The sequence below is a fragment of the Lathamus discolor genome, chromosome 2, assembly GCF_037157495.1.
Source record: "Lathamus discolor isolate bLatDis1 chromosome 2, bLatDis1.hap1, whole genome shotgun sequence".
Taxonomy (NCBI): Eukaryota; Metazoa; Chordata; class Aves; order Psittaciformes; family Psittacidae; genus Lathamus; species Lathamus discolor.
This window is the reverse complement of record NC_088885.1, coordinates 75,587,366-75,725,400: the sequence shown is the minus strand read 5'-3', so window position 1 is coordinate 75,725,400 and position 138,035 is coordinate 75,587,366. Positions and strand designations below refer to the sequence as shown.

At 40.5% G+C, this 138,035-nt stretch overlaps 1 protein-coding gene across 1 annotated transcript; it reads right to left on the bottom strand.

Annotated features, from left to right (window-relative positions):
- Positions 1-42,033: 42,033 nt before the first annotated feature.
- On the bottom strand, positions 42,034-126,805 carry PIGN (phosphatidylinositol glycan anchor biosynthesis class N). Its single transcript, XM_065667527.1, has 28 exons — positions 126,546-126,805; positions 123,144-123,265; positions 121,439-121,537; positions 116,762-116,868; positions 110,183-110,307; positions 108,780-108,910; positions 105,590-105,706; positions 102,024-102,064; positions 100,116-100,175; positions 98,912-99,004; positions 96,984-97,039; positions 83,490-83,568; positions 81,085-81,267; positions 77,694-77,830; positions 76,580-76,679; positions 76,357-76,449; positions 74,829-74,920; positions 71,643-71,754; positions 67,960-68,068; positions 64,022-64,124; positions 60,928-61,030; positions 59,355-59,441; positions 57,095-57,150; positions 56,537-56,612; positions 55,161-55,234; positions 52,141-52,183; positions 50,361-50,413; positions 42,034-42,424 (listed from the first exon to the last, which is right to left on the bottom strand). The coding sequence occupies exons 1-28, from the start codon at positions 126,770-126,772 to the stop codon at positions 42,301-42,303; spliced, it is 2,802 nt and encodes a 933-aa protein (XP_065523599.1). The 5' UTR covers positions 126,773-126,805; the 3' UTR covers positions 42,034-42,300.
- Between the last annotated feature and the right edge of the window lie 11,230 nt (positions 126,806-138,035).

Sequence of the window (138,035 nt, the reverse complement as noted above, 5' to 3'; positions counted from 1 at the left end):
TGTGGAGGAGAGAGCAGATTATCTCTCTAAGGAAGGTTAGCTTGATTCTCACTTATTTCATCCCAATATCCATATTTCAGCATTAATAATGGTCCAACCTGTGAAAGGAGCTCATGGGAGCCTACATGTGGGCTTTAACAAAGCTGCAAGGTTTCCACCAGGGAGGCTAAGAGAGAAGCTGCCCAAGGCAGAAGGGGCCTTTGGAGAGCTCTTTGTTTAAAGTTGAAGCGTTCAAGACTGCTTTGTGCATTCATCATCCTCAAAGAGAAGTGCTTGGCTGCCCTCCATGGAGGGAGGGGAGTGCACAGCAATTGGACCCTCAGCAGCTGCCAGGGAAAAAATAATCCAGAAGGAACATGAATAAATAAAACACATTTTGCTAGTCCTAATATTACACAGCTTTCTTTATGCTCTCTCTCTAACACTTTAATTCCTTTCCAACCATTTTCTGTTTCTCTTCCAGTCTCCACCTCCCATTTTCCTTGTTGCTTTTATTATTTTTTTCTTTGCATTTCTGTCCTCATTCTTCTTTGGAAAGCAGCATCCTCTGCCCTCTAATTCTCCCTTTGCTATGATGTCTTGACATCTTTTCCCCATATAATGCATTCCTTTGCCTAGCTTTTAGTTTTTCTCATAGGTTGTTCTCTCCTTGTCCCTCTCTCTTTAAATCCTATTCTGCTATTTTTATTTTACCTGCATGTCTTTCCCCTCTATTTCTTAATTTTCTACTCATTTCTGTTTCAGTCTACTTTTAAAACCATTCTGATATAGCTCCACAATGCTTCACAGACCTCCAAACCTCTTTTATCTTATTCTTTTCTCTGCAAATGTTTTCATTCATTGGCGTCTTCCTAACCTTTGTCTTCAAACCATTGCTTATGTTCAAATAACGTGGGTGCAGCTACCTTCTTCTGGAAGTCCCTACCCAGCTGCTTGCCATTGACCCCAGGCCAGAAGCCCAGCTAAGGAGACATGGATCTACACAGGGAAAAGTCCTCTGTGGGAGAAGTGCCAGCAACATATACCCATACTTAGGTAACATGTGCCTAAACCTGATAATCAATAAGGATATTCCTGGGTAAGTAAGTTACAGCTGTTGCAGTGAACACACTAGGAAATTCATTGCTAAATGACTGTGAGTTTGGCTGAAAGCTGCAGAGTATAGCTCTTTCAAATTACATGATGCTTGTGACTAAAGAAAAAGTGTGGCAAATGAACATGAAGAAAATATTTATAGGCAGAGCTTTCCAAAGCAGGATTCACTTATGCGTGGCAGAGTTCAATTGCATCTTAAAGTCAAAAGGGTTTTGCTTTCTCTGAATATGTTTTTACACTTATTCTTGTGCTGCTACTGACAGATGACAGAAGGCAGGTTTTCTACTCCAGGTAACAAGACTATAGCAGGAGTGGAAAAATCCAGTAGCCTGCAGGCTCTAAATTCAAGATTAGTGACTTTTAGGCTAATGCCCAAACTTAATCGTAAGAGAGAAACCAACTTGCCCTCGTTTGGATTTTACCTTTCCCACCTCATCATAGCTGTCTTAAATTGGTCTGTTCTCTATGGAGAACTTACTGACCCAGGTTGCTCCGATCTTGTTCACTGTGGCTCTATCAAAGTTAGAAAAAGCAGCATCATTCTCAGAGATAGGATTTCATTTTTTTTCTTTTCACCTCATGCCCCATAATTCCTTCCCTGCTGCTATGAATTATATTATTTGGCTTGAACTCTTGTAACCACCTTCCTCATGTTTGACGTGTTATAAATACAGCACCCTGCTCCAGCCAGATCCAGCCCCAGCTGGCTTGCTGTACCTTTTATTTTATGAGGAAAACTTCTCTGACATGAGACAGTGGCTCCAGGAGAATGCCGGGTGGCTTTGGGGAAAAGCTCAAATGAGCGAGGAGGACCAAGCTGTAAATCTGAGGTGAAGAAGGTGTTGGCCTCCGATCCCTTGCTCCTGCTGCTTTCAGTGCAGCCAGTCCTTGCCTCACATTGGATTATTTCTGAACTGTGAAAACAGCTGCAGTTGCGAGTTGCTGCTTGCCAGAGCCTAGTATTTCTCCTACCTGTCCAGACATCCCATATAACAAGAAAGTGCTGATGGCAGCATGACAAACCTCTCTCTGGAGCTGATGCTATGTAGTCATGTCTGCAGCTGAAGTACCATTACAGCCTCACCAGCGGGTTGGTTCTTGTTGACACTACGTTTTAAGGCACGGAGGAGTACAATGGAGTTGCCACAGAATAAGAAACAGAATTAAAAATAGTGAATATTTAAAAAGCAAGGTTATTCCCGCTGTCCATGAGGTATGGTCTTTTTCTGCTGAGTACATGTAGTGCACCACTTCGTTTCATTCAGCCACTTGTAGCTTATTAAGTAAGAAAAGCGTGCAATGGCATACGGCTTTCCATATGGATCCGCCAGTATTGTTTCAGGTATCTCACACTACTAACCACTTCTGGGATGGAGGGTGAGGTTGTTGAGTGGTATCTCAGTTTATGGCACTGGTGATAAGAGCCATGGCTGCTATTTACCCACAAAGGTTTTTGTATAGTTATCAAGATCGATAAACAGAGTCAGTCACTCCCCAGTGATGCATCTTGCCTGCAGAGATTGCTCAGGATGTGGAAGCTAACAAATCTCTGTTTATCTGCTGATGGCTTAACTACCCTTATCCCACGTGTACCTCTTTCAGGAAACATCCAGCAGTGTAGTCACACTGGCCAGAGATTTGACTGCTTCTAAACCTTCATCTTTAATGTTGCAACACTGTAGCAGCCGCAGATTATTTTACTTAAAAAATAAAAAATACCTTGCTGTCGTCATCACCATTGTCTTCTCCAGGAGGTGTGCCAGGTTTCCCTGTGACCAACATGTGAACATGTTTCACTCACTACCTAGTCCTCAGTATCCTAGGAAAGGATGCTAGGAAAGCCCCTTCCCTCAGGGCAGCCATGTGATAGCCTGAGATGTGGCTGGGACGCTCCTTCTAGGAGCTGATAGCAATCACGGTCGTTGTCTCCCCATCCTCTCCCTCCTCTGTGAGTCATTAGGGTTCACTCACGGTCTTTTTTCTCCTTATTTGGGTGTCATTTGACTGTAATCCTATTCCTTGTCTTTCCACTATCAACTTTTAATGGCCTAGGTCTTTCTCCGGGCCCCTGTTCCAGCTTGTCCTTTGCCTGCCCAGGCTGAGTCCCTGAGGAGCTGCATGCAGATGCCCAGTGACGGAGATGACCCGCTAAACTGAGGACTTTCTCTGGCTTTAGAAGTGGGGAGCAATGCAGCAGAGACAGACACCCCCCACTGCCATGCTCTGCTGTGCCGCATTGCACACTTGTGAGCTCCTAACCACAGCAGCTGGCTATGGGCCAGGATGGGTGATTTTCCCCAAAACTGAAGCCAAGCCCACCTACCTTGGAGGGCCACCGTCATAACAGAAATGTCAGTAGTTAACAGTCCCACCTCCACCAAAATCCTAGAATTCGGATAGGAAGAAAAAAACAAACAAACCAACCAACCAAAGTGTTGTATTCTGTCCGTAAACAAAGGGCACACTGAACAATTGCCTCCCTATAAAGTAGGTTTCAACACCCATGTTTTTGAGGGATCGGTTTGGTATCAGCATTGGCTTGCATTAGTACAACTGCAGTCTAGTACACATTCATCACTCTGATTTTATACAGCTGCATTATTTTCACAGTTTATGGTGGCACCATCTCATTTATGAAGTACACACAGCAGTTACGCATATGGCTGTATTATTTTCAGCACTTCAAGTGCAATGAGTAATTTCACTGAGCTAAGACTGTCAAAGATATAGCAGCAGTACACATTGTATTGCAACTGTCCAAAGTCTGGAGAGCCCTACATATGTTTATGCACCAAGTACATAGCAGTTTGTGTGCTTGAATCTGGGTCAGTGGTTCAAATGTATTGCAGGATGCATCAGGTGAAATTTGCTGCCACCATCACCTTTTCAGTGACTGTGGCTCCAGCTCTTCACTTACACCTGAGATGATTATAGCACGATCATAGGTCAAAGAAATCACTGCTTCTTCCCTGCCCAAAGCCATCAAGCCAACCTAAGCAACAAGGTCTTCTATTCACAGACCAGGGGGTGAAACTGGTCTTTTGAGACATTTCTGTCCATAACACTTCTTTTGAGACATTTGCCAGTACTGTAAATGACTCTCCCAATTAAGGACCTGCTTCCAAGGGGAAGAGGAATGCTGCTAAGTGGGCAGGCTAGGCAGAAAGAGGGAAATAATGCAAATTTCATGGGTGATTGTGCTTGCCAAAAAGGGTGCCAGTTAGCATGTCACTGATTTATTCCCAGTGCAGTTAGTCACTGGGGAGGGGAAAACCACAATGATAATGAGAGGCATTATCTAGCGCTGAGAAAACAGATTCAAAACTCTACTGTAGTCAGTTTCAGTGCTGACTTTTGCCAGTATTTGCACGCTAGCAAATTTAGCAAAGAAGTGGCTGCTATTCAAAGTTATGAGAAAGAGCAATTGCCCTTGCTTCCTCCTGAGCACTTGAAGTGCTTCTGAAACCCCAACCTTTCATGCAGGTGTCAAGCAGTAGGAAACTGTGAAAACCAACTTTTCAGTGTCTCAGTTTCACAGTGTGCAAACCAGAGACGATAAAAGCTATTTGAAATTTGCATTTGCATTTGAAAACTTGTTTATAGCTTTCTAAGTTTTCTTTAACCCGTGTGTGGAGGGTACTGCTGCAGCATGAAGCACAGTGAGGTTTTCCTCAGCTCCCATGGCTGGTTCTGGGACCATGAGAAGTTTGAAGAGACCTCCAGCCCCAAAATCTGAAATAACAGATGTTTCTAGCAGTCCTGTCTTCCTCCTTGCTCCACAAAAGAATGGATCTATCCTTATCACCATCCCCCTATGCCTGGCCAAATATAAACATGGTAAAGTACTAATGGCAGGAAATGAAGGCCTGCTGGGGGACTCTGCTGCCTTTGGGCACGTTTCCCTTGGCATCCTGGCACAGAGTCAGCTTCTGACACATAGGGGGAAGTATACCTTTTTTGCTCTACTTTTTTGGCAGTTGTCATTAGTTTGGCTTGCTTTCCCCTGCAATAATGTTGACAAACATGTTGCTTACAGTACTCAGGCAGCAGCATTCCAGCCAGCCGTTTCAGGCAATTGATGTTTCAATATTTACAGGCAGCACTGCACCACTTGGGCAACGGGCTGAGCAGGAGTTTGTATTTAAAACCTGCCAGGGTACACTATCCCCATTTTTATAACTTCTGGTGGAAACTTCCAGTGCAGGGCTAAACTCCCTTTCACCTTTCCTGTGTTCCTCCAGCCAAATGATCTCTGCGTGGGGTTGGCATGTCACACTCTTGATTTCATCTTCCCTTCACCTGTCTTCTCTGGCCTTTCAGGACAGCTTTCACCAGTCTTCCTTTCAGTGGTGTTTTACCATTTGTCTTACCTCATTAAGAGCAATTGCCTTGTGCCAATTTGATTTTTTTGTAATTAATATGCTGAGACACCTGAAAGTTCATGTCACCAGTTTCACAGTAAAAAGAAAGGTATTAAACCCCTCAACTACACTGTGGTATGTGGTTTTCTAGGCTTCAATTGGTGTGTTTCCTTCCTATTCTGCTTATTGATTCATTTCCTTAAACCTGATTTGAGCTTGTTCTTGACTTTCAGCCTCAGCCAAAACATCAATAGTGTCCGCAATACTCATCAATCCAGCAGGAAAAGAGATGGCAGCAAAAGAGGAAATACTTGCATTAGTTTCACAAGACAGTACAAATTATTATTTTCCAAAGGCAAACAAGGAGGAACAACAGTGGCTAGGGCAGCCATGGAGCAGATCGCGTATTACCTCTGGGAGAACCTTACCTGTCACTCCAGTGTCCAAGCATGTCTTACAAACCTCATAGAAATAATGGTTAATAGTATTTTCATCAATTCTCTTTTGCAGTTGAATGTGTTTAATGATCCCTTATAGAAGAGGAACAGAAGCTGAGAGTGTTTTTTTCAGGAGTTGGGGAAATTAGAGAACAGCTACTCTTCTCGTCTACCTTAACAAACATTTGAGAAGGTTTCTGGTATTCATCCTGTCTGGATCCCACTGGACATGTCACTTAAATGGAGTTCCTCTTTTTTATTTTTTATTTTTTTTAAGAGTGAATTAAACATTTCTGTTTCTAATCCACCAGAGCACAAATTTTAAAGGCAAATGTGATCTTGCTTTTCCATGCTCAGGCAGATACTAATTCCGAGAGAAGCCTTTGAGTGTAATACAAAGGATACTGCAAATGTTCTCAATTCAAAACCACTTTAATCCAGCAGCTGTCTAGCTTTCTTATACCTAGTCCATGATTAAAGACCTTTTTTTTTGTTGAATACTTGCCCCTTGCTCCCTCTTAGCTACTTAAAAGACTTATGTCCAAAGAACAACATTGTTATAGGAGTGGCTGGCTATTCAGTGTTAGCTTGCCTTTACCCAAGTCTGGAAAGACTTGAGCACAATTTTAAGTCTGCAAATGCACCCATTTAGATATCTAACTACATGATCTGCAAGAAGGTGCTGTGGCTCTACTTTTATTCTCCCACTTGATCATATATTTAATATTAAACTGCAGGCACTTACATTTTATTGCACCTGAACTGTCAAAATGCAGCCTTTGATCATGAGCGAGTTTCAAGCCCTTGCTTGCAATTAAGGAAGATGTTACAGGAAGCATCAGGCTGGATTTAGAGTGGGAGTAAAAGAAGTTAAAGAACACATGTGCTCTAGCATCAGAAAACATCTGGGTTCCACCCTTCCAACTTCAATAAACCATGGATACATATTGCCATGAAATAATGCTGCTTCAGAGTAGCCTATGCTCAGATGTGGTGTATTATAAGGTACCACCTCATTCAGTATCAGACTCATCTGAACACTGGTCAGATAAAGCCCCTCCCTGAGATGCAAGCTATTAGAAGCATTTCACAATTCAAACATCAATTTAGCATACAGCAGGCTTTTCCTTTCCCTAGTTCTTGCAGCCTTTCACTACAATCAAAGTACCCCAGAAGTGGAGAGGGACCTGGCTGTGTGTTGCTGATGGGTCTCTGCAGAGCCATGCGGCTGGCTGGTGCGGGGGCCACCTTCCCCTCATCCTGCCTGACTCAGTGCCACCATTCCCAAAACCAGAGAGAGGATAGCCTCTAAGGTTAAGCCTCCTCATCCTGCTGACAGCGCTTCCCATTTTTTTATCTTCCTTGTGGGGATGGCCCTGGCCATCATGCCCTGCCTGCCTGCACCTTAGCTCACACAGTGGACCATTACCAGATGATAACTACAGCAGGCAACCCAGGTTGCTCCAGCCTCACAGGGCTTCTCCAGGGCTTGTTTCCACATGCTGGTGCTGGCTCATCTGAGGAGTCTGGATTAGATCCAGATGGCTCCCAGCCACTTTTCCATCTCCTGCCCCAAGGGAATGCCTGCTGCACTGCAGAACCTGGGGAGCTGCCTCTGATGGCAAATCACCCAGCCAAACCAAGCCAAAGCCCACTGGCTTCAGCAAGAGCAGTACCAGGTCCTTGGTAGCCAATGTGAAAAAGAAGCAGCAACAAAACAAAATAAGCAGGGGGGTTCTGTGCAAGCAGAGGCCAGAGAGCTTGCTGGAGGAGCTGCCTCAAGGGAGCTCTGCACATACAGATCAGTCATAGTACTTTAAACGTGCAGCCAAACCTTCCTCCAGGTTTCCCTGGCCCAGCCTCTATTCACTTTAATAGGAGCTGGGCTGTTATAAATGAGAAGAGAATCTGGCTTCTGCTGTCAATTGCAGTTTTCATCTACCAGGTATTTCACACTAAGTAATGAGCTCACACTAAGGCCTGTGAGGGCAGTGAGGCATTATAATGCTATCACTAGAGGAGCCAAAAAAGCTAAATCACTTGCCCAAGGCCTCATATTTATGAACCCATGGCTCCTAACACTCTGTCCCAGTGACAGGGTCTCATGTCTTTACCCACAAATTCTGCATGAAGATATAGCATTTCCACTGCTACTTGGCCCTGTTTTCTGTGCATAGTTCTTTCTGGAATACTCTGAACTCATGGTCCGAATAACTTGTAAAAGAAAGCTTTATAAAAAGCTAAACCCCTATTATTGTGTCTTTAAAAGTCAGAGCTTGTTGAAGAGATGACAAAATGCCTAGCAATAAACTATTATTATTCTTGCCAGAACAGACAGCATTATCTCAGGGCTTTGGTAAGATCATTAGGAAAATATACATAGCAATTTTGTCTAGCTTAGACAGTACTACAAAGAGGTCCAGGTCACTGTCCTGTCTGCCTGTTTGTTGAGAAAGGAATGTCCTCCTGCTTTGTTCTTCAGAGGGAAAAAAATAATCATTCTTGATGCTTTTTGTTATTACCGTTGGCCTGGCTTGCTCATACCTCATGAGATCAAGTGAGACACCACTAAAGCTTGCTGCATACCCAACTATGAATTTACTTGTAGGGTAAAGGACTGTTTCCCATTTCTCCAAACCCTGCACAGTAGTCATCTGTGTAATCCCTGCCTTAGGCTAGCAGTAAACATGCTCCCAGACGTGATGGACACCACAGGGTTTATCAGCTTCCCCAAAACTAGTGTGATGGCCCAGCTGATTGCCCTTTCTTTCAGGAGTCCCAGAGCACAAAATGCACATACAAGGAAAGGCATGGTATGTATCATACTGAAGCACATCCAGACTCGGGTGTCTTCCTGAGTCATGTGAATGCACATGACTTTTGGAGTCCATTGGCCCCATCCTTGGCATGTACCTCCCAGGCCATGCAAGTGACTTGCTGTTATGCAAGTCACACAGTAGAAAAGGAGCAAAGCACCATTAGCAGCCAACAACAGCACCATTAGCTTCTAAACCTTGATAAACGTAGATGAACAGCTTTTTTTATGGCAGGTAAAGTATGTAATAATAGCCATATCTTGCTCTGTGGTGATAAATGGTATCTCTGATACCAATAATATGGCTTTCCAGGGGTAAGCTACGTCAATTGAGAATAGATGTACCTTTCTGCTGCGGCAGAGTCAGTCCTCTGGGAAGTGAGTCTGCTGAGCTATGCCAGCAGGGCTGCCCCCAGTGCACCCTTTCCTCCTGCCAGCCCTTCGCATGCTGGCTATCAGGATGATAGCAGTAATTCACCTCTAGCCCGAGATCCAAGAGCATGAAAGTCACGAGTAATGTTGTCATCACCTAACATACCTCACTAACAGCAGTAATGCCTCAGAGGAGGGGAGGAGCAGTGAGGTACCACAGAGAAGAGCAAGGAGGAATGTCTGGGGAGAGCAGTGGTCACAGGCTGGTATCCATGTGGGGCAGCATTCAGCCACACTCAGCACTATGAGCCAACAGGCTCCAGGAGAAACAGCATTCCAAATGTATTCTTTCTGGGAAGCTGGTGCATGGGAAAAAATCCCCTGGGTGGGGCAGTGGGACAAGGTTTGCTTTTATTAGTGATCCTTCGGCAAGGCTGGGGTAAGGGGCTCTCAGGGGCCACTGTGTGCTAGCTAAACACCTTGGTGATGCAGGGTTTCCTATAGAGTATTTGTCTAAAGGCCCTTGCGCTTTTCTGTTGCTCTAAGGGAGAAACATTACCTAAAAGTCTGGTGCTTTACACATCAAAGGATGTCAGAGGATATTTTATCTTAAATTGCTCTGAGCAAAATTAAGCTAGAAAGTTTTATAAGAGTATCAATTTAAAATCCACTTTGGAGTTGTTGAGTGAAGAAGCTATGATCCAAAGCAAGGCTTAAATAGAAGCTTCACTGAAAAAAAGGAGAAGTAAAAGAAAGAAAAGAAGGTACATACAGAATATTTATTCCTCAGAGCATTCATTTTCCCTTTTGAGATCCTCCATGAGCTACTCTAATGTTCAGCTTCCGACACGTGTGGTTGTTCTCAGGAAATTAAACACCATACCCCCAAATCTTGCTTTACATGAATATAAGGCATGCCTGTAAATCTGTCTTCACATTTCTTAGTGCGCATATTGCATCTCCTACAATTATTTAAATAAAGTGCGCATATCTGCAAGTATATTGTCTCTTACACCGTTAGCTTGGGGTTCATCTGCCTGTTGTTAGTAGCAACCACATGTCATGTATGGAAAGCCAGGGATTTTGAGACGTGCAGTGCAAAGGATTAATTAGCTCCCGAGCATCTGCTCTGACCCATCTTTAAATAAAGGGCTGGCTTTTCAAAGAGAGAATCCTCAGTACTTCCTGAAATTGCTCAAGCCTCTTTTACTGTGTCAGTGACGGACAGCGTCTTTGGCGCTAGTCCATCAATGCAGAACTACCCATGGCCCTGTAAAATCCTAGTACACATGTCCAGCTAAAGGACTCCCTTTTTTCAAATATCAGACCACACACATCTGTACAACCACAAGAGGAATCCAGAAAATCCCAGTATTGACTGAATAGGATGAAAGAGGCGCTAGAAAGACAAACTTGGTTGAAAATACAAATACTATACAAACAACAATGCGAACACAAATATACGTAAAAGCAAAAAGAGCCTTAATGCTTCTGGTTCTTTCTTCAAACCCAAGAAATGCTATAAAAGAAAATATTTTGAATTTTGCCTTTTGTTCTTGGCCCTGAAAGTAAAACGAGTGGGAAGAAAGGGAAGCCAAATTTCACTGAATAACCCTCAAATGAATTGAAAGCAAACATGCAAAAAAGACCGTCAAATACATGCATGTTAAATTCAACTCTTCCATCTCCTCCATTCTCAATGTCGTGTTGTTACTATAAACACTGGGAAAATATTTCTAAAGAGTCTTTTCAGCCAGTGGTGCCTGCTCAAAAATAATGTGCATTGTGTTGTTTACATCATGGCTGCACACGGCTGTTTCCTGAGGGAACAGCTTTGAACTGTCTCCCATCCCCAGCAGGACAGGATACAGTGTGCTACAGTCAGGATGCACCAGACTATGGACAACTGGTTGAAATTCTTCCCAGTTCTCTGGGTCATCTCAGGCAGAAAACAAAAGCTAACTTAAAGTGGCTTTAAACTAGTTGCTCCCAGGTGCCACTCCAGTAGTCATCAGTCTGCTGGGTCCTCCTCAATCCCAGAAGCGAAGCAGGTCACCCACCCCTGACTAGTAACCACAGAGGGTCACCTTGTTCCAATAACCTGGGAAGGAAATCTGGAGGGCAGAACTTTGAAAGGTATATGGGTTTGCATCCAGCAGAAGTGCCCATCAGACCTTATGAAGGGACATTAGGTACACGCACATCATACACGCTAGATTACTGCAGGTTTAAGTCCTAAATTTGTATCTATGCAAGGGAACTAATGTGGGCTGAAAAGATGGATGTACAAGCATGTGATAAAGTGCATCTGCATTCATGCAATTTTTCACACTTCTTTCTGTACAGCCTTTACCTTCATCTCTGCCCTGAGAAACCCCTCCTTCTAACACATGCAAAACTCGAGCATTTTTGACAAAGCAGGTTCAGCACAATGGACAAATGTGAGGGTGAGAATCAAGATCTAAACCTGAAACTCCCTAATCACAAGCTCTAGCAGGGCTTTGGTCCAGAACCACCTCTGGTAAATACCTGAGTAGCAATTCTTTCAGTTCCCATATCGTTTGGGGGACAAGCAGGCACACTGTTTTCTGTCAGGAAACCAATCCATGAAGCCCTCTTCTGGGACAGGATTTCTTCTATCCTGCAATGGGGAGAAATAGCCAGTCCTTCTCTTGTACAGCTGCCTTACCTCTTTCTCTGCCTAGGTTTTCTGAAGTAGAAATTCTTAGATTAGGATGACATTGGGGCTGGTTCTATAAAAAACATCAAACCAAGGAACCAGCTCCTTCCCCATGCAGGGTACTTGGTACTTGGATGTTATTTAATTCAGCTCACAGTGATGGGCATGTTCTTGAACACAATTCACTTCTTCAAAGCATGGTAGAATAATGCAGCATGTACTCCCTGGGGGTTCTAGATACTTCTGGAAGTCCTTTGTAGCCTGGAATTGGCTTGAGAGAGACATTAAGCTTAATTTGGAAAGCCAGACTTAGTCCAGCATCCTAAATACAACTGCTTCATCCTAAGCTGTAGCTTTAGTTGACTTGAAACACATTATTACGGAAGACAGCAGTGACAAACTAAACAGCCATTTCCTTCCTGCCAAAGCAGAAATCAACCTCAAGCTGAACCTTGCCAATCAATGCACACTATTAACACAGGCAATTACAGATAATCACAGCAATTACTAATAAACCATTATCAAGGGCAATGGAAGGGGTAATTGCTACCTTTCATTTACAAGGTCCAAGATCATGACAAGATATGATCAAGAAGGACAGCACTGCAATGATTCCCAGCTCCCCTCCTTATGTGTTGGTGCCCCTTATGAGACCCCACCACTACAGCTCAGGAAGAGAAGCAGCAGAGGTGTACCAACTGTCTTCTCTGCAAGCATTTTTTAGGGCAAGACTGGGAACACACCTGTAGTAGAAGGTACCAAAACACTGTGAACCTGAGTGGGACTGAGCTGCCAAGGACACCCTAAAAACATTCCACCCTGGTGCTTGCAAGAGAAGCCAGTGCACCAAGAGGGTGCTGCACCCCAGTGCCATGGCAGACAGCAAAGCTTTCTGCAGACCTGACCTAGGGCTCATGGGCAGAGGAACAGCTGAGGATCATGTCTGCAGTCTCTTATCAAGCCCCTGGCTCAGGATGGGGACACGGCAGCTTTGTGGCCAGCCTTTAGCGCTGGCTTTTTGTCTCTATTAAGAAGACCACACAGCCCCGTTAGTCCCCGAAAACTGCTAAGCTGTTTGGCCACAGGGACTGGATACAGAAAGCTGTGAGAATCAAGTGGATCCTCACCTTCAACCTAATGCACACTTGCAAAAGGAAAAGGTTAGTGCACTGAAGTTGTTAGGCCATCTGCCTTTCTGGCTGTGGGTTACCTTTTTACATGCCACTAGTGAATGTAGGATAAAGGTGTTTTTCCAGCTGCTCTGCTGCCTTCAGAGGTTTGCATTTTGCCTCAATCTCACACTGATTTCCCACATTCCATATTAAAATATATATGAACAAGAGGTGGCTTGTGTGCAGGGTAATATAGATCAACAATCAGGAGTTTTCACGCTGAGGAACAGTTCGTATGTACGCTTGCTTCTTCTGTCAGAGGAGCTCACAGATGTTTCTCTCCTGTGCAAAGAAAACAACACTTCTGCAACCTGGCGTACAGGCACTTAGTTAACTGACATGCATCAAGAGTACTGGTTCCCATTGCTGTGGGGTTATTTGGTGAGGAGCCTCTCTGAACCTATACATCAAACGTAGGCAAAGAGCCCGATTTTGTGGGCACGTTTGCATAGGGTGCGGCAGCAGAGGCTAAAGTGAAAAACAGAGAAATGCAGCTTGTTTGGTTCATTTTAATAAATAGAAGTAAAGGAAAGAAGTCTTTATACTGCACGAGAAAGAAATAAAGTCTTGGTCCAAAAGTGAAGCGAAGGGCAAAATTATTGCTCTTCTGCATGTCTTCCAATGATTCTTACTGATTCTGGCATGTAGACCCCAGCTCCATTCCCATCATAAGTAGCTTTTTTCCCTGCCACACAGTCCCACCAAAATATTAGCAGTCACAAGTTAAAGTACCTTTTATTGGTTTTACAGTCCCTATATATTGCTGTAGAAGAAACAGTATTTGAGTCAGTAGCAACTATGTGTTGCTGAGCACAGAGCCAATTCCCAGGGCCTTTTATTGGATTTCTCTACCTGGTACTAGGCAAGTCACCCAGGGGGATGAAAACTGCTGCAAAGTCCAAGAGGAGCAGAAGTTTTGCAATAAATATCTGGCCCGAATCCAGCAGGCAGACTGGAGGGCTGCCAGCCTGCTGTTCCTCAAGCAAAGATGGCTGCAGCAGCGCGAGCAAGTTCAGAGAGATTAGCTGGCAGGTCACTATAGTGTGCACCCAAGTGGGAAGGGAGTTCACACAGCTCTGCTGAGTAGGTGACAGAAGGGAGGAGAGGAAGAGCACACCATAAAGGAGTGAGGAGAGAATCTCCATCTGATCAATGTAGAGAAAACACTTTACTGTTACAGAAAGCAGCATGAAGGCATATGCAAGTACTCAACTACATGGTCCTGTCTGCCACACGTGTGTGTGAATGGTCACAACAGCATCTGGCTTAAAATGAGGTCTGGAAAAACATTAAAACAACAAAAGCAGAAAAACCTCAAACTACTTTAAAATAGTTAGAGAGGAAGCACAGGAGAAGGATTTTGCTGGAAATCTCGGTGGAAATTTTCTGCAACATTTCTTGTGACTTACACCTTGCCCAATCGTCTTTTAAAGGATGCTCTGTGGGAAAAGTGAGGGCAGCTATCATACAACGCCTCAGCAAGGATGAGAAAGCCCATGAAACCTGAGCAGCATGCACTTTCTCAGACACACAGTCATACAGAGATTTGAGAGCAGCCAAAATTCATTACCCTGAACAACTAAGGCATCCTGCCCACACTGTAAAATATCACTGTCCAGAACCTTGCCACTATGAAAGCAAGCCCATAGTGCCAGGCAAGGACAGCCTACAGTGGCTGTGGTGGAAGCTGCTTCTCCATTGTGCTCCCTTTTCATAATGCTGCTTTAGTGTTGGCTCTGAAATTCTCACCTTCACCTGCAGGACACTCTGGGAACTACTACAAAATACAGATTTATCAGTTCTAGAATATGGACAATCAAGCATGAGCATCTGGAATAAAGCAATTTTAGACTCGACCCCTGTAGTCTGTACTGTGAGATATAAACCACTTGGATGAAGAATTCTTTCTGACAGGGCATTTCCTGAACAGGACAAAGAGTCAGTTAAATTCTTAGAGAATGATAAGCAGTTCTGGGGAACATGAAAGAAACATCCCAGGCCTGGGCAAGGAGAGAAGCACTGTTTTCCTTCTGCGCTTTTTCTACAGACGTTGCTGAGCACTAACAGCATAATAGGCGGAACTGAAAACATGCTTGATGAGTAGACCAAACATATGGAAGAGCTATTTACATTAGGCTAATGGCAAGTTTATTCTTTCAATCTGTATAACATTGCTGTGGATTTAAATCTCAGCAAACAGCCCTCTCCCTTGGGACAGCCTGCCGAGTTTGTCTTATCCACCTGTGGGGAAGCATCCCCTCCCTTCATCACAGCATCTCTCTCTGTGAAAATGAGGCTAGAAGACTTGTGAAATATTCTGTGATCTCCAGAGGAAGCCTACAGTGCAATTCTGCACCAGAGAATTGCCCGCAAACAAACACAGCTTTTCTATCCCACTCTCTCAAAGCCTCAGGCCTGTGCATCGAGTTTTCATGTGCAGTACAAAGGGAAGCAAAGTCAGGCACACCAAGCTCAATTGCTTTTTTATCCTTCAGCCCAAGGACCCCCAGGGTGTGCATGACCCAGGGTTTTGTATAGCTCAGGGGGTGGTGGCTGGGAAGAAGAGTAGACAGTCTGCTTTCACGCTCCACTTAGATCTGCTGCAAATCACCACTGCCCAAACCAGGCAGAGCTTTAGCCTCAGCTGTGGCTCATGTTGCCCTCCCCAGAAGCCACCCAGAGAGATCTCCAGATGACTGCCATCATGCTGGAGAACAGCTGCCAGAAGGGATGACCAGGGCTGCAGCACAGCAGCCTTTGCTAGATCTCCTGCCCTCCATCCTCACACCTCTGCCTCGCTGCAGCCAGGGAAACCAGCAGCAGGCAAGCAAAGGAGGCATGACCTTCCACAGACACCGTGTGGAGGAAGCCCCATACCAGCTCTTTGGAGAGGAAAAGTTTTAGCCACCATGCATAGAAGATGCCCAGCACAAGGGGACAGGAGTTTCTACCTACTGCAACTGTAATCACGAGCAGTAAGTGTAAGCTGTAGTTTCCTACCACCTCAGGAAACTTCTAGTAGTAGAGAAGTGTGCGTTTCTGCATATGTACACATGCATATGTAGTCTAATTATGTTATTTAGGTATCCTTAGGATGTGTACAGTCACAGGCTCCATTGGCCCTGCCTGATTTGTAACAAAGGAACAAATTAATTCCTACTTAGACAGCACACAAGAGAGCAGGACCTAGTAACAAGGCAGTTCTGCCTAACTGAGCTCCTGGAGCAAGTTCAGAAAACCCCAGCAAGTCAAAGCCTTGCTAATCAAACCAGAAGGTAGGAATTCCTTTGAAACGTCTGAGCTCAGTGCCTGCAGCACCATGCCGCCCACAGAGACAAGGAATTGCTTTCCGCTGATGAATTTTGCAGAACCCATTTCTTGATAAAAAAGGATACCAGCAGAGCAGAAAAGGAAGAGCACTTTTGCTAATTTGTTAGCATCTTTGGAGAGGTTCGGGGAAAAGCATGTTAATGGTCTCACATAAGCATGGTTCTAGCCAAGAAGACTGAGAGACTCACAGCCTGCTGGCATGAGGAAAGCATGAGGAAAACCTGACCTAGATGTTCATTATTTCAAGTCGCATTCCCACCAGCGATGCTGAAGTTGAAGCACACCTCTTCCAAGTACACCTCTTACAACTGCTTTTGGATCAAGGAAGTACACCACTTTATTATGCTGTCATGTTTCCACAACATCTGCTGAGAAGCATTTGCAACGGGGTGATGGTAAGCTTTGGTCATGTGGGAGCAAAGTAAATTCTAACTCAGAGCTTCTAAATGGCAAGAAGAGATAAAAGAGAAGCAAAACTTCCTTGAGGAAGGGATGATGTATGGATATTGCCATGTCAGGCTATGTAAACACAGCTGCAAATCTCCATGTAGAGTCAAGCTGCTTTATGAGGTGTTTATTATACATCTAGAGGGATATCTCTTTATATACTTATAGAAAACAAATGCCCACATAAACCACCCTTTTGCGAGTGCTAGATGGGCCTTTTCATTGGAAAGAAATCGTTGCAAGTGGGATAGCAGAAATGCCTAATGTAATACTATGAAGCATTCAGATATGAGTGATGGCTACAGGGTAGCCATCTCAATTAAATTAATGGTACTTATGTTTGTATGTGTTACAGTCTAATGTTAATGCAGCACTCCAGGTTAGCAACATCAAAGCACCTGCTACAGCCCTGGAAGCACTGCTACTGTTGGGTCTTCTACACAGCAGCTTGAGGCCATCAATCACCTGCCAACACACCAGTCAATGGAAAGACAATTACCAAAGCAGACAGCAGCACTATGGTTTCATTAGGTGTACAATAGAAATTGGCTGTAAAAAAAATGTGAAGATAAAACTAAATAACATCAGATGACTTGGCAAGCGATCAGTCTGGTTTATCAAAACAGTTATGGACTCCTAGCTTGGCTTGCTTTCCTGTGTGTAGTTACCAGGGAAAGCAGTGTGGCTGGGGGGATAGGTAGTGACTGCTTTTCACAGGAAGATCCGACATTAGGTTTTGCACCGATTTAGGAAACTCTGTACAGATCGCTCACAACTTGCAGCCAGTAACTCAGCAGACTGCTGGTTCAAGTTTATTTTCAGCTAGATCAGTACTCCAATCCCCAGCTACATCACCTTTTGTGCCAAAACAAAGAAGGAGGCAGGAACAAGCAGCCAAGAAAAAGAGGTATATTTCCTTTATGCCGGGTCTTCACAAAACTATGGCAAGAGCTTTCCAGTCAAGCTTGCTGTTCACTTTCCCCTGTATGTTTCATCACACCTATGAATTATGGTATCACTTGTATGTACTCTCTTTTCTCTCCAACTTCCATTTGATTTGGTTTCTTTCAGAAGGGCTATACACCAACAAGCAGAGGCTAAGCCAGAACAAATAAAGAGCAACTTGGATGTTAAGAGCTGCCAGTGGGGGCTATCGAAGCTGATGAGATAATGATGACCACATCCAAAACAGCCACCAAGGATTTCTCTACTCTAGAATGGACACATGTTAAGTGGAGGGGACGCTTTTAACAGTTCTCTTGCTACCCCCTCAGCCATGGCATAGGAACAGTAAGACATGGAGGGCTGAAGGTGCAATGGTGTCTGGCTCACTGATGGAAACCCTCATGTAGCTGGCCAAGTATTGGTGCTAACCCAGCAACTCATAGGTGCTTCACTCCTGACCAGCTTCTTGTTGTACAACACACTGCAGACCCCAGTCTATAAGAGCACATTTCTCCAGTGTAGGCATAGCTGGAGAACTTGCAAAATAAAAGGGAAATTAGGGTAGGTTGCTGAAATAGGAAGCTGAGAGTATCAGTAACCACCTATTGGAGGAGACCTAAACATCAAAGCAGTTATGTAGGTGTGGAGCATCTTTTGCATAACTATCAGAGATTATAGTTATGTGGTAACCCTGTGTGTAACCCTTACTCTTTGTGAATTTGCTTTCTGTATTAAAACAAACTCACTAATCATGCAGCTCTTCCTCACAGTTGACTTCTCACTGTGGTGACTAACCAGATGCACCAACCACCTTGACAGAGATTCTTTTGAATTGAGTCATGCCCACACTTAATGTTTTTAGCATAGCTGCAGCAAGCAGCTCCATTTTATGATTTAAGAACAGAAGTTGTGAGATGCAATAACATGATTTTGCAGTCACTATATATTTAGTTTAGGGGACTCTTGTAAACTGCTTCTGTGTCAGGAGCACTTTACCAGCAGAGAGCTTCCAATGGAGATGTCTTGCTCTAGCAAAAGTATGCCACGCTTCCCCTTTCCAACAGACATTATCAGATGAGATGTGAGTTATTTTGCTTATTTACTTTTCCTCTTGGCAGCCTTAGTATCCAACAACCCTGAAAGTCCTTCAAGGACAACACAAGGCAGTTTACATCAAGGATGCCTCAGACACTCTCATGCCACCCTGCATCCCCACACACTAAGGGAAAAGTGGGGAAGGAAAACCAAATCCTTCCCCAGGGAAAATGAGTGGTGACAGGCAATGTAAGCTGCTTCTGTCTGCTTTCGTCTCCCTCCACATCCTCCTTGAGTGGCTCTGGGGAGCTTGGTAGAAGGTGCAAGTTGTCATGGGAGGAGGAGCAGCAGCGTTTCTCACAGCTGAATTTTTGCAGCATGAGCTGAGGTTCACAAGCTCTCTCTGCTTCTGGCCCAAGGCTAAGTTCAACTGTTTCCGAGGTCTGATGAAATGCTTTGCATTGCTCTACTATCATTTTTTGTTTCAGCTGACGGTTTTTTCAACCAAGGCAGGAGGTAATTCCTCCACCTGACTGAAGAACAGGATTTGAATCGTGTTTGCTAATGTATAGATGATATTTTATTAATTTCCACAAATACCAAGTCCGTTCTGCAGGCATAATAGATGTACAGAAAAAGAAGTGAGATCTAAGGAACAAAAACATTCTCTTCATTGTGTCCAGTTGAACAATCAGGATCTTGAGCTCCAGGATTTTGTAAGTCATAGCTAAAGCTTTCATGTTTAAAAAATATTTTTGATAGTAGATGGCTTTTCATTGTAGGAGGCAAAAGCATAACGAGATCTCAGGTCTGGAAACTTAGCTTAGAAACAAGATACAGTTCATTTTATTCATCACATACCATCAAGAGTAATTAGCTGCTAAACCAAACTACCACTGAACAAAAAAGCCCTAAACTTACTTTCTGGATGCATTTAGTTAAAACTGCATGTTCTTTTCTAAGGTACACTGTGGCTCAAACAGAAGTTGCAGGACTGGAACAGAAATTATTCAGCAAAATCCTATGACCTGCATTACACAGGTCAGGCTGGACGATCTAATAGTCCCTTCTGGCCTTATACCACATGACTTATGAATCTAGGGTGCTCTTCTTGGAGAGTTTCTAAATGCTTTGCCAACACCAGGGTATAATCCACACTCACACTGTGAGCAAGCCACAGCATCACCTCAGCATCCCAAAAGCCATGTTATCTGGGGTTTACGGCCCTCTCTAAAGCTTTACTCACTAGGAATTAAATATTTCAGGGGGAGAGTTACCAGATATTTTATGTGGAAAATTTCCCTTTACAAAGTGAGAGCAGGGCAGAGAGGTGTTATGAACCTCTCTGGTCTAATGGCCTGAAATCCTGCAGGTCATCTGTCTTCCCTGCAGAAGCACCATGCTACCTTAAGACAGATATCTTGATGTGACCCTAACAAAGGCAAGGTGACTTCAGCTAACAATACAGTGAAGGTACATCATATTTTTTTCTTCACTGACCATCTGTGCTACCTTTCTTGTATTACAAGCAAAAGACAAGGAGAGAAGGTCATGGGTTAGGTACTGGTAAACCAGCAGTGCAGCAAGTGCATGCTTATGTGGACACACTGACACCAGTATTAGAACATGTATTGTTAAAGCAGGGAATAAATTACAGAGAGACAACTTTCAGCTATGTGGCTTATCTTGGCTGCAGACTAGCACGTGCAGCAGCCCACTGTGTGAGTTGAAACTAGCTCTATGAAAAGTGAGCACAAGCTTTAGGAGACTGATCTGCCCCAACACAGTGACCTGCCAAAGAATGGCTCCAAAGCAGCTCAGTTGCAGGAGGAGGTGCCCCATTTTTGTGTAGTAGGGAGCTTGAACTAGCCAGACAACTTAGCAGAGGCAGATGGGTTTTTCCCTCAGCACCTTCCAGACACTGACACAACAAGGTTCCCCAGGTACTCTGGGCCAGCCAATGCCCAACAGCCTGACAGGTCTGACTGGACCCATGGTCACTTCAGCAGAGATGATGGGGTGCCTGCATACACCCTGGCACAGCAGATCTGCAGGGTTGCAGTATGGGATTCTGAGCTGTGATCCAGAGTCTTGCCTAAAGCATCCAGCTCCAAGCTGAACCACACAATGGATGCTACTGCAGGGCTCTGGGGGTAAGGATTCACCTCTGATAACCAACCAGGCCTGGGAAGTCCAAAGACCTCCCATGAGATAGCACTAACATGCCTGAACCCAAATGGTTTGCACCGCAGAGGCAAGAATATCTTCAGAGGCCTTTTCTGGCTGGCATGCCTTTCAGATAAAGGAGGACTGACTGCTCGTGTGTAAACTTTAATAGTGGAGCTAGTGTGTCAACATCACAGCTTGGAACAACTGTAACCATGCAAATTTCTAAGGGACTCTAATCACCGTAGTGTCAGAATCACTGAAGCAAGGTTTGAGAGCAGGGAGCAGGGAATGACCCCCAAGAGCATCATCCCAGGCCCCTGCTCCAACAGAGTGTGACCAGGCTGCTGCTCATATGCAAGTGACTTTTGTAAAACCCCTTGAGGCGTCCTCTGTTGCAATCATCAAACCACAGATCTTTCATATATAAACCAACCATAGAATGAGCCCAAATGCTTTTCTGTAAAAGCCTGATCCAAACCCACTGAAGATATCATTATTAACTTCAATACTTGTCCAACCAAGCCTATAACAAGTGTTTTCAAATATGCTGCTGCATTATTCTTCCTGCCTTTTCTGTTCCTTAGCAGTCAAATGGCTCTACTATTCAGTTTCATTTTGACCTAAGGTAGCATTTTCAGAGGGTACACATTGTGTAAGCAAACCAGCAACCAGCAATTTAACAGCCTGGTGTTTTGCTGCTGCTTTTGTTAAGTAGAACAGAGAACACCCTTGTTTTTCATGAAACACCACTACAAAAACCACAGCCAATGAGAAAAAGGAAGTTTTTTCTCTAAGATCAAAGAATTTAGCCTTAGGTCTGCTATGAATCCTTCTGTAACCAAGTGGAAAAGGGGGCATGAAGGTCTTTGCTTCCTTGCTGAGCTTTTTCAATCTGCTTTTGCCAAGGACTCTTTGCTTCTGGAAAGGACAGGGTCCCATTTCTTACCTGCAGCAGACTGCACTAAGTCTATGTTATGGGATGCATGTGATATGAGGCAGGTGGGAGCTATAAGCACTACAGCATCGGCTTCATCATCTGGGATAGGGTTTAATGCTTCCGAATCATTGTGCTGAAGTTCTTCAAGACCTGACAAGTAGGTTAAACATGATAATAAAACATATACTGAAGCAAATACGCTTCTTTAAATGAGAAAGAACCCTCCCACAAGTTCCCCAAATGTGCATGCTTTGCCTCAGTTCCCTTTGTGCAAAGAGTGGGACCACCACCAATATTAGTTCAGAGCAATGTGGTGAACTATAGATTGTGAAAGGCACAGCTACCATAGTAGTAAAGCTCTATAAATACCTTAAAATAAAAACATATGGACAGACACATGTAGCTGAAGGGCTTCATACTTCAGTGGGCATAACCACAAAATACCAAAATAATGGAATTCATGCCTCAGAAGTCTTGAAAACAATTGAGTCAAGTTTCCCTATTTCATCCCCTCCCATTTTATAAGATAATTATGACCAAAGAACACAGTCAGGTTTTAGAAACAGAATTCTGCAGCTCCTTCTCTTTTCTTTCTGCATCCAAAAAAGTGGGCGATTGAAACAATAGCTATGTCTGAACAGAGTTAGGTCTGCAGTGTGCTGCTGGTTTTCCTCCATACAGCTCTTATAGTCAAACCAGCGGATCAGCTCCAAGCTGCCTGTCTCTGCAGACAATCTTTCCCCACAGCCAACAAAAAAGGGGAATTGCTTTTGTGGCTGCCTGAACCAGAACAGTGATTCTGGGAGTTTTTCATGCACTCTCCCTGTGTAGAAGAGTCAACATAATAGTGCAACATGACAAGACGTTGAGCCACAGTGCCAAGACAACTTGCACACTTTGCGTTTTTCCTATTAGAGATGCATCAGTGATTCTGGAAGGGAAGAGGGGGAGAGGAGGAGAGAGAAAAATAGTGCAGAACAGTCAATTCCAGCCCCCAAAAACCTTTGTGTTCTCATGTTTTTATCAAGATGGAGCATTACAAGGCAGTGGCAATTTGTGGCATTCAAGTGTTGTAGTAAATTTGGCCCTTCATTAAAATTGTTTTCCCAAAATAAAAAACCCCAAACAATCAAGAAACGAAAAACCCAGCCCCACCTAAACCAACAGACCAGAAGATTACAAACTGCATGGCTTCCTCAACTGCAGACCTCATGCTAAGATGAGCAATGGGTGAACTGCTAAAAGCAAAATCTTCTTAAGGATCTCTGCTCCTAGCTTTTCTTGGAGATATTGCCCCCCAGATTGCAGGACCAAAAACTGGGAGATCCATTTCCTTTCTTAATACCAGGAATCAAGAAATGTTCAATTATGAAAGCTTTGACTGCATTTTCCAATTTTCATTTTTTATTCTGAGCTTGGAGCTGGTTTTAGACTAGTTTGTCCAGGCTTTTTTGGTTTTCTAAAAACTCACACAGGTGGATATCCATTAGGCTGATGCTTCTGAACACACTTTTAAGAGCTACTATACTAAAACATGCTTCCCTACCAGGTAGCCATTTCAGTTAGATTTTAAAAGACAGACCCATGAGGATGAAAGGGGTGACAGTTTCATCCTGATGCTGTCATCCAGCAAAAGGACCCAGGAAATAAACTCTTTGATCAAGAGAAAGAATAAGAAAATTCCCTTTCTGAACATTTTGTAGGATGAGCATGCCTACTCTGGACCCAAGCAACCAAACACAAAACCTGACTGCGGTTATCACCCACCTGCCCAGGCTCACTCTTTTGCAGCAGGGCATCAGGACCGCCAGTACCCTTGGTCCCATTTGCACCCCACCGTGGAGCAGGGACTCTAGAGAGGCTTTACAGTCCATCGCATACCTTGATCCCATTCTCACAGGGAGCCCTGTGCCTTCTCACAGCTCTTGAACCCTTGCAAACTTCAGTGACCGAGAAAGGGGTTACCCACTGCTGAGGACCCCCCTGCGCAGGACAGGCCCATCTCCATGCTCCACTGTGCATGGACCCCTCAGTAATAAGCAGAACGAAGCTCATTTGCAGCCTTTATCACTGTAAATGTGTTGTGAGATTATGGGGAAGGAGAGTGGTATGATTTTTAACAGAAATTAATTATAAAATAGGATTACCCTCACTAAAGGAAAGCATTAGCATGTAACTGTTACAAAAACTACTGCTCTTCTGTTTTAACAGAAAAAACAGTCAAAACCTTAAGGCCTGTAAGACTACACTCAGTGCTCTTGTTTTCAAGTGGATAATAACTGCAAGATATATGCATTGACTTTCCCCCCAGTGCTTCTAAAATGTCACTAAGTTGCATCATAGTATTACTAATCCATGAGCTGTATTGTAGATGTTTGCTCTTAAAAGTCCACAAAACCCAACCGTTTGTTAGGTGGCAACCTATGCCTGAGGCCCTGGCAGAGGTTATTAGCTTTACCATTTAGTTGGCTTTCTGACAGGGATTTTTAATCCTAGGAATTATTTTTAGGAGGGTTACATCAAGCAAGCTTACACATTTCATTGCTGCTTTATCATCTATGAATCTTGGCTGCAAATTATGAACATTATCCCTGCTTGAGAAGAGCAAACATATGTATGCATAGGGTTATGACACATGAGCCCTTCAGACCCATTTTGACAATCTCATGGATTTACATCCATCATAAAGAGTCAATAGAAAAAGGACAGAAGGTCACAGTTGCTTTCCAATGTAAAGCCCTATTTCAGTGCCAGCCCAGCTTTGCCATACAGAACTGTTAGCCTGAAATTTGCCAGACATGGCTCAGCAAGTGACAGAGAGTATTTTTCAGTAAAAAGAAAATTAATCAGAGGCTTGTTTTTTGGAATACTCCGTGAAAGCGGCTCAGTGAAGAGTTACCCTCTGTTGCAACTCTGACTTCTGCACTGAACCAATCAACATTTCTTCACAGAAACCTTGCTGCAAAATAGCTTTTTCTCTCTGGTAACATTTTAAATACAGCAACTAGGCACAGGAGAGCTAGATTTTGAGATAGAGGTCACTTTTCAGCAAAACATTTCCTCTTTAGCCTTGCCTTTCAGTTAAGAGTGGTTTTCCAAACCACCTTGTCAAAGATCATCATGTGAACTCTGAAAGAGTTGAGCTTTTGGGGAAGGGCAAGGCTTTTTGATGGATTTTCTTGGGGGGTGTATATGTATAGGCAGTGGGATGGTTTGCCCATCATCGGCTATGGGAACCCAGCATCTCTTCTGCAGCTACTTGGGGTGGAGTCCCAGAAAACCTAATAAAATGGGAAGCAAATGTCGCACTGAATTGGGAACCATGTCCTCAGATCACTCTTCGGTTGTATTTATGCATTTAGGCTGTATGCAAATTTTCTGGGGAGCTATCAATTCTAAATCATGAAGGGAGTTTGTACATTTCTCATAATATATCATTTATAGAGTGGCACCACAGTATTTTCCTATGTAAAGCTGCAGCCTGAAGCCGGGAATGAGGTAATTGCTTGTTCAATAGAAATGTAAATTCTGTAACCTGAAAAAGGGGTGAGGGAAGACAGAAATGATGCAAGTCCTTACAGAGCCTGGTCCCAGGGGTAAGTCTCAGGCAGCAAGAAGCAATGAGACAGGAAGAAAAGAAGCTTTTCCATAAAGGAACATGGCAACCAAAACAGTTTCTCTAGCAGCCACCTTTAGAGTCGGAGGAAGAGGCAGCAGAATATGCCAGCCCCAGTGGCAGGAGCTAATGAACCACCCCAAAAAGAGAGCTGGGTTGCAGAAATAGTAAAAAAAAAAAAACAAAACAAAAAAACAAAAAAAAAACCAAACCAAAAACAAATACTTAAAGCAAAGTGAAATATATTTTTTTTATGAACTTTATTATAGTATCCCCCACCTATGGTCCTAAGTGAACATCCTTTAACCTTCAATCTCATCTAGTGAAAATGCTGACAGGCAAGTAACATAAACCAGCCAGGGTTTCCATTCCCACCAGGGTGTAAGCAGAGGATCAGCATGCTTTTACAATAAACAGCAGCTGAAAAACATATTCCTGTGGTATCACAAAAGCATCAGCATAGAACTTCACTTAGCTGCTAGGGCAGAGAGGGGGAAACCCCCTTCAACAGCAGCTGGCCATGGGAGCCATGATGTGCAGCAAGAGACCAGCAGGGACACTGAGCGAAACACAGCATAGGTATCCAGCACAGCTATACTAGCAGCTTTGAAGGCCTTAGAAACAAAAGCCGCACACCAAACACCCCATACAGCAAGCCCAAGACACATACCTGGAAGACGCCAGGGCAGGAGGAAGCCATCGGAAAGAGCATAACCAAAGAGCCCCCAGCCATCCCACCTCCTGGGCTCAGCAGGCAGATCCTCATCCCCCAGCTATTTCCCATAATCCTCCAACCCCGCTGCCTAAACAGGCCACCTGAAACCTGCAGCCCAGGAGCACCCCTCGGAGTGGCTCACCACCCAGGAGGGGGGCTACAGGCACACTGTGGCCAGACCTGATGGAAGACCCCATTCCCACCGGCAGCAGAGCCCTGGCAGGAGGCACTGAGTGTTGCGTGCATGTCGGTGGGCTGCCTTGGGAGAGCACTGGCAGCAGAGCTGGGGTCCCCATGCCCACGTGCGAGTGGACCAAAAGCAGTGACCTCCCATCCCAGTTAAAGCTCATCAGCTGGTGCAAACCAGCTCAGTGTGTCCACCCGTAGGTATTTACATCCAGCGAGGCTTTGGTCTGTAGAATGAATTAGGGTTTCCTTTATAGATCCAAAGACAAATAAATCTTGACGTTTGCTGAGGCTTGGGATGGGGACGTGACATCAGCATCCTGAAATGTTTACATAATGGAGGCAGCAGTGTTTTGAAGCACTGCTTGTTCCTTTAGAGGCTTTGGGTGAAAGAAAAAAAAGTGAAACAGAAGTGTGACCTTGTGACTTTTTTATAAAACCCTGCTACATCAGAAGGTTTGAAACATAAACAGCTGCTTTTACTGAGCGCAGCAGTGCAGCCAGGCTGGGCTGCCTAATCCTGGGGGTAGCGGTGTTTATAAACACTGTTCAGACGGGCAGGTTAGATCAGATTTTCCCATGAGCTCATTCAGGACGGTTAGCTTTCATGGGCACGCACGTTGCTTATCTCTTTCAGCTGCCACCTTTTGAAAGCCAGCCGTGGTTTTCAAAGAGTCAGTCCTGGGGAGGAGGAGGATGTAGCAAAGGAGGGTAGTTTTCATCACAAACCTGACGTGGGTGAAGCTGCGAGTGCATTAATGCCACCAGATAACATATCACTCACTGTCAGGCTGATCCAGGCCGATTCTGACTGACAGCAACAAACCTGCTGAAGAACCCTGGGCTCTTCTGGGTGGGCACAGTCCCTTTGGGTCCAAGCCCTCCCCATGGAGAATCCTGGTTTTGCCTTGGAGAGTGTGTAGCAGCAAAGCATACGGAGCTGACCTCCTTCTTCTCAGCACCGTGGCAGCCGAGGGACGTGGTCCTCCCATTGCAACATCTTAGACTGGAAAGAGCAGTGGGGAAGACAGATAGATGGGACGTGCACATTTGAATGTGCATTGCTCGCCTTAACATAAAAGCCAGGGTTGTTAACACCAAAGGGTAGCCTTGCTTCCAGTTGGACCTCCTGCCACTGCGGTTCCTGGCCCTCAGGGGCATTTATCCCAGCACCACGGTCACCTCCATGGAGGGCCACATACCCCTAGCTAGAGGGAAGCATCTTGCAAAGAAAGGACTTACCTGCCATAGAAACAATGAAATGAAGATGCAATATCAGTAGAGCTTAAATATATCATTACAGAGGTGTTTCACTGCAGGGATAACAGCAAACACAGGGATGCGTCCCCAGGGAGGAATTGACCCATCAGAAATGAAGTGGGAGAAGTTGCACAGAAGAGTGTTGAGGAGAGCATGGCGCAAGGCCCGATGCCTGACACCACCTCGGTGCTTGGCCCTGTGCTGTGCTCATGCCGATTGATGTAGCAGCTCTCACAGCTGTGGGCCGCTCCTGTCGACAGACATTTTGTGGCAATCTTGCTGTGGGCACTTGACTGATGTGTCAGAAGAGCCCAAAGGAGCAGGAGGGGGGTGACATTATCGCTGCAGAGGAGGACAAGTGCGGCTGATGAATGCTGCGAGTGGGTCAGCAGTGCTGCTGAGGAAAGGCTTTTTCCTCCCTATGTTTCTCTTCCTTCAAAATAAAAATAGCGAACCCTGAAGTGCTGGCAAAAAGTGTTTTGTTTCTTATGGGAGACCATGGAATTATGCATCCAGCTTGAAGCCGTTTGAGCTCGCTGGCTCCACTAGTGTTAAACCCCATGCATCCTTCAGTGAAGAGCTTTGGGGAAAAGGCCTTTTCCCCACATTTTCTTGTGTCCTTCCTTAGGGTGATCCCACCTAATGGGCAGTGCCAGCCCAGCTGAAAGAAGTAGGAAAACCACAGCAATTATTGCGGTTTGTGCATTCAGGAGGGGCCAGTGAGGGGCTGAGCCACAGCTCCAGGCCCAGTCTGGCAGGGCAGCCTCTTGCACACATCAAGCCCATGGGGGACAGAAGCTCCCTTTCCTTCCCAAACTTCCTCAATCTTGAATAAAGCATCACAGTTCAGGTCTTGGGGGCACCCTGCCGACTTCAAGAGGGTTGGTAGAAAACAGCAGGATGGGCTTAGTTTTGGCCTATTTGGATCACAAGGTGCAGAGGGCTGCTTCCCCAGAGGCAGTTTGTTCCAAAAGAAGGGTGATCTACCTAGATGATTTCTACTAGAGGGCACAAGTTGTCTTTAATTTCCAACTGCCAAGGGATAAGGGAGGGGAAGGACGCACAGAGAGAGGCCAGTTAATAGCCCATGTCCTCAGGAGAGAAGGCTTCCTGCATCCCTCTCTTTGTCTCTCTCTCTCGGCCAATTTCAGCTGAATTCAAAGGAGTCTCAGAGGTATAAGCCTCCAAAATAATTGAATTTCTACAAGGCTGATGAGACACAGCAGTCTGGGAGAATAAGAGATTGCAGGGAATAGTATGCGGTCAAGACTGGGTCAGCAAACACCACTTGTCGAGCTGTCCGCTGCCTGGGCACCCAGGGGTCAGGGACACAGGCACAGCCTTGTCCAGGCTCTGCAGAGTCTTCTGCTCACTGGATGCAACTTCAAACAACACAGGGTATTGCTGGGGAGTGGAAAGAGATTTTAGAGTTATTTTCTGGGACTGACTTCCTTGACGGGGGGTTTCTGTGCTGTAGGTACAGATTGAGCATCAAATTGCGTGGCTGCCATTTGAAGTTATGTTAAAACAAGCTCCATGTTTTCCCAGGTGATGGGGATTTGTCATGTCTGCTAACATGAACACAAAGTTTTCTGTTCAGGGTTGCACATCTGTCTTCAGCAACTTTCAGGCAGAGCTGTAGGCTTGACATAGTGATACCTGGTAGCCAACCACACTGGTCGTTTGAGCCTTAAAATTCATTCATAACAAAATGAGAGTAAGCTAATCACTTTCAGTTATCACTGAACAGGTTTCACATGATGTAAGATAGAACAAACACTCACCAGTTCTTAGCCTATGCGTGAGATTATAATCAAAAGTAGGGAAGAGAATAAAAATTCCTTCACCTTTGCTTGTGTGTCACAAAGCCAGAAAATAAAATTAAACAAAGCAGAGAGATGCAAGCCCCTCTTTCTCAGCTAATTTTACAGATTTCTTTAAAAAATCCCTAATAACCCCACAAGGATCTCCATTAAAAGATGGATTCAGTTCCTACCACTTCTGACATGACTTACAGAAGTAATGCAAGTTTGTTTTGCTTACAGTTCTCTGTGCAAAGCTGGTGGTAATTGTTCTTACTGAGCAGTGGGGCATTCTTCTTCATGGAAAAGATCAATAAATACTTAATTCCTAAATGTAAGTGAGGTGATGAGCAAAATATACAACTAATAAAGATAAATGGTTCTCGTACTCATGAAGGATTCTTATTAAAGAGTCAGTGGAAAAAAATGACCCTGTTGGGCAAAGAAAATAAAATAAATTGTGGGCTTTATACTGCAAACACAGCATAAAAAAAAAGGTAAACAACATTAAAGCATCATTAAGGTTGAGCATTTAAAACTACAGAAGCCAGCACAAACATGAAGGAAGATTCCTACAGCAACGTTAATTGGGACTTATTGCAGACTGTGCTATTGATGATTACATACAGTCAGTTGCATAAACAAATTGCTAAAGCTGTATACAACTGGAGTGAAAATGAGCCATGTGCACCCATGGGGCTCCTCCTATACTGTAAGACCTATCAGGTAACAAGTGCAGCAGGTACGGCTTACAGGTCACCTACAGATACACACACATACACATTACATGTACAAGCACAAGGCAAGAAAAGCCCTCAACCTACCAAATGTTCAGGATACATCTTCTAGTTATTTGTATTTACTCCTTTAAAGGCAAAGTAACAAAGACTGTGACTAACAACGCGTTCCTTTACTGCATGCAAAATTTAATTTGCTTCATCTATTGTGTCTGCAAATGTGGTAACATGACCAGAACATAACACTCCCGAAGTTGTAAAGTACTTCTATTTAGTCATTTCTATGGCCAGATGAAAACTTTGTGTTATTTCATGTCCCATATTGCAAATAAAACCACAGCTGAGCTAACATGCCCCAATCCCTATGCCTGTTTTCCAAAGCACAATATCCTGGGGACATATTCTCTAAATTCCCTATGAAGGCTTTGGAACAGAACAAAACCAGCCCACAGAAAGACCCCATCCATCCTGGCAATCACATCTAGTGGTATGCTGGAAAGGTGAGCATCTGTCTTGGCTGCAGCAAGTATCACTGGATTGTATTGGCACCAGGGAATCAAAACCTGTGAAATGGTGTTCAGCCAGTGCTGGGAGGGAGGTATTACTCACCTTATTGTGGTTCCCAGAGATGCCAACCAAGATCAGATTCCTGCTACACGCAGTACAAAGGTAGCGATAGGAAATTGCCTCTCATGCCCAGGTGGGCTATTAACATTTCAGAGAAGGGGTAAAGGGTGGGCCATCCTCTCAAACAGTCAATTCCCATGTGAAATGGGAACATCAGCTCACTGAAGTGGGCTGTGCCTCCTACCAAATGCTGTGGATTGCAGTGGAATTCTGGTGTCATGCCTTTTGTTCAAAATTGGATCAAGTGCAGAAGAGTGATTCCAGACACTTCATTAAGTTGCCTGAGGTCCCCTGCTTGTGACAGAACCCAGAGCTACCGATTTCCCCACTTGCACATGAGTCAGTCTCTTTCCACCTTTTTGTACCTCTTCTATCAGAAAAAAAGATGGAATTGCTCATGCAATGTGGCACCTTCACTGTTCCCCAGCATCTGAGCATAGGGTGAAACAGACTGGGGGGACATTCTGCTTAGGTGATTTAACTAATCCCATGCAAATGTACTTGGCAGTCTTGGTACCCATCATGCTTTCACCTACATAATGGCCAAGTCAGCTGAACATTGCTTTTTCTAAAGATAATAGCATTTTTATGTATTATTCCTTAGAGCTTTTTGTGCTCGCACACTGAAAAACAACTCCAGCTGAAGAATAACTGAAGTAAGTATACTTAGTTTCTGTCCATGTAATTGTGCATCCTCCTTCCATGTTAGCTCAATAGAATATGATGATGATAGAACATCATTAACATGTCTATTTTTCCCCCCATTTCTTACTGTCAGCATGTGGAATGGAAAACTGCAGTTAAACATTTATCATTATATCTTTTCTGGTTTATATTAAAAGTTTATATCTGCCTGCCTGCCTGCATTATCTTGCATTTGAGAAGCAGGAAGGATTTTGCAGACAAGATAAAATATTTTGGTGATAAAATCTACCCCAATGTACCTTCTCTCAAGGAGCCAGGGCTGATTATGAAAATGCTAGTGATTTTTCTGTCTTCACAGCCGATCAGGTGTTGCTCCAGCCCATACTCAGTGAGCTTTGGGTGATGTGGTCTAGTGTGAGGAGTCCCAGCCCATGGCAGGGGGGCTGGAACTAGATGGCCTTAAGGTCCTTCCCAACCCAAACCAGTCTGTGATTCTATGATTCTGTGAGCTGACCAATATAAAAAGGATTTTGAGTAAAGGTGGGGATTTCAAATCTGAGACCAAGGGAGCTGGAGAATTTGTCTGGAGGGAGTGCAATTGGTTGGATATGAGATGACAATCAGCTTATCCCCCCAACCAGAACCATTACTTGGAAAAGTTGCAGAAGTGTAGCACTTGTAATAGCATATACCAGAAAGACAGATGGATTTGCATATAGGTAAGTCCAGTATATAGAATACGGAATGATCACAGACTTACAAAAAATTCAAGCACTTGATTTTTGTAACAACCAGCCTTTAAGTTATGTTATTGAGAGAGCAGTTCGACTATTGATTTCTGTACAATCAACCTTTTGATCCATTGGCTTCCACAGGCTTTGGAAAGTTCCTGCTAGTTTAGGCAGTTGTTGGCTTATATCCAAGGTTCATGCATTACAGAAGCATGAAGTCTATTTTGATGCTTTAAACAGGTATGGAGAAAGTTCCAACCCTCCCTCCCCTTTGACTGCAAAAGCCTGGCTACTTTCATAGTAGTTGTATGTCATGCTGTTTGATCATTGTTCAGTGTCTTTCAAGCTATTCCCATTATGAAGAGAAATTGCTGAGGGAGTCAGGTATTTTTATGCAATCTTGTTGATTTTGGAAAAGAAAAAGAAAAAAAGAAAAAGAGAAATACAAAAGCCTTGAAGATAGCCTGAAATAAGTCAGAGATAATTTATCATTTTCTAGCCTGCTCTCAAACCTGTAAAGAGATTTTTCAGCCATTCTCTCTGGATCATATTTCCAACTTATTTCTGTCTCTGGGACTTTCCACATAATTTTTGCTGCTTGTTTCCTGGCTGTGGAAAATATATGGTCCAGTACCTTATTGCTTAGATCTGAAATTGGGCCCTAGAATAATCTTTTCACCATCCTTTTCTGTTTCTTGTTATTTATCCAGAGCCTATGCTTTGGGCACTGAATCCATGTAGTCGAAGGGAGATCACTGTCTTCCTGCATGCCTCCTGAATGAAAGATGCCATCACACTGATGTGCTTTAATTAAGCCTCTCCAAACCACCATGAACTTCAGACATATTTTAAGAGTGATATTATCAGCAGAAGTAAAATAAAGAAAATAAATTATGGAGTCAAAAAGCTTCCCAAAAAGCAAAGAACATGCAACAATAGTGTGTACTGCTCTGTGGCAGTGCAAAAGCCCACCAAGATGTTTCTGAAGATTGAGTGCTTGAGTGAATGCCTGATGAATGTACAGCAGCCATTGCTTTCAGGTATCTGGTGGAGGTGGAAAAGGTAACTCAAGAAGCATATAAAAACATTCCTGCATCGTTACATGGAGTCTCAACCAACTTCATTGAATGGCCCCGATTTGGACCTTCAACTTTTGCTTAACACTTGTGGTTCAGAGCAGCTTTTTCCACATCCAGCTTCAGGAGCTTCCAAAGGTACTGTAATAAAGTGGCTTGTGATGAAGCAAAGTTACTAACAGGATCCCTGGTGGGTAATGTGAGGCCAGTGCAAGATGAACACTGGAGAAAAGTTTCAAGTTACTGGAAAACAAAATCACTGTTTGTTGGGAGGTTCGGGGTTTTGGCTTTTTTGGGCCCAATTCCTTTTCCAATTAAGCCATTTAGTGAAAGCAATATTTGGCCAAAGTAGAATGAGATTTTCACAGAACAACAATAAAATATTCAGTATGTTTATGTTCCCAAAAACTGACAACAAAATGGAACAAAACACACAGAACAAAACTTGTTCTGAAATGGGCAGACTAGTCTTTTGCTGGAATACTTCTATTTTTCCCCTAAGTCTGAGAAATGCTGAGCAACTCCCACTTCATCAACAGGAGCTGGGGATGCTCCATCCGTGACAAGCTCTGGCCTGTTCACAGTCCTACGTACTGTTGCCATCCTGATTTAAGCGTTATATGAGAAAGCTTTTTCTTCTATAAGCTCTCTTAGGCAGACTGTGGCACTCCAGGTCACTTAAGCACATGCTTAACAGAAGTGCACTAGCAGTTTCTTGAACTTAAGAGAGGACCTGACACTGCCCCACCACAGTCAGCAGAGCCAGGTTGTTTGAAGTTAAGCACATGCTTAAGTGCTATGCTGGATTTTTGCCCAAACTGTCAATCTTTCATAGTTAATCATTTATCACTCTGCTTATGTGCTGGTAGTTATGCTTCAGTGTGCAAATATGTAAATTGCTTTCATAAAGCTCCGCACAACAAGCACAAATAATGCTTTCTCAGCCCTTTACAGGAGTTCTCCAGTCCTGTGACATCCAAGATAGATCAAACAGCACTTAGAACTGGCAAGAAAGTTACTTCTCCGTTAATTAGACAGAATCATTACCTTGTTCCTCTTCTTAATAATGAGGTGTATTCACAGACTTGCAAAATCAACAAATAAATAACGCCATTTAGCTCTAACCTGACAAGTATCACACGTTTTGCCTTTAGGAACGTGTACATTGATCCATCTTACACATACAGCCACTATGAGTGAGAAAGTGAGCAAGCTGTCAAAGGCATGATATGCACATTTGCATAACTGTGACATAGATTAAGTTAAATAACTACCTACAAGGAGGATGTTTGCAATGGATCACAAGGTAATTCTCCCCAAAACAAATGACCATTTTGGTTTTTCTTTCCCTTGCTGAGGTTAACTGCTGTGAACTACAAGGGAATGTCATCTCCACTTACCTGTGCCCTGCTGCTTTGTATTCCAAAAGTTCACAGCTCCTTTTTTCACAAAGAATTAAAATTGCCAAGAGGAGAGCAAATATAGTTACTGCCATTCTGTTCCAATATATTGTATTGGAATGATAGGCGGCAATGGTGCCTCACTGAAATAGAGCCTTAAAATACAATTAGCTTCAGTCCTGTAAATTGCAGAGCCAGTTACTCTGCACTCCTGCCCGTGGGGCCTTCCATGCATCCACTAATGAAAAGACTGCTTTTCCCCAGACATCAGGTACTTTTGCAAGAAATGAGTACCAGGAAGGGGAAACGACGGAGTCTGTTCCCTTGCTCTGTAGAGCAATTTTGGTAGAAATTTTTTTTGCTGTCAAGAAAACTGCCTGGAAATTAAAAAAGAAATGCAGTCAGCCACTTTTCCTGAGAGGAAGCCTGAGCACTTCTCAGATTGAATTATATTAAAATGAATTAATGCTGACAGCTGGGCTCCCAATCATTAACTGAAAAAACCAAACTCCAAGCTGTGAGCATCATTAAAAAAAGTCCTAAGCAAACAAACAAAAGCAGCAAACCAAGTGAACGGGCTCCCCCATGAAAGACAGGTTCCCATCATGACCTACCAAACAGGACAGAGCTCGTCCCCTGAACTGTCCTAGGCCTGGGCACTGATTCTGAAAATGCTTCTGCCACAGAGCCAGGCTGGAGGTGGGGTCCTGGGCACCCAGACATAGGTGGAGGAGCAGGGGCAGGAGGGACTTGCAAGGGCAACTGCTGACAGCAGCACTCAGGGAAGAAATCATAGGCAGGGTTCTCTGTGTGACTGGCAGGGAAATAAAGTCCCAGGAAAAGGAGGAGCCTGGGACAACGTTTTGGAAGGTTGTGTTCTGTTCAGGTCCCAGATGAAGATTTGGCCATCATCCCAAACACTGGGAGGTTTTCCTTCACTGCTTAATTCCTTAAAAATCACACGCGCGTTTTCCTCTCTACTTCTGCCTTTAAACACCAGCCAATTGCCAACTTAAAGTACATCAAGTAAGTTTGAAGCATTTTAAACAAATTACAATGTGTCAATGTGGGCTAGAAGAGATGCACAAAGATAGATACTGCTAGCACGAAAAAAATGCCTGGCAGTGAAACAGATACTTTCCTTTCACAATAGGTCAGATATAACAAGCTTCCTCTGCAAAGCCCATGATGGAAAACATCCACTCATTTCTGGAGATACAGTGAGATGGAGACACAAACATCTCGGCAGCTAAATATAGCTCTGGATAGTAGTGCTTTGAACAGTAAGTTCTAGTGTCTCTTAACTTAGTATGGAAATAGCTACAAAAATAAAACAGTATTTTCAGAGCTGGTCTCTGCTTGTGTGCTCACAGGACTCACACCACCAAATTCCAGCTTCTGCTGAAATTACTCTGCAGTTTTTGTCTTGCACTGTCTCATATGCCAAGACGACAGAATAATGATGCCCAGCACAAAAGGCCGTGTCTATTGAGATATACAAAGGTTATTCCACAGAAAGTCAATAACAGAACTGCACTCAGAATGCCTTGTCCTTTAGCATTTCTGCAAGAGTGATAAGCCAAGCTTAATTAGAGGAGTTTAGGCCTTGGTCAGAGATTTTCCCAACCCTAAATGCCAGTGGTTTAATTTTGCAACGTTTGTTACTGGATCCATGCCCTTCGGATCAGCTGAAGCTTGGGGTTGGGCTTGGGTAGGTATTGCTGAAGCAACACTACAAACACCCTGAGAAAGAGGTGGCAGGAACAGTAGAGTCATGCTAATGACATATTTCTCCTCCCAGCTTGCTGCAAGGCAAAAACGTTGGCAGCCTGTGCACTGCATCACAGGACGATTCAGGTCAGGAAGGACCTTCTGATCCAGAGAAGCAGGGCTACTGATGGCAAGAAATTCAGAGCAGAAGTAGGCTTCATCACTGGTCACTTCCCATTGCAAGCACATCTGGCTGGGGATCTTGGTGCGTGTGTTAGTGTGGTGCTTTCTCTCTCCCCCTCTCAGAGAATTCACTGGATGATTTCCAAGCATTAACAGGTTTGTTAGTGGTCCTGACCTGAGTGAAAGGTAAACCGGTGTGTCAGCTTCACCTTATGCAACATTAAAGGAAAAAAATGATTAAAAAAGGCATCTGTTCTTACAACTCACATAGAAAGTCAAACAAACAAAAAAGTTGTGTTTTCCTCTATTCCCACCTGATGTTATCCGCCTTCAAAGTCAGAAAGTTATGAAGCTCACTGTCAAGCATAAGTCAATAGATAAACAAGTAAAGAAAATATCGGCAAACTGGATTTCAAAGGTCACGGGAAGGATGCGAGTGCCATAATTTCAGCCTTCTCCTTCCCCTTTTCATACCTCCTCAAATGCCAAAAAGCTGTTTCCTGCCTCATGATGAGAAGGGAGCCCTTGCAGAAAGCAACTGAATCCAGAGCCTCTTTCAGCTGATTAACTGGATTCAACCCTGCACATCCTTATTAACATAAGCAGTCCAGGAGAGACTAGTTGAGGAGAGAGTTGGTGACAACCAGCACTGTGACCAGTCAGTTCCACCTCACCACAAGCCCTGCCTCACAAGTGACCAGAGCTGTCCTACCCATGACAGCAATGCAAGGTAGGTTCCCAAACCTTCCCCAGACATGACAGCTCACAAAGCAGCTGCCCTAAGACAACACACAGGAGAAGACAGTCAAAGTTTCTTGCCTTCAGGCTGGATGAAGCCATGTGATGATGGAGAAGGGGCACCTGGAGCTGCCCCACCACTGTGGTGCAAAGCACACCCACAGCAGGTACAAGGCAGAGATGTTATCCCTTCTCCACCACAACTGTAGCTCCCCAGAACATTCTTTCTAGCTGGCTCCTGCTCACAGCACCCCACATCTACCAGGATGCAGCAGCAAGCGTGGCATCCTCCATGCTCTCATCCACTTTTCCAAAGGCATCTGAGAGAAGTACCCTCAACACCCCAGGGACACAGGAAAAGGGATTTGAAAGCAAATCAGAAAGGATTTGAAAAGCAACGAGCACCACACCCTTACAGCTGGCATAGTAGGAACTGAAATGACATTTCATGCTGTAGCCAAACCAGAAACCTCAAGGGTTCAAGGGTGATGCTAGAAAGCAAGGTTTGGGTAAGTCCACAAACGTTCATTCATATCTTCTCATTCAAGAATGTGAAGGCTGTAGCAGCTCTAAAACTAACAGCCACGACATGCATTGCAATTGCCAAAGCTTGTAAAATCTGATATACCCTGTGAGAGAGAGGGGGAAGTCATTTAGTTTGAGTCATAAGAGGTCTTGATACAATCTAAGCTTCATCATCTCCGAAGAAACAGCTCACTCCCTGCACGGATATCAAAAGGCTGCAGTGTACAGCCTTGATAACACAATAGCAGAGAACAGCTCTTAGCATGGAAGAGTACAAGATCTTTGTACCAGCTGATCTTCAGTATAGCTTCTCTCACATTAAACCACCTGGTGGACACTCCAGGCTTATGGTTAGGTCTTCATGGGTTCATTGCTCTGAAAGCATGAAGATACAGGCTTTGCAAAAGTTTATATAATATGAGCATAGTTAAAAGAAACAGCCGTGCAGCCCCAGGCATAGGTAACAGTGTCAATCTATCCATCTTTTCCTGCTGGAGGTTTGCACTGTCTGGAGCCTCACCTGCCCCGGGAGTCAGAGAGCCTGCAATTCTGCTGCAGGTGAAAGAAGGCAGGCAGGAGGGCTCGGAATAATTCTGTCTTCTTGCCCTCAGCAGAAAACACAGGGGCTGAGTGATACCTGCACTGGCCTGTGAGGCTCTGCCGGCTCAGAGCCCCCCCCTTTTGTGGCCCAAGTCCTGTCTGGACTCCATGAAGAGGGATAATGCTCAAAGACCTACATGCAGAGTCAAAGAAAGCTTAAACTCAGCTGAGTACAATTTTTTCCCCCTACCTTAGCTCCTAGGGCTGGGGAGGACTTTTTATTGCTGATGACATTTGCTTCTGGAAAGGAGAGGAACAGGCATCCATGGGAGGGAAGAGCTGACGTTGTCACACACACACCCCACGGGCTGTGCAGATTAGCTGAGTGGGAGAATTTCTGACACCGTCCTGTGCTGAAATAAACCCAAAAGTGCGGGCCAAGACTCTGGCAAGAGCCTTCCCTGGGGAGACACAGGAATAGCACAGCCAATCCTGCCTCTTCACCTGAGCTGTGCTCCAGCACTCCTGCAGCCTCGGCTACAAACTGAATCAACGAACAGCAGAGATGCAAAGGACCAGTGCTGGGAAAGAGAAAGGTCAGCTAAGGCTGCTACCACCATGGCCCAACCAGAGCAAATGGCAAACAAGAGCACACCCCTGCAGAGGAGCACAGGGGGAAAACCAGTGCGTGTGTTGAAAACTTTTTCCCATGCTCACCAATTGCTTTCTGCTCGTACGAGAATGGACGTAATACTCAAAACCTACCCTGTGGAAAGAGACCATAAGCAGAAAGAGTAATTGATGCAGGTTGTACTTCAGACAGCCATTTCCACTTGCCTGCATAGCAGAGCATATGGATTATTCCTACTACCACAGATGAGCAGCAGCAGATGCAGTGGGGTGAGATGCCCCGTGGTAAGAAAAGACATTAGGCTTGAGCTCCTGTGCACTGTCCCAGGAGCCTGCAGCACCAGACAGTATTTACGTCCAGAGTTTTCACTTAGAGAGTAGAATATCCACTTGGTCTTGTCATAAATAACACACAGTTTTGACAGGCTTGCAGAAGATGTGCCTTCAGAGCGGCAGCCTGTGGGTCCCACATTCCTACTTTTTCAGTCAATTCCTTCACATCACACCAATGCCAGCTATTCAGCTGCTGCTATCAGTGAATTTGCTCTACAAACAGTAGTTTTGAAAAAAAATTGCTCCAGCAATGTAGACTGGGATGCTCAGTGGTACAGCTGCCTGTAGCTGTGTGTACTGAAATGATAGCACTGCAGATAGAGGTCTCAAGGCATCAGGAAGGTCACACAAAGCTGATGATACAGAACCCTGCAATGATACAGTACACTGTAGACACCTGGAGGCTGGGACTGAGCTGGGGATAGCTCTCCATAGCAGAGACTCACTGGATTTAAGGAGAACAAGTGTGGCAGATTCCCATGCCTACACATAGGTTTTGCTCTAGCAGCAATTTTCCACTCCATTTTTTTTGCTCCTTGCCTTTTCTTTATGGTCAACTACCAGCAGCGGGCATATGCCCACCTTCCCACATAGAAATCTGTGGGTATAGTCTGTAACAGATGTGAAACACCTTCCGTGACTGTTGTGCTAGCAACATTCCTAGTAGGAATAAGCGTGACCAGCAGGTCGAAGAGAGGTGGCTCTCCCCTTCTACTCTCCTCTGGTACAGTACTGTGTTCAGCTCTGGGGCCCCCAACATAAGGACATGGAGCTGTTGGAGCAAGTCCAGAGGAGGGTGATGATGATCAGAGGGCTGGAGCACCTCTCCTACGGAGACAGGCTGGGAGAGCTGGGCTTGTTCAGCCTGGAGAAGAGAAGGATCTGGGAGAACTTTGAGCAGCCTTCCAGTACCTAAAGGGGCCTTACAAGAAAGCTGGAGAGGGACTTACAAGAGCAAGCAGTGACAGGACAAGGGGGAATGACTTTAAACTGAAAGAAGATGCATGTACACTGTATGTTAGGAAGCTCTTTACTGAGGATGGTGAGGCACTGGCACAGGTTGCCTAGAGAAGCTGTGGCTGCCCCATCCCTGGCAGTGTTCAAGGTCAGGTTGGACAGGGCTTTGAGCAACCTGGTCTAGTGGGAGGTGTCCCTGCCCATGGCAGGGGGTTTGGAACTGGGTGAGCTTTAAGGTCCTTTCCAACCCAAACCATTCTGTGATTCTATGTTCACCGTACCACTACCTAGTGGACAAACTACTCCCACTCTACTCCCACTCTTTACAGACACTGTAAAGAGGCAGCCCAAAGCTGCACAGATGACTGCAGGCCCATGACAGGATATTTTCTGTAACACTCAAGAAGCAGATGGAGGTTTGTGACTGGTTTCTCCCAGCCAAACTTCCTGCAGAGGGATGACTAGTTTCGAGAGCGTTAAACAGACATGTGACCATGGCCAAATTCCAGATGGCTGGAAAGAGCACTGGAGCAACCCTCATGACGAATGTCTCGCCTTGGCTGCCAGCATCACATCCCATATGCATCAGCTGCCAGGTAGGAAGGCCTGGCTGCAAGTTGGGGGTGTGACACAGGGATATTGCATAGCACAATTTTTAGAGATGCCATCATATAATGGGGCAGAAAGAAGAAATTTTTTCCTTTCACTTGCTTCCTCTGCTGTGCAAAGGGAGCTGCTTCAAAGGCCCTTTAAATGATGGTGTAAATGTAAAAATCCATTTCAAAGGCAGGACACCCAGCTCTGTGCAGCCTCCTGCTGAGCAGGAGATACATTTTTTGCTTCAGGAGATACAATTTTTGTGTAATTCTCCCAACAGCAGACTTCAGGGAATGATGAAGCAGTGAGGTGTAGGTCTGTGCTACTTATTCAACTGTGGGGTAGTGGTAGGGAAGCTGGTGTTTGCTCTTGGAAGGCCTACAAAGGTACAAGTCTACCTCAAAGCCTGCTGCAATGGATTTACGGTTACTGGGTCCCCAGATGCACCTGCAACAGCAGAGCCTCTAAGCACCCTGGCTCTTTGCTCTCACTTGTAATCAGCATACAACCAGGGAACTTGTGTCTGTGTTTGATTCATGGCACAGCCATTACCCAGGCTGCTTGTAATTAGGAGCAGAACATAAAAAGAAATGAAAGCAAGGAAACAAAGGGAAAAGCCTCCATATGGCATCATGCTATGCAAACTACTACCTCCAGCTGCAGTTTCATGACCTGTTTATGCTGATTTAACTCTGGGCTGCCACTGAAACAACCAGTCCTAGCCTTCCTGCCTGCCCCGGCACGAGCTGGAGCAGGGAATTTGAATGTGATTTTACAGTTCTTTCATCAGGTTCCTTTTCATTTGGATCAATTACCTGAGCTGTCATGCTGCTCAGCCCGCCCCAGCACAGGAGGCAGAAGCAGAGCGTGGTCAGCAGCAGCAGTTCACACCAAGGTTAGCTAAAAGGTGCTGTCTAGCAGCAGCAGCCTCACATTGCACCAGTCTTAACCTGCCTCAACATATTCTCACAAGCATATTGACACAGCTTGCAGAAAGCATAGCCAGTTTCAGAGATATTCAAATGCGCATGCCACATTGGGTACATACAAACAAATCAGTGATCTGCCAGATTGATTTCCTTTATGCTTTAGTCTGTGAGATGCTTATGCAAGACATGAAATGAATCTAGGACTTTGCAGACTCCTACTAAGAGTGAGCATGTGTGAGACAAACAGCTGGCAGACAAGTTGTAACAACTAAAACAAAAACCCAACCCAAAAGATGGTTGCCTATTTCTTCTAAAAAGTTTTTTTCTGGTTTTATTGTCAAGAAATACGTACACTTGGAGAAGAAAGCTGAGGCTTTTTGAGCCCCATTGATGCCTAAATGGCAACCTCCAGTCACAAGCAGCACTTAATTTGTATCAGCAGAGCACTCTGATCCCTGGATGGGATTTTGGCACTCCAGTCCACAAACTTGTATTTACATTCCAGAGGTGGAGTCTGGTTCAGAGGAAGCTTGAGGATGGGAACAAGGCAGGAACATCTATCACTTCATCATGTGGAATGGTGTTTAGTCCCTCTGAAAAGTTGAAGTCTCTGTGTAGTTAGCAGCTGGGCCAGCCCATTCATCAGCATCATAAATATGGTCAGTGACATCACCAGTACATAGTGGCTAATGCTGCAAGGAGGAAACAGATAAAAGAGGTGAGAAAAAAATGCAAGTTTACAGAGCAAAAAAAACCCTGACATAAACAACCTCCAAATATTTTCTTTTCTAACTAGGCCTAATTGCTGGCCCAGCATGTCATTTTATATATGCTGCTCCTAGAAGACAAACATTATAGCAGCACTATCGTGTAAAAAACAGTCTGTGACAAAATAAAATAGTGGGCACAATAGAAAACACAGCTGAGCATATACTCAAGTGAATAAGTGGTACTGGGTGTAGTTCATTCAAGTGGGTAATTCAGCATATGTGGCTGAAAACATTGCAAAACTTCTGTTTGCTGTGAATTGATAACACAGAATCTAGGGAGAGCTTGCTATCAGATATACAGTCCTTGCTAGTAAGACAACTCAGATATTTAGATATTTCTATCAGCTGAAGTGCAATTTTCTAGAGAAAACTATTCCAGTGATGAGCAGCTTTAAAGAAAAACCAAACAAACACTACTCCTTCACTCAACGTTTCTAAAAATTTTGTATTTCTCTGCTGTGGTGAAAAATGGTTTCAAAGAGATTAAAGAAATGAATTCAAGAGTGGATAATAAACACAATACGAAGATGCAGCTTCTGGGTTAGGAAGTGCTTAAGTCACTGTCACGGTTTAAAACCCAGCCGGTAACCATTCAGCTGCTCACTCCTCCCACTTCCTCCCCTGGCTCCCGGAGGGACAGGGAGGAGAATCGAAGAATGTAACTCCCACGGGCTGAGATAAGAACAGTCCAGTAACTAAGGTATAACACAGACCACTGCTGCTACCGCCAATGATAATAATGATATGGGAAATAACATGGTAAGAGAATACAACCGCTCACCACCCAGCGACCAATACCCAGCCCAATCCCAGCAGTGATCTAGCCCTTCCGAGTAACTGCCCCCAGTACTACATCCTGGGCATGACGTGCTGTGGTATGGAATACCTCTTTGGTCAGTTTGGGTTGGGTGTCCTGTCTCTGCTTCCTCCGGGCTTCCCCTCCTCCCCAGCAGAGCAGGAGACTCAGAAAGTCCTTGGTCAGAGTGAACATCACTTGACCAGCAACTAAAACCATCGGTGTTATCAGCACTGTTCCCAGGCTGAAAGTCAAAAACACAGCGCTGCACCAGCTACTAAGAAGGGGAAAAATGACTGCTACTGCTGAACTCAGGACAGTCACTAATGATTTAAAAGGATAACATGTAGAGAGCTTGTTCTCTTGCTCAAATTCTGGTACCTGATATTCACTAGTGTTACATGTGGGCATTTATGGTCAGACTGTGAGATGACCTAGGATAGCCAGTATCCTGTGTTCAATGTCTGAAGCAGGCTGCTGTTAACGTAAACCACAAGCCATTAAGAAATTAGAATTTTTCAAAATCCAGTGACATTTCAGCTTAAAGTTGCAGATGAAACAGTGCTGCACCCATGTCCATCATGCATCCAGTGCAGCTGTTTGTTTTTCTCCTGGCACTATTGAAGATACTGGCCTTCTAACATGAAAGGTACACATACCTCCTGATGCCCCCATACCCACTGTTTCAAAGCAGATGGCTCTTTAGGACGAGCAGGGTAGCATCAGACTCAATGAAGTCTGAGTTTAGTCACAAAAAGGATTGCAAGGAGCACTTGCTGGTTTAATGACCTGGAATTTCTGCCAGAGGACTCATTCAGTTTGAGAGTTTAGCCACGGAAGAGCAGTAAAGCTCATAATGCCGACACTATCAATCCTCACGACCCCAAGACTGTGACAACCCTGGCACTAGCCTAGCGCAATTTAGCTCTGTGAAGTGGAGAAGCACGAGCTCTTAAAGCTGGGCTGCTAATCAGTGTGAGAGAATAAAAGTAATCCAAAAAGTTCACTAATGAGCAGAAGCTCTTCCACAGCCAGGGTACCAGCAAGCAAAGCTGCCAAGGATTGACCAAAGAGAATGGAGAACACTGAGGGGGACTTGACTCATGGTACAAGATTTTTCTGTTTCAGTTAAGTCTGACTAAACCTTCTTAGAAACACCTTGCTCAAAATACATAATTTTAAGAAATCAACTACAAAAATCTACCAGCATAAATGGGCCCAGACCTCAACAAGCAACAGCCTACCCTAACAGCCTGCACTTTGCACCTGCGTAAACTCCCACCTGTATGCAGCAAATAATGTGAACAACTCAAGGTTTAAAATAGCAGGAACCATCTTTCTTACATGCATTTCCCATAAGCATCTCCCCCTTCCAGCTTTAGCTAAGCAGAGCAGTACACCTACGAGAGCCATATTCCTGCCCTGCTTCTGTGGCAAGGTGTAAGATGACAGAAGGAGAGCATGAAGTCAAGCACAAAGCCTACTCTCACCTGCTCAGTGCACTTTGGACTTCATAGCTCACAGCACATTTACAAGTAAGAAAGATAACACAACTCCCTCAAGAGCTGCCTTTGGAAGTCCACCTGGGTGTGTTACAGGTTTGCTCTCAGTTCTCCATGGGAGAGCACATGTTGCCAACTGAAAGTCAAACCCTCCTTGCAGTTATCTTCATGGTGTAATGGTGCCCTTGGGCAAACACCAAGGGCACATTACACCAAGCACAAGCACTACAGGTACAGAAGTTTGCACGGCTTTTAAAGGAACAGCCACTCCAGTAAACAGCTGCATGGCTTAACATCTCATGCATTGCTAGTAACATCTCAGCTCCCCACCTAGCACCAGAATTGCAGTTTTTCATAGAAGTAGAAACACCACTTTCCTTCTAGCTTTCAAAGAAAGCTTGAATGAGAAATCTGAAAATCAGAAGCCAAATGAAGATCCTGCCTTTATTCCTACAGACACCCTGAGACAGCAGCCAGAGAATTGTCAACTTGCTGCCATCAGCATGGTTCCTACATAGACATCTGAGTTCCTGTCCACCCTAAAAGGAGCTTTTCCAGATGTAGGTGCTAATCAATGATTCCGGGAGACACAAACGGGCTTTCTCAAAGGAAAAACATCAACACAAACTCTGCTTTGCTACCTGTCATTAGAGGGACTGGGTCTTCCATACTTTAGCAAAGAGAGCGATGAACACATTTCTCCCTTCCTATATTGCAAAAGGCTGAATAGTTACACACCTTCATTAAAATATCAGATGTTCAGAATAAAGAAATACATATATTATGCCATAGAGCACAATTAAAACCAATTTCAGTCTGCTTGTCACATAATTACAAACAGCCGGCATCTCTGGGGCTACCAGCAACTGGTGGTGAAGTGCCTGCAGGCAGCTCTGCTTGGTAAATTAGTTCTCAGGCTGGGGTAATGGTGTGGTTAAATAAACAAAACAAGACAGGTATATGATACAACACTTGTGGCAAAATCTTGGTCAGAACTTCACCCTTGACTGGATCTGTAGATACAGTGAAGCAAGGTAATTCTCAAAACAAGCTTCCTCCACCATAAGTCAAACCTGAGCTAATAAGAAAAAGGAGTGAGATTTGGCTCCAGGAAGTGGAGGGAGAAGAGACATTAAACAGATACAAGAGAATGGTGTAGCAAGGCACAGTGGGGCAATGGTTATAAATGATGAGATGAGCAGGGACAGAATGGTAGAAAAGAGGTAGTTGGTGGAGGGGATCACAGATAGGCCAAGTTAAGGCAGGTCTGCTCAATGGAAAGGTGAGTGCCCTAGGTATGAACTGAGGTCAAGGTAAAGTTGCTGCTAGGAAATATTGTTATGAGGGAGGAAGACGCTTGTTTTGGTGTTAAGGGCAAAGAGGAAACCATATGAGGTACTACCCTCTCCTGGCTTTGTGACAGTGTACATCAGCAACATATGATATGGAAAGACAATCAGAATCAAAGATCAGTAAAAAACAAGGGGGTGAGGGGGCGGTGGAGAACCAATCTTGTTCCAAAACGTGGCTTTCTCCCAAGACAAACTAATTCCTAAGATGGCAGACCTGATTAGAAGCTGGGAAGACAGGAAGACTGAGTAAGTTACCATGGCAATTAAAAACCCTACAAATAAAGCAAGTAAACCAAAAACAATTCATGCAAGGACTTGGAAGAATGCTCTGCATAAGAGTCCAAAGATCTTATTTCTTCATGACATGCTATTCTAAACTGCAAGATTGCCCCCAGGCACACACTGAGACCCCAGATTCAGATTCTGAATTTTAAGTCTCCTGGTCTCCTTCATTTCCAGTCAGGATCTCACATCCTCTCTTTCACACAAAACAAATCACAAATGACATTACTCCTGGCTCCTGTTTTAGAAATCATTGGTAAATGCTGTTTTCCTTCTAGTTACAAGACCTCTAATTTAATGGCCAGACACAGAAGCCCCAACATCCCAAACCTAAAATCAATTCTGCTATCCTAAAACAAACAGTCTGCTGTGCTTTATCTATGTCCCCTGAACTTTGAAACTGCAGAAGACAGCTAAGATTGTATCTTTATCTTCCAGCAACTGTTATAAAAAGAGCAAGGGGATAGTACAATGTGTCTATATAAAACTATACAATACTGTTATATAAAGAAGCTTTAGAATTTACCTTGACTACCTGAATATACAGCTATTTACAAATTCCACATATATATAAATACTACAGGGTTTAAAGGCTGTATCTATCTGTAGACGTAAACATACCTTTAAAGCTGCAGAGAAGTTATTTTAGTGACAACGAAGAGGAAAAGCTAGCTATTCATTTACTCTTCAAACACAGAAGACTGTCAGAACAAGCTTCTCATGAGCATATACTACACACTGACACTTAAAATACTAGGAAAACTGCATTATTATTTTTATGAAATGTAATGGTACCTTCTACTAGGGCATATGATGCAGTTTAGGGTGACCTCAAGGTATATAATAGAGGCTAAGATTAGCAGACTTTACAAGCTTGCCTAAGTCAGTGCTATGAGTTTTGCATTCACTGCAAGACTATCATCCTGTTATTATATCAAAACAATAAAAACCACTCCCTGAAACACAAGTTCACATTGATTTTGGCATGACCATTAAGCAAAGGAGCTTTAAAACTTTCTAAGAAGCCAGAAATATTTATGGTAACTGATAATTTACTGAGAAGAGGGAATCAATGGTGTGTTGATATTTTGCAGAATGTGGTAATGCAGGACTGCACGTTGGATCTGTTGTGGCTCAGCATTTTATTAACAATATGGAAGAGTGGGAAAGGTAGAAATCTCTTTACATTCAAAGACAGTATGTAAGGGGCACGGTAAATTTAACCAGGAGAATAAAGGCATCACATCATTAAGGCAGATATGGGGCATGGCAAAATGGCATGTTAAGGCATGGCAGAATGAGATGTAAAAGCCAGGAATCAGTGGTGAAATTTAAAGAAAAAAAGCAAATACGTTAGTAAACAAACCCTACTCCCAAACAATGTGAGAGATCCACTAGGAAATAAAACATTACCATAAAAAAAGCAGTGAAGGTCGTCCTTTTATCATAAGGGATTTAAAACCAGCTCTACTTACACATGACACTTCAGAGCACTGGTATTGGAAAACACAAGTATTGCCTAATGAGAGTTTCCTACTGAACTTGCACATTCTCAGTAAGAGAGAGGACATACGAAAGTTTTGAAGCATGGTAATTAGAAAATCCGTAGAAAACTACCACCACAAAGCAGAATGAGTATGGAAATATACATCATGAGCCTTGCAAATGTGGCACATATACCACTGAACTCTGACAGACTCCAGAGGAACCAATCTTTGCTGGGCAATTAAACTGCTGTTTTTCCACCTGTGACTTCAATGATGTGGTAACTAGTAACGTCAAATGAACCTTGATAACTGTGTGCGTGTGCACACACATTTCCTATCAGTGCCACAAAAAAAAAAAAAAGGGGGGGGGGGAAAGGGGGGGTGGGAGGAAAAAAGAAAGAGAGAAAAAAAAAAGAAAAGGCAAAAAAGAAATACGAGCGCAGCTGTCCCTAAGGGTGCTTCTATACTTTGTTCCATGAAATCTACACAGGTTTTGCTGAGATACAAACAGCTGGAAGAAGAACCATCATTTCCTTAACTGACTCAGCCTTCCTGGTAAAATTTTGGCAACGGCTAAAATGCCAGCTGAGACAGGATATTTTCAGACCTTGCTGTCAGAGCAACAACAGATGACACTGCAATGGGAATGCCACAGAGCTGTCACTGCAGTTGCAACAGGACAGGAAAGAGCCACATTAGTATCTCTCTCCCACTGGTTTTGGGAATCGCCCAAAACCCCATGAAGCTCATCTTCTCTTTCAAGAATAAACAAAAATCTGCTGTTGCCTACTAATTTCACCAAGCTTGAGAATCACACATTAGAAATCTGCTCACAGAGAAGAAGGTTCAGCTGCCAAAGTATTGCTCATGCTGGATAGAAGGACCACTTCAGCTCTGCACCTATGGCTTTACCTCTTTTCCTATGCAACCTCATCATTATTACCTTTTGTGCATATACACACACACATAAAACATGTATAAAGGGACTACAATAATGCAGGTAGTAAAGTCAAGCACTCAAAAGTGAAGTAATGACAGATTTAGGGCTGCCTGAGCATTATGCATTACCATGTTAAAAATTAATTACAAATTTCTCTTTTAAAAGGGCTTTTTCAGTGCTTTCTTCAGTGCTCAAAGTGTACACACACAGAGAGGCAGAATTACAATTGTGCATAATGAATTCCCCTAAACTCTTCAGGATAAGGCAAACTTCCAGCTGAAATGGATCCAACAATTCATCAGCGTTGTAAATCTCTACGCTATGAAGACTGTATATCAGAGAGCAAGGTTTTGGGTACTTGTAACAATTTATATTTTCGCTTGCTAACTCCCACTTAGAAAGCTTCTTGCCCAGCAGAACAGAACTTCTTTGAGGTCTTTACTACCCTTATTAATCTGCATAGGAATACAAACCAAAAGATGAGGCTGTATGATTTACCATAAACTGATCATAGCAAGGAAGTGTGATGTTAAAGCACAGTTTCCACTCTTTGACCTGTGTCTCCTCCCATTAGGAACCTTCAAAAGGTAGCTACAAGCAGGAATTTGAACCTCCAAAGAAAACAGGCAGAATACGTGTGCACACACACATGCGTGCACTGCAGGGAACATTGGGGCTCAGCAAAGCACAGAGTAAATGTAGACTAAACAGAACATTAACAATGGGTCACTATTCAACTTCTGTTCAAGTAACAGCGTCAAGTGACCAGATTGACTGGATTACTAACAACACATTCCCTACTAATCTTATTACAGCATATTATCTATTTCCACAACTCAGGGAAGGTAAATCTGAAATGTGTATTCCTTGTATTTGTTATTTCTGGACTATTCACAAGTAACCCAGGACAGACTGCACAGTTGAAAACCTACCCCATGATGTGTGCTGTGGAGGCTAGTAGACTCATAATGCAAAACAAATGCTCTCATTTAAGCTGTGATTTCTATGTTTAAATGATACAGATTTACTCTAACTAAGGGAAAGATAAATGCAGGGGTCTTGGTAGCCACCAACATAATTGTGCATGGTTCATTAATTCACAGGAGATTGTATACAACAACACAACTAGATTCAAGACAATAAACAGTTTTGATTGTTATTTTAGCAGTGATTAAACCTAATTAAAATGCAAAACAACAATAAAAATATCTGTAGAAAACAAACAAATCCTACCAACTATTTCTTGCCATGCTAGATTTGTCATTTACTCCATGTTGCTCTCGCACAGATTTTAAGACCCAAGTTTTAGCTTGGGATATATATGTATGTATACCTGTGTGCATGCATGCATGCCCATGTTTTTTAAGTATGGGGAACATAACTGAAGCACCTGATTAAGGAGAGTAATTGGAAAAAATTACAAGAGTTCTGAGTAGATAAACAACAATATTAACCTATGAGCCTGTGAAAAATGCAATGGAGGCAAAAAAATACTGTACCTTGTTCCAATATCCAGCCAGCTTCCATAATCTTTAACCAAAAAGAAAAAATGCTAGGAAATAAAACAACTTTGATTAGTACATCAACACTGCACAGTTTGAAATATAAATTTAAAAACCATGTTTTCAGGCTGTTTACTCCAAGTTTCTAATTTTTCAAGTAGAACAAGGGCAAGACCTTTCAAGGAATGCTCATTTGGACCAAAGTAAAGAATAGTCTAGGAGCCAGAAATAGATTTAACATGGTATACATATTACACATGTAAACACAAACAGACAAAGATGGACTAAGTTCTGTCAAGCTGGGTTTGCAAGGAGCAGAAAATTACCAGACAGAGAACTTTATCAATAGAGAACTAGAGAACTTTATCAATAAGAAAAGCCAAGCCATCTCATTGTTTGAAATAACAGGTTCACAAATAACACATAGTGCCAAAGAGGATGCTGTATATTGTTTTCCACCACAAGTGTGTTTGGGCAATTCTGGCAGTTCCCCACCTGTAAAACGGGAATAATGTTGGGAGAAGACAGCATGTGTGTGTTAGTGAATCCCCCAAATTCTAGCTGGTGGCCACATTGATCCAAGACCACAAACAGGTTCTCTTTTTCTTTCCTGCCAACTTTCTCATTTCTTGATATACACACAGCTGCTGCACATCAAGCCTATTTGGTAATACTTTGTTTCATACACCAAGCACATATTTGCTGTTTAAAAATAATTAAATCAAAATAAGAGAATGCATGAGATATCAGATATACTGGATATACTGGGGCTTGCTATACACCAGTACATGCCTGCACTCTTCCTCTAGTTAGACTGGTTTCACTAGTAAAATGCTAAGAATCTGGTTTATTGGTAGTTAAATCCTTTTCCTGTGGAAGTTATAAAAAAAGTCATATTAGTCACAAACATTTATTTGAAGCTACACAAAACTGTACCTTCTCCATTTCTCACTCTACAGACGAACTAGTCATTACTTGCTTTTTACTCACTGATTTTCCATCAGGTGAGATCCACAGATCACACTGTATAAGGAAATCACATCAGGAACACTTACTCCAAAGTGACAATGCTACACCGACCATCTGCTAGCTGAGAACACCAGCTCTACCAGGTTTCTGTTTACCTTGTGATACCCAGTGGCACTGCTTGCTGTGCTGAAGATAGTTTGAGGGGACAATGAAAACATATTTTGAATCTGTAAAAATTATGTGGGGGTATGGTTCAGCCTTGTGTTGTGTTAGCTAGCTTCAGGTTTGGACACAAGCTTTCTGAAGATACCATTTCCTAACAGGGCACTTAGTGTCTTTTCAGATATTGCTGGATCCTAGCAGCTCTTAACAGAGCTGGTGGGTAATGAATTTCTTTTTTCTTCTTTTTTCCTTGGGCAGGTGGGGTGAGTAAAAAGTTCAAAATTCCTGAAAAATTAACTAAACTTTGCATACAGCTACAACCGATATTCTTATTGCAGCTCTTCCTAGGGATTTGATTGGAAAGCACAGGAAAAACTCAGAATGATAACTTACTACTTAATTTTGGTCTCTTGTTAGTATGAGAATATTGCTTCCTCAGAAGCATTAATTACATGAAATTCAAAGCACAAACTCCTCCTCAATTGGAGGAGTTTTATCTCTAAATTATGCCAGGATTTAAATCCAGTTCACTGCCCTAGTTACAAAAACTTTGAAGTCTGAAACTAATTCAGATCTCTCTTGACGGAATTAGGAGAGCCCTTTTCTTCTTGATCTTATTTCAAGAGAGTGTGCAACAACAACTTACCAAAGCCATGATGTCTGAAATCACAAGAACAAGGAGGAAAAGGCTGCAAAGAAAAAAACAAACCAAACCAAACAGACCATCAACCTTTATTTATGGCCATAGGTGTTACAAAGATTATTAAAACCCCCATGAAGAAATTAAAATATGATTTGTTGCAGTTCCCTTTCAATCACTCAAATATATTTCAAAGTATTAGCAAGCAGTTTGATCTCTGGCATTGCCTTACAAATGCCAGAGTAGGTCATCTGGGACTTGTAATGGCACCCTGCTTGAAAAAGTCATGTCACATGAACAGAGTTTCAGTTTTGCAACAGAGAAACCTAACACAAGTCATTTTTTGGAGAACAAAAGCAACTTACAAACAGCACCTGCCCGTTCCTGATCAAGGAGCTCACATACCAGTCAGACCAAATGAGGCTGATTTAGAAGCTTCAAGATGGACTCAAGAGTGAGCAAAGCTGTTTGGCATAGGCAGACAGATACCTGAGCTGATTGATCCTATTCTGACAAGCACCCCATTGGGTGGGAGGCTGCTAAAGGAGGTGCTCGCCCCCCCCTTCCAGATCTCTGGGTGCCTTTAAGCTGCTCTGGGAACACCTAGCATTTTGGTGGCATGCTCCCAAACCCACGGGCCTCTCTGTCACGTGACAGGTTACTTCTACAAAGTAGGCTGTGGCCAGTAAAAGGAACCAGAAGGGAGCACGCAGAACTACTTTTCCCCCCATTAACCTAATCTTCTTTTCATTAAACTATGTAAATCCTACATTACAGGAAAGCAATTGCTATAACTGGTTAAAACTAGTTTCTAAGTTAATGACATTGAAGCAATGCTGCAAACAGCTGACCCATTAACAGAAAAGTCTTTAACTAGAATATAGTTAATTTGTCAGTACTACCATCACAAATTCACAAAGCTTTTTTGGGGAAAATGTCCCGCTGCAGCATTGCACGGACACGTGCTGGAGAGACACCCATACATATCAACACCTCCTGATTAGGAAGTTCCTGATATTTCCTACATCAGCTATGCTTCATTAGTAAATAAGGATGCAACAAACCAACTGTATCTCAGACGCACTGAATGGCCTCTTCCTACTTCCTAACGACTTGGATAGGATGTTGCAATCTTGTAGTGCCTAGCAAGTACTCAACTAGAGGGCTGTTTTCACAGGCAAGCTCCAAGAACATATTCTGACAGAACATTACCCATGAACAGCAAAACGACCCAAACAAACAAACAGACAAAAAAAACACCCAAACAGAAACTCCCTTTAATCTCTAAACAGGGAGTTTAAGAGCAATTTGTCGAAATCACAAAAGTCTACTTTTTGCCTTTCTGAACTGCAGGAAGCCTTTCACAACAGAAGTACAACACTAATTTCAGAGTATGTTTATGCATTGCAAAGACAAGGCTGTCCCCTGTGATGGCTTAATTCATCTAGCAGAGGCAGCAAGAGCAATAGAGTGCAACACAGACTTCAGGACATGCTGATAATCAGACTACAACCTCTCCAGGGATCCTGGGCACATCTTGTGGTTTCTGCTTTGTTCCCAGGCTGATGCTGTGGCAGTGTCACTGCTCCTGGTACCGAGGCACAGCTAGATGAAGCCCGCACAAATACTAGCTGGAGTTGCAACCACAGCCTCAAAGTGGCACAGATGTGCTCATATCCTCTCCTTTAAGAAGCTGGTATCGTTTCCCCTCTCACACACTCAGATGCACATTACATAGAAGCTTGAAATATCACCAGCACTGCCAAGGCAAGCATTCACAAGCTAGGAAATGCTGACCTTTATGATGCCTGAGCCCTAGTAATAGAAATTGCTAGCTAGTCTTTTGAGCAATCCCAATTTCTCAATGCAGCCCTGCCCTTGTATAAGCCTTAGTGAGGAGTACAAGACCCTGGGGCTAACCCCTTGGGGGTCCCAGGGACAGCCCAACTACACTGCACACAGCTAAGGTAAAAGGGATGGTGAGCGTTGTGCTGGCCTTCAACAAGAAGTCAGATTTCAAACTGCCCTGTTCCTTGTTAGTACCGACTGGTGTTGTGTAAGGAGACAAACAGCAGGGCACAGGCAGGATGAAAACAAAATCAGAGGGCATCACACTGAGCAAAGGCAGCTTCCTCCTGCTCAGCTAAGCGATATTCAGGACAGAGTCTCTGCAGTGGTCCTGCCACTGACTGCGAGACTTTCGGTCAACCCAACATCACACAGTGACAAACTCAAAATCTTGTGGCTGATAGGGGTCTTCTCTGTCTCAGCACCATCTGTAATCTCACATGACGAGCAGAAGATTCAGTCACATCCACTGAAAGGTGAAGGGAAGGCTAACATTTAAAACAAAGGCATTGAAGGAAAAGCATGAGGGCATTTCAAGTCTGGGTACAGCACTCTGCATAGTCTGGGCACCTGTCTCACACTCTCTCTGAAATATCTTCATAGGTGAGGGAAAGGATTGCCAGCTATCTAGTCCTACTGCAAAAAATATGTAATACGAACACACCTGGGAAGCACTGAAATACAATGGAAAGGCATCCAGCCTTTTTGGTTGGTTTTTTTTAAAGGCTATTTGTGGTGAGGTCAGTGTTACAAAGCTGCAAATTGATTACATTATAAATGGGTTACATTAAAAATAGAGTACTGTAGGCAGAGATGCAATATAAAACAGAAATCAGACTTTAAATTCTGCTAATTTTTCTACATTATAGGGGGAAATAGTGCTCCTTTGTGTTGTTAACAAAGAATATTAAGCATCTGATTGTTTCAGACAGGGCCAACACTTCCATTTATACTCATTTAACAGTAAGAAAAGAATTGCTGGGCTTGCAAAAATCATTGAATAAAAACCAAAACCATAATAATAAATAAAAGTAACAATGTGATCTACTGGGTTTTGTTTGGGTAGGGTTTTTTGGTTGGTTGGTTTTGGTTTTTAAATTGAGATTGAGATTTGACAATTCTGATTTCTTGCAAAATAGATTTGAAACCCTTACTGATGCAGAAATATAGCACTTTACCTCTTGGAAGACAGTTGTGTTGTGACTTGAATAGCTTCGAAAGCACATGACACCAGAACAAAAGGGATGGCAACCTGTTTAAAATACAAGCTACATTTTGGTTTATAGCCATATTTACAAAACAACTTGTCAGGTTGTGGAAACATTTTCCTGCTTTTGAAATTATCACAGAATGTGCATGTTGCATAAACAAAATAGTGGCAAGAGTGGGTAGAAAATAATTTTGCAGGAAGTGTGTTTAGAAAAATTAGTAAAAAAAACCCTTCTGTGGTCAGAGCTGAACTGCAGTGAAATAAGCCATGAGGCAATATGGAAAATGTTAATTAAAACACATTAATGATCCTCACTTCATTTATCCATTTTAGCACTAGTGATAAACACTTCAACAAGGCTAGAAGACAGAACTATTCAGATCCAACATCTCACAGGACAGACTGCAGAGCTCCAAGTGGAATAGGACAATTTCATCTCAACCACAAAAAAAACCCTGAATATAGAACATATTCAGGAAGGCAAGGATCACACTGTCCCTTGAAAACCAAACCAAGCAAATGTAAATACTTCAGTGAATTAAGAACAAAACAAACAAGTCAGAAACATGAATGTGACCTTCTTCTCTTTCCAAAACTGACTTGTAATCCTTAAGTTAATAATGTAAATGCATTGCTAAAACCTGTTCTCCCACATCCTGGAGGTCTGCATTATTAACTTATGTCCTGCAGTGTAACACGCAATATACCTGTAACTTAAGTGCTTTCTCTAGGACAGAAGCAGCAGAAAGGCAGAGGCAGGAAATACTGTTTATTTAAGAAATAACTCTAAATTTCACATCTCCTCGCCTGCCTCTTTACCTCTCTGGCAGATCCCAAATATTAGAAAAGAGCTCCCACATCTTGCCTGCAAACAGAAAGTGCAATCCAATCTTTGACAGAGCAGTAAAAAATGTAAGAAATACTATTTATCGTAAAATGGCAGCCCAATCAGTAGAGCATTCAAAACCTGTACTTAATGAAATGTAGATAAAGCTAGTATTATATATATATATATCTCCATGGTATTGTGTAGATATGATACGACAGGAAAGCTTATAATCTTTTAAATAACTTGTCTTTTCAACATTTAAAATTTCCATTTTAATTTAATAAACCAGTCTAACGCAGTTAAATTGTACTTCTGTGCACTTTAGCTTCTTTCTTCTGGGAAACGGATCTATCTGTAGATACACTACAAAGGCTTAAAGCTTCACACATGTTAAGAAGGCTAATGAAGCTCAAATATGTATGTTTTTGTGAACTGCAAAGTAACAGCTGTGTACATGATATGTTATTTATTAAACAGTTCTTTTGAGAGAATTTCACTAAGGTAAGATTACTAACCTTCAGCAAAAGCAAGCTTCCCATCATGAAGGGACTGAACACAGTCAAGAAACAATAGACAGAAGCAGGATCAAAACTAGAGAAACATTAAAAAGACATTAGAACCTATCTTTAAAATAGCATTTTAAATAAAAAAAAAAAAAGAAAAAGAGCATTTAGTTACCTCTGTAACACACTGTGTGTACATTTTTAAACAAGGCTTCCCATGCTCTCTTCTCACAAATACTAAATTAGCAGGGACTGCCAACCTCACTTTTCTTTCTCTACAATTTTTCTCTGCTTGTGTCTCTCAAGGTACCATGCTGATGGTGAGCAGCCGAGCTCTTGCTGCTTATACTGCCAGTAGCTTCTAATGGAAATTGAGACAACCTCATAACCAACAATCTCAAGCTCTTAGGGAACACATTACAGAAAGCAGAAATGAAATAAATTGTTATCATTATTCCACTATTGTTTTAATTCTCCTGCCCTGATTTTGCTAACCAAATTTATATTTAGTCTGCCAACTGTACAAAGAAATTTTTTGTATTCTGTTTCAAATCAATAAATAAAACATACCTGTTAACAGAAGCTATGTTTCCAGTGCCAAAAAAGGCTGTGACTATGAAGAAAACCTAAATGTATTTAAGGAAAGTACACCACAGAAATGGCTGCAGTAAAACAAACCCAGCATTCCAGCCTTTCCCCTACTTCATTTCAATTTACTTTCAAAATCCTATCATGAAACTACAAGAAGCTAACCCACTATTACAGCTTTACACTCCATTAAGAAACCCAAAGTATTGTCTAGCTCAACCCAAGATTTCATACATGATGGTGTAAATTTAGGAGACAGAGTAAGACTGGTAAGACTGGGTAAGGCTTTAGAGCCTGTCTTGAACTACCTGCAAGAGAACAGCAGCTTGTTTTTTCTGGGCCCTACTTAGCAATATAGGAACATATACTGGACCACAATCCCAGCTGTGCTTTTAAACACATTGTGCTTTTGCAGAAAGTAATGACATGTGCATGTATACTGCACACCAAAAGAGATAGCTTTACTGAGGAACTGACTGTGGAAGAGGTAGCTGGCTATGAAACAAGACTAAAGGTTCTTATGCTATTCCTCCCACAGGTTTGTTGTCCAAATGTTATACAAAGTCTATCCACTGCAACGTGGGACTCCCAGTTTTTTCCTTCCTTGAGGAAGGGAGGACAACTCTGGCAGTATCTGTATAGCTGGAAGTTTTTTTTATAAACCCTGCCTTTTTCATCTAGGTACAATGCTTGCTGCCATATGAGCCCATTAAAGATACTTTTCTACCTCCTGAGCTCATTGGGGCCCATTACAGCCCATACCTCTTTCAGCAGAAGAATGGGTTTTATCTGCTTTTTTGCATCTGGCAGAGGTTAGTCTCTGACAATGGCTACTGTCGCCAGAGCTCCCTCCGGTCCTTCCATTCCTGTTATAGCTCCTGCGCTGGACCATTTAAATGTCTGTATAAACAATTTGCTACCAACTGTTCAGCAGAATTGTTGGGATTCTTGCAATATTTCGCAAGCACGAGGTCAGCATAACTAAAGAAACGATGCTTCCCCTGAGTACCACATCATTTCAAGTTTAGTAACACAGCAGTCTAACAGCATAGCACAGTTCTGCCAGTTAAAGATTTACAAGAACAACAGTTTTGCAATAAAACAAAAAGACAGCAGCACATATGTCTAATCAAAATGCTAAGCGTAAGCAATCTGAATCTTCTGGAAGACCAGGCTATAAAACCCTTCTGCACATTCTGGGCCCTATAGAGGCACCATGGGACCATCTTAAGATATACAGCTCACAGGATCATCATGGCAATGTGACTGCTCTAGTAGAAAAGATATACCACTATTTCTAAATATTAAACAGCATCTAAATCAAAAAAGCCACAACATTTTTCAAGCAGGTGTGTATCATACCTGGTCTCTGCAAAGGAGACCTGCAAACAATGTTTTCAGGATCTGGACAAAATATATTCAAGTGTTTTAGATTAAGATAAGATTAAAGTAGTCCTGTATTCAAGTGTTAGATTACAGTAGTACTATGCTGGACTTAAAAAATACCACTGGACTGATTTTTGCTTTGGCTAACTTTTAGTATCTGACAGACAGCAGCAGCTTTATTAAAAGTTAGCTTATTTTTTATTAAAATAGCAAAAGAATTCACTAAGTTTACTGCTGCTTTTCAGGTATACTCCAAAGCATACACAAAAGCTCACCACCTAGCAAAATGTTTTGCCTCCTTCCTTAGCACTGAACCACCTTCTCAACAAGGAATATGCCACACTTCCCTTGCTGCAGGTTCTCTATGTCCCACATTAGTTTTACAAAGGCTGCAAGAACTTTCCCTCATTTCATCTGCCTGGCCATGTCCAATGCCTGGCCCTTAATGCTTTCTTCCTAACATGCTACCACACTCTAAACATGAGAAAAAGAGAAAAAAATTAATATTACCCTTTCCAACTGATTTGTTAAGGTTGAGTAAGTTTTCTCAAGCCAAAATGTCAAAACCAAACTAAAACCAGAACTCCTCAAGAAGAAAGTTTACCTCAACTGTAATGGTCTTAAATGGTCACCATACTTTTCAAAGTGGCTGAGGAGTCAGATTCCAAAACAGTGTAGTTCATACTGATTAAATAAATCAAAATACATAATGTACAAAACCATTGTCTATTGAGCAGCATGAGTCAAACAATCTTTACCAGCTTCTGTTTCCAGTGGTTACTGTAACTTTTGATTGCAGGTCCTTTTGCAACAAACCCATCTTTTCCCTGGAACACAACCACCAGTAAAAGGATACAAAGAAGAAAGACCTCCGGACATCATCTAGGTGAAGCTGTCGAAACTGAGTTATATCAGTAGCATAGGTGAAGTTGAAAACAGCAAGCTGGAAAGACAGCAGAAGAAATCAATACCAAATACCAACCAATATCAACTTTGACAGAACCACTGTATTTTTACTTAAAAGAATGAGAAATAAACCTACTTCCCTATCAGCTGCTATTAGAGCAGTATTACAATGAAGAGTGCAAACCTTTCCCATATTTTCATTATACTTTAATGAATCTGCCAGAAAGACTGTATAAGTGAGATGCTCAAATGAACAGTGGAGCTTCCGCTGTTATCTACACTAAAAAGGAACTTCTATGCTGTAGATTTATCATCTTTTTTCATCATAAATATTCTTCACATGCACGCACTTCCACTGCTCACATGAGCATGCGGATAAAGACCCACAGAAATAAAAGACTGCGATTATCCTCAGTTGATTTAAGTTGTGAATGAGAATACTAAAATATTCTCCATCTCCTTCACTCAGTTCTCAGCACAATACCACTTGACCTGAAGAGAAATAGCCTTCATGGAATTTAAGAGGTCAATAAACTCCTTTTCACTTGTGAAAAAAAAACACTCAAATAACAGACACTCAACATTGACAACATTTTAATAAAAAATAATCACATATTATCCGAGGCCTGAGCTGGATTCTCTAATGCATGATTTATTTTGTGGTAGGTTTACTGTCAACTCCGCCAAGGACAGCACATGGGGGAGAAGCCAGGGAGAGCTGTGGTGCGCATCCGCCTGGCTCTGACTCTACAACCAGCACTTTGCATCTAACTGAACCAATGCATAGCCACAGTTTGTTAAACCCTTGACCTAATCGAAAAGCTAAGTAACAGTGCAAGCAGGACGGGGTTTGAGAAATTTAGTATACAGCCAGAAATTTAAGGTGAAAGAAGTTGCATTGATTACAAAACTCCTTTTCCAGGCAACTTCAAGTAGGTGCTAGTTGAGAGTTAGTCTCCAGAGGCAACTCCAAGTAGGTGCCAGTTGAGAGTTAGTCTCCAGCTCCTTGTCCATCTAACCAGAAATAAAACTCTGTCCTTGAAGAATGAGTGGAAGGCCAAAATCAGACTAAGATTTCTGGTATTTTCTATGGGTCATTTCTGAAGTAAAATTATTTCTTTTCAGCCACTCACTCATGATTCTGCCATCAAAATGAAAAAGTACAGTGACATTGTACAGTGTACATTGAGTTACTCTGAAGAGTTACTGTACCTTATGCTGAACTAGCACTACACTCGAACAGAGCTTTGTAGCCTACAGAACATACCACTAAGTCAAACTGATTTCCTGCATTCCAAGAAATGGCTGTGATGTGGAACATTTTCAATAACATAAATGATAAATCTCTCTTACAGGGTCACATTCCTATTTCATAAAACAGCTGATACAGGCTTCTCAAACTTAAAGAAATGCAACCTGCTGCTCTCTGAAAATCACTCAAAATCTTTATTATATCATCAAGGAAAAAGGAAAAAAAAAACTACCCAGATAATTAACCTGATATAGCTATCTGGAACAGTTACCTTTGGTTTAAGTGAAAGACCATAGTGCTGCAGTGCTTCTTGTTCCATATTTATCCACACAAACATCAAACCAGATAGCACCAGTGGAAACAGAGCTTCATACCTGAAGAGTAACATAATCATAATAAGTACAGTCACTAACAACAATTTAACATCTAACACAGACATATTTCTTTTCTCATCACACAAGTGATATATCAAAAACCTAGTGGCATTCTCCCCCCTTCTTTCCTCATTTCTGAAGTTTAAATCTATGCAGTAATTAAATGGCAAAAGTAGGAGAAAGAGGCTGCCTCAGCCTTGCCATATTTTGCACCCATGTCCTCATTTGATGGCTGCCACAACATTGGGTGAGTGCCCTTTGTGTCACAATTAATTTTAACAAAACTGGAATAAAATTAAAAAGAAACAGGGAAAAAAAAGACTCTCATCTGGCATCTGTTTTCTGCAAAATGGAAAATTTTGTAATGAGAGCTATTTGGAACTGAGGTTACAGTCCAATCTAGACAGCAACTACAGATTGTGTCTCTAGGACCTAATCACATAAATTTATTCTGGTGATCTCAGTCTAGTTCCAAGGACAGAAGCATCTGTATAATAAAAAGAGCACTACATTTCACTGAAATGTCCTTTTCTTCATTACATAATAACCCATTGCAACTGCAGCATCAAGTCATGCCACTAAACTTTTCTAGCTACACCCCGATCTTAGAGGAGTACTTCCAGCTCCTGTGAGCACTCAAACATGGCAAATTATGTGAATCATATTTAGTTAGCTGGATTCCTTTCACTGAGTTCTTTTGACTGAGTGGTTTTGCTTAGCATGAGTAGTCACTTAGCATGGGAAAACTGAAGTCACTGGAGCCTTAGGCCACAAGCTCTAACTCCCACCTAGATAAAGCTGAACTTAATTTGTGCTTAGTTATATAAATTAAGGCCTTGAGACCAGTGCAAACTGGAAGATAAAGGAGTTGCATCCTAGTAAGGAGCAACAACCAGACATACGAAGAAATTTACACCCGACTCAAGACAATGAAATAGCTTGATGAGGAATGAAGAGACACCACACCAGAATTCATCACTGGACCGAGAGGCATGTGCAAAGCACATGAACAGGGTGTGATGGTCGGGTGCACAGAACATAAGGGTATTAAACTCCAGGAATTTCTTTATTGTGGGTGCCACCCCTGAGGCATCCAGCTGGAGCTGCTCCTATTCCTGTACCACTCAATTACAAATTTTCTAAGAATTGGACAGCTAAGACTTTGCTGTGGGAAACCTAAGATAAAGAATTTCCTTTAACACAAACTATGAGTGCACATATGTGAGACACTAAAACCCCCAGATAACTTAAGGGTGTAGATTGTCATCGGATAATATTAGTTTCTCCTTGCCCTCTACATTCCAATTATACTGCATGGTGCCTCTCAGTTTGGGGGTTGGTTATTTTTTTTCAGGATAAAATTATAATACTGATACTGACTGTGATCTTACACTGACAAGACTGTATGGGGTTCTTTTCCTTTTTATTTTTTCCACCTTGGACATATAAACTTATTTGTCCAAAAGTAAGAAAGTTATTGCAGTTAATCTTGATATTATTTCTGCTGTGCCTCCCCACTAGTGTAGCCACAAAGCAGTTTCAAACTGAACAAAAAATCTGAATAGACAAACTCTGCTTTAATTATCAGAATGGCAAGCAGTTAAACATGAAAACAACAATGGTTATCAGTAACTAAAGTATCTCCAATCCTCACAGTGGTGTACACCTGCCTAGGAAATTAATGTCTTTAACTGAGTCAGTGACAACCAGTTGCTCCTCAGCTGGTTTCACTTAACTGCACACCTAGAGAGCTACTGCAATTATCTGGGCAATGCACTGGGTTATCAAAACAGTGGATATTCTTGTCCCCGAGTGCCTTGGGTTTGCTATGAGTAGTTGGCTGGGGGGACTTTTTGGGTTGGATTTTTTTTTTTTGTTTGGTTGGTTTGGTTTTCATTTTCGGTGTTTTTTGGTAGGTTTTTTTTTTTTGGTTTTTTTTTTTTTTTTAAGAACTGTTCCAAATTGCTGGTCTATTTGACTATTGCAGAGAGACAGCAGAGAGCTATCAGTGTTTAAGCGGTCTGGTGCAGGGTCAAATACAAAGAGGAAGGTTGCCAGCCAAAGAGAGAACAACATTCATGCTTAATCCAGTAGCCAGGACAGGCTAAGAAGGTTGAGCATAAGAGTGTGTGTAAGGACAGGAGTCAGATTAAGATCAAAATCTTAATGGGGAAGTGGGAGGAAGGGGAGGCGGGAGATTAAAAAAACAGAGATGCTTCATCTAAAACAAGAGTATCCACAAGAGGCAGCTATTGCAAAATGTCTGCTGCAAGATGTTTTATTCCACTTAATTTTCCAGTGTAATTAAATCCAGAGGATAAGTGGGAGGGAAGGCGGAAAGAATGGTTCCTATACTCCCCATTAATTATGCTCTTAAAAGCTATTGAGTCTAGAAAAAAGAATAAAGGTTGGCTGACACAGTGTTTTCTTCATTTAAAAGCTCTGAGGAGCTGTCTTTATCCAAACAGAAGCTCTGCTCTTTATGGGGACCAGAATCCCTCTAAAAAAAAAAAAAAAATAAAAAAAATAACTTCCATGACAATCTCTCTGAATAAAATTTTCCTTCATTTTAAGGCTGCCTGCTTCCTGTCACATGTCATTTAAGCCATAACTAGATACCAGTGCTAAGCAGCTGCAAAAGAAGTAATTTCCTCTTGTTTGGGAGCAGAAAAGCATAGGCCAAAATAACAAAAGACAAATTAAATCAGACTTTCTTATTTTGGTGCATGATTGTTTGAATACATACCCTTCCAGCCACTGCTTGGTCTAGCTGAAAGGAATGCCAACAAAAGCGTTTATAACACAAACAGGAATACGGAAGTTCCCCTGAAATTTTATTTAGGAAACTAAACAAGGAGATAAATGGTGAGATCACTGCTGGAAGCACACATTACACCTTGAACAGAAATGTTGATGAGATTCAGCAGTTTCACATTTTTGCCCTTGATTTTCGTATGTAAATCCAATCCAGACAGAGTAAGAAAGAAATACCCTGTGCTGAGGAGCAGGTAGGTAGACATCAGGGAGAGCAATATGCTGAACAGTCGCTGAAAGAGGAATGTGGAGCTCAGTAATGGCAACACAGAGGAAGAAACTGCAAACAAAAAAAAGATGCATCAGTCACTACATGCGAAACATTTCACCCTCAGTAACAAGATAACATTGTTGCAAGATCTTGACACTTTATATACAGATATTCAATACTGGTCCTATATGCCCTTCTATTTTCCGAAGCCACTTTTGCTAAAGAAAACCCAGTGTTTGGAACGCTTAATACTTATCAAAAGTAATTTTAGTTCTCTACCATTTTAATTCCCTGGCTTTCTACCTCACAGCCTTTATAATTTCTCATGAACTGATGCTAGTAAGTCCTTCAGATGATGCAGAAGTACTACCTCAGAAAACAGTCAAACTCGACTGTTTAATACTACTTTGAGAGCCACTTACCATTGCCCTAAGGATCTCTGACAGCTGAAAGACTGTGGTTACACAGCCTCTGCTCCATTGTGCTAGATTAGGAAACCTGCTATGTTTTGAGGTGCAACTGAAAATACTGGTAGTAAAGATACAGAAACTATCAACTTGTCAGCCTCTTTACTCAAAAGTTTTAAAGCAAGAATATATAAGGAACTACAAGAGACCTATCTGTCATGACTTATGCCTCTTGCCTTCAACTTGTAATGCATTTCTCTAATGCAAGTGAGGGACCTTAAGAGCTGCATTTCACTCCTTGGTGTAGTCCATTGGTCAACTGACCATTCAGCCCTGGTTAGCAGACCCCATGCTGTCCCTAAAGAGACTCCTCTAGCTGGGAAACTTCTGGAGGTGAAGATGGAGCCCAACAGTTGTAGGTGGTGAGGAAAATTGGGAAGAGAGGAAATGGGCTACTGGAAAAGTGAGTAAAAACAAAGAAAAGCTGACGAAAATTGGCCAGTGCTTGAAACAAGCAGAGGAAGAAGGAAAAGCATTGCTGTGATTTAATCTTTAAACATGGTTTTCCGTTGGGGTTTTTCTGGGGTTTGGTTGTTTTGCCCCCCCCTTTTTTTTTTCGGTTTGTTTTGTGTTTGGGCTTTTTTTATATATTTAAATTTTATGTGTTTATGAAAAAGTGCACAGAAAAATAACATTGGTGTGATTCTTCACTGTGGTATAGTGCCTCACATTACTGAATCATTCAAAGACTGCATCAACAGTATGTCATAATAATCGCTCTATTACGGAACAGAAACAAAACTATAATACATGGGAAATGCTTGCTTGTGCTCACTGTCATAGTATACATTTGTATACACATAAACGTATCAACAAAAGAGAAATGAGGCTATTTCTAAAACCTGTGAGTCCGTATCATTTATTTCCTGGCTTTCAGCCTTGGCCACTGCTAATTACAGAATCAATGACTTCATTTCAAGGGTGTTCCAGCCTCTCAGAACCACTTGTAGCTTTCTATATTTAAAGAAGGCCCGACCCAAGGAGGAACCTCACAGCAAGTCAGAATTGCTGGAAAGAAATTCAGCCTCTGTGAATGACACTCAATGCAACAGACATGTATAGCTCCCTTAGTGCAATCATAGATGAAAACAGATGAGTGGCTGGTAGGTGATAATTAGCCTTTCCTTTCCACACCTGATGTGACACATCAGATACTAACCATCAAAAGACCCGCAGGTTTCTGGCTAACCTATACAAATCTCTGTATGTGTCCCTCACACACAGCAGTTACAACAAATTCCTCAATATTTGGCAAATTGTTACGATAGATTTCCACTGGTGAAACCTTTAAAACATAACACACATTCATTTAGACATATTTGCTAACATAAAGATGGTTCTGAAGAACATGGGAAGCAGCTGGATCAACTTTATGCCTCCTGGTTTTACCTCTGTTTGTGGATAACATACACTGCAAAAACCATATGGTGTAACAGCTAAAGACAGCTGGACACAGGCCTGCAGTAACCCACCCATCACTAATTCATTTGCATTGTTCTCCCTGTCTTTCTTCAGTAACAAATTTTAGACCTAAATTAAACCTTTAAGTAAGGTAGGCTTCACAGTAAACAAATGAGTAGCTGGGGATGGGAGAACAATTTGCTAGGTAACTTTAGAAGTCTTATTATCATACTGACATGATAGTAACATTCAATCAGTATTATTATGAATAAATACTGATAACTGTGTTTCTGGTTATATAAATAGATACAACAGTGCAAAATGAGAGTTCAATAAGAAACAGTGCTGGTCTACAACTAAGCAAAAACATGAAAAGGAGTTTGATCACCTGTAATGCTGCCAACCTTGGAAAAGCTACAGTGCCTTAATTACTATGATGCCACAGTTCTTGTACCCAATAACGACAAGATAGATGCTAGTTGTGGTTATGGTACTGACACAGCATTTCCCTCCACCAGGAGTATTGAGGACATGTTGCTGGATGCCTTAGTATTTTACCTGCTTAGTTCCTTGTTTAATTATGTAGAGCAACTTCAGCAAGCTTTTACCTTGTATATCCTATTAACTTAAAACAATTACTTCCAGTCTGAAAGGCTTTGCTAAAATATTCAATACTACTGTGGCATTAAGTAGACTTTTTTGATACATACAGTTTATTTCACTGTTAGCTTTATTTATCATAGAAACATCACCCACAGCGAAGATTTCTAATACACTTTTTCCTCATAACTTCAGACCTCTTGACTTCCCAAATCATCTCTCAGATGAAAAATGTTTTTCTCTCATCCTCACACAGAAGAGAAAGATAACCTTTACCCTCAATTCCTGCTCCAGTAAGCCAAGCAGGACATCATTGATTTCATTGACTTCACAGCTGCAAGGAATTCATCCACACAGAGATACCCACTTAGCTTAGCAGGCTACAGAGAGTCAGGAAAGCATGATGGAAAGCAAAATACTTCAAAGAAAACTACACTACAAAGAGAGCATTGCTCACATACAGACACTGATCACAATCACTTGTATTAATCTTGAATCCATTTGCTCAAACTGAAGCAGGTTTGCTAAAACTGAAAGGACCTGCTCAGTTTAAAACAATGTCACGAGTACAATGCATCCAGCAACGAGATAACAAGAGTCAGAATTCTTCCATTAAGTCATGTTTAAATTCCTGGTCTTGACTTTTAGCAAAGAGCTGCTACCAAACTTTGCATGGTGTATGTTTAGCTCTAAAACAAATCCACATTCCAGATCACTCAGAGATAAACAATGCTAAATATTTTCTAATGGAAATTAGAAATTGTTTTATAGCTAAAACATGAAAGGTGTCGCTTTACTGTATTCCATAACCCCAGTGATAATTACATTTGTACTGTTTAATCATCTTAAGAATTTTAGAGTTGTGAAAAAGCCACGCACTTGTAAATTGTTCTTTTTCTTTAATTATCAGGTTCTAGCATATCAAACATACATTAGCAACTTTAGTTCACAGGTACTTTACAAGTTATCTCTGCAAAGCAGAGATACCCCAAGGGTCTCTGCCATCAGCTGCAACTTCAAGTTTCTATTGAAATACAGGAACAACCTTTCCTCACTTTCTTATGCTTAACTGGATTGCTTGTAGAACATCTCAGATCACCCTTATCTGAGTCCAAGTGAAACAAAAAGGGAATTTAAGCCATTATATTCCTAAAAGGGGTCTTCAAGATATTAAGAATATTCAAAAGACAAAGCTACCTGTAAATCAAAGTTGTATGCATTTTGTTACAAACCTACAAAGGAGTAATATTTTAGAAGACTTCCTAACATATTTCTCCAAAAACCTGATGTAGGAAATAATAGTGAACACATGGAAGAACTATCAGGAGTCAAACAAACGAATATGTGCAAAAGAAGTCAATAAAGAAGTGTCACTGCCTCAATCTCAAGCCCCATAAACTAGTAACATACAAGTTTGGGAAATAAGATGTTCTTACCTAGAGTCATCCAGCTGATAATTTGATTCAATAGAGGCAATCCCTGTTTGTTCTTAAGACTGTCATGGGTACTGCTCACAACGTATGTCGAAAGTGCAACACTCAACATCTACAAAGCGGAAATCAGACAATGAAACACATAATAAATATATGGATCTCTGCCATCCCATACCAAATACGTAAATATGCTTCAGATTTGCTTAAACCCCTCATCTGAATCAACATAAGAACAGGAGGTCTCATATGTATTTATAGATTTAATGAAAAATTTGCTTTTAAAAACTTCCTTCTAGTTTATCATTAATAATTTGTGCTATTTTTTAATTTAAAGAAGTGCCCTGGATCACTGATTTGACATGATAAGCTCTTTGTCACCTAAACACTCATGTAAAACACAGAAAACATATGCCCCAAGTTCTTTAAGGAGCACTTGTCCTCAAACCGCAACCATGAACTAGCAGAACCTCTGGCTTTGCTGCAGTATTGGGTACAGGGAAAGGGTAGTTGAAGCAAGAACTATGCATGGGCAGCACAGCTCCTCTAAGAAAAGACAGCAGCAGCAGAGCAGATTGGAGGTGGATTTTAAGAGATAAAAAGCTGCTGTAATCTTGGCAGACTGTTAAAATGAAATTGTCTGCATCACCTCAGAGCTTCTACAAAGCAGGGATGCTGAAGATTGTTCTTTTCTTTTTCCCTTGACTAATTGTAGAGACACCACTCAGTCATCAAGTAGGTGCAAAAAACCTGAGGAAAATAACCCCATGAGTCAGTTATTTCTGAAAGATTACAATTACCCAAGAAAATACTTGAGCCAAGTTTTCAATTTCTGCTATTTATTCATAACTCTGCAGTTCCACTAAAAGGCAAATCATGCAGTACTTTGTAAACACGCACTTTAAAATTGCATTACAAGATATAATTGCTGTTGTGGCTTTTTTTAGTGCAAAGCACATACACAGTCTTCACATTCATCACTTTTTACCATATGAATTGCTGCCATTCCCCTGACAGACACAGTGCTACTTAGTGGAACCTGCCTAGAGGATACACTTAGCAGTCAGCATCCTTTTTTGTTCTGGTTTCACAAGTGCTTTGTACCTGTTGCTTCTATTTACTTTCAGGCCACATTTCTGTGTGACATCAAGAAGCTAGGTCAAAGCATTAAGCCTCCAAAAGCTCAGGGAATTGGCCTCTTTAGGTCTCTGATGTTTATTTGGGATGCTTTTGCTGCATTCAGGCCAGATGTTTCCCCTTTGATGTATCTTTTCAACTTTTAGCGTCATGGACTCTGGTAATCCCTCTGCTATTCCCTAGTCACTGGTGAAGTAACTTTGCACTCGCTTTGTGTCATCTCCCATAATACATCTCCTGCCTTGAAAGACTTTTGATGACCTGGGCACATTAGTAAACCAAATCTAGTGCTGCTAGATCTATGTCAATGTCCAGGAAAGGGATCAGCACCCACTTTTGAGACTCCCGTTTTCACAGTTTAAGTAATGTTCAAATTGCTCTCTGCTTCCACCAACATCAGAACTAGAATGACACAGAAGGTACACGGAGATGCAAAATGAGGTCTCCTGCTAAGAATATGTTTTCTTTCCTCCTCCACAACCTTCTCTGGAATGAAGAGATTATTCTTGCACAGTTTAAGAGCAGGCCTCTGAGAAACACTCATCTGTAGGTCACAGCTAGAAAGAAGAAACCAAGGGTGACACCTGCAGTCCAACACATCTTTGCCAGAAGGTCTCCTAAGCAACTAACATGATAACCCATAGAGAGAATGGTAGGAGAACCAGCATCATCAGCTGGATGCTGTACAAGGCTTGTTGGAAACACTCCTCCTGTCCCCTAGTTCCACCAATACAACACAGATCCCTACTGCTCATTTCTCCTAATTTAGAGGAGAAAACTAACAAACTGACCTCCTTGGACCCACATGAACTTCAAGCCTCCCAGGAATAACAACTTGGCCCAACATTACCAAACAATGGAATCAGCAGTGTTTTTAGTAGTGCAGCAAAAACTGGACTTCACCTATGGAACTGCTGGCAAAGAGAAACTGATTTTCTCTGCAGCAAAAATATGAAGTTGTACAGTAAGCACTGCAGCAGTCTACCTGATGGATTATAAATAACTCCTCTTTTCACCATTCCAGAGGCCTTAATGACTTCTCAAACATCACAGAATCGTTTAGGTTGCAAAAGGCCTTTACGGTCACCAACTCCAACTGTTAACTCTGCCAAGTCCATCAAAGTCCACCACTAAACCATGTCCCTAAACATCATGTCTACATGTCTTTTAAATAGCTTCAGGGATGGTAATTCCACTGCTTCCCTGGGCAGCCTGTTCCAATGCTCGACAACCCTTTCCCACAAGAAGTATTTCCTAATACCCAGTCTAACCCTGCCCTGGTGTATCGTGAGACTGTTTCCGCTTGTCCTGTCACTTGTTACTTGGGAAAAGAAACCTATCCCCACCTCACTGGAAGAGAGGAGTAGCATTAATCATAAAACAATCCTCCATTCCTGCTTTAGTGATATCAAGAGAAAACCTGAGAAACTGTCGGCAATGTTCTGAAACTGTGTGGGTGCAATTAGATTCTTCTGCCTCAAGCAAACAGTGACATGTATCAAAACTTCAAAATTAGGTGTAAACATAACTGATTTTTTTGTACCAGAAATGCAAACATATCCATATGAAGTTACTCAGGCTTATATTTGTACTTTCTAACATTTCTTTATTTGTACACTTTGGCTAAAAAATCTTTTTGATTGTGCTGTTTGGTTCTCTAGGACTTTTTTGTTTCTTTAAGGCTAATACCCATGCTGGAAATTCATAGTGTGTAGCTACAAAAAACAGTGAATAAATGAGTAGCCTATAAATGACCTCTCAGGTCCATACAGGTATGTATTTTAGCCATTCATCATTCTTTCCCCTCCTTCTTTTGAGCTCCAATTATGAAAATAACCAATTTGAGCTCCATACCTATACCACTAGTGTAGCTCAGTAAGAAACTCCAGCACATAATAAGTTATAGCTAATAAAGCTGGTCCTGAGATAAAACCATTATCTTCTAATAAGTTAAAAAAAAAAAAAAAAGGAGGACAGCAGACATGCAAGGTATTATTAGAACCTTAAAAGATCTCTAGAACCTAATTAGCACCTACTATGAAAAGATCTACCTATTTCATGAAGCTATAAAGAATAAAAACCACTAATCTTTCACCTGAAACAAGATTTAGCCAACAGAAAGTCAGCTCAGTATTAGTCTCACATTGTTACTCAACAGCTAGAAACAGGAAAGAATGCCCTGAACCAGCAAGCCTGTCCTTAGTGTTCATGTGCAATTCCCACAGAGTTCACGGGAAATTACATACACAGACTGACAGCAGGACAAACTCTCAAACTATCTGAGTAGAGCATCAAGCGTGTAAGCACATCACCCTATCAATATACACAAATATGCACAAGATGAGCTCTGAGAACACAGCATTAATATTTAAACATGCATATTACCATGAGCACATGGTCCTCTTAAAATGGACAAGGGGAAAACCCTAAGGAACAATCATTTCCTTCTTCAAAGGGATAGCCTTGGTAGGAACACATTCTTAGAAAAGTATGTAAAAATTTGCACACAAAACCCCTCCAACATTGAGAATTACTGGAAAATAGCAACTGACCTGATAAAAATATACTTTCAGATCTTCATTATTTCTGTATTTATTTTTGTTTTTACAAAGAGATGCCAGTGAGAAGCAAGCGATCAGGAGAGTCAGCAAACCAGTTGCTATTCTGTAAAAACAAAAGAACAATAAAATCCCAGGAAGCATCATCAAAATGTTCAGGAAACTTTTACAGTAGTGCTCTTTACTAAGATCAAATAATTCATTACAGTATCAAGACTTAATACATTAAGTATCAAAATCCAGCTATAGAAAAACAAAAACCAACCCAGAAGCAAGTGTGGTTTGGCTGGTTTGGGTTTATTTTCTTTAAGGTAGTGGTCAGCTTGAGGTTATTTTTAAGTGGGGTTGGGTGTGTTTGGGTTTGGTGTTATAGGATTTTTTTTAATACAAGCTTGCCATCCACAAATACAATTATTCTTTTTTTTCATGGCAGTGGCAAAAGAAACCCTTCATTTTGGCCACATGACTGCTCTGTCACCCATTATTTTTAGGTACTTTTGATTACCTAAAAATAATATTTTGAACAAAATAGTAACAGTGATTGGTGATCTAAAGTTAGGTCTTCAAGGTTTGTCCAACATCTATCAGGGTATTTGTACCACAATAACTAACAAATACATAGTTATGTAGAAATACCTCACATTCAGTAAAATCAGGCCACACAGGCATATATATCTCAATAGCAGTTTCCATGTAATGATCTAATGAATAGAGGAACATAGTTGCAGGCTACTCACAGGCTGAAGGTATCCCTGGAGATCAGGCCAGCCTAATTCCCTACTCAAAGCAGTCAGTAGGGCTTTGGCTGCTCAGGGCCATACCTAGGTAGGTGTTGAATACTTCCACTGATGGAGACTCCACAACCTGTCTAGGGAACCTGTTCCAGTGATTGACCCTCCTCAGTGCAAAATAAGTGTGTTTGTTCGCACATTTAAATGGAATTTTCTGCATTTAAATTTTTGCTCATTTCCTGTCTCTTCACTAGACGCCAAGAAGTATCTGTCATCTTTACTATTCTCCCCCAGACAGGTATTTATATACATCGATAAGATCTTCCTGAGTTTGCTCCAGAATAACCAGTTCCAGCTTTCCCATCTCTCCTCCTGGATAAGCAGCCCCAGCTCTCGCTCACTCTCCTGTGAGATTGTCTAATCCCTTATTCATCTTTATGACCATTCTCTGGACTAGGCCTAGTATATCCACATCACTATTTCCAGAGGGCCCAGGACTGGATGCAGCAATTTCAGATGAGTCTTGGCAGGGCTGAGTAAGGAAGAATAATCACCTTCCTTCTGCTCACCATCCTGGTGATGCCAAGGATACCACTGGACTTTCCTGCAAGAGGCACTTTCTAGTCCTTGCCCCAGACTTTCAAACAGGTCTCAGCAGTCTGAAGCCTGGGTTCCTGATGGCCAGTCTTACCAGTAAAGGAGGGAAAAGAAGGTCTCAGACTTCAACATCCTCTTACCTCCAGGTCCCCATCCCAATCAGCCACATTATCCCTAGTCTTCCTTTTGCTGCTGTATACCGTCTTATTGCACTTTACATCCCACACCAGATTCAACTTCAGGAAAGCTTTGGTTTTCCTACTGCATGTTCAGACAGCATATCTATGTTCCTCCTGGATCATCTGACCCTGCTTTCAACTCCTGTATGCTTCCTTTTTATATCTGAGTTAGGAGCTCCCTGTTTGTACCATACAAGTTTTATTAATGTACTCAAGAAGCCCTGTCCAAATGTACAGTGCCACTGCTCAAAACCAGATCTAATAAACACACTCTGACACTCTAATTTCTCCCTCCCATATCTTTTCTCCCAGCATCTCCTTATCTTCAGTATCCTGAGGTGCCACACATACATATATTTTTAATTGTTGCTTCAAGCCTTTTCAGCTTCAAAACTCCCTTGACAGGATTCAGACAGGCACAAACCATTTTGGAGGTACAATGTTTCATTAGAAGAATAAACAGGAAGATGTACAGCTTGGGTAAGGTGAATGTAAAGAAGTGTCAGGGAGGAAGATCTAAAGGTAATTTAATTCCATTTTGATTTCTAAGTTGTGCTCAAATGTTTTAGAGAATAAAAAGCCCTCAGTTTGGATCAGCAGAAATACATAAATATATATACAGCTGAGAGGTTGTAACACAGCCAAAGAAAATCTGTCCTGAATATTTCTAACATGCCCAAGCATCAAGACTAAGAAGAGTTTTCTATAGATACATTTAAGTCACAATGAAAAATATAGAGGCAGAATGTCAATAATTCTGGAAATATCTGGGCTCATAATTCTATCTGAATCACACATTAATGCTCCAATCCCATATTTTACTGAGGATCAGGCACCCTGCTCTGATGGGGCACAGTATCTTCTGCCAGACAGCAGAAGGAAACATTGCAGTGTAGGTCAAATCAAGCCTTTCTCTGTAATAACACCACAAGCCTAATGCCCTCAGGCCAACCACCTGGACTGCATCCAGATATGAGAGAATGCTGGTATGATGAAACAGTGGCTCACAAGATGAGAGGAACAGATGAAAAAGATGCACTAGATGCAAAAAAAGATGCAAATCAACAACTGTAGAAAATCAGACAAGCAACACCAGAAAGGAAAACGCAGAACAGAGAACAAGTAAAGGTGGAAAAAGAATAGACAAAGGAGACAGAGGAAGAAGAGAGCTTTGCCTATCCTATTTATTCTATTTCCCCGATTATCTCATTAGGCACAGAGTGCTATTCAAAGACATATTATTCAAAATTAGATGGAGGAATTCAGAAAGATGCTGTCAGAGTAAATTGCCTTTGAAGAAACATTCTTATGTGCCAGTACTATTTACCAAATTTGCACCCCAGTGAAGCTCCTTCTTTAATGATAACCTTTATTTTTACGTAAAGTTTGCAAATTTTTGTATTGTGAGAAATATTTCCCTTGCCAAGAAACTACAGAATAATATAAAAAGCAAATAGATGAGGCAAAAGAATGAAAAGCTTATTCTCATTCACATTAGTGAGTAACTGAGGTCTCTATAATCATGTTTTATATAATCATTTAAATTCTGAATTTCAATACCTGCCTCAGCCAGCTTTCAATAATACAATTCCTCACGTATCTCAAAAGGCAGCCTAAATTATGAATATCAAAGATGGAAATAAAAAGTTTAAAGAAGTAAATAAGAGTCTTACACCAGAGGAATGTTTGGTTCTCTTCCTACAACAGGCATTAAAGGAAATATTGCCAGGAGCACACACAGAAAAATCCAGATTGATGCGCTTGTCTAAAGGAAATAAATATACAAAAGGATTATTTTGGAGGTCATGTGGACAATTGTCTAATCACAAAAAAATACCACAGCGAACTACTAATGGCTACTAGCATCTCCCAAAGCAACCCTCCTCCCCCCCCCCTTATCAAGAGTAAACTTAACTGAAAATAGGGCACAGGATCATTGGTGTTACAGTACTTCAATTTAATTAAGAAAAGAATCTCATTTATACTGCTGTCAAAATCCTATCAAAGACAATGAGAATCAAAGCTAAGATTACACGTAAAAGCACTTTGTCCAAGTGTGGCCTTCACACACATTGCAGTCACTAGAAAGCTGATGAGTAACCTTATGGAAGAGAGGAATAAAACTAATCTCATCAGAAGTTTGCAGTAGCTCACCAATCACCTATTCTCTGGCAATATGGCAACATTTTCCAGTCTTTGAATCTGAATTCCATTTGATTTAACTACCATAATCATCTAAGTAGTTATCTACATTCTTTGCTAGGAGGAAAAAACCCCAACCTCATCCCAGGTATTTGACTCTAAACAAAAACATAAAAAGCTATAGGCAGAATCAAGCTTAAGGCAGACTCAAATTCCCTAAAGGAAATTTTCAGCACTACAAAACACCATCTCTGTATACCCAAGCTTTAAGAAAAGTTACTTTATTACTCAAATACAGTAAAAAAAAATGTAAGTAAACAAATACAAGCCTCCATTCCTGGCAGTTCTTGCAGAGTAGGACTTGGCAATTCTATTCCAGTTTTTCTGTTTTTTGTTTTAATTAAAATGCTAATGTTACTCCAGAACCCTAGGTTTTAGATATTCTGCAAAATAAGAGATATTTAAATAAACTAATGGAAGAAATATCTCTTATATTAAATGGTGATTAACTTCACACCCATATCTACAGAAGTGGAGTTTTTTTCCTGGGAAAAATGGTACAGAAAGCTGCCTTGGAGGAGCAATGTGTGCCAGCTGATTGCAGGCAGTAACGAATTGAACAAGCATTTTTCAGTTATCTTCTCTTTCTTTTGGGTTTTTTTTTTTTCAATAAATGACCATATTACTCAAAGGGTGGCACTTCTACCAATCGTGCATGTCCACTCTTTTGTTACTGTGACAATTTGATAAGTGATGTGCATTTCGTACCACTCAGTCAAGCATTTTTTAGTTATCATTAACAACAGAAAACTGATAGCTAACTCATAGTTACTGCAAAATTCTTAAGCAGACTTATTTACTTATATTGTATAAGAGATCTATCCAGATCATATTAAACTCCTCTGCCTTGCTACATGCTGCTCATGATGGAGATCAGAATAAAAGCATAACTGAACAAAAACCTATAGCAGCATTCTAAAGAGACCAGTCCCAATATCCTGAGATGCAACCAACTGTTAGCCATTTAAAATGTTCTTTCTAAGCAAAGCAATACAGTACCTTTGCTTGAGCCCACAGTTGTGTGATCACTGGCCAGCCAGCAAAGACAAGAAGACCAAGAGTAAGCGTAGAGCGGTAGAAAAAGCTGAAGACCTAATTATAAAGAAAAGAAAATCCAACAGAAGACTGAAAACCAAGCACATTAATAAAACTTACAATTCCTCCAAGAAGTAGAACACTAGCTGTGAGATAACCTGTTGATACAGATAGATAAAATACTTACTAGTATTTCAATTCCCAGTATACAAATGAAGATGAATCCTACAGACTGAACCATATTATGTGACAAGAGATTTGTGGCAAGGTCTTGAATAACAGGAAGTCTGTTCAAAATGATGGAACAAGATAATTATTTTTAAAAAACAGAAAGAACAAAGGATTTTATCTTTCAAGGGAAAGGAGAGGATTCGGAGCCCAAAAAACATTTCAGGTATTGCTGATTTAGAAACAGAGTGGGTGATGGCCTGAGGCTCCTTCTGCCCAATTTTACTTGATATAGGATCCACAACAAAACCCTCCAGCTTTTTCCCCTCCCATTTCTGGCTCATCTTCACCAGTATTTGGACAAGCTTCAGACACCTAAATCAACTCTGACTTTATGAACAGTTTTAGTTATGCTGTGCTTAATGTCATAACTGATGAAACATTCAGAAGCTTCAGAGAGGGTGAAAAAAAAACCCCAGTTAGCTTTTCCAGTGTTTTATGAAGCAACTCATTATCTAACTGCAGTTGGTCTTATTTTCTCTGAATAATACTGAGTTAGTATATACAGAATTGCCAGTATATTAGGTAATAGAAATCATAATAAGTATTTTTGGATTTAAAGTGAAAGGAGACCCAGACAAGACAAGTTTGTTTTAATATCAGAGCACAATCTTCAACAGGACTAGTACATCTTCTCCAAAAGCAGATGGAGTTCAGCATACTTGACACTTTGCAGGATCAGACTATTCCAAAATTACTGCAAAAGAACAGCCTGTCCCATTTTACAAAGGAAGTCAGCTGCTACAGGTATTTGCCCAAGAATTTAGCACCCTTTTGTTACACTTACAAGAGTACTAAAACCATTTTGTCTTGGAAAGACATTAATTTATTTTTGCTAATAGGAAAGATATCTTCTAGAATTGGCAGCTATATCAGTCAGTTTGGAAACCACCCTATGTGTCAAATGAAATATAAACCACAGTCCTCTGGGATGTCTCAGGAACATTTCAGGCAGTTTAATAAATTTAATCTTTTTTTTTTTCAAATTTATGGAAAAAAATTATTTATCAACAAACACGAAGCACAGACCCAGTTTTATAAAGCATTCTTTGTAAAATGTATTCTTTACTCACTCTTTCACAACTGCATACCACACTGGTACTGGCAAGAGACAGTATATGTAGTATGTCCAAGGACATGTTTGAATCAACAGGAAAAAAGCTATTATCATTCCAACAAAGGCAAAACCATAGAAGAGAACAGTAGATTCCTGTAAAACAAATGTTGGACAAACATTCCTGAGACATCAATAAAACGTTTTAAACTCCTCACTGTTTTCCATTTGTTAGTTACACAGTAAAGAAACTGTTACTTTAACACAGCCACTCAAGCTGCCTTGTGTCTCTGTGCACAACTTTGGACACTGTTTCCAGGCAGATGAAAAAACCAAAAACCACCAGATTTGAAGATATAATTCTAAATATCTCCCTGCATAAGGTCCTGACTGCACAGGCAAAGCACACTTGTACAGTTTGGAAGCCCAGTGTATACAGTATTATTTATGTTCAATGAATACATAAAATCCATTGGAAGTCTGAGATGCTAAGGGTCTTGGAAAAAAGAACTCTCTTAAATTTGGATTAAAAAACCAGACTTCACTTAGCATATAACCTTTGAGTTCAAGTTTGTAGCATTAAGGTCAAAACATTTAATGAAAATTCCATTTCCTCCTCCTGACTGAGACATTTGAAAGAGAAGTAATTAAATTAAAATATAAGGCACTAACTCCTACTGGAAAATACCAACTCTTCAGGATCTAGGGATAGCTACTGAAGGAGGCTTGCAACCAACCTTCCACAGGAAAGACAGCCTTACACAAAAGAATGTGCAATTTCAAGATACAACAGATGACTAGAGTCACATGGTACTAAAAGATTCCTATCATAGCTACAGCTGTCAATATACTTAATCCTATATATACACTACATCACCAGCTTTGTGCTTTCTAAAACTAAATAAAAGAATTAAGACCTGAAAAGTACTCAAGGAAACATGTTCTTGGTCTAACAGAGCTGTCAGGAGGAACATCAAAGAGAAAGGAAATTTTAAAAATGGATAATCTCAGTCAGGTAAGTTAGTCCTTAATCATCAGGTAGCAGTAATCTCTTGTTCATGCAAAAAGGAGCATTAAACAGGTACTGTGAATCAGCATTTTACCTGGTCATTGAACTATTCTTCCTTATTTAGGGACATTCAGATACCACAAGAATTACTGGCAAGGAAGATTATGTTTTAAATAAACAATTTTGTCTTCCTGTAAGGCAAACTGACAAAGCAAAGGCAGCTTTAGTGACTGAACAGTCTTTAGTAGATAGTGTAGGTAATGACTGATGACACTTTCCTTCTACATGAATGCCACTTTCTTTGAATGAGTTATGTAGACAAATACATGACTAAGTTGAATATGCTGAGGAGAAAAGATATTCAATTAGTAGTTCACGTCTATGGGTTAACTTTTTCTGCCTCCCTGTAAGTGACTTACAACTGCCTTGATCTAAATTAACACTAAATGCAAGTTCTAAATAATTTTTAAAATATAATTTCTAATAAGATCTGCCATTAAAGAAAGAAAAAATATGTTATATAGAAAGCTGACCTAATGCAGTTTTAGTTTCGTAGTTTTAAATCTTACATTTGCTGACATAGAGACAGAATGGATATGTATAGGAATGATAGGCACACAATGTGATTTATCATCAAATAATTAAACACATACAATCAACATTTTATTCCATATAGAGATATAAATGTTATAGAGCTCAATATAGTCAGTCATGCATTGAAAATAGAAATCAGACTTGCATTTTCTGAGGATGTTTAAAAAATAGATTAAAAGGTTAGGCTCCTGCTAAGCAAAACAACACACTGCTCTAAAAGCAAAAGTCATTTCATATGCTTCATAAGAAACCAAAAACTTCTGAAGATTACATGTACAGGATGTGCAGTTTCATTATTCAGAGGCCCCTTTCACATCGTATAAGGCAGTGCTTTGTAGACTATTTGTCAGTGGTAGATTAGTTTCTCAGCAAAATTCTTTAAGTAGCTCCAATATTAGCTATAAACAAAATAACTTCCATATATGAAGGATTAGCTTCACACTGTGATTCCATAAGTACTTAGGAACACTAAAAAAGGTTTCTACAGAAAAAGACCTCTTACTAAAACTGATTAAAGAAAAATTACATAAACAAAGAACTAAGAAACCTAATTTTTTTCTCCCACTGTCACTAGTATAAGATTTGCCTTCAACAAGTAAAATCAATATACCAAATTAAAATCTGACGTCAACTAAAAACGTGAAGTTTTTGCTTAATGCAGTTATTAATATGCCTGATACTCTATTTACTGTAATTATTTTGTTCATATCTGACATAACATGCATCTTGGATTATTTCTTCTCAGTTATTTGATGAAAGAAAACTTAAATCATGCATTACAGCACTTACGAATATTTCCCATTCCAATTTTGCTTGATCACTTTCATTAAAGGCTAACACTATCTCGTTTCAACCAGTAGTAAAAACCTCAAGATAGCATCATAGGGATTGTCTCAGAGTAGTATACTGAAGGCAGTAAAGCTGCTACATGAGTGCTCATTCTCAGTTACATTATCAAATGAAACAATTCCCTTTATTTGGAAACAAATTCTTGAGTTTGGGATACCCTCCCCCACCAAGGCTTTAATCCTTCTCTACTGAAATGGTAGCTCTTTGCTTATTCACCTTTTCAATGTACCTCTGTTCCTGATGAATGGCTGAAAGTATATACGTAGAATTTTGTACTTTGTCAAAAATCAAACGATAATAATATTGTCAAAAAGAGCTTCCTTCATTTTTAATGTCTTTTATTGCACCCTTGCAAATCACAGAGTACGAGAGCAAGCCAATCTATGAAACCATGGTTCACCTTTCTATTGAAACAGGTGATAAATTTTAAAAATGCCATGACTGGACTGCACAGCTTCTGAAAACTGATTTCACATTGCCAGAGAGAACAGGAATAAAATAATTTACATGCTATTTTTTTTTATCCTTACAGTAAGTAACAAAAATCAAAATGGAAGCCAGAAGTCTGAGTACTTGCAAACAAGTATTATTACAACAGAGTGCTGACTTTGCTACAGTTAACACCGAAAACTGGCTTCTGGTTAAAGACAGACCCTCTAACAGTTTTAAATCACTATGCTTGCTTACACTTGCATTAGCATCTAGTAAAATGCACAGCTGTAAGAAGGAAGAAACCGAGAAAGCATAATACTGCATACTCAATCATACACAATTTAGGAATATGGATCCTAATAAATGGACCAAACGTTTGTAACCAAATGGTAACACTACGAAGGCTTACAGTAACTAGAAAACTCTACAGTTTGCCAGTTTCCACATGTAATCAAAAGAAAAGACTAAGCATACATATAATGCTGAAAATTGTTAGAAAAAAAATCACTGCATGTTTCCAACCTACCTTATTACCAGTATGGACAGCCTTGGTCAAATTAGTATGGGTCTTGATAATCACCAAAATCACGTAAGTCGTCCAGCCCACAAAACTCATTGCAATACTTAAACCCAGAAATAATCTGTCGTAAGTATGGTAATAAGACAAGCCTTCCAAAGCAAGGCTAATCAGCGTTTTGCACAGAGATATCTAAGGCAGATAAAACATAGAAGCAACAGTTTAGAGTAAGTTCCATTTTACAGATCGATGTAACTGAGCACAACTGGAGCTCAAGCACCTCCATTACTCCTGGCATATGTGTCCTCTCCATGCTGAGGTGTAGTGTTTTGGCCAGCACAAACTGCTGGAGTACACACTGTTTTGGACTCCTGTTGGATATAAAGTCAACCATTATTTGTCTCCTTCACCATCATCCTTGGCCACAACAGGTGAAAGCCACACAGAAAGCACATCTGGAACACCACCTACTACCAAGCATGCTGCTTTTTTTCTCCATTAATATTTGACCATATATATTCCAGTATAAGTAACCCCACAAAAAAACTGTTGCGTGCTTCTGAAGGCATTTACATAGAAGGAAGATTATGGATGCAGCCAAAACTTAGACGCTCTCCACAGCCTGAAACAGCTCCTTGCTGGGGTCTGATGTCCTCCACTTCAGTAGTACCTGATATACCCTGTGCTTTGCCTAAGCACCAGAGGTGAATTCAGAGTCAGCTGGAACCTCAGTTTCATTCACAAAGCAGCTTCTTGGGGCTCTCAGGACACAGATCACTTGGACACAAGGAGGGTTGTACCCAGTCTAATCACAGGTCACCTTACTCAGTATCTTCCACCTGGGAGACACCATGATAAAGATGGTGTTTTTTTCCCCTCACCATGTACCATGTGTACTGACTCCTGCAATTTACCCATTGATGGGAAGCTCAGCTGTGTAATTTGTGGTCACAGAGGGTTCTCTGTGATTAAAAGATCTGTCAGGAAGACTGTAATAAGAAGATGAGCATACATGATGGTGCTTCTTTACATGTCCAGGTTGACTTAACAGCAACAATCAACAGAAAAAGGTGTGTCAGCTCCTGAAGAGATTATAAGTCTGCCAATAGTCAAACTCACCCAAAATCAAATTATTCCTGAAGATGCAATTATGAATGCATATCTGCAATGCAAAGAGCTGCAGACTAGAGGAAGCAAAGAATTATCTAAACCCCAGCAGCTGATAATGCACCAAGCTTGTAAAGCACCAAGCATCGTACTGTAGGAAGCTGAGGATAACCTGGGCATAGGCACAAGCCTGGTACGTTAGTGATCAAGAGTGAACTTGAACACATGGGGCACTCAAGTCAATGAGGGATAAAATTTATACATAGCCAACAACAAACTCACAGGTTCTACTGCTGAAATGTATAAAATGGCTCCTAGAAGTAAATGTGTGCAAGGCAAGTAGTAGTATTAGGAAACCAAAAAGAAAACCTACTTCCACAGCCAAACAGATCCACTGATTTAAACTGAGCTATTTCCCATTCACAATAAGGTAAATAAAAAGGGACAAGTTATAACAGATTTTTTTCTGTTCTGTGCATAAAACAGTAATTTATTACCTCGAGAAGCATATTAGGGAAAAAGAAGAGCTGAACCCTAACACATAATGGAGTTATTCTTCCATGCATCTGGCAGGTTAAATGTAAGATTACATACTCAACTTTTTCATTTACTTTCTAACACAAAAGTCAGTGACCAAACTAAGCCTGTTAAAATGAAAGTATTTTTTGTATCACTTAGTTCTACAAATTATTTCTGTGAATGTGAGAACACAAGCACTGGTGAACTGTACCCATGAAGTACCCTGTTGCACAGTGAGTGGTAGCAAATGCTTAGGAAAGTAATACTGGAACTGAAAAGCACAGATTGGCTCCACATACGGCTCCCAGTCTCTGATAAACTGAAATGTGAAACTAAAAACAAGAACAGCTGGTTCAAGTAAAAGAACAAAACAAAGCAGGATCTACGACAAAGCAAGACATACTTTATTTCCTTTATATAAGATTAGTTCCTTTATATATGTATAAGCCTAAGAAGTGTGAACATAAACTACATTCCTCAGTCACTCTCTCAATTTACCCTTTTCTACAGTGGGAAATAAAAACATACACTGTGGGTTAGTATACTACGGAATGGTAACAAACAATTTAATAAGTATGAGAAGAAATACAGAAGCCAGTATTATTCATTAGAACTGATGTCAAAAAGCAAAATTTTGGAGACTTACAGTGGGATCTTATTTATGTTAATGAGATGTACATCATAACGAAGGAAAAAGGTTTTATTTCCCAGTTTCAAGTTAAACAAATCTAAATATTTATATATAATAGAAATTTCTGTAGGAAAGCATATAGCAAAAGCAGACTTACCGCTTCATCGTACTTCTGCTGCTGAATATATAGTCTTGCTTTCCTTAAATAGTTGATCTGTTCAGAGTCAGAAAGTGGTCTGTACAACAATATAAAGAGATATTAATGTTTCTCCTTTTCATGAGCAAAGGAAGAGGCAGAAAAAATTTACTTTTTAATACAAAAAAAAAAATTACTGTGCAATGAAACATATACAAATCTTCTGAACTTCATTAAAGAGAATTAGGTAATTGGAACTAATCCATTCCTCTACATTCATATTCATACTTATGTCAACACTGCTGCTAACATATCCCAAGATCTTTTCATTATCAAGCTTTTTTTTTTTTTAATGTAGGTGCTTCTATCTAATACTGCTGAAAATTTTATCCCTTGTGTATTATTACTGACCATTGCTCTGGCACACACAAGAATTAACCAGTTTAACTGATTTGATAGATGATTGTAAGCGTTCATAAGCCTGTCGGCATAGGACAAATTGTTCAGATTCCACACTAACAGCAGATGATACTCAACAATCTTGTCTTCAAAAAATAAGAGCTTCTTTCCTCTTACACAGGGAACTATCAGCACAGTCCCCAGAGCAGGGGTTAACACAGTTACCTGGCTACACTGAGGCCAGTAATAAAAATATCTTTGATTTAATAGATTTGATCATCAACCTAAATACTTGCTACAATTCTTCCCTTATAGAAAGCAGCAACATGAGAAACAAGGCAGTCAACCAATCCTCACTGAACAAAGTAAAAAAGAGTAAATGAAAGAACTGTATTAAGAACTGTTTTTACTCTTTTCAATCTAGAAAAGAATCAAACGATGGTATCTATAAACAAGCAGGAAGAGAAAGAGTTCTTGTGGAAAAAGGGAGGAAAAGATGATGACAAGGTGATGGTGTTTGATCACCATAACTCTGGGAGAGAGAACAAAGGACTTTAGAAAACAGAATTGAAAAATAGGAGTGTGAATGTTGGTTGTCCCTGCACCTTCAGGACATGTCCTTATGAAAACCAACCTTACAGCTCTATATGCTGAGGTTTACTAGCATGCAGCCAGCAAGTGTGCACCGAAGCTGATAGTGACTGAAGTTACAACCAATTCTTCAAGTAGGCAAATCAGACCCACATACTGCCTCAAGGAATATGTAACCCTCAAGTTTTGCTAATTTTTTTTGGCAGGCGAAAGGGAGCAAAAATACAAAACCAAGGTGGGAGTTTCCACCATGTATGGAGATTAACAGTAGAGAAAAAAGGTATCTTTGCTTTTAGGTAAGGATATTAAAAATCCGGAATAAATATTAAGCAGCTTTATTTAGGACTTAAATACATCCAAGACGTTCCTATGTTCACTGCCTCATTTTTATTGTTTTACACATACTGCTTTCCATCGATTTTATCCTTGTCATATTCAATGCAAATTTCTAATACCCTAAAATTATCTTGCACTTTATATCTTCAGTAATTTAGCTATAAACCCCTTAATTATTGTTTTACTCTCAATGAATCATTTTATTATTAATGAACAATTGTCTTCACCTATTCCTTCTTAGATGACAGCATCTGGAATCTCTGTGCATGAATGGTGCAACAGAATAAATAGGGTTTTTAAACAGTAAAGCTTCAGTAAGTCAAATGCAGAAGGCAATTATTTTGTCAAATGGGGTTACCATTAGCAGGTGCATTGTTAATTTTCAATAGCCTAACATACCACACATTTTACCTTACTTCCATATGTGTGCTTTCCAAGATGCTGAATTTCAATTGTTTTTGTAAAGTTTGAATTCCACCAGAAACTAAGGACTGTTCATATGTAACTGAATCAAAATACAAGTTTCATCCTGAATGCAAAGGCTGATTGTCATCTTAAGATATTTTTTGCCTCTGTATTAAACAAAAACCTCAAAGTGGTTAAAGAATTCATGCATACCACACCAGACCAGAGAGAAAAGTTACCAAATATGCTGGTTATCTCTCAATTAAAGAATGGGCATAGTTCACCTATGCAGTTTATCATTCGTTGAGGACCCTGGTTCACTTCCTAAAGCTGATAAAGTTGATGGAAGATTTACAAGGAGCCGTTGCCAGATGTAACAGAAAGCATGAAAAGACAAAGCTGAGCCATGAACAGAAATGGAAAGTTGCCAATTGAAAGAAGCCAGGAACTGGAACTTCAGACATGGTGATTCTGTAAAACTTAGAAGACTCACCAAGCAACAAAACCAAAAGGAAAATCTAAATCTGCAACGTTAAAGCTTGAACTATTCTTAGCATCACTTAATTTTTACTTAAACTATTTAAAAGGTTTTGAATAAGAATCAGTTATTGTTACAAAAGAATAAACTGATCAGTTATTTCCATGTGTAGTGCCAGAGGTACTACTAGTATGACAATGTATTCTCAAGGTCACTTAACGCACACATCCATGCAATTAGTATTAAGTGATGAAGTGAATTTAATGATCATTATTAGAAAGACTCTGAACTCTATAGAGACAACTAAACTATGTATGCAAATATATGCTCGTACCAGCTGCAGAAAACAGAATTCTGTCAAATTCACAGTCAATAGTGTTGACGAATAAAATCAGTCAGTCTTCTTGTATAACAGAAAAATACCTGTCCTATTAATTAAGAAACACACACAAAGAGTATTCAGTCAGTGGACTCAACTCAGTCCTCCTGCTCTTGAAAGTACACATGCACTATAAAGTATAATATAGTTACTCTAAGGTTTAACTTGAAAAACCAAGGACTCTATGGTCACATATATTATGAACACATGCAGTCACAATATCATCAGGATTCTGAAGACAGCAGATTACATTCTTTGATGATAGTGGTCCTAGAAGAGTAATTTTGTTTTTCATGATGACTATCAGATTAACTTTCTAGTTCCAGGCAGAAATCACAGCTCCATCCATGAATTAATTATTAAACAAAACAACTGGGCTAATCATGCAAGTGCTTGTAAACTACCCCTTCTGAGATGTTAGCTACCCTTGTCATAAGTATACCTGACAAAATTAATCTTTCCAACACACCATTCACACTTCATCTAAGCTATTTGACAGCACTAACAACAAGACTGTGATGAAGTACATTCACCATAGCAATATTAAGGGGATCTCTCTTTGTCCGGTGAGTCATGTTTATCATCACACTACAGAAATTACCATCCCCAAAAGCATAGGTAGCATGCTGCAGCCAAACCATGAAATAAAAATCTTGGAACAGAAGGAGATATAGTGCAAATACATCTGTATCTACCACTGCTAGTTTGCTATTTTTATTATGTCTGGCTATTTGAGTAATGATTAATAATTATTTTATTGTACAGAAATTTTTCCAGGCTTCTGTTATAAAATGTAATCCCTCAGGATCTGTAGTAGTTTAGCACTTACAATGCTGAAGATTTTATAATGAAACGCAAGGAAGCATCACAGACCTACAGATGCAATGTATAAACAGAAAGGCGGAAATCTTAGCCTAGCTTGCTGTCAGAAGAAAACAAATTTATCTCAGCTGCTTCACTCCACAAACACAAACTTCAAGTACATGACTAGTGTCAGCTCACACACATCTACACACTTCTGCTACTGCCTTTTCACTCTTCCTATCAGAAAAGAAAAACAACCCATGCACCCCAACCCCTTCTCCCACCCCAAAAAAACCCTGTGCAACCTACAACCCTTTCAGAGTGGCAAGATTTGCAGTAAACAGTGATCACATTTCTCATATCTAGCAGCAGATCAGAAGTAGCTGCTCAGCAGACTTCAGTCTTCTAACTTTGCATATTGGGTGTCTGAGGGATGGGGTAAAAAGGACCTGCTGCTGACACAAAACTCAAAGAGCTAGAGTATAAGTATATATATTCCTTGAACCTCATGATAGCCCCCAGATAGAGCATTAATTATTAGCAGAATAAAGCCTGCTAGGTTTTTGCATGTATTACTTTCTCCTGAACACCATGTAAGGCAAACCTCACTTGCTTTGCTATAAAATTCCCAAGTCCAAAATTGTTAGCAGTAAAACAAGCATCAGACTGCCACTGTCCAAACAATTCCAGCAACCTCTTCCGCCAAAAGGCAGACCAATCATAGGTTCATGTCCCCTTCTTCAGAAAGGGGATCCTTGGTATCTTAGTAACTTGCAATGCAAAAGAAATCACCCAGGTTAACATTGCCCCACTCTCCACAAAGCTCTTCCATTGGCACCATCCCATAGAAGCAGCCTATGCCTCTGCCAGCCACCCCTGTCCTCCCACCATTGGGATTCTGAGAGGAGCAGGTGAACATGTTCAAACTGTTGCCACCCATCCCTCTGAGAGAAGGCCATACCAAGGAGAAAAGATGCCTTCCAGTCCAGCAATTCTGCAATCAGGCAGAGTACTACTTATAGGACCCACTATTATGGCTTTGATCCATACCACCACTGCTGGCAAAATATCATCTTGAAAGTGCAACTGTAAGACTGGCCTGATATTTTTGCAGGGCTGTTATTCCAAAGTTAATACAAGTAATTGAGCAACACTTTTTTCAAAGCCTCTTTCAGAGCAGCAACAGGCTTCAGAATCAAAGTCAGTCTCTCATGACAGCTGTCTTCAAACATTCCCAGCACACAACAGAGACGGCACCTCAGAAAGCATCAGGTGAGTAAGGGGAAAGCACAGGCACAGATCTTGCGCTGAACACCATTAACTTAGCAAAACATGACTGCATGCTTATTTCTGCTCCACATCAAATTCACTTGAGTCACCAAGTCTCTGCACTCATGGGTTGCTATTAATGACAGTGCAATCACAGACTAGCCTAACTTCATCATTCTACCATTTCTTTTGAAGGTATGGTGCACAGCCTTCTAGGAGCAGGATGAGATGCACAACATAAAAACTTCCCACTTCTCCACTAACAGCAAAGAATCATCAGAAAAAGTGAATGGCAAGTGATGTGAAGTCATGAGTTCATTTAGCAAAACATGGAAAAATCAACCAAATGCATATTTCAAAAATCAAAGTCTGGAACCATGGTGTTTACTTTTTGTTGATCTTGCTCTGCAATAGAGTACATGAGGCTTGTAAAGGCAGTGATCAGGAAAAAAAAAAAGAAGTCATATTTACATGAACTTTAGTTGCCAGAAGCTGACTCTTCCAGTTTTCAAAATGTGTTCAATTCAAGTTCTTTATACGTGCCCACTCCAAAGAAATAATTGTTTTACTCTGTCTGCTAAAGACAGACTGAAAGCACATACTATGAGATACACAGACAGTCCTTTGCATATGTTTTAGTTTTGGTCAGTGAAGGGTCAAAGATTAAATGATTTGGTGGGTAAATTCAGTGATCCTTAATCTGTTTAGACAGCCTGAATTTTGTTTCCTAAAATATTTTCAGGGAACCTATCTAAACAAGCCATATGAAACTTGATGTTCATAATTCAGAAGCAAGATGAATGTAATTCACAGATAAAATATACAGCAATGTGTTTAGCGTGCTAAAGCTGTGCTTTTTGAAAGAAAAGGTACTCCACATAAACCTACACTAAAAGGTAGTTCTTAAGCTGTTAAAGCCCAGGACCCTCAGTATTCCCTCTCTCAGCTTGATCTACTTTTCTCCTGCTGTTTTACTGCCAGGAGTTTCAGTTTTGGAGTGTCGACATTTCAAGTAGGTTTCTCTGTTTCTGGATATTCTGACTAACATGTTAGATTGTAAATCAGCCACTCTAGCTGTAGGGCTGCACTCAGTTATCTTTATTACTTTTTTCTTTTAAGAAGCATTAATAAGCATCACTGCATGTATCAGACACTCCAAAAGAAAAGGAAAAAGACAGACAGTAAGAGGCTCCCGATTAAAGTTCTGGGATTTTTGTTCTTTAAACCATAATGAAATGAGAGACACACACTTCCACACATCCAAGACAGCAAAAAAGCATCTTTACTGACACATTGCAAAAACCTACCAGTACACATATGCCTTTTGTATTCAGATTCACAAACATCCAAAGGAGGAAAGAGCAAGTCATACATCAGTGAAACCACAGGAAGTGGTCTGACTGCTAATGGTCTTGTTCTGGACGGTCAAGTCCGAGGAATTAAAATAGCCTTTTAATTTCCACAAGTCAGTGTCCCTGATGCAGCATATTCACATATTCAACAGCAAAGTGCCTTAGGATATTTATGTAAATCCTTTAGATAGCAGAGATGAGAGAAAAAGGAGCAGGCAAGCTAACTGCCAGCTGACAATTCACTGAACAGAAAAACAATTAAGATAACTGGGCTGCACACAGCAGATTTTGCATGCAAACTACTACAGCAAGAGCTTTGACAACAGAGGCCAGGAGGAAAGAGGCCATGCTCTGATGCCCTCCCTCCAGCCCACTCACAGTGGCACTGAAAAGCTGGATGCATGGATCTAGCCAGGGCAAGGTTTTGCCCGAAGAGCCATCAGGACACGATGCAGCACCCTTGGAAAGGGAAACTGCTTAATAGGGAAGATGAAGATCCTTGAGGGAAAGGAAATATATTATTTTTCAAGTCTCTTCTATTTTAGCTCTGCAGGGGACATGTGCTGACTAAATAACAATGCTCTACCTTTGCTGTTAAGACAGCCCTTACCTCTGCAAAACATGTGATTATTTATGTCTTTCATTGACCTGGATCTAGCTATCTGCAGTGTTGTAGCTATGCAGTGCTGTACCACAAGTTGTCTTCTGCTCCACAGTCTTATATGCCAAGCCTAAACCACAGCAACAAGTTTCCAGCCAGCTGCATCCAGAACAGGCAGGTACAATAGCAGTGCCCCATGTCCAACAAAACATGTTTGGGTAGATCCCCCACATTCTTCCTGACCAGACCACCATCATACATAAAGGAGTCTGTGATCCACATGAGAGTTAACCTGAGTAAGCCCAGGCCTGTGCTGCACATCTAGTATGGCTTCAGGCTGTGCTGCACAAATACCTTGGCCGCAGGACAAACCCAGACAGTTTGTAGTAACAGAGAAGCCTGCAGGCAGCTCCCACTCCATACTGGCAGTTATGCTGCCGGCCTGTCCTCATATTTACCTAGAAGTGAAATAAGAAGTTCTCACATAAACCTCCATTCTATTTGACAGCAGAAATAATTACTAGAGTTGATTTATTGCAAGAAAATGATAGAATAGCTTGAATGACCAGAAAGAGGTAACCTCTCCAGAGCCAGGATCTGGGCAGCACCATGGCAAAATCCATCTGAGCTTCATGTGATGCTGCACAAATGCAGGGTATGCAGCATCTGAAGGGATGTATGATTTCTTGCTGTCTGTATTTCTCTTTTTATTTTAACTTATTAAAGCAGGCATTTTATCATGCCATTTGTTATTGGGCCCTTCTTACTGAGATCCAGAAAGAGCCCCTCACTCCCTCTCTTCCTCTACACGTCCCAGTGCAGAACATCCCCTGCCCATCCCATCCCACCCCACCACCTGCCTCTACACCCTCCCTCAGCCTCACAAGTTCCAAGAAAAGGCCAAAGGGATTTACGCACGGGAACAGAGAAACGTACATAAATCTTGCGATATTTTATCTTATACATTAGCCTCTTAGCTTCTTCTAAAGACTTTACCTACTTTCTACTTGATAGCAAATCCAATTATGCATGGTCCTCCTGCACAGAAGCCACTGCTAGTAAGCTTTTCATGCACAAACTAAACGCTCCTGAGCATGCTGCTGAAACTGGAGACCAGCAGGATGCCTGCTTTCTAAGAGGATTGCATCCTCCCTGAGCAGCAGTTTAACAGAGCGCTTCTGATGCTGGCCATTCAGTGAAAGAGAAGCTGACATTTTCAAAGAACACCCATTTTACAGCACAGGCATTGATTTCTCCCTAAAGAGATAATACATCTACCATTAAATCTTTTTTACTTTTTTTTTTAAATAATATGAAGCTACTATTTCCATTTGAGCACTTTTGTGTCTACAACACTACAATTTCTCGTATCAGCTGCGCTCAAAGCAGGCTGATGCCTAGATTCCCACTTGGTAACACAGTGGGGACAAAGTCAAGAAAGGAAAAAGGCTTTCCGGGGTTCACTAGAAATTGTCAGAAGTGCCATCCCTCATTGTTGACCACAGGACAAAGGGGCTGAAATGCCTTCCCAGATAAATCTGTGCCTCTGCTAAATCAAAGCTCCTGTGGAGCCACCAAGTATTCAGACAAATGGACAGGGAGGGTAACTGCTGTTAGAAACACCCTTCCCTACTGCAATAGCCTCCTGACATTTAGTCTTTAATGTTTGCTCTTGCAATGCCTCATCACATATATCACAAATATCTCATATACTACCATTTATTTATAAATACCATTGATTTAAACAAAGCAAGACCAGGATGCTTCAAAGGATGTACTGTGATTACTGACATCTTAAGGAACCTTGCCACACTTAACAGCAGAGAAGAAATCACTTTCTTCACTCTGCTCCAAATGTTAATTTTGTGGAAATATTTATTATTTGTTTTGAAAGGCCATGAGACAGAGAGAATAATGTAGTGCTATATCTCCCGTTTTCAGAGAAAGGAAGACAAGGTATTTGTGACTATGCCATTTCTTTGAAGTTGCTGTACATCTTCAAAGACACTCTACATTATGAAAGAACTATTTTCTAACACCATGACAAATACATGATTGATACTTCCTTGCAACAAATCCATGCAAATGCTGAAGTCAGTTATATCTCAATTCATATTGGAGGGTAGAGGAAAGACAAAGAGTTACATTTTTGTACAGCAAGGAAGAGGCACGTTTTTATTTAGTAGCTGCACACTGCACATTAAAAATGCAACAACTTTCTGTATCACGATGCAAGTTCTAACTTGATTATACACACAGAAGAAAGCGTTTGTGATGATTAAAATGTAGTATTCAGTTACTTGAAAAATGCAGCATCAAGATGGTATGGAATTTTTCATATATGAGAAAATACAACTTTGACTTTAAACAAGATACTTAAGCTGTTTCCCAATAGCTCCCCCGCCCCCATCCCCAAACCCTTACTGATGTTAACTTCAAGACATTTGACAAAAAAGCATAGCCAGTGGAAAGCAAGCACTGATTATAAATTCAGCTGCTTATCTCTTGGGCTTTTTCGTATATGGTGGTGCTTAAACTATTGATCTTCCCACCTTACTGTGAGGCACCAGAACCTGAACAGCTAGAAGCACAATCTTCCCCAAAAGCACTGTATACACCAGGCATATAAAATAGGGCTCCTGTGCTTTTGTGTAATTTCATATATGAAATCTCTCTTACCTGTTGGGATAATCAAATTGTATTAATTGGTTAAGAGTAGTTTAGTCAAACACTGATGTCCTACCTACTCACCTCACTACACTATCCTCCTGCTACTCCTCATAGGATGACTTTCACAGCCCAGAGATGCCAGCTTTGGGAATGCTTTTGCAACAGTATCATCTGGCCCCTTGGCATACTCCTCTTTGAACTGTGCCAGCTCAGCAGTTGCCTTAAGTTACATCAAATGGTCAGAAAGCTAGTACGATAGCTCGCTAACCTGGACATCAGTTTGCCTATGCCAACAATCTTCAGATTTGTCCTCACTTACTTCAAAGCATCTGGCATCTTTTAGCACCTGCTTTTCTTACACATCAATGTCAAAGTATTGTGCCTATGTCTCAGAATCCTGATAAGAAAAGCCTCTGATTTTGCTAAGCAAACCGTTTTTGAAAACATGTCTTTCACAGCTGGTAGAAAAAAAAGTAGGGAGTGGAAAGAAGTGGGAAGCAAACTAATTTCAGACAGTAAACCTATTCAGGTATCCAACTGAACTGCAGATAAGCACTCTAAACAGGTATTTCAATAGCAGCAAGGGACACTGTTCTGCTCCTGCACATTCACTCCCCTGGGAGCAGGTTGCTGATTCTGCAAGGCCAGGTGTTCACTTGCAGCTGATCTTTCTGCTATGTATTCTCAACAGTTTCACAGGTAGCCTCAAGATATGCTTTTTACACAGATCTGTTCCTTGATGAAGGCACTTTGACAAAAATGAAAGTGGCATTAGTGGCAGACAGACTCATCTTAATACATACAGCTATCCAAATTCTAACCTACCTCAAACCTGGTCAAGTAGACACTATTCAAGTTTCTATCACAGAACACAATGATCAGCTCCATCTTCCTCCTCATCATTACACACCTGACAGATGGATTTCAAAGAGAGATGCAATTTAGATCCAAACAGGAAGGGGCACATGGCCTCCTTCTTTCCCTGTCTAGAGTGCCAAGCACACTTCTACAAGGAACGAGTTCCCTATAGAAATCAGAATCCTCATATCAATTCAAGATACTTTATCTGTTTCCAACACTGTGTTAATAAGGAGTAAAAATAGGCTGTATATATATATATATGTATATATGAACTAGCTCAATGCTTTCAGTGCAATATATGCAACATGCAACTCAAACACTAGTTTTTAAGTCACTGCATCTGAAGGTCATGAATAATTTTCTAGTCACTTGGTAATAAAACATGTAAAATTCAAGAACTCAAGCTCAGAATTAGGACTTCCCCCTCAGAATATTAAAACCAACTTTTAAAATGCTATTTCTGACTGAAAAATTAACTTGACGTTTTTGTTAAGTTGTAGTTTCTATAGAACACCTTATTTGTGAACATATTCTCCCTCTCCTCTCCCTTGGGAAACACATTTTCAACAGTAATTTTATCAAAGTCTCTGAAACCAGAACATCTATCTAAAAGTTTAGATTAATATTTCTTCTGAAACTCATATCTATTTGCATGTATTTCTGTTACACCGACTTTATTCAATGACACCATTTAATTTAAGTAACTTAAGAAAGGCAGTTCTTAGAGATATCTTTGTTCATTTTCAGGTTATCAAGATGCTGAATGTACATAAAATGTATCATAATTTTAAAAAATATTTACATTATCAATTTCTACATAACTTAATGGTCCCAAAGCACTTCAGATAAGAATTATGCTTCACTAACCTCCAATAAGAGGAAGAAATAAAGTATTATGCTGGAGCACACACTTTCTGAGCTTCAAGTGATAGATTTCAGACACCAGAAGGATTAATAAAGGATATAGCTCTTTTGTACAACAACTGAAATCAATGAACAATGGTGGAAGAAGATACTCATGTCTGAATGAACAGTGCCTAGTAGAAACACAGCACAGAACTGTGCTCAGTTGCAGCAGCAGACAAAGCCAGCCACAGAGTAACACAAATCAGGGTGCAAACCTGTCATTAAACCTGTGCTGCAAAGTCCAAATAGCATATGGCTGTGTAGAAATGCAATCTCCATGCCATTACCAAGCATTCTGAACTACAGCACACTGTACCAAGAAATCTCTTGCTCTAGACACAGAAGTAAGTTATCCCCAGCTTTGCCTTTTTAATTTCTCCTGAAATGGGGAGAGTAACTGTACTCTTCTACATGTTATCTACCACAAAAAAACCCAACAACCCAACCCAGTGTCACAGTGAAGACAGCAAAAGGGGGATGGATATATGGCTTTCTTTCAGTATCTCACTCGGACTCATGCAAAATTTGTTTGAAGAACTGATGAGGGTTCTGTTACACTAATGACTCAGATCATGACCTGCAGCTGAAGTGCAGGCTTGTGTTCACTGCTCACACAGCCAGACACCTCCATGTGAAGGAGGGGATAGATCTGTAGAGAGGTCATTTCTAAATTACCTCAGGTTTTCCTTCAGCTCCTGCAAGCTGGAGCACTAGGAATTTACTTGTCCGGTTAAAAATAAATCGATGTTCAACCACTTTATGCCAACTATTAGTAATTGGTTGGACAATGCCTTGGGTAGTTTCCCAGACATGTGTCAAGATTTGAAAGTCAAGGAAAGTTATGAAGATGAATTAGACATTAGAATTTGGCAAAATTCCCCCCCCTCACACACACACTGTAGATAAGTGTTTGCGTTAATGTCTGACAATCTGTTTTTCTAGAGTGAAGATAACAAACATCTTGAGAAACCAAAGTCTTCACCCATACAACATGCAAGCACAAGCACCTTTTGTAAGGCAATTCACACATCAAAAGATTTATTTTGGTCTGATACAAAAACCTTTTCTGGGAGGACAATTAACCCAAATTCTGATTCAGAAAAGTTTTAAAAATATCTAAAGAAAGTAAAATAAGCTTATTCTTGCAATGGACCATACCAAAGTAACAACATGTTCATACCAAGTTTCAGTCATATTTTCAAAAGTGATGTCTCAGGCATCTCCACTTAAAGCAATCTACTAGATCATAAAAAAATACAATTGTCCATAAGGCAATTAATAACAGTTCCTGTAAAGATAAATTTAGCATTGATAAAAACACATCCGATTTTACAGAATCAGTTTTATTTCTTGGGAAAGGTAAAATTCAAACAAGAGCTGTGAAATTAGATTAATGGTCTTTCCTAAGAATCACAGATGGCCATCCTTTACATACGGCATTTGTGGTCACAATCAGTAAATTCTTTGATAATGCACCTGTCATTCTTAATCAGAATTTGATCTAAAACATTCATTATGTGCCCAAGATCAACTCTGCTTGTGTCTCAGATATTGTCTTGAACTGTTCCCTTTCAAGAAGCTAGTAGTATAACACAGTAAATCTCTGTTCAGAAAGTCAGCAATCTTTTTTAGCAACCAAATATACTTCACAGGAAGAGATTCAAGTACTTTTTATTGCTGGTATGATTTAAAGATCTTAATTAACATTAGTTTTATTTCCCAAAGGATAACAGCTGCTCTCAGCAACAAAGCATTTCTGGAGCACTCCACAAACTGAAAGCAAAATTGAACAGTATCACATGCACCCAGAGCAAAGCTTTCAAAAACCTTTAGAGGGAAAAGAAAAAGGAAAAAGCAGCTTTAACTAGGTAAGACTGAAGGGTGAGCAGGTCAGTAACTGCTCCATACACTAGAACACAGAGCTTGTAGATACACAAATCACTGCAGAGACTCCTTCACAGCCCTGGAAACACCAGCACTAGGCAGCACAAATTCTAATGATTTTGATCTCGTTTTCTGGTTGGTTTTCATTAGAATTTGTATCACAGGGAAAACCATTCTTATTTAAACTTTTATATATATGAAAACAAGACCAGGTTGTATTTCCTGACCCTATAGGGACTTCTATCTCCCAAGAAATGCTAAAAGAACATAGCAAAACCAACAAAAAAAAGCAAAAATTATCGTGCAGTGTATATACTGTGTATATAGCTACATTGTGAAAAAGCTTAGGCTAACAACCCTTAATGGAAAACCAAATATTAGGAATAGATCTACTTCTAACCAGAATTTTTCAATAGAAGTTAATTGCATAGAGTTCTAGCGCACAGTTTCACAGCCAGATAAGCACTATCATTTAGAAAACATCTAAAGAGACTCATTTCTGTTGTTGCATCTCACTGAAATACCAAAACAATAAGACAAATAACCAACTAAAATGCATACAGTTTTTACAGACACTTACTTGAATGGTGTGAATAGAAATGACAGCGTAGTTTCCCTTTTCTGACTCATCTTAACCTGCATAAAAAAAAAAAAAAGCATTAAACCATTATATGCAAGTTGCAACAAGACCTAAAATTCTACCAGGAATTAAACTAAAAAAAATCACAGAAGAGTTCTAAGACTTTGGAAAAGTTATGAAATCACACTGTCAATGTGTAGCTCCTCTGAGTTCCTGGAAACCCAGATCTGCCTTGTAGTAGGTAAAATAAACCACTTCCTAGCCCCTGATTTTCACAGAACTTTTACAGTTTGCAGAATAAAAGGAAGATATGGTTAGAAGTGCTACCAGACCTCAGTGACAGCCTCCCTCAATGACACCAGTATTACTTTTGCTGCAGTGTACTAGTTCCCATCTGGCATCATTGCTGAAGCAATGCTGTTGGACTGATTAACTTGTGCATGGATAAAAATAGGTTTTGATGCCATCAGAGCCACTTTGCCCAAGGCTCTTCAAAACATCTTTAAGGCCTCCTGCAGCAGCCTGACTTATGTCCGACTGTCAGCATAAAGTGCAGACAGGAACTTTCTAAGCTCACTGCTCCCAAAACCTGGCAGCTTGCAGCAGCAACCTGAACATTTCATCCTATCTATCCAAGGCAACAGCCTCTCTGGGGAGTTACAAACTGTGATCAGGTCAGTCCGCCACAGGAAAAGTGAAAACCCACTTACTTGGCATGTCTAAGCCAGTGTGCTACTTCTGCTTCAGGAGAGAAGCACAAAGTAAACACAAACACGATCATTCCAAAACAATGCTAGAAACAAGCCAGCCAACAAGAAAAGAGATAATTTAGCACTACAAAAATGAGAGAATAAAATAAACTTATATGAAAGAAGACAGAAAAAGTTCTGGTCTTTTTTTTTTTTTTTCCCCCTAAATAATCCCCAAGACACCAATTTGACTGAAAAAGTCCTGAGTCACATCCTTAATTCTTACAGCAGAAGAATTCCATCTATGAAGGGTACATCAGCATGCTTCAAGTTCACATCCAGCCCACCAGTCACTTCCCCTGCTGCTACTTGCCAGCTTTCCAGGACAGATTTGGAAGCAACCCTGGTGCTGACACAGCAATATGATATCCACACATTTGGGAACCTGTCATTCAAGGGACAGAAGATGCTAATGTCTTGCAGGTGATCTCATGCTATTTCATTGCTCCACATTCCTGACAGGACAACAGTTTTCATGTGGCTCAGCTTCCTGTCTGTGAAAGGATAGTCTTCCCTCAGAGCATTTCCACATCTTGCCAAAACTGTGATTTTTGGATTTTTGACTGTTTATTATTCTACCATCTACTGAAAGAGAACTTTTTTTGTTTGGACCACATACGTGTTCTCATAATACAATGATATCCAATATTAGATGAATCAAGACAGAGAAGTCACAGATGTATCCTTGCAAAGCAAAACAACAGATACAACAGCATTTAGCTAAAGTTAGTTAGGCCACTAATTTCATTTATTTAATAGACAGGTGCCTGTTACCTTTATGACCTGTTTGTGTACTGATCTTTAGAGCTTTGTCCGCCAGCCCCTGTTGCAAAGGCATTATTTCCCTTTTCAGGTATCAGCACTCAGGCTCTACCTACATACTGTAATAGGTTTACATTAACATCAGTATACATCAGCATACACCAGCATTTATGTTAAGAATCAAGAAAAAAGTTACTCTCCTTAAAAAAAAAAAAAAAAAGGTTTTATTAAAATCTTTCAAACGCCTTAAGAAATGTCTTGCAGCTAGTCAATCAACATCACCCGGTATGCGCATTCAATTTTAGTCCTTTGAATTACAGCATGCTATATACAGCATGTGCTCTGGCATAATTATTTTGAACACAGCAACAACTATTATTCAAAGAAATATTTTTTCTCTACTGAATGTTTAGTTACCTTAAATTGCTCAATGATCTGAACAGCGTTGGTAAACATGCTCTCTGCTTTGAAATGAGCACTATTGTTCAGATATTCCAGAGGCAGTGTTCCCTGGGGAAGAAGAATACATATATGCATTGAAAAAAACCCACACACTAACAAACAAACAAACAAACAAACCCCAAACTAAACAAACAGGAATTTCTGTAACTGAATTCTGAATTGCAGCCCAAATGAGTAGTAAGAATACTTCCAATTACTGCTGAAATAACTACTGTAACTCCTTTGAAAATACTCTTCTCACATAATTTCTCAACATCACAGGTACTGTTTATAATATCCCAGGAATGCAAAAAAGGTAAGTAACATCAGTTGTTATTAAGCTACATACTACATAGAAATATAACTTCAACCTCTCATCAGAAGCCATTTTTTAAATGCCTAAAACTTTTTCATCCAATGCCTCGCCTGGGCCTGACTCACCCAATACTTGTGATGGGAAAGCAAGCAGTTGTCGCCCTACGCTATGCTGGGCAGCTTTCCTCACATGACCAGCACTGAGTGCAAGACAGGGGGAAAGAATATGGGACAGTGTCCAGAAGAAATATTTCAAAATATGTGCTGTAAATAGGTGCTTTAAATGCAAAAGAAGCAGCATGAAAGCATACAAAGGTAATGCTAATTGTGAATTAGATATTTATGAGGCAACCTTTGCACTGTGTAATAATATACAAAAGGAATTCAAAGAAAAAAACATTTCACAGTGAGGGCAGTCACTGTTCACTAAATTGAGGCACAAGATACCATCTGAAGAAAGCACACTAGTTTAAACAAGAAATAATTAAACATTAAAATTGCAGGAACCAGCTTGTTTCCAGGCTCAGCTTTCATGATCAAAATCAAGTGTTATTCAAACCATACTGCATTTTTACCATCCCTAAAAACCAAAGTAACAAAAAACTTTAATGTAGCCCAGGAGTATAAAGTTGCAGATTATAAAAGATCAGCTGCCTTTCCAATTGAAAGTAACATACAACATAAAAAATGATTGAGTTTATACTTTAAACTGAAGACACATAGACATAAAGCTAAAACTACAAGCAGTCTCCACCTTTCCAAATATACGATCTCCTCCCTCACATGCCTCAAAGTCTTGTCCCCAGCACCTCCTCCTCTATGGTGAGCAGATTTCTGTAATACAGAAAAACATTGCACTACTTACCACTGAATTCAGGGGAAAAGGCACACCAATAAGGGAAGCCATCAGTGGTGCTACATCAGCCTGTGCAAGCAAAAGCATTCCCAGTTTAAAATAATTCCAGCCGTCAGGGCTAAAAAATTCAGTTTAATTTTAACATATCTGCATTTGCAAAAGTAAATGGTATAATACTGGAAAGTCATAACACACAATTCTACTTTACCTTTTTTTTTTTTTTTTAGTTTCCAGTAGTCATCACTGCATGATTAGATTCAAAATGTGAGGCTCCACTACTGATAAAGCTTAAAAAACACATTTACTTTAAAAAGCAAATCTAAAGCCCCACAGTACTTATTCACAGTAATTCAGTACCTCCTTCAAGGCACTCAGAGAGGCATACCACTTTTTAGGACTATTTATACCACAGAAAGAATTTCATATTTACAGTTTTAAGCTGTAAGTACATTGAATATACTGCTTTTCACAGCACTCCTAGTCCTGTGTTTCCAACATGCCGACTACTTACCTTCTCCCCTTCAGAGAGGAATTCTGCACTTTCATTTGTGTCCAGTCAGCCCTCAAAAAGGCTCTTCAATTTATGCCAAGGCATCTCAAAGAAGTTACCAATACCTTTTTACTAGCGATGATAAACACTGCCTCTCACCAGGTTTGTATTTTCTTTTAATATAAAACTACATGAAAATCCTTTGTTTCTCCAATATAAACTGAAGAAAATACACTGAAACCACAAGCACTGCTCCAGCCTCAGATCTACTGTGCAGAAGCAGAGTCCAAGCCATTATTTGTAAAGGACAATATACATGTAACTGTAATAGCAATCAGAAGTCTAGTTTGCTACTTTTACACAGTCTCACATGTACTACAGGACAAAAGCTGTCTTTGGGGACTCCATTACCCAGAACAAAGCAACGCTCTAGACTCTTCTATACAATCCCAAAATAACATTCCCATAACTCCTGCCCACCTTGAGAGGAAAACTGATTTCTAATCTTGCATGAGGGCTTTGCTGAAAGCAGCTGGTCCAGAACATTCCCAGCTTCAACCTTCTAGCACAAGATTATTTCCCTTGTTTGAGCAGGTTTGGAGTTCATTATTCATATATTGGGTTTCATAGGATAATAGGAATTAAAAAGCAAACAAGCTTCAGGTGCATACATGTATATGCGTTACCATCGTGATTTAAAAAAGCTTGGCTAATTTAGTATCAAGGGTTAAGTCATCCACTTTTTTCTTCATTTACAGTACAAATTGTCTAAATTACTAAGTGGCTTGGCCATAATCACAGACCCTGCTGACAAAACCCCCAAAATTTAACAGTATAACAAGAACTGGTTTTGAATCAAAAGTGACAAAATACAGACATTGAAATAGATAGCTCTGAAAAACTAAACTAAACACACATATGGATAACTTAAGTGTAGCAAAAAGCATAAAACAGATGTTCACAAACTTGGGAATCATGGTCGTGAGACCATGCTTCCTTTGTGTTTCGCTGGGCACCTTTATAGGAGATACAAAAAAGGTTTAAGCTCAGCTCCAGAGCATGTTCAAAGCAGAAAGCAAAGGGAAAAACATCCCAAGCTAATTTTAAAGGTTTGCAAAACCAAATCCCACTCTGAAAATATGTTAGATGCTGACAAGTTACTTTGGGGTAACTGGCACAAAGTTTGAGAAGTACCTGGCATATTGTACCGTACTTTCTACAATGGTATATGAGCACTTAACTATAAATGGTGTGATAATGCATCTTCAGGAGAAGCTGTACATAGCTGTACATGTGTTAACAAGCTATTTAAACTTTTTCGTATTAGGCTTGGTATGGGTGCAGTTCCAGCAACCCTTAACTTTTAAGTAACACATTCCAGGGAAATGCTACATCAGTTTGATCATTCATTGAAATTTCATTGATACCTGGTTGACATCCAGCCTCTTCAAGCTCTCCAGTTTCCACTCTGCAAGACATAACAGAGCACATGAACAGCTAATCTACACAGATTTGAAAGGAGTAATTCAGCTGACATTTAATGTCTTGTTGCCATTTTCTGTAAAGTGTTGTTGCTAAAGAAAACTATAATTTGGCTTTAGGATGCTAGCTCAAGAGGGGTTACAGATGGAACTCAACAGGCAGAAACAACAGAATGCTTTCATTTCAGTTCATATTTTCTTTTATCCATCAGGATAAATTGCTGCTTGCAATTGTGACCCTTATCAGCTGAACAAGGTTTTTGTTTTTTTCAGCACAGTACAGAAAGTGATGTATTACCTCCTGTGCCAACTAGAAGGTTCAAAATCAGGTTTAGGAGAAGAGCTGTTAAATCTCTTCAGTAGTTTTTAAAAAAGGTTAACCCAAGGTCCCAGATGTACTGGTACAGAGTGGTACAAACATACTTCATGTCTGCCATAAGCAATACCAGCCGAGAGCAAGCTCAAGGGAAAAAGTTCAACAATTTAGCAGTCAGAACAACTACAATGAAGGCAGAGACGAAGCCAAACGTACAAGCCCCTAAAGCTGCGGTGCCTCATACAAAAAGCTGGTTCAAAACTGTATTTTCCTGCTCTCCATTAGCCTTTCAGGAAATAAAGAGCAAATTGCCTGTTTTCTTTCGGGGGGAGGGGGGATTATTTAAAAACAGCATTTAGCAGGAATTGGTGGTTTGGGTTTTTTCATATCTTCTCCTCCTAATGTTCACTGCCCCACAATAACCCACAGCAATAATATGAGCAAGGAAAAAACAACACCACCCCCCCCCCCCCAAAAGATGACACATCACTTTCTTTTTTATTATTCAAGCTTTAAAAAGCATCAAATACACAGGAAAATATGACAGGGGGTGAAACAGACTTGCTGATACAGTACTTAAAATACTGTCAGTCACCTACCCTACAGCAAAAAAAAAAAGTAAAGATGCTGAGGGTACCTGCACTCAGCCTGGGAAGCAAACTTACTGCTAGCAGCAGGGGCACAGCCACCTTCCTCAGCACCCAAAGATAGATAAATGGGCCAGTCACTACTCCACTTGCTGAAATGACACTGCAGAAACAGCACAGACAGAAGCAGGACTCAACCAGGGATGGTGTAGCCATGTTGCCCAAAAGTATCCTTTGGCTTTATGTGAAGTCTAAGTTTAAGTGCACCAGAAACAGGCTTTATGAAAAATACCTGTAAACCATCACTTAAAGGTCTGCCTCAACCTCATTTATATTCTCCAATCAGGCATCTAATTCCTAGACCACACTACCTTTTCTCCATCTCTGCCAGACCCAAAGCTGTTTTGACTGAAAACAGATTGAGCCAGGCAACATCCACATTTGCAGTATTGCATGTACCAGACTTATTTTTAGCAATTAATTCATACTAATGCTAGCTTAGGGGGTCTGAGTACAGGCCCACTGCTGTTTGGTCCCAAGAGCACCAAAACCCCAACCATGTACATTAATAGCAGCAAGCTATACAGTTACAGCAAGTTCCCATGGCAACACAGGGGAAGCATTATCAACATTAATCATGAATTGTGTTAAACTCACAACAAAATGAAAACAAGTTTGCTTGCACTTGCTTCCCAGAAATGGAAATGGGTTTACATCTCTAGACATATAGATTCTCACTCATATTTCTATTACATAAATGCATTGTCTGTTTTACTTCAAATAACATTTTCCCATGAAAAATGTTGAAAAATTGTCTCCATGCTCAATGTGCTTAAGGTAGGAAGAAACCATAGATCTGCTAGGAGAATATCTCTAGCTTTATCAAAAGCTTTTACATTTCTGCTCTCCCGACTCAGATATTCTCACAACGCAGAGTTGAAGACATCTGCCTTGGACCAGGAGCCAAAGGACCAGGACACATCTGCAGGCTGGCCAGTGGAGGCTGTACTCCAATGAGTGGGTATACATGCTGCCCATGCCAGTTTACAATTCTAGCTTACTGTCCAGGTTTCCTTTACAGTGCTCAGCACAGTTTCCCACCCATTTAATAGGTTTTATTTTCTTTTCTTTACCCTGCCCTGCTTTTACTGCAGCCTGCTGGGCACTCAGATGCAAACAGTCCAGGGGAAACAGCAGAGCACCAGCTCAAGAGGCTGAGGCTACATGAAACAAAGAAAATCTCACATAAAACCTCATACAAGCAAAAACAGTGAAGGGGTATACTGAGCTTCCTCAGCTGCGGCAGAGCAGGCTGAAGCCCCTCCAGAATAGGATGTGTACAGATGAAAACCACTCCACTCCTTATGCTGAAGAAGGCTGTGCTTTCACTCACAAGCTTCTCTGGACTTGTGCCCCAAAGGCCACCCCAGTGGGGCCTGCACTGAGGAGCCAGAGAACAGATCTGTATTCTCTTTCTTTCTGAAGAAGGGTCAAGCCAACAGCCAAATAGGTAATAATACACTTAGCTGCAGTATGCAGGGCTCCCATCACAAATCTTTCCAAGATGATTGCATAGACAGGCCTAAAGGAAGGCAGAGCACAGGTGAAGGACTGGTGAGAAGGCTGTCATCCCAGAGCAGACAGTGGCCTTTCAGCCAATCAAGGAGCATATTTATTTTTCCATAACAAACTGGACAAAGTCCTGCCTGTTGGCACCATCTTTGGCGTATCAACCCTTGAAGGCAATGATGAGAAGAGAGACAATCCATTGAGCTGCCTACAGCCTGCCTGAACTGGACAAGTGAAGTTTGTCAGCATTGGAAATATTCTGTTGCTTCCATGAACTTTTAACTCAGAAATTAGGAAGGATTGTCAATAGACACAAGAACTTGACCACTGGTGTGTGCCTTTGCAAATAAAAGTTGGGCACCTGCATGCATCAGTGATGGAACAGTCTTGAAAACACTCTCTTCTCCTACACACACTCTCAGCTGCGTTTTTATGGAGCAGGAAAAGCAAATGCAAAGATCCTTTCAAGACACCTCTTTTAAGCATTTTTCTTTCATATATTAAGTTTCTGGAAATAAAATTACAAAAGGGGGAAAATAACAGTAAAGAGTCACAGCTTTTCATTAAGAAAGACTGCTTACATTTCCACAACAGCCACAAGGATGCAAGTAAGACAAAACAGCCCTCGAAGTCCCCAGGGTTGTACTCTGAAGCTAGAAAAGAGTCTTCAGACATGTCAGCTTAACAAGTTTCTGTACAAATAGCTTTTAACCTCAGAAAGTCTTCCTAAGAATTAAGTCTCCTCTGGAACTAAGTTTTGAGAGCGTGAATAACAGCCCCTTGTACCTCTGCACCCAAAGAGAGAAAGCCTCAATTCCATGATTAGAAAAAAAACCCTGACTCTGACATCTACCCAATTTTGCAGTTTCCTCCATAGGCATGCCTCATCACCTTTTCTTCCTACATCCCACAAAACCAGTAATGTTTATTGTAATGGAGCATTACAATGTTCCATTACATTAGTGAAGTTCAACAGGTGTAATGGTGAAATGCCTCCCTTCCCACCAAAACTTTGCAGTCAAGTTTTATATTTTACCTACCTTTCAAAAAATCGTCTTCAAATTTTTGGGATGTGACTCTCTGTGGAAAATTCACCCCAGCACCCCAAACAATCAGTGGTGTTAAAGTTTCTGAGGGATGACCAGCTCCATGGGTTCCTAACATACATCAAACCAAAAAAAAAAAAGCATAAATTTTAAGATACATGGTGTAAACCCAAACAAAATCTATACATATGCACACATACACTAAGTTCTTGTTACAGTATATGTACTAAAATCCTATTACAGACAACCTATCCCAGCTTCATAGCTTATTTTTCTGCTACTAACAGAAGAGGCTAAATTCATTCTCCAAGTTAGGAAACTGGTACTACTCAAGTCGAGCCCATAAAGTTATAGATCTGTGTATTAAAAACCTCACTGTTAACATACAGAAATTAAAGCCAAAATAATTGAAAGCCTCAAGGTGTAGCAGAGTTACCTGCTCAAAACATATGCATGTGTTTATCCTGAGCATCCAATGGAAACCAGGAACAGTTGAATTGAGTACAGTAAGGCACATGCCCAAAATATCACACAGAACTGATCTCTGGTCCCCAGATAAGGATTAGACTTTCATTTCAAAACCAGGACACAATATGCATTGCAACTATCATCCCTTCCCCAGCGATATAATTTCATTTTCAGGTGTTAAAGCCTGGTAGCACACTCCTTAAAAACTGATAAAACATGACTTCCTTCCCCAGGGAAATTAATTCCCTCCAGATTATGATTAACCTATCAGCTGCCAAAAAGAGGGAGCTTTAGAACTACGGCATCTCAACAGCAGGTGCACTGAAGCAGAAGTCACACAAGCTTGAAAGAAACAGTGGTCCTTGAACTCAGTGGGTGAGGTACCACAGCAGTGAGATAACCCAGAATCAAAAGGAATTACATTGTTATAAAACTCTATGTTGTTCACTGCATGGTCAACAAGATTATCCATTTTCCTTGTATTTGCATAGAAGCACACTATTCTATCTCTGTGTGTATATATATTTTTAATAATTCTGAAGGACAGATAATAACATCTGCCTTTTTGGCTTTTTCTTTACAAAACAGAATTCGGTATGAAATTGGTAATAGCATTGAGGCTGAACAGCAGTCATTATGGCAGAGCTGCAGAGACAGCTTTGCATTCTTTAAACAGCCCTATGCTTAAGAACACACAGGTCTGAGAATAAGACTTCCAAAGTTCAGAAATCCCATAGAAGGCACACTCTGGGGTCAAAAGCAGCAAAGACTGCTCTTCTTCACAGAGCTTGGGAAAAGAACAGGTTGAGACCATGCTTCCTCCATCTTCCAGGCATCAGTTATTTCTTTCTGTCGCAGAAATGGAATTTTTGGATATCTTTCTTTTTAGCCAAGCCACCAACCCCATCAGATTTTTTCTGAGACTCTGCCTCCACAGATACTTTAAGGCAGATATAACAGAGAGAGGAAGCTGTATACACCCTCCCCCTATTATAAAACAGGTTTTAGCCTGATCTGAATTATAATAAGGGGCAAACCCCTGATTTTCAGCTGAGTTAGTTGCCTGTTCCATCCCTCAGCACCCTCCAAACACACTTTTGAAAGGGAGGGAAAGGCTGCTGTTCAGTTTTTCTGTTCTCTGTTCCAGTGTAACATGGAGGAGCACTTGTGCCAGGATGGTAGCAGGAACAAGTGGCTAAGGTGAGAGTGGTTGTGGGACCACCTATCTCAGTCAACAGTTCCATCTAAGATCAGCTTAAAGCAATATCACAGGGTCAGGCTGAGAAAGCAAGTGATTTTACTGGTCTTTGCCAATAACCACAGTTTCTTTGATCATGTCAAGTTCAGAACATGTTCTCTTCCTTAATAGGTCCTCCCTGCCCTTCTAATAATTGTTTTAAAAATTGGTGCACATCCCATTCTGCAGATAATGGCTGAAAGAGTGCAGCAGTTGCTGATACTACAAGCTCAGATCAAAAGCTACTGAACTAGCCTTCAGACCACCGGCTATAGGCCTGAGCATCATTTGATCTTGGATTGACTAAAGTTACTAAGACTTCTGGCAGATCAAATTTTTTCTTCAAGACAGAAAGAAATGACAGAAAACTATGACAGCCCAGCAGTTCTCAAAGCCTGAAGAGTTACTCCTATCACCTTTTATTCCTCCTTCAAAGGATCCAGTGCATAATGAGAAAATCACAGTAGCACACTCTGGCAGCAAGGAAGGCCAACAGCATCCTGGGCTGTGTTAACAGCAGCATGGTCCAGGAAAGGGATTATCCTCCTCTACCTGTGAGACAGCCTTTACACACTGGATCCAGTTTTGGGCCCCTTCAGTACAAGAAAGACATCAACCATCTGGAATGATCTTAGTGGGGAGCCCCAAATGGGTCAGAGAAGCACTTGACCTGTGAGTAGAGGATGAGGGATTGAGATTTGTTCAGCCTGAATAAATGGCTTTGGGGAGGATATAACAGCATCCTGCCTGTACCCCACTTCAAGGGGGTCTGACAGGATGGAGGCAGTCTCACTGTAGCACAGTGGTGGGAGGACAAGAGAGAATAAGCATAAGAACAAAGGAGGTTCAAGACTGCAGATAAAGAAAACATTTTCCCCTCCATGAGGATAACTAAACAGCAGAGCAGGCTGCCCAAAGGGATTGCATGGGCTCCATTCTTCCAGGTTTTAAAGACCTTGCTGGATTAAGCCCAAGCAACTGTGCCTGATCCCAAAGCCAGTCCTGCTTTGAGTAGGTAGTTTGAGCTCCTGAGGTTCCTATGATAGCATATAGTCTAAAAATAAATATATACACACCTCCTTTATAAAAAAATTATGAAAGTATTACTTGAAAGAATTAAAATGCACTGCAAGTGGCAGCCAGCTCACCAGTAAATAATATTCAAAACAAACCATTTTGCAAATGAGCAGATAATAATTAAATAGATAAATAAATAAATATCCTCCATAGGCATACCCTGTCACCTTTTCTTTCCACACCACAGAAAACAAGTTATATTTACTGTAATGGAACAGAAATCAGTGAAGATGAACAGGGCCCCCTTCTCCCCAACTTTTTCACCAGCTTCTGAACACATCTGCCATGTTTTCCAGGTGATTCAAATCAAAACAGAGGCAACAAAGCTTCTAATGGAACAGAGTTCTAATCACACTCAAGACACCCATAAACTCAGCTGACTCAACATTTGAAAAGACTCACCCCAATCTGTCATTCCATGGTCAGAAGTTAAAATAAATGCAGTTTTTCCATCATTTCCATAGAAATTGTCAATCATTGAAGCAATTTCTTTTACACCCTCATCAACTTTTTTAATATTCTCCTTGTATTCCCTAGAAAAATAAGAAAAAAAGTTGTTAGATTCAAGATGGCTCTCACACTTGGTATAAAGCAAGTTTCTCAGTCAAAATGTCCAGTCCTTAGATTATAGACAGCTTTATCCTCTACAGAACCTCAAGCTTACAAAAGGCTTCCTAGATGTAAAATCTCTCCTCCTCTAAGTCTTATTAAAGATACTAAATTGTCACAGCACAGTTTGAAGGTTCCTGAAGTTACTGTCTTAAATAGAAATTTATTTGTATTTCAAATCTGACCTGTCCTTGATTGAAGACTATAATGTAATCACCCACAGCTATCAGGCAAGTTAAGGAGAACACCAGAACTAAGGAATTCTGGAAAACTCAAACACCTCAAATTGTAAGTTTCAAAAATTACCTTAGGCTTAAGCTTAAGCAGAGATCTCACCATGCAGGGACTGTTTTGAGAAGATTCACAGATTAGCACAGACCCCAGAGTTCAGTTAATAGAGTCTAAGCCAGAGAGTCATATACTTTTAGAAAAGTGACCATGATTAACTTCCAGCCAACTACTTTTCTATTTGTTGCTGTTGCTAAAGTCAGTTTTAAAACTCTATCTTCAAAAAATCCTAACAAAAAGATTCATTCAGGAAGTATAAACTTCGGAATGATGCAGAAAATCAGAGCAAGGATTTTGAAAGTATGCAAGGGTCAAGACATAATATCCCACATTCAAAGCATGTGAGGAAATAAAAAGAAAGTTCTCAAATAACACAGTTTAAAATGAATTGGTGATGAGTAGTGTTAATCTAAACTCTTCTCTTTGTTCAAATGTCCTAAGGAAAGCTAAAACATAATGCTGAATTTTGCAGCCATGTCCTGGATTTACCATTATTCTTGCCGTTATTCTTGAAGTTACTGTAGTCTATAAGTTCAACCATATCATGCCAGCCACGGGGAATCCAAAAACTGCTTCCATTTTATATTTAAAACAGCAATTTCCTACATATCCTTTATATTATGTGTTGACTATAAGACAAACTGCTAAAAATCATATTTGAGTATAGAAGTATAACCAGGAACACTATATAAAGCAAAAAATCTGCCATTTCTACAGAGAAGACCTTAAAACAAACAAACAAAGCCCGGACAATTCAGAACATAAAGTAATCATGGTGACATATACAACCTATTGTAGAAACCCTCAAGACTACAGGCCTTGTTTCAGGCTTGATTAATAGCACTGTTAAAAAAGTAACCGTATGCATTTAAAGCTAGTAAGCAAGATATGTTTAATCTTTCAGTTACCTTGAGTTTGGACGATGAGCATGTCCATTCGTGTCTATGCCTAGCAAATGCAGGAACAGAATCACTTTCTCTTCATTCAGTGCAGAGAACAATGTTTTATTACTTCTAGAAGAACTAAAGAAGCTCTGTATAGAATAAACCAGTAAGATATTAATCTGACTACAATGGAAAAAGATGAAAGGCAGCCTATTAAAACTAAACCACAGTTGTTTTTATATCAAAATACTAGTAGCTATTAGAGTTACAAAACAGAAGAATTAATTACTTCCCAGTTTACTTCTTGGAGGATGTTTACTGTCAGTATAGTCATTCAAAGTTTCAGACAACACTCCTCAAGTTTTTGTTTTCTTGGGGAGGGGCTGGTTTGGGCTTTGGGGGTGTTTTGATTTGCCTTTTTTTGTGGGTTTTTGTTGGGTTTTTTTAATGTTTTGCTGTTTTATTTTGGTTTTTTGAGTTTCCTGAGAAATACCAGATAACAATATTATCTCTTCTTTGCCTCCTGTATAATCACAGTGATGAACCATTCCCGAGAACCACTTATGGCTTTAACTTCAATCAATTTATCAATTTCAATCTGGAAGCAAAGGTCTCAAATACTTGCTTTGGAAGCACGTTCTGCAGGACTGAGATACCATGCTAAAGCTTGTTTGCAGAAACTAAATTAAAACTGAACAAAACAAGACATGCTTTGCAAATATATGAACTACAGAACATACATCTGCCGTGCACATGTCCTACTTAAGCATCCCTGAGGCAGATGCCATGGGGGATTTCCCCCTCAGATTGAATGAGTCTTGACATGGCTATTCTGTGTTAGACCAGTCATATAGCCGCAACGCAAAATGCGGGCAGACAGCTATTCCAAAATGATCTCCTTAGTAACAACATTGCCCAAGGAAACAAAGATAGGCAAGGTTTTAGCTCAAAGAACACCCAGAGAACCTTTCAGTATACTAGCATAAAGGAAAGTGTCTTTGAATTTCATACAAGACTCTATGGAAAATGCTGGTAGAGCCAGTGAGCCATTTCTGCCACCAAATGACAGAGCAGTCTACCACATACACCTGTGATTCTGAGGGAATTCTTAAAAACTAAAGCACAGACCTTGTGTAAATGAAAGTCACTGTACACAGAGGAAGATCAGACTGGCAGCAAGAGTATCAAGAAGGCTGTGTCAGGAAACCATGGCAATGCATTATTACACCTTCTTTGTTTTATCCCTGAATATATACAGAATGCATGGACTAATATTTGCATGCTCTCAACTTCAGCTCTTGTCCAAATAAAATCATGACCAAAGTCCAAAGAAACTTTAAATACAGATACAGAACAGAATCTGATCACATTCAATAACAATCTTATGAAGATTTCCATTTCCCACCTGCATATATTTGATGGCAGACCACAGAAGCCTTCCAGAGCACACCAGTAATTTGCAGGATACTGTATAATTCTGGTATTTCATTTTTAAAGGAAACAATATATCAAAACAGTCAAACAGCAAACTCCCCAAATTAAACCCTAAAATGCATATCAATATCAGAAGGCAGGTATTTTTCTATCAGAGAATGATTAAGCAAAAGAAACTGTTGTAAGGAAGACAAGGCCTGACCTTCTCCTCTCCCACCAGAAAAGTCCCTAGGACATATCAAAACCGCTCCACTCTCCCAGCCATCTTGTAAGCCAGGGCAGCAGCCAGAAGACCTTGCCCAATCTCTGGCTAATTAAGAATGAGACAACAAAAGGAAGATGAGTGTAACCTAAGACGAGGCATCTTTTCCCAGAGCAAATACCGAACTTTACCCCACAGAACATTTATTTTTTAATAGTTTATTGGAAAAAAAAAAATAGGAAGTTCACCACAAGGAGTTATCTTAGACCACTAAAGGTGTTTAATTGGTAAGTAGGAGACCAAACAGTAGGGGCAAAAAACCACCTTGCTCTGGAGGTTGCTGAACTGTTTGTCAAGCACTATCCTCATATCATCTTGTACCCTGCCAAAAAGCCTCTTCTTTTTGGTACTCAGTATTCTCAAAACACAAGATCTACCACCACTCAGCACCAGTTTCCAAGTCGCCATCATATGTTAACTATATCTTTTTGTCTCAATTGTTTTATTTCCCTTTTATTTGTTCCATTCAGTAATACTACTTCCTTCATATATTTAAGTCAAATGCCACCATGAAGTTTCAGAGATAGAAGAACAAGAGGCTGAGAGAACTCAGTTTCCTGAGTCCTAAGAAAAGGCAGCTAAGGAGCTATTTAATTTCTGTTGCAGAACTGCCTACTGGGTAAAGAGAAGATTGAGACATTGCTCAGAAGGCCTTAGCGATGGGACAAGGGGAAACGCAATTTGAAATGTGGGAAATTCTAGGCCCGATTAGCCTGCTCTAACTGCACCTCCTTCATGCAGGAAGTTGGACTCAATGACCACTACAGCTTTTCTCCAACCTTCTTTTTCTATGATTCTGGCAACCTTTCTACAATTTTCTGGCAACTAAAACCAAGTAATTCCCTGGCTAGAACTGATACACAATTTAGTAGATCAGTGATAAGTTTTCCATTAAAACATTCACAGCAAAATGTAAAGTTAATTATAATGCAATACTAGTTAAAATATTACAAGAACAGTTTGGTAATAACTATATGAAATCTTTTAGTTATCATCTCCCCTCCCTAGATGGAGAAAGCAAAGAAGAAAAAAAGACTACATAGAAGGCCTAGCAAATACATGATTTACTGAGGTCTGAAAAAAATATGGGCTCCACAGATGTTTAACATAAGGTATTGGGGACCATTTGTTTCTCCAAAGAGCCCTCCATGGAAGCATAATCTTTTAACACAGCTGATAAACTCTTGCTGACTGCATGGACGTACAGGGAGAAAGAGACCAAACCTTCTCTTTCCACAAAGCTTCTTCATACATAAAACTAGGACAACTTAAATTGGTTGATTAAAGCTGTGCACACTGATCTGTGCTGATGCAAGAGTTTAGTTATGCCAGTGTTTAGGTGTAAAATAAATGCACTAAGGCAGGATCAACATATATATGCCAGGTTTATGTTAGTTGAGCATGCTCATGCACAAGACTCCTACACATAAATAAAACATTCAACCATTGTACTGCTAGTTACAGCAGAGCTATCTGTACTGAAATACACTGACAGAAATCAACAACAGGCCACGGACTGCCTGCAAATCTTCAAAGTTTAACATAATTCAGTTCTGAACTCCAGCCCCTACCCTGAACAGACGAGAGAGTCAGAAGATTTGGTCCGGCAGAAAGGAGCCAAAGGAAGAATGAAGTAGTATGTTCAAAATGAGAAAGGAAAAAATAAAAAGGAAAAATAAGTGTTTGCCATCTGCACCTACATGTCCATTTAAAAGACATCAACTGATTATCTCAAGCATATCCCACCTGTGGTCATAGTAAATTGTGGTTAGACCACTATTGGGCTCATCTCCATGACTTGCAGGAATTGAGTTCCTGCAATTTTATTCATTTACCCGAAAAAGAGAGTTCAATCTTACAAAACTGTTTTCCACAAAATACTTATAAAAATCAGAAATGCATTAATGAGACTACTTTTCTCCCTGTTAGTTAACCTAGACTCCCCGTACTTTGCTGCCTAATTTTTCTTTACTACAGATTCAAACATGATCAACGTAAAGGTTATTTAACTGAGAATCATTGAGCTACATCACACTAAATTACAATCAGTTCCTTAATTGTTTTGAAAGCTTCTAAGAAACCCACTCAACCAAACAAAAAAACAAACAGAAAAAACCCTGCAATCAATCGACTCTATACCTATTTGGATCTCTAAGGCACTCCCAGGCCATCACTGCATATTAAAATTTCTGAGTTTTAACATAGCTGCACATAAAAAGCCTAGTCTTACTCAATTTTTTCTGTCCCAAGAAAGGGCTAGGATCACGTTATACCACAAGTGGATGTTACGGGAACTATCAGTATCATACACTTTTTCTTCCACTCATGACTGAAGCAATCTGCTTCTGACCCATGTAAACAAAAACTAGCCAGACTTTCACATCTCCTGACCAATGGTGTTATCATTAGTTAGCACTATTTAAATGAACAAGCAATTTCAGGGTGCCATCACTAGTAGCTCAAGCATTAGTTACCCATTCCCCATTTCCTCCCCATCTTTCTTGGGCCAGAGGAAGCCACAAGTGGCCCTCGTGATGCTCAGGATCTGCTGACTACACAGTAGAGAGGGAGTACACATAAGCATCTTTTAGTTCCTAAAGAGGCAGAAATCCAGGGATGACCTTGCCCAACGTAGAGTTAAATAAGATGTTGTTAAATATTTGAGATGAAATTCAAAAGAGAGAGGGGAAGAAAAAAAAAAAAAAAAAAAAAGGCAAGCAAAGTGGAATTAGATCTCAGCAAACTGTCACTGTTACTTACATATAATCCCACCATCATAGCTGACAGTTGCTCGGGTTATAAAAGCAGAGAGACCTCAGTTTTAGTCAGCCTTGAGTTTCACACTTCTGAAGCAATCACTGATGTGTAACTGAAGAGATGATTAATGGAATGAGTGTTTTGCAACAGTCAATCAAGTCCTATCCATTCACAGTATGAAAGTTAGATGGGCAAAATAAGTCTTTAAAGTAAGTCTTTAAATTAGTGGTGCTGGTGGTTCCAAGGAAAAAGTCATCACTAATGACAAAAATATTAAACATATCATTACAGCTTAAAAAGGTGTTTTGAAGCAAAATGAAGTACCACGCTCACATACCTGTGCAGCAGGGTACAACTTTAAGACAACAGCTACTCAAGTGTGACAGCCTAATTTGATTTGTATTATTCATACGCCTTACATCACACAACCTGGCACAAGTGCACATTCATAGCAGTTAGAAAAAATATCATTTAAGTCTGAGCTCAGAAAGTCACTTCCTTTGAAATTAGTAAACTATAATGAACTTTTCTACTCTGCATCGCTGTTTAAAGACCCAGCCTTGGCTTCATAATATAGATGCTGATTTGGTTTACTGATTTACTTGGTTTAATTTTGCTTTGCTTTGCATTGGTTAGCTAATGTTAATGCATACAGCTCAGACATTTTGTGGGAGAAGTTTTATTAAGTCTTAAACTCCATTAACATTGTTATGAGATCCAAAAAGTAACTCTCCTAATTGTTCCACTGATATAGGTATTTATACACCAATACCCACTATCCCTTCCAGTACCGAAAGGGGTGTACAAGAAATCTGAAGAGGGACTTTTACAAGAGCGTGTATTGATGAAACAAGGGGGAATGGCTTTAAATTGAAAGAGGGTAGATTAAGATCAGGTATTAGGACTAAATTCTTTACTATGAGTGTAGTGAGGCACTGGAACAGGTTGCTCGAAGAAGTTGTGGCTGCCCCACCCCTGGAAGTGTTCAAGGACAGGTTGGATAGGGCTTGGAGCAACCTGGTCCAGTGGAAGGTGTCCCTGCCTGTGGCAGGGGTGTTGGAATTAGATGATCTTAAGGTCCCTTCCAACCCAAATCATTCTATGATTCTATGATCAGCATTTCATAATCCAGGACAAGTGACGTAGAATGGAATAACCTGAATATATGAGTTAATGAATTCATAGACATGGAATAACATGAATATAGGAATTAATGAAATGAGGGACTGCAGTGATAGGACAAGGAGTAAAGGGTTTAAACAGGGAAAGTTCAAATTAGATATAAGGAACAAGTTCTTTACTGTAAGGGTGGTGAGGCACTGGAATGGGTTGCCCAGGAAAGCGGTGAATGCTCCATCCCTGGCAGTGTTCAAGGCCAGGCTGGACAGAGACTTGGGCAACATGGTCTAGCATGGCAGGGGAGCTGGAGCTAGATGATCCTTAGGTCCTTTCCAATCCTAACCATCCAATGATTCCATGTGCCTTGGGCTATTAATGCTTACAGTGATGGCATCACAGAAAACAACAGTCACAAAACAGCACTGACCAAAGTCAGATGAGCAGTTCACCACGTCAGCAAGTTACACTGCTTCAGGGCCTATGCTGCCTCGCCCCCCAAACTAACCCTGACTCCTCTGGCAGCCGTCGCATAGCATGAACCACAGTAGATAATCAGGTGCCAGCCGCGTGCATCAGAACAAACCACACTGTATAATTACAGTGGGAAGAAGCCTGACAAAAAGTAAGTCAATAATATTGTCCATTATTTTCTCATAATGAGTTTACCATTTCTGCAATGCCATAATAACTGTTACAAAATCTTTAAATAATCACATTCAAGATCCTAAAGAGTCTGTAGTATTCCAAGATGGGGTCTAGATTAAATGTAAGACAAGAGAAGCCAAGAATGTTTTTAAAGTGTACTTTTATTAGTGTTAGGGTTTTTACTATCATTGAATGACAGATACTTCCTCTAAGCTTCCATGACAATAGTCATGACAGTCAATCTGAGCAATTTTTACTTATGACCCCAAGTGATACATCTTTCAAAAATTCTTATTTTCAAGTTTAATATAAGTTAGCATGTTCTATAAGGAAGTTAATATCCAGGTCTACTTTTTGTACACAGCACAGAAAGATTCTCTACTCACCTTAACATGGTCAAAAACCCACATGTCTAGCTTGGCTGCATCTTGTGCTCCAAAATCTTCACTTTCTGCTGTGTAACAAAATGTATAAACATGATCTCCAGTAGCACCTGCAAAAACAATATAGGTGGAACAAGGGACAGAGAAAAGTTTTCTTCCTTTTCTCATAGTCAAAAAATACATGAATATTAATGCGTAGGATTAGAAACCTATCCCAAATTAGAATCCTGAGGGAAGTCAAAGAAGTTTTCCTCTTATTTTAAAAACTTTACCATAATTTACAGGGTTTTGAGGCCTGGATACTATTTGAATTCATTAGCTTATCAGCACTTCAGAGGAATGAGAAACAATGTCATCCAGTATACCCAGAAGACGAAATAAAGCATGGAAAAGCATATAGGAGTAGAACAAATCCCAGATAAAGCAAATTAAACATAATTTAGTTTTGAAACAAGAAAGATCACTGAGAAAGTTCTAACACGAGCACCTCCCATATGAAGATAGGCTGAGAAAGTTGGGGCTGTTCAGCCTGGAGAAGAGAAGGCTGCGTGGAGGCCCCATAGCAGCCTTCCAGTATCTGAAGGGGGCCTATAAGGATGCTGGGAAGGGACTATTCATTAGGGACTGTAGTGACAGGACAAGGAGTAACAGGCTCAAACTTGAACAGGGGAAGTTCAGGTTGGATATAAGGAAGAAGTTCTTTACTGTGAGGGTGGTGGGGCACTGGAAAGGGTTGCCCAAGGAAGTGGTAAATGATCCCTGGTAAAAATCCCTGGCAATGATCAAGGTCAGGCTGGACAGAGCCTTGGGTGACATGGTTTAGTGTGAGGCGCCCCTGAAATAGATGTCCTTTCCAACACAAACCATTCTATGATTAAGAGCCTTTTCTGAACACAAGTATTTTGGGGGTGTGAAAAGGAGTGTTAAGGAAATGTACTTAGCTTTTGTGTTCTTTCAGTGAGGTCTTTTACACAGGAAAAGATTATATCACATAATAAGGACAGTAAAAGGCAGGATGTAACTTAGTTACTACACATCAATTCTAGGAGGCACCAGAGTACCAAAAGCCAAGCAGGCAGCCTCAAAAAGACAGTATTAAAAGCCTGCATCTTTAAATCATTGATCCAAAACATAAAAGAAAGAACTACTGGACTGTGTTCAGGCTTAATGTACACGAGGGCCACTGATGTGAAAACACAGCATCTGGACAAGGCAATTTAATTCTGTACTCACAGTCATGACAGCAAAGCAGAGAGGGAGGTGGGAGTTGAGGGGAGATGAAGACTCAGAAGAAAGTAAACTTCTGAAGTCCTGGAAAGATCAGAATTCAGGTAGGGTTTAATGAAATAATTCTGTCAATGGCTGAGCTGTTACAGCTGGGGGACGCTATTTCTACCAGGACTACATAACTTCCAAAGAGGAAAATGTTCTCCAATTGATGGCTAGAGAGAATATAATCAATTTCCTGGATGTCACAAATAAGTGACAATGCAGTTTTGTGAGCTTCCAGGCTTGTGAATGAATTAATAACCCAGTATAAGGGAGCTGTTTAACAAGGATTATGTCCAAACCCGCACAAGGGATGCAGGTTATTTCAGGTCAGGAAGATGAAAAGTGGCACAGATTTTCTGGTGCAGCTCCCCCCTGTCTCCCAGGAGATGTTACTACTGCTTATATCCCAGAACACTCACTGCAGTGCTCACAGTTTGAAACAAAAAGGAAGAAAATACTCCCAGGCATTAAAAAGTGAATTCAGGATTTCCAATTGTGAATAAATGAGTTCAAAAAAAGAAATAAGCCTTGGCCATCACTGTCAGGATGACTGATGGTACATGATAAGAGTGCTGCACTATTTTTCTGCACTGTCACAGCAAACCCAAGACCACCTGTCTTTAAGAGGTGCCACACTAAAGAAGCCAAATGAAAGCATGCAGTCTGCAGACCAGGCAAAGCAGCACATCTACTATTTAAACATTTCTAATTTCTACCTGAGAAAACAAACAAACAAAACCCCACACCTACAAAACGGGACTTTTGCTAGCAAATTTTGCAGGCACAAACAAGGGGGAAAAAGACTGAAGGTGTAAGGACAGTCAGGCACTGAGCCAACAGAGCATGGGCACCAGAAAGCTGTCATCGACCAGAACCACTGAGGAATGTGAGAAATTCTGCATTTGTCTTGCTGTGTTGTAGGAACAACGAACTAGAAGAGGAGACCGAGAGGTCTGTCTGTCCAGAATAACCCTGACAAATGTTTGTCGTGTTTATCTGCATGCTCTTGATAATACCCTTCTTCAAGCTGAACAATGACCCTAGCCTTGCTGCTAGTTTCCAAGAAGCCAGCCTATGGAACAAATGGCAATCTTGGTACAAAAGATACCTTCTTCCTATCTGCAATATCTTTCCTTAACAGAGGCAACAGACTCAGCTCCTTTTTCAGTGTGTCATTTAATACTCTCAATTACACTCATAGACCCATGACAAAACAGTACAGGACCAGACTGTTCATGTCAAACCCAAAATTCTGGCAAGCCTAGAAGTAAAACTCAGAATTTTAAGGAGCATTGTGGAAATGAAACAGGTATTTTCCAAGTACATTATTTTCAGATCATTTCAAAGTAATAATCTAAAAAGTACCATTGAAAATTAGGTTAAAATCAGCACACTGAATTTAGCTTGAGTTTAAATATTAGAAATAAACACCTTTTAATCCTGCTTAACATGTAAGTAAATTACATACCAATTCCAAAGGTACTTTAGATATTTTCTCAGACTAAAACACTAATCATGCAGTCATTGAGACTTTGACAAATTTAGATTTCATGCATATCTAATTTATATATAAGGAGATCTTTATGTTCTCTATAGAATCCTCAACCATTTCGTTTACAATATTTATTCTATAACAGGAAAAGGACCTGAAGAATATAGACAATGACAGAAAAAAAAGGATTTTCCTCACCTTCCCAAAACCCAAGAGATGTTAAATACTCTTTATGCATCATCCAATGAAGGTGGTGAAAAGAGTTATTAAAACTCTGAACATTTTGATATGATAAAATACAGACAAGAGGAGTCCTATGACTTCACTAATTTGCAATATAGGAAGAGGGAGAGAAATTAAGCTGTGCTCCCCTATCTCCTTTTTGACTTTTTTGTAACAGTAAAATTAAAGAAGAAACACTTGATTCCATTCAATTCTGTATTATAAAACTTCTCTTTGCAAACTCTGTATTATAAAATCCTTTCTGCATTATAAAACTTCTCTTGGGAAGAAGGGAATTTATTTTTTTTTTTTATTTATTTTTTTACTAATAGAAGTTAATCTACCTTTCTGTCACAAGAAACTGTGATTCATTGTCCTGTATCACATCTACTTCTCAGATACAGTGATGCACTAAATCTTTCTCAAATTTGGAGGATTTTCCTCCCCCTTCAAAAGAAAGCTCCATTGTTGGTGCCACTCAGAACAAGCTAAACAGCATGGTATTACCCTTGCACATTCCTTCAGATAACATCAAAGCTGCTTCCAAGTCCTCTGCCAATCTTTTTACTCAACACTAGTAGAAGGACAGGTCTGAATTACTGAATTTCCCAAATATTTTCCCAAGAACATATCTCAAAAAATGTGCAAGGGCAGCATACTACCTTTCCCCTTGCCCCAGTCACCATCACAATATTCCCAAATACAAGATGTAATCTGAGGTCATGGGAAATTATCAGGGGATATTTTTACATCTTATCATAAACTTATGAAGATCAAGCAAAGAACAGAAAAGAGGCATGTGTGTAGGGAATATCAGGATGAGAGAAGGAAAAGCCTGGAGTTCAGAGAAAGTTCAAGAATCATAATTAGAAATACAATGCATACTTTTTCTAAACCAATATTAGATTCCACTCCTATCCTGCCTATCACAGTTTTCTGATTTGGCCAATGGCAGTGCTTAGAACAGAACAGCAGCATATGCCCCTAGCTTGTTCCCTTTTTACTTCAGTCTGTTTTATTCTGAGATTTTGAGAAAGGGTATATAAGGCCACATTCTTCCAAGAACAAAAGAAATTAAACTCGGAGACCCCTTATGTTTGAAGTGTTGCTTAGCAATCTGCATGCTCAAAGACCAATTGCACTAGGTTCACAAGACTTTAACTCACTGCACAGCAGTGCACACACAGGGGAAAAGACTTCAGCTTCAGAAATAGTACCAGAGTTCCTACTTGTATGTAGCCCTTCCCTTTACACATAACTGTTCTGGACTAGAACCCACAATAAGCTACTTTTCCAGATCAGACACTCAAAATCACAGCTGCAGTTCTATCATCCAACTCTCTGGGAGCAACATGCAGAGAAAGAAAAATCCTTGTTTCAGGCTTGCAAACAAGAGCTTTAAACCTCAACCAAAGAAAAAAACATTAGGTCCTTTTACCTAAGGGTGTGCTTCCTTTAGTATGCTGATAAAATTCACTTAGGCCTATTTAAATGGATGAAAAATAAGCAGGTATATCCTCTTTAAAAGCTTGCTTCTTTTTCTCTACCCAGTCTTGAATTCACAAATTAGAAATCAGGTATACACAAATATACATAGCAGAAATACTTCATTCACCTATTTTACCTCAAAAGCTGTGTCTCTATTTTACTACCTGATAACCATGCTTTAGAGATCCACAAAATTTAAACCTTACCTTTTGCAAACATAGGCAAAATATCTGGGCTTCCCCAGCTCCACGTATATTTACTTTCATTGAAAACAGAGTCAAATTCCACTGGATTCTCCTTCCATCCTGGTAAAAAAAAACAACAAACAACAAAAACCAAACCTCCATTTAAATGGCATTGCCAGAAGATCTCATTGACTGCTAAGACTGAGAGTCTAAGCAAAATGCTTGGATTTTTTGTTTGTTTGTTTGTGCTTTCTTTTAAGTTTTCCTTGCATTACTCCACAACAAATTCACTTTGTGAGTCCTGGTTTTACTTCCATTTCAACTTCTATTTCCAATTAGTCCCCCATTTATGAAGAAGTGAGCTGAGAACCTAAGCCAATCTCATTATGCCAAGGATTCAGACAAAACACACAGCTTGTTTACCTTCTAGACAGCTAAAATTCTCCTTAATTCTGAATCCCCTGTTGTCTGAACTCAGTTTTTGTCATTTTGGGCAATAATTTACACACTCCTCTAGCATATTTCCAGCAGTCACGATATAAAATAAAAACAGTAAAACCTTCAAGATCTTCAGTTTCCATGACAAGGCAGCTAATAAATAGAGATGCTCCTGACAGCGCAGAGCCACAAAGATGATTAAGGGAGTGGAACATCTCCCTTATGAGGAGAGGCTGAGGGAGCTGGGTCTCTTTAGCTTGCAAAAGAGGAGACTGAGGGGTGACCTCATCAATGTTTACAAATATGTAAAGGGTAGGTGTCAGGATGATGGAGCTAGGCTTTTTTCAGTGATATCCAGTGATAGGACAAGGGGCAATGGGTGTAAACTGGAACATAGGAAGTTCCACGTTAACATCAGGAAGAACTTCTTTACTGTAAGAGTGACAGAGCACTGGAACAGGTTGCCCAGGGGGGTTGTGGAGTCTCCTACACTGGAGATATTCAAGGCCCGCCTGGACAAGTCCCTGTGTGATGTACTGTAGGTTACCCTGCTCTTGCAGGGGGGTTGGACTAGATGATCTTTTTAGGTCCCTTCCAACCCTTGGGATTCTGTGATTCTGTGATTCTGACTGCAATTCCTGCCAAACCTGCATTTCTAGCAGATGTCAGGAGGAAGAACCTTTGGATTAGGAGCATGGACAAGACCAAATAATTCCTCTTAACTCCCCTGTCCAAAGCCAATACACAACATTGGAAGCGTTCAGGCCTGGAAGCTGGAGGAAGGCAGAGGACCACACAAAAGACCAAATCAGTAATGCGAAGGTTTGTTCCACGTTATTTACCACCAAGCATGCAGTAACAACTAGCTCTGGACAAAACACATAGCTGGGGTTTTCGCCCTGTGTCGCTACTCATTCTCCAACTCAACCTAGCAAGGATTCAGCTAAGACACTGCAGTTCACTTCTTGTTTGCAACATCTTAGCCATCTTCCATTACATCCCATATGATAATTAAAAACTGTTACATGAAGAGGTCACTCCGTAAGACACTTGCTTTTAGACTCAGGGTGCTAAATTTTACCATGTTACAAAATGTTAACTTAGGTAAGCTATTTTCATAGCTGTCAATATTAAGAGTGAGAAATCCATCCAAAAATCATTCTTCTCCATACAACCTTGGTATACAAAACACTATGCAGGTACTTATCAATAACTGTCTAGAAGCACAGCACATCACTGAAATACCTTATTTTGGAGGACAGTTTTCAGAACTTCAGGACCAACATACCTTTAGCAACTGCACTGACGTCTTCATAAAATCCAGCTATAAGTGCAACGTGCCCTGGCCTGGATTCTGTTGGGACCCGTGTGTGAGAGATTCCCCAGCTGCCATTGTTCTCTAGGATACTTCTGAAAACAGGATACAAGGCACGTAATGCTTACACCTTCTTGAAAGTACAATGAAGCGTAGACAAAAAGAGTGACAGACAGATGTGAAGCAGGAAATACAAAAAAAACCCCAACAAAACACAAAAAAGCAGGCTAAACCAGATTTTCACTACTGCCTGCTGTGCAGCAAAACAAGCAGAACATTAACCTGCAAGTAGTTCTATATTATGACACCCCACAGAGAACATTTCTAGTGTCACCCAGCAGTACTGCAAACAGATGAGTTTAGTCAGTGTTCTAATACACTTAGAATTTACGTATTTTTTCTGCTGCTTTATGCTATAGCTTACTTTCTCCCCTCCCTAAGAGATTGTTTCTGCTTGGTGTTTCTTTTCTTTGTTCTTTCCATTTAGCTTGAAAGTGCCTAGTTCAATCTCCTCATTAAATATGTTCCATTATAATTAGTTCTTGTGACCATGTCTGCCTTTATCTGTGTTGAATACTGGAAGCCAGCATCAAGAGTTTAAATCCCATGTGAATCTAAGGTGCAAATCATTTGAGGAACAAGGAGAAAAATTTAAGTAAACCTTGCATCTTCTGCAATTACACTAAAATGGAGAATACCTTCTCACCACATATCCAGAAATACATGACTTGTCTAGGGATTACGCACATACAATAGTTATAATATATATATTATATATATATATATCTGTATATATACAGATAAAAAGCAAAGAAAACAGAAGACAAAGCCCAAGTACAAGAAAGCCCCAAACTGCTCTTGTCTGCTGAAGATACTAACAGCTGGAGCCTGTCATAGAGCAAGTGGTGAGCATAACAATATGCTGTTTTCATGTCTCCACCTTCTGGAAGAAGAGAAAGAATCACTGTCCACTGTCAGAGCAAGGGGAGAAAGAAAGAAAACAAAACACACTAGGACATACCTTATATAAATGTTTAGCAAAAAAGCAGCAGAATCTTCAGAACAAATTCTAAGCTGTTTTTAGAGTCAAATTACTGGGAAATGGAATTTTTGTTTCTCATTATATATACTACAAAATTTGTTATATTTTTATCAGATGTGTTTTAGCCAAAGTAGATTCTAAGTTCAGGATTTGTAACTTTATTTTTAAGACATGTTATACAACTGTTAATTATAAGATCCGTACACTCAGCTCTAAATAGATCTCTCACTAATGAAGTACAAATTATATCATAGCCTAATATTTCAGGCTCCACTCTAAGCTTGCAGGATTCAGAGTTGGGTGGCTGTTTTTTTACTTTAACTCATCTTAAGATCTCATATTCCCAGGCCTCCTTGAAAGCTCACAGGATCTATTTCAAATAGCCTAAATATTACAGTGAAAAACGTGAATGGCGATATAGCACTCTGACACGTTATTTCTAGCTCTTATATCACCTATGCTTTAAGACAAGTTGTGCTGAAAAAAAGTACTAATTTGAAAAAAGGATTTAAGTATCAAAATGGTTTCTAATTTATTCTCACTGAAGACGCGGATCAACATGTATTGCACTAGCATCAGTGGGAGATTTAAGACACAAATAAAACACGACCCTCCTCATACTTCATTGTCACAACAGGTAGGAAATAATTTAAATTAGAATTTTATTTCTATTGGGTTGGAAAGTAAACACTTCTGTTTTCTTTTTGCGGGCTGTATCACAGGATCTGAAGTCAACAATAACACATACCAGGCAGAAAAAAATATAACCAGGTATTGTCATTTACCAGTTCAAAATTAATTTAAGCATTTTGAATTATTTCAAATCCTTTCACCTAGAAGAATCATTAAAACACAAAAAAAATTCCTTGGCAGTATTAACATTATCTACCCACAGTAGCAATGGTGAATATGACATAGTACTAAGTCTGAAACATGGCAGGCAAGGAAAAAAACACCTTTCCAAAATCACTACAGCAATTCAGACCATCTATGGTCCTTCACAGCTATCACAACACTGCTAAAAATAGACCTTTTCAAGAATATTTATGAGAGAAAAGACTAGGTACTTGGCATATAGCAGCCAGGAATATGTCTCAAGCCTAACAGACAAGCTAATACATGGTTTAACTTTTTATTTCTAGAAAGGCATGATAATGCTGAATAGCTGAATCTGAAAAACTCACACCACTTAATGGCAAAAATATCCATTATGACTCTTTCCTAGCCACTACCCTCCACTGCTTCTAGTGATGGGGCCATTATAGTATTCACACCTTGCTGATGCTGAAAAAGACCAACAGTTTTACTGCTAAGAGAAGAAACTGCTCTGGAGGAAGCATGTAATACCCTGCTAAAAAACAAGGAAAACTCACACTGATGTGGCAGACATCTGCCAGTGGCAGACACCACTTTACAAAAGCACTGACAACAGGAGAAGCAGATACAAGTAATCCCATATAAGCTGACAAGTGCTGTAACAAATTCTCCTCAGACTCCTGTAGCAAGACTGCAAACACTGAAACAGCTTCAGATGATTGATTATTTGGGTTTGCTCTGATATTCAAGTCAGGCCAGCGCTATAACACTAGTTTTATCAATACTGTCTACTTTTTTCCCCCCCTCAGTATAAGAAATTGTCTTAAAATCAGATAATTATCTTGATATAAGGAAACAGGGAAGGTTGCTGAAAATCAGTTTTAAGCACTCAAGGATATGACTTGCAATTCTCTTTTGGGCAGAATTAGGTTTTCTACAGTCTTAAACCAAATCATTCCATTAAGCAATCAGACACACACTGGAGAGCACAAGGGAGGCAGCATGGTCACACAAGCAGGAAGGGTGGAACAAATAGGAAGTGGCATCCTGCTGTTAGGTCCATTCAAGCCATCTTTTTTAATCACTCCTTAAAAATCTTCATCTGTAGCTTAGAAGACAAGCACGTTAATGAAATACTACTCCTAAAATGAACATCCAAGAAGCAGTTTAAATTAATGACTCTGTTAGGCTTCACAAGTGATACCATGCTGAAGTGAATGAAGAAAGTTCACACTCCTCTCAGTTACTGGCTAGCCGTAGTTTTCAGAGAACAATATTGACTCAATTTACTCTGTTCACGGTTTAGCAGCTTTAGTGGCAACACGGGACACCAACTCAAACTCATGCATTTCTGCTAGGTGTAACTCCACAAAGTTTGTTACTTCAAAGACAGAAGGAAGGCAGTACCCAAGCCATCAGTGAAGCCGCCATCATTTCTCTTGTTCCCTTCTCAATATCACAGACCTGCTTCCAGAAGCAGTATCTTCTGGATGAGTAGCATTTTTAGATGGACTTACCGCAGGTAAGGTGCTCGGGGTGTACTGTTGCTGTTCAATTCGTACAGTGAATCTGCCCGCAGACCATCAGCCACAAAGAGCACGAGACGTTTTGCTGGAGGTGGCAGTGGAGTCTGCTGAGGAGTCATACCATGAACCAGGGGAGAGCTGAAGTAGATGTCAAAAATGGAGACCAAGAACACACAATGCACAAGGAGACCAGCGAGTATGAAGACCGATATACCCATGGCAACAGCAGGCTGGCAAAGCAAAGTCCAGCACTGAAAGGGAGTGAGAAAAATAAAGTTAGGCAGGTGAGACTTAACAGAATCAGTATTTATTTCATTTATTATAAAATGGGAGTACCATAACCACAGCCATTGCCCAGGACCCACAACCAATCTCTGCTTTCGACAAGCTTTTTCCCCAGAAGTTTTGGTCAAAAGTCACTACGTGGCTAATTCAGACTTTCAGATAGTCATTATGTCTCAGCATCTATGGTGATTAGTGAGGTATCAGATGACTTCAAAAGATTATTGAATCAAGCCAGTTTGCCCAAAATCCAGCAGTCTTTTGTTACCTGCATCAGTAAGAGAAGACTCAGGCAACACAATGCCTCTGTGAGCATACTACCCTTTACCAGCTGATTTCATGACACTGTTAAAGTCTGTTTAGGCAAACACAAGCCAAAGACAGCTAGGGAAAGCCATCGTATAGCAAACATCCACTCAAAGTTGCTTTTCCTGTTTACTACCAATTCTGGGCTCATTGTATTCTGCATAGAAACGGAAAACTTCTTTTAAAGGAAAAAAGACACTCTGCTGAGTGCAGAACATTATTCCTCTTCTAAAACATGTGACAAAAGCACAAGAGCTGAAGGATTATGTTTCATGGATATATTCCCTTTTCGAATGTTTTTTCTGCCCTGTCATCCTCTGGAGTTAGGTTAGGGACAAAAATATACTCAATAACAGGTACACTGGAGATGTACGTGTCTGCCACATGCACCAGGGCATTCATATGATGCCTACTGAAAGCAATGCAAATGTGTACTGACTCAGTTAAGTGTGGGATCTGAGCTTGTATGAGACTTAGCTCTCGCAAAGTTCTATTAGTGCTGCCCAGCCTGCTTAGTTATTTAAATATTAGCTAATTATCAACCTTAATAAAAATAACACCTCCACTCACCAATTTAGAAACAGATGTACCTGACAGCCTGGAAGTTTCAGATATTTCATCACCTATGTAAATACACACGGCTCTATAAAAGAGACTCTTTGTTTCAGGATCTAGTTGGTGCTTCTAAATGACAATATGTACATTTATTTTGTTACTTACAGAATTCCAGTAGCTGGACAGGCACAGACAGACACCACTTTTACCAAATAAAGAAAAAGGATTTCAGTACCACACAACCATAACTCTGATCAAAACTCTGCAAGATGCTGGAGTTTTTTTAACATAAAAATTTTAAAGGGCCAGAAAAACCAAAGGAAAAAAGATTTAAAAGTTTATATATCTATTCATTACTTATTAACCAAAAAAACCAAAAACACCACCCTGAAATCTGTATGCAACTTAACCATAACTTCCAATACCACCCATTTTCCCTACTGAAACACAGACGCAACAACTCCAATCCAAATCAGAAACACTAACGCAATAATTCCTCATTTTAGAGATTTGGAGAGAAAATCCCATAACAAGAATGAGATAACTAAATGCAATGTGTTTCAAAGAGACTTGCAGTAGTGACTCTTAAGTGATCAAACGAAGAATTTTCATTAATCAGGAGTTTATATGCTTCTACATCTACAAGTGAGATTCCATGAGAGACTGGGCATATTTGTAAATATCAATTTGTTTACTTTTTTAAGTATTCAGGGTTCCAGAGTGATTTTAAATACATGAAACCATAGACACAGAAAACCAATTCCACACTGTACCTCATTTTATTCAAGCAGTTTTCTTTTCCATAGGGCTTTCTCTTTTCATGTAGTTGTGCTTGGTAAGAGAATCCAAACTCTTCATGCCTGATGACACTAAACGCACCACTGCTGTTGTATACTCCCAGTGCTACAATTCTATAACTTAACATATTCTAAATTCTTCTAATTAAAGTATTAGTAACCTAATCCGTTTTCAGCACTAGCTATTTCTCTTTGCTTTAACTCTTCCCAGGTCTGAGCCCTTGCTTGCAGCAAAATGAGTGCAATCAACACAATTAAAATTTAACGCTGTCTTAGACTATAGTGATCTACAGAATTAATAAAAAATCTTTAAAAAGAATAAAAAAACCCCCAACAAAACAATAAGCTGAAATGGCCCTTTCCCATACAAAAAACAGTTTGCATTTTGAAAAATAGCTTGTCTAAGTGATCCATTGCTGTGCAAAAACAGGTCTTGGCTCATACTGGTTCATTTCTTGGCTGAATTGCTACCAAATGATACTTCACACAGTTCTTTTCTTTGGAGAAAAGAAAAAAAAAAAAAAGCCAGCAAGATACAAAGTCAAAGAAATAATAAAGAGCATCAGAGATACCACTCAGAAGTCCCCTTCAGTTTACATTTACACTGGTAAGAAAAAGGAGAGTGCTTTACTTCTCTTTCTAGAAGAGAGCACCCAAGCAACAATATAAGGCCAACAGAGTTGACAAGGCCAGACCACCAGCATTTCACTATCAATATTTAAATGTAAACTTCTGAATTTCAATGTGTTAGATATATGTCCTGCTAATCAAAGGACAACCCTCTTCCCTAATTAGGAATACTAAAGTCACATTTGCAGGTATTTAAGCTTCTTAAATCTAGGATGGGCTACCACCTCTCATTCTGCTGTGGAACAAGATAATTTCATCCATGCATTTCTAGCTACTTGATATGAAGAGTCATTAGTTGAGTGGATGCCAAGGCAACAGAGAAAAATATCTCTTATTGGAACAGCCAGCCATCCCCTGGGAAGCTACTATTAAAAGCTGATTTACTATGGATCACTGAACCACGAAAGGTAAACCATCAAGGAAAAAAGCTAAGGTAAAAGACAGATGGACCTCTGGAATTTGTGAATGGGCCTCCATAGAAAAGGATGATTAATGCCAGACATTTGTGACACCATTACATAATTAATGTTTGTGCTGTGTAATTGCAGCTACAAGTGTTTGTGGCATGAAATAATGAATTTGTCTCACTGCAAGTATAAATTAGATACTTGCTGTCATCTCCCCTCCTTTGCACTCTTGCATGAGTGATCATCAATATGGAAGGAAAAGTCAAATATTTATCTTGAAAGTATCCTTTTCCTTACAAGATCTGGACATAATCTTCATGAGCCAGAAAAAAAGGCGATTTGGGGAAAATGAGATTCGTGGAAAAACCTCAGCATAGATCTCTTGGGACACCTGAGGTTTTTTCTGCTTATGATAAGCTCTAGCATTACACCTTCCCCCCACCCCCATTTCCAAGAAGGGTGGTATCATCAGTTTATCTGTGTTCTCAGAGATTCAGTGCAACTCCAAGGAAGGACGTTGCTTAGCAGCCAACACAACCTCCACACAACCAGTACAGGAACATCTGGAACTAGTTGATGGCACCTCTAAATTTGAAAATGCACAGATCTTCACCCATCTGAGTCCTCTGCCATAGAAAGATCTCTTTCCCTCCTCTTTTCTCCACCCTTTGTGCTTTTGCATAACCATTTGACAGGGTCATTAAAAACCAAGTCTCAACTTGCGGGCCTAGTGTGGGAACCCCAGGCTGATCAGGATCTCATAGATGTTCTGACAGGCCTATCAGCATCAGGACGAGCTGCAAATGGAAGCATCAATATCAAACTCCTTCATGCCCAGCTGCTTTCTGGCATACGTTTCTGGCTGGGAAAAAGAGAGAGCACCTAACCCAGCCAATACCAGGACACCCAGTAAAATCTGAGTGCTCAGACCTACAGTGCCAACTCTCATGCCTTCTAGGCACAGAGAAAGCACAGCTAGAACTGCGTATGCATGTGCCTACCAGGAAACATGCTTATCTATATACTATTTCTCTGTATCTCACTTGAGATACAGCAATGAAATCCAGTTTCTATAGGATATCACACAAAGGAAGAGTCCCTTCGTTTTCTCTCCCTTCCATTATAGAGGTCACCATGAGCAAATTTCTCTGTCAAGCCTAGTGCTTGATTGTTAAAAGGCAGAAACATGGCAAAGCATGCTAAAACAAAGAAATAAGGCCAAAAGTGGATTAAGCATTAGCTTATAAGAAAAAGCAAAAGCCACAGCCTGGAGGATAAGGAGCCAGGTCTAAATATTTATTACTAGTGCAAAAATGTCTGCCTTCAGGTGCCTGGCCATCCAAAAAATGGGTAAACAAACTGTCACTTGAAAATGTATCTTGCATCTTTCTGTCAAGGAATCTTAAGCCAAGGATATCTCAACATTATTGTGTTCTCTGATACTTTCCCAAACAATCCCTTTGCAAGTGACTTAGTGCACTACATCCCACAGTCCTTATTTTCAAAGCAAAACACAAGCTTTGCCCAAATCCTGACTGCATTATTCTACTTAATTCTGTTAAGCCACTGCCTGTCAAACCAAGAGGAAAGAAGCTTCTAGTCTTCTAGATAACAGAGGAGCATGTTGCAACCTATCTGCCACATGCCAATTCTTACTGTTCATCCAAACATATAATTTGTCACAATGCAGTTCAGACAGCCAATTCACCTCCTCTACAAACTCAGCCCAGCTAGTAAACTATGTATCAGACACAGATTTATTCTTTTCTTTCTATACTTTTTTTCTGCTGTTCCAACCTCCTAAACTACACACAGGGCAAATCACGATACTGTCTAACCTCCAAGATGTCAGAATGTAAACTATCTCAATAAGGTATTTTTTGTTCAAACAATTTCGAGTGAACAACACAAAGCTGGTGCATATTTTTTAAGCTCCTTTTCAGATCCTTAACTGGAGAGTATTAAAGATCCACCAAGCTACTCACTGCCTGCTAAATGTGAGCTGTCCATATGAACAGAGCAAGCAGAAAATCAGCACTGAACTGGCTACGGGGGGGCTTCAGCAGACTTCAAAGCTTCTCACCATTTTGGATGTTGTACCTAAGTAGAGAACAGAGTGAGCAGACAGAAGGGAGCAATCCTTTGGAAAGGCAAGAAGACAGAAGCAGCAGATGCTTTTCTTAAAGTCTAGGAGATTACAGAAAGAAAAGCAGCAAGTTCCTCCTCAGAAATAGTTATTTTTCCAGAATAAAGTGATGTACACAGATTAGAGAAGGGAATTTTGGTTGGGTTTTTTGTTTGGTGGTGATACTGTTTTGGTGGTGGTGTGCTTTTGTTGGTTGGTTTCCTTGGTTGTTTGGTTTGGGGTTTTGTTTTTGTTTGCTTCTGTTTGTTTCTTTTCCCCAGAATCCTCAGAAAGCACAGCTTCCTGCTGGTGGAAGATGGGATGAAAAGACCCTCTCTTTCTTTGTACTCACACCTATCAAAACAATACCAAAATATCCAGATATTAGCTGTGAGTGCCTCACCAACAGTCATGTCAGTGCAAAGACTAAAATACCCAGACTGCAACAGCAGCAGGGGAACAAGACATGAGCAGTGAGCCACCTAAGCCCAAACATCAGAGGCAAGAAGCAGGCAGTCTATTCCACATGAGCTTTTCCCTCTTTTCAAGTTGATCCACAACTTGCTGACAAGACTTTCTTTATTCCTTCCTTTCTTTGACACATGCTACAGAAGCTACATCCACAAGCCCCAAGTCAGGTTCCTCAGTGCTTAACAGGAAAGCTGACATAATTAAGTACAGCTCTAATTTTCCCAAAGTAATCTACATCTAAGCTATATTCCCTCTGAAGTTATAATCTCTCCACATTATTTATAAGGCAAAGAAAACCATATTTGTATGGCAATACAATACAGTCCTTCGTGAGAAATGTAACATTTCCTTTTTATATTTTTCTTTCTTCAAATATACAATAAAACACGCACAAAATACTACATGGAATGTGCCCCACTGGCAGGAATATTTTTTTAAGGATAATAAAATGTCAAGAAAGGAAGTTCAAGATACATTAGTCATTTCTTTTAGAGGGACCGTGCCTCACTAATACTGCCAAGGCTGTTGATTAAGATGAATAAAAACCATTGGAAATGCATTTTCAATAAGCATCAATGGCCTTAGCAAGTATCTTTTACAGAAAAAGAAATAGGCACAAATGTTTGCTATGCTTTTGGCTGACTGATACATTTTTCAACTAAACAGTGTTGTGTATTCTGTAATTTAAACTGTCAAAGTGGTGACTGTACAATCTGTCAGTACATTTTTGCTTAGGGTTGGGGAGCAAAGTCAAAGTTGTGTGGTCTAACTGACAATATTTTGCATGCTATGGCAGCTACACATCATCTAAGATGCTGTAGCAGCCCCTACCCTATTCTTTTATTGAGATTTTAAAGGAGTTATATTAGTCAAGAAATGCTATCAAGTCATTCCTACTGTAACAGTACATACACCTATTGACTGCACAAATTATACAACAGACTTAGCAGCCAGTCTCAGAGTAATTCTCTCATATCTTTACACAGTACCTAAACATAGGAAATCCCAAATCCTCATTTTGACTTCATTGTATAACCATACTATGAAGAAAAGTGGGATTACAATGAAGTCACTTTTCCCCCTTTCCAAAACTTCATTTTCTCTCTCTATTGAGGCATAACATGCTCTGCCAGACAATGAAACTACAGCTACAGTACTTCCACTTGCTCTGGCACTGAAGTGGCTTTTGTAATTCAAACCATCTGTTTAAGATTATTTTATGTTCAACATCTTCACTGAGCATTTTAGGGATTATAATAACAAATGACATCTGTTTTAAATTTTAAATGTGGTTCAAAAAAGCACATCCAAACCTGAGGCAAAAACCTCAAAGAATATTTAATTTTCTTTTTAACATTACTTGATAATCAAAATTACTCTGCCTGCCTTGCCAAAACCTTTCAAGGAGAAATTTGACTATGGCCTGCAAGGCGCCAATAAAACATCAAGTGTTCTAATACTTGAATGTACTGCAAATCACTTAGCCCAATGTCAACCTAAACAATTTTCTCTGAATTATTCTGTAAACATGGAAAATTGTACCCACAAGTCTCCCAGGCACAAAAACATACTTAAAACTGATACTGACAATAAGACATCATCGATAAAGTGTACGTGGGTACTTCCGTAAGAAATTATGAGTGCTCTGAGACAGGAAAGATTAAAAAGAGCATCATCCTTTTGTACCACTTCAGCCAAGTGGAGAAAAAAACCCAAAGAACAGAAATCCAGCTTTATATCTGCTCAGTATGCAGGCAGCTACAAATTCAGAACTCGGAAAAAGGAAAACCGAACAACAACGAGCCCTCAGTGGTTTTGCTGTGAATCACCTATTTCACTGGACAACAGCATTTGATGGAGGGGATGTGGTGGAGGGGTGGAGGGCTATACCTATTTTCAAGAGGTATTTGAAAATCTTCTTGGGTATTTCTTGACTTCTGGGTATTTTGGCAATACTGTTATCAAGCAAGTCTTCTTCAAGCACCGCTGTTTTACAGCTTAATGTCATATTTTCAATTTAAGATGGACTGTTTAATTCTTTTTGTGCTGCCAAGAGCACAAAAAGGCTTGCATTACTCAGATTTCTCCATTACCACAAAAAAAACCAAAAAAACCAAAAAAAACCACAAAACAGGATTTTTTTAATCATTTTTTTTCTTGGAGATCTTGTAGGCAGATTTTTAATATTACAAGCTTTGAGATAGACTTTTGGTAAAGGAAGGTCAGCCTGAGTGTGTCTAACAGAACCCAGCCCACCAACCACCACAGCTGTTAGGGTCAAGGGACAAGTGGCACTTAAGAAAAACACAAGCACAGGAAGACAGCTTGCTACAGCAGTCTTGCTGTCTCACTGCAGCCCTCCATGGCAAATCAAGGCTGAAGGAAAGCCTCCTGAGATGTTTTTAAAGTGACTTGCAAAACTAAAAACAAAAGCAATAAAGTATATGCACCAATACAAGCAGTACAGTTCTTCCCCTTAGCAACAAAAGGGAGAAGTATCAAACTCTTTAAAGTCATACAACAAATATTAACATAGAGCACACAGGGAAAACATTGGAGAAAGCACAATTTTTAGGTGCATTGAGCTTGGCAAAAGCAGCTTGCAAATATATTCTGTATACACACAAAGAAAACACCCTTTGACAATAAAACAAACAGTGCTTAAAGTATGTTCCACAGAAGCTAGTGGGACTAAGGAAGGCTTTAAAGAGCTGACAGAAGTTGTTTGTCTTTATTAAAGTCACATTTTCTTATCAATATCAACCATTGCAAATAAACAATAATTATCTCAAATAGTAACAAGTCACACCTGCTGAATCTTGCACACAAGCCTGTGAATGCTAATTTGCCAATATGAAAAGGGAAAAAAAAGGACTACAAGACAGCCTTCCAAGCATACAGTAGTACTCTCAATGAAAGGAATATGGAAGTCAAATAATCAGTTTGTAGGTTCCCTCACTTTCAAAGTTTCTTTATTAAAAAAAAAAAAGCAACACAAAACCAAACAACAAAACCAAAACAAAACCTTTAGAATGTTTGAATTCAAAAGTCCTACTTAATTATCCTAGCCAGTTGAGTGTAACATATTATTAAATCCTATTCAGCTGGCTAGCATAATTGGTATTTTATTTATCTTTCCCTATCAAACTTCAGTTCACAGCAAAGCTGACACAGATTGAGGTAAATTAAGTTTCCCACTGAGAACAGAAACTCATTTAAAGCTTGAGGAAAGCAATCCAAATCAGAGACACACTGTACAACACAATTCATTGATAAGCACAGCTCTGAAGAGCAACCTGTGAGCACACTGATGGCCAGTGCCTACTCGGGCCAGGGACATGTAGCCCCCACCTGCAGCAGGCAGGCACTCTATGGGTCCCACACCCCTACCAGCCCCCACAAAGCCAATGGTGCTTATTGGTACAACCAGGCATTCAGGACCAGAACAGACCCAAGTCCCTAGGTAACCCCATTCTGAAAACACATTGTCAGAAATCACTGCTTCATCATAAAGAAATAAGCACAAATGGAGGGGAGAGTATGGGGTATGTTTTCAGTTCCTTCAATCACCACATGAAACAAACTATTCCACAGAAATTGCAATAGCCAAGTTGTGAAGTACAGAAAAAGATAAACAGGCTGGTTTATATCACCTTCAAGAAAGCACTCAAGTTCTCAAGTAATAATGTAAGTATATACAGTATTTGTCCAAGGATACTTGGAGGTCTAGTAAGAAATCCATACGCAAAGGAGTTACCTCCTCTTCAACTAGCGGCCATAGTTACAACATATTCACATAGAAAGCATATTCCTAAGTGTGCATAAGGCTGTGCCCAAAACTATCCATTACCCACTCAAACTATCAGTTACTGCAGCCTGAAACGCTTAGCTTAGAACAAAGTTCTTTTTGCTCCTCAGCAATCTCTACTGCCATAGTAGGCAACATTCATTATCATTCATGATATACCAACTTGTGAATACCCTCCGTTGAAACCCTGTGAGCTTATTTTTGTTTTTAAAACAAAGCCAGGCCACTTTTCATTTCTAGAAGACACCTTTAATTTTTGGCTGCTGACCTTTTCAATGTCAAGTCTTAATTGTCTAGGCCTCCACAAAGCTTCAACAAAAGACACCTTAAATTCAGGCAAAACAGCTTTTCATTTGAGGTTTGGTATCTTTAGACCCCGGAACTCCAGAATGACTTTACAATTACAGTTTTCATATACCTGCACACTGTTTCCCTTCCCCATCCATATGGTCCTTCACCATGGCATAGCATACCATCTTAGAGCTAACTTATACAACTGCTTTCTGTGCAGCCAACATTTCCAGGCAACACACATCATCTTCCAGACTACTGTGAGAGAAGCCCAAGCAACTGAAGTATTTGTGGTGTCTTAGAAGGTCCTATCTTTTGTTCACAAATTATGTCTCCACACTCAACTGTAACAGTTGAGTGTTTTCCCTATCTATTCATTCTTGCAGAAACATAATACATACATCATGAACCTTGAACAAGTTCTCGGTAACACTCCTTAGGCTCTGAGTGTATTTGCTCACTGTATTTTTGATGGTAGGCTTGCAAAAATCCACTGTTCACAGTAATGCTTCAAAACAACAGTTTTAGAGATAGAAAAACAAACTCAAACTTTGATTCAAAGGGATTTAGGAGGTTTGTTTTGTTTAATTCTGGTCCTTATCAGACATTATGGGAGATAACATTTGTGGTGAGGCTGACAATATTTCCAAGAGTCCCTTCATACTGCCGTACTACTTTGACTTCAAACCCCAATTTAACAAGCACTTTCCAAAGTCAGTTTCTCCAAGTAAAGCTACAACTGTACTTGACACACAGCTAACTATTAACCTGCAATATAAGCTATCCTCCTTGAAAAAACATACCCTTAAAACTGGAAGGGACAGATACAGTTTCAGAGAAATGGCAGCAGTCTTTAAGCATGTCGTGGTTTAAGTCCAGCCACACAGTCTCTCTGTCACTCCCGCCCTTCCTTCCCCCCAGCTCCCGGAGGGACAGGGAGGAGAATCAAAAGAATGTTAACTCCCACAGGCTGAGATAAGAACAGTCCAGTAGCTAAGGTATAACACAAATTATTACTGCTGCCACCAATAATAATAATGATAAGGGAAATAACAAGGGAAGAGAACACAACTGCTCACCACCTGCTGACCGATACCCAGCCTGACCAAGCGGTGATCTAGCCCTTCCGGGTAACTGCCCCCAGCTTATATAGTGGGCATGACGTGCTGTGGTATGGAATACCTCTTTGGTCAATTTGGGTCAGGTGTCCTGTCTCTGCTTCCTCCCGGCTTCCTCTCCTCCCTGGCAGAGCACGAGACTCAGAAAGTCCTTGGTCAGACTAAACATTACTTAGCTACAACTAAAAACATTGGTGTTATCAGTGCTATTCTCAGGCTGAAAGTCAAAACCACAGCACTGCACCAGCTACTAAGAAGAAAAATGACTGCTACTGCTGAACCCAGGACAAAACACAAACCATCGCCATTATGAGTCTCAACATTTGCACTGTTCTGCTCCTGCAGAATATAAAAATATTTTTGAGGTTAAAGTGTTGACAAAGCACCAAAATTCAAATTTTTGAGGTATTAAAATAAACATAAAGATTGTTAACTTCTGAAAAGTTTATTCTGAAAGGAGGTAAAAGTCTTAAAATAGACAAAGATTCAGGTAGCTCCATGTTAGAAAAAAATGTAAGTAAGAGTTAGTGGAACTCACAGATCTGCATTATTTTAAAGTAAAAATCAGATTGCCTCAGATTTTCCTCACTCTGTTCCCTGTGTCTTGATTGGGATTCCAATCAGATGGAAAAAGCCTACCCTACTTCACTCACTAGAACACAGGGATTTATACATTTCAAGTGTCCAGAAC

Coding starts and splice junctions, on each gene's coding strand:
- PIGN (XM_065667527.1), bottom strand. CDS start 126,772: ATGGGTATATCGGTCTTCATACTCGCTGGTCTCCTTGTGCATTGTGTG. Junction 100,176..102,023: donor AGAGGCTGGATGTCAACCAG/GTATCAATGAAA, acceptor TTGCTTGCACAG/GCTGATGTAGCACCACTGAT. Junction 50,414..52,140: donor TTTCAGACATCATGGCTTTG/GTAAGTTGTTGT, acceptor TTTATTTCCTAG/CATTTTTTCTTTTTGGTTAA.